The sequence below is a fragment of the Centroberyx gerrardi genome, chromosome 6, assembly GCF_048128805.1.
Source record: "Centroberyx gerrardi isolate f3 chromosome 6, fCenGer3.hap1.cur.20231027, whole genome shotgun sequence".
In the NCBI taxonomy this organism is placed as follows: Eukaryota; Metazoa; Chordata; class Actinopteri; order Beryciformes; family Berycidae; genus Centroberyx; species Centroberyx gerrardi.
In genome coordinates this window covers 11950869-12061158 of record NC_136002.1, presented here as the reverse complement: position 1 = coordinate 12061158, position 110290 = coordinate 11950869, and the positions used below count along the sequence as shown (strand labels likewise).

Genomic DNA, 110290 nt, shown 5'->3' with positions numbered 1-110290 from the left:
ATGTGCTTATACGTATTAGTTTCTATGGTCATTGACAGTCCCATACAGCGATACCATGGAAGAAACATGAAATACAGTGTTTTACTCAAGTCAAAGTACCACAATTTCACTTAAATTCCATTCAGGTCAGGGATAGATAACTAGAAAAATACTCATTATTACAAGTAAGACAGTAAAGTCATTGAGATTTTGTGCATGAGTAACTTGTTACAGTACATTGCACCTCTGTCTCTTTACCATCTCATATTCTTTCACACACAACAGAGAGCTGTACCTGCAGTAGATAGTGACAGTGAGAGTTTAGTCTTCAATAAAACACCAAATATTCCGCTGTGTTTATCCGACTCACCTCAGTGTGGCTTCTCTGGACCTGTAGCAGGGATCACAGAAGGTGGATATAGGGAACAGTGTTGACGATGCTGCTATCTCTTCATGCTTGGTCCTATCAGCCCAAAACCGTCCCGTTAAATATTACCAAACTTGCTGAGAACTTTGCCCCCTGCTGCAGACAGATGCCTGTAAATACACACTATGACTCACACTGAGAACAATGCCCCTTGAAATTCCCCAATCCCTCGGGGGGCCGCACATCTAACTCCCCTCCCTCTTCAAATGAATGGATCTGGACAGACCTGATGATGTATGTGAAGCTTGAGGAACATGGTAGTAGGATGACAGGTTTTGCTTGTTTTTGTTAGATATACAGTATATTCAGTAGTTTTGGTCAATGCAAGGCAAAACATCGGGGTTTCTATTTTGGAAAATGGGAGCACAGATTGTGTCAAGACCAATCTGACACATTTGATTTCGGTTCAGCGCGCTACCAAACACCTCTCAGCTAAATCAAATCTAAATCAATGTGTCCAAAAAGAACTTCTCGCACAGAAATGTCACTGTGTATCCACTTGGCTCTTGACTCTCAAAATGAACAAATAGCAAAGTCATTAGTTCTTAATCTTGGCTCAGAGGGTAAAGCATGGCACTAACACTGCAGGGTCAGCGGTTTAGTAAAAATGTATGCTCACATGCTATTGTAAGGTACTTACAATAAAATGCATGACCAAAATGATATGTTTACTGCCATCTAGGCCTATATGTTCCCCTCCACCTCTATCCAGGGTCTCCAGGGATTTATCCTTTTACTCTTATTTCCTGTTGACCCCTGCACTGCCCACTCTTCACAATCGTGCATTGATCTATAAATACACCAACAAAAGAGTTTAAAATAGGACACACTGCAGCCTCGGAGATGTTTTTACACCACTCTACTTTATTGGCATTTTCCGTTGCATCTATGTCTTAGTCACATGTTTCGCTCTACATTCAACAAAGTGCATTGATTAGACAGCAGTATTGGCAGAAAAGTAGCAGTAGCAGAGTAGATACAGTAGGTGCATAGGTTTTTTCTCATGTGGCCATAAGAGTTCTTAGGTTGCATTCATACATACAGTTGGCAGAAGGGTGTTTTCCAGTCATCAAGGCAATTGTAGGAGTGTTTTAATGTAAGAATAAATTAATTCACTGGTAATTAACTGGTAAGTTCATGATTTATGAACCTTTGAAACTAAAGCACAGGGGCAGAGGCCTCAAGCTAAGGTTATCAGGTTTAACAAGGTCACTGTCCTTTTCAATTTGTGTTATAAAACTACCATTTCCGACAGTAAAACATGAGAAATATGCCTGAATTTTTGTGTGTGTGTTTAACACAATGACTGTGTATGTACATTTTACAAAAGCTGCTTATGAAAAAACAAACTGACACCACTAGGCTACAATGCATATTTTCAGTCGTCCTATCTCCCTACACACAAAATATAAAAATTAGGTCAAAGTTGCAGTCAAAAAGGAAAGGAGGGTAAAATGGGGGGTTGGGCCTTTGCAGTATGGACGGGCCTTCCAGCGCATGACTGATGGTTTCCAGTGGGGTCCAGCGGGGGGTTGGGGGGTGGGGGGTGTGCGTATCCAGTGAGAAGTGTCCAAGTGGGGGTTGGGGGTAGAGGGTGAGCGGCAGGGGGGCAGGGGCATTCTCAGGGGCTGAGGGGTTGAGCGTCAGGGGTCAGGGAGGGACGGGACGGAACGGGAGGCTCTCCAGGCTGGAACACAAGACAAAACAGATGAAAAAATAATGAGGTCACCCAATGCCCGGCTCTCCGTGGCGGCCGAGGCGGAGCTCCAGATCTCTCAGCCACCACCGCTGCGCCTGTGCCACCCGGCGTGCCCACTCCTCCCCAGGCATGTCTGAGGCTCACTTAGCAGCTTCCTTTAACAAGGCGTGACGGGGGCTTGCAGGGGTTGGGGTGGGGGTGGGGGGTTTAGGGCAGGAGGGAGACTTAAACATTGCCATTCCATCAAAGCCCGCTCTGTGGCTCTTCCCTAGCTCTTCCTATAAACCCACACATTTCCTGCAGCGAGTCAAGGCGCTTGACATGCAGAGAGGGACTAAGAGCCAGGCTTTGAAGATTATGATTATTATTATTATCATCATTGCTACTGCCTCAGAGGTAAAAATAAAAAAGAAAGACAAGAAAAAAAAATTTGTGAGATATTTTTGTTGTGGCTCCAGCTGATCCCCAGGCACTCTCTGTGCTCATTGAAGCTGTTTGCAGATGGAGACTGTAGTGGCAGTCCCTGGTAAATAGCCCAATGCATTATTTTTTTTTCTCCCTCAGACAGAACACTTGAAAATGCATGGCAACGGATAGCAAGAGACAACTGCGCACACACCAAGGTGAACCAAGGAGAACAGTATCTGTGTTTTGCCTGTGAGATTTATGCATCTTATATGTAAGTGCAAGGATCTCATATTGCAGTTAATACTTGGCCTCGCCACTATATAGGTATATAAATAATGCAGAAAGGTTGTTTAATAATGTTATTATGAGGTGGCCTTTAATTTGATAGCAGGGTCAAAGAGGCACACTAAAGTGATGCACTGTTCTGAATACAGGTTTATCTTTTTAATTAATCCGGTTACGTTAATGCCAAACATAAAAGCAACAGTAAGGAGACTTATTCATGCTTTTGGTAATGTTTTGCTACCAATCCACATAATCTTTTACTGCCATCCAGTGGTAAAGCAGGGGGACAGAAACAAGGTAGAGGAGAAAAGTACAGCATTTTACCTGGATAGTAGTCAGTCACATCATCAACCTCTCCTGGCTCTAACTACTCATCCTCTTCCTCCTGTTAAGAGATAATCATATATAAATACAAAGAGGCAAAGCAATGAAAGATGACAGAGGGAGGAGACAGTCAAGAATATATCAAAATGTGTATAAGAAAAGTGTAAAAGAAAAACATTGCAATTGGTTCTGCTTAGATTGCTCCATAAATAACAGAAAAGATGACTCATCTGACAGAGTTAGTGAGATGTTTTCCTCTCTAAAAAACAATTACGTCTTGTCTCTGTGCTTTGCCTGACTGCTCTTGACAAGAATGCTAACGAGTTGGATGAGAGATTCAATTCCGATCATTACTAACTGAAACTAAGGAGTGGAGATGGTATATTGGTGTGTGTGTGTGTGTGTGTGTGTGTCCCACACAGAACAAGAGTACAAAAAAAAGACTCAGGCGCAGGTGTAGCAAAGGCAGCTGTTCAGACGTGAGAAATAGTTTTTTGTTTTATTAGTTGCTGTGATACTACCTTTGTTTCTTCCACCTCTTCTTCTTCCTCCTTAGACACATCAGAAAGAAACAGAAAGAGGGGGGTTTGTGAAGGTGTGGTCCCAATGTCAGGAGAGTGAGAGGACATGAAGTTAGTGGTTGTAGTAGAGGTGGGTTATAAATAGAGAAAAGTTAAAAATGGTAATCCCAGAGAGGCATCCAGAAAACAGGTAGGTAGAAAAGACGAGCAATCACAAGTCAAACTGGAGGTATCTTTGGATGAAGGGAACTAGTAAGCAACAGGCTTCTGTATAATATCTTGAGAGGACTAAGTAAGTGAGACAAGAGCGGATGCACCATATAAGATGCTATAACCTGAAACTGCAAGGTATTGCATATTTTGCTAAATCGTAATCAGTCAAGATGTACTGGCTGTGCATTGTTCCTGGTTAGTACAGTATCTATCTATGACTGCCTTCATGAAGTAAACAACATGCTCACCAAGGGTCAAAAAAGAGTTGGCATCACTATCTATTATTAGATGCAGCAATCACATGACTCCATTATGTTTTGGCAATCCGTTTAGCTTAAGACTTGTAGTTCCGAGTGCCCAAACACTATAACAACACATCTATACACAACCTAGAAACAAACAAGGCGCTTCACAATCCAGTGGGTCACCTCATGCCAAATACAGACACAAGTTTTTATATTTTTTCTTTTGCAGGTTGCACAATAACAAACAGTGCTCCATCCATCTTCTTTGGCACTTGTCAGGTCCACTCTGTTTCAAAATGCTCTTGGCAAAAAGAAACAACAGCCACGGCTTCTTTAAAAAAAAGATGCACGTCCCCGAAGTCACTTTGTCTGTCAGGTCAGTGAGTTCCCTCTCTGTGCAACATAACCAAAAACCAAAAACATGTCCAACTTATGCTCGTGTGCACACAGTCAAGTTTGGACGGCATAACAGCACATTCCACCTGTTCTTAAGCAATCAAAAAAGAAAAACATGAATGTCTCGGCAGGCTCGGAGAGAAAATGCCTGTGTGCATGTGTCATAATGCCCACTGCAATACTGAAGTAACAACAAATATTGTGCAGTGTCATCTTTAAAGTAACACTATCAAATAGAGTTGTGTCAAAGTCCCACATTAAGCATAGGGCTGCATACCACACGCCGGCCTTGAGGAGAGAGAGCAGAGTAGAGAAATTCACATAAACCCACACAGTCTATGCAGTCAGATCGTGCATAAAGATCCCTTTTACTCCCTCTCATGGGTCCACACCATGCAATAGGGACAAAAATCTACAGTGCGAATATACCTCTAGCACTTCAGCCTCTTCTTCTTCCTATGGCAGAGGATACCAGGCAGTATTGAGTATGTGAGTGTCAAAAAGAAGGAAAGAAAATAACAAATGCAATGGTCCTTTTAAGTTTATGGTCCCTGAATTGTGTCACTTGATTAACAACAGAAGGGAAGAAAACGAAATGCTTCTTGGCATTACCGCTATCACACTAAATCCACCTAAGGTTTAAGTAAAATGTTGTCACGTCTCTCATGCGGCACACCATCAGGCATCTCTATGGAAAAGACTTGACAACCCATGCAGCACACAAAAAGAGAGAGAAGGAGAGAGAGATGGAGAGTGTTTCCATATATAACGTCTATAGACCCTTAAAAAAAAAACACACAAGACGCCACAAATGACAACCACTGACTACCTCACTGCCTGGCTCGTCTTGCTCCTGCAAGAAAGGTGGGACAACAGAGAAACAGGTAGAAAGGTAGAGAGGAAGGAAGATAGAGCAAAGCAAAGCAAAGCAGTGGAGCTATAATAGAAGATCAGGCAGTGATTGCTTGGAATGTTGGAGAGACGGCAGAAGCCCTTTTCACACTGTGCTTAGTGCAGAGCTAACAGTTTCCTAAACTTTTTTTAAACCTGGGGTCACTGAGGCTTGACAGTGTCACATTCTAAAGTGGGCAAATCCTGACCTGGGATCAGGCTAAGTCCCGACTTTGGAGGGTTAACAGTAGAATCCTTGAACTTAGCCCTGAAATAAGCAATGCAGTGTGAAATGTGGCTAAATTAGTCCTGGACTGGGCCTGAACCCAGTGCTAAGGCTAACCCTGGGCTTATAATGTACTAGTGTGTGTGTGTGTGTGTGTGTGTGTGTGTGTGTGTGTCTGTGTGTGTGTGTGTGGGGGTGTGTGTGTGTTTGCTTGTGTGAGCTTGTGTGACTGTAAGCAGGGATGTAATAGAGGGTAAACCCTTGACTTTATACACCATAGAAGAAAGTATCAAACTAATGAAAGTTACATGACAATAGAGACTTTTAAGTAAAATAAAACAAATTGCTGCTTTTCTGAAAATGGGAAAATTAAAAAATGTTTTTGTTTATATTGGTGGTTGTTTGCCTTATGATGATCGCTAACTAGAGGTCATAGTTTACCCATCCTTTTATTTATCACTAAATGCAAGTATAGCATATGTGTGCTTGGAAAGAGAGAGTGAGCACTTGAGGGTAAACGAGGAAAACCTCTTGGTATGTTGTTCCTTATCTTGCAATTTATTGACTGTTACCAGAGACACCATGCTGCTCATCCAGCTATGTGATTGAGACATCCCTCTTGGCCTAACTGCATGGCAATGTACTGTATACATAAGGCCTGGAGCCCTTTGAGATAACCTTGGTGAGATGAGGTCTGCTAAATCTACCCAAGAACTAGTGAAGGAGAAAATTGAAGGAATGTCTGATATAGTGGGAGTGGCGAAGGAAGCAAGAAAGGTAGTGAAAGTAAAGGGTGATCAAAAAAGAGACAAGCCAGAAAGAGAGGAAGGCTAGGGGCAGTTAAAAGGAAGAAAAAAATCACATGAATCTACCTCAAGCTGTCGTAGCTCTTCTTCCTCCTAGAGGAGATAACAGATAGCAGGTCAGAGGGCTGGGCGGAGGAGTGAGAGAGCACCACAGGCATGCGCTATAGGAAAAGTCATCTGATTTAAAATGGAAACTACAGGGACAGTTCAGGCTGTCGGGAAGCAGCAACAGGACTGGGAAGAAATGAGGAACATGATGTTAACAGAGAGAGAGGGGGGGAAAAAAAGTGGGAAATGATGTGGAGTGGAGGGATAAAATAGATAGAGGGAGGGAAGGAGAAAGGTGGAGGTCTTGGAGTGAGTGAATTAAACAATCTATAGATGAGTGGGGACAGCAGATCACAAGAAAAGGAATCTCCACCCCCACTACCCCTTAAAAAAAACAACGCCTTCCCTGATCTCCGCACCACCAAACCCACACTCTGGGTGACTATAGGGAACAACCGTAGAAAGAGACGGCCACCGACGCACAGTTACCTCTGACTGCAAATCCTCTTCCTCCTGGAAGGAGCAAACCAAGAGATGGACAAAAGGGCAAAGAAGGGGTCAAAGGCCATAAGGTGCGTGGAGGAGGAACACTAACAGAAAGACCCTTTCTCAAATTCATGCATCTGAGTGGTGTGAAATGAGTTAGGTGATTTAAATGGACTTGATCATAAACTGAAACACATGCTAATTATGAAATGAAATTGATATTGATATAAAATTGATATATTCTTAAGCGTATTCTTAAATGTACCTGAAGTGTGAAAGGTAGATAGCTATGGTGTAGGCCTATAACATGTTTGAAGATCAGTATGTTATGATCGCAATGAAAATTGGTGCATCACAATAAGGACTTGATAAAACCCACATTCCCTGCCTGTATTTGCAAAAGTGGCTGCCAAATCCTTCTGAACAAAAGTAAATTGTTGTCTTTTTTTGATAGAAATGTTTACTTGAAAATGATCTATAATATAAGGGACATGGTGAGTTTGATCAATTGTCATCCTCAAAATTTCTCTTGTCTTGGATACATTTTTTTTTTCTCATTGGTGTGAAGCTCTTTAAATCTAAAATGCATGCAAGAGGGAAAAACTTGACTGGGTTTTGAGGTCGATTCACACAAAATGCATTCCATTCCCTCCACAAGAGACCTGCGGAAAATTGGAAACGGGGGCAAAATGGTTGACGTGTAGATGCTAGTCTTTGGGGCCTACAAAATGAAGAAGGCTTTCCGAACAGTCAAATCACACGACAGAAACGAACAGCTACAACGGAGGAGAATGTGGGGGGTTAGTTGTTTCAAACAAATGCCACAGTCAAAGGAATGCAAACCAAACAACACAGAACACCCAATGCCCTTGATCACAGAGCGGGAAGAGACTACACTACTATGAAATGAGTTGTGAAGACTTGAACTACAACACCACAGCTACAGTAATGGGACACAGTGATTTGAAGTCAAAGTACTGTAGGTCTATACCTCAGAAAACGGCTGATCATCTTCTCCCTAAAATAGTGAACAGCAAGTGATTGGTTTGGGAATTGACTCTGGCTGGCTCACACCAGGCTTAGTAGATTTATGGGGGAAAGAAGATGATTTATTTTTATCATTTTTATTTATACTGACTGAATAGTGATGAGAATGACTCATCGGGTAAGCAATGCAACCTTTAGCCTTCACTGACTTTAACTGCACTTCTGGTGTTTTTGTTTGAAACACTTTTTAACAGAAATTCAGTGGAGGTCGACAGTACGAGATGTTAAAACTGTGATATTAAACCTTTTGCTGATGAGCCTAAGATCAACCAGCACAATGAGAACAGTTTGCTGTATACAGACTATCCTATAGAATAAAAAGCAACCATTATTTGATTAATAAAGCTTGTCATTTGTTAGAGAAACCTAGCAAGCTCAGCTCACGTTATTAAGCGAGTATTAGCTTACGCAGCATTTTTACATCACTGGAAAGCAGACATAGCTGGGCACTAGTCAAGCTTCATCATAGTGCGCCAATTCTAAGGGGAAGGGAAGACCTAGCAAATGGACTTCCACTTAAATTTGAACTAATAATGCATTGATATTTCACATGCATCACACAATATGTAACTAAGTTTGGTTTAATAGTAAGGAAACATGTATGAGGTCTACTGAATCCAGACATTTCTTAGTAGGGAAGTTGGCACAATGCAGACACCATTGGGATTAACTGCTATTGTTGCTGCCGTTTGCTTTTATTAGTAACACCCTTCATATCAGGCATGACTTGGAAGAACACACAGTGTCCCTTGTTACCTTGTCATCATCTGCCTCTTCCTGTTCAAGACAAGAGAAAAAATGACTGAAATACAGTTCTATGAGGTGTACACTTGAGTTCAGTCTCGTCATACAATTTGGAGAAACTTACCTCGTCTTCCTCCTCTGCACGGGCCCTCTGACAAAAGAAAACAGATTGTATTAGAGACTTAAGATTGATAATGTGGCCTGAACCAGGCGCACTGAGCATATGGACAACAGAGAACATCTCCTCACACACACTGTACGTATACAGTAGACACACTGAGATGCCTCAACAACCACGGATCAGGCATATGGAAATGGAAATGGAAGCACACAAAGTGGGGTGTTTGTGGGACCCTACCTACACATCTTGACAAGCACAGTTAATAGTGAATGTATATGCAGTGCAATGTGGTTTGGATCATCAAGACCAGTGGTAACACCATCATCGGGAAAATACAAACAGAGGCTGCAAACAGAGGTCAATCGAAACCAGAGAGAAACCAATAAAAACAGTTAATAGGAATGCAACAGAGAAGTGGTTAAACGTCCGATGGTGCTGAAGGGACGAATAGGAACGGTGAACGGGAATGTTACACGGTGTGGGTTAGTAAACAACAGAATCCAGAGAGAGACTTGTGGAGGAGATGCAGAACAAGGAGAACGACGGGAACTTGAAAGGGAAGGCAAAACCTTGATATGGAAGAAAAGGACGACATTAAAGGGACGGTGGAGAGGCTAGAGGGAAAAGGACAACATTCCAGGGATGATGGCGAGGTGGAGGAAAAGGACATTCACAACATTAAGGGAACGGAGGAAGAGGCGAAACAACGGGAGGACACACAGCACGGGATTCGAGGTAAGGGGCAATTACAGTGTCCTCTGTGACCTCCTCTGTTTCTTCCACTGCCTCCTCCTCCACCTCCTCTGCAGGTGCCTCCTCTCCTGCCGTTTCTCCTTCCGTGGCCTCATCATCTGCAGCCTCTCCTTCCGCTACCTCCTCCTCGCCAGCCTCTCCTTCCTCCTCCTCTTCTTCTTCCCGTGCCTGCTCCTCCTCTCCGTGCGCATCGCCGTTACGCTCCTCCACTGGAACCTCCTTACTCTGAGGTGAAAACGGCAACTTGCGATCAAAAGGAAAACGAAGGAGGTGAAAAGATAAAACTGTTAAAATAGTAATGGCACAGCTGTTACAGGCACCACTTCAAACACCATGAGGGAGGCAGGCAGCTCGTCAGCTGGAGAGACACACACTCAAAGACTTTAGAGGTGGGTGACGCAAATCCTGGGAGTAAAGAGGAATGATGAAGCAGAAGGTGGAACAGCAGTTTGGAGGTGAAGACAGGAATGTCGGAACTAAAAATGAAAAGTTTGGAATGATTTATAGTGAATTGCCTATGAAGACAGGCTATGCTTTTTTCCCTAGGTGAGAATCAGCGGTGGCCTGCAGTATTTACAAAATAACTGTAATTCTGACTCTATCCCTACAGCAGCAAAAGCGGAGCATCTGAACTCATTTCCCTGAAGTAACTATGCAGCTAGTCCAGTAAAATGAACTCAATTTGCACTCTTCACAAAGCTGTACCCCTTTAAGCCCCGTGGGATTTCGAAGGGAAGATCACAGGTTTAGCTGGGCAGAATTATTCGACTGTGTTTCTGGCGGCCCTTTAAAGAAACAACAAAATCCATTCCACTCTCTTTGATGCCCACATATGTTCAGCTAGGTCAAATCCCAAAGTGGCAAAATTAGCTGTGTTGAAGTTCTCTCAAAGCAATTAAGTGCTTCACCATTTTGCATTCATGTCAGTATCATGTAGTGCAATGAGTTTAGTATCTGAGTGCATTAAAATCCTGTTTAAAAAGAAGTTGGTCATTGGTAAAATGTTTATCTATTAGATTTACTATTGGGTCTAAAAGAAATCTCAGCCCATTCTTGAAGATGATTATGCAAAATTTCCAAGAGTTAATCAGTTTTAAAAAATGATTGCAGAATGTGAATTTTAAACTTGAACTATGTATCTTGATGGTAGCTTCATCCTTAAGCCACAATGTGTCAAACGTGCAGTGTGGTGAAACTGTGGAGCAGCAGCAATATCCTTTCAGGGGAAAATGATTAGAAAGTGACTGGAATCAAACAGTAGTTACGAAAAGAAACATCATGCTTTATGAACAGAAATAATGTAATGAACACACCCTTAATAATCAAACAAACACCAGGTTTGTCAATGCACACCAACATATTGTACTTTGTGCAGTACAAACATTATGGAATATGATGCTTCACAACTGTGTGTAAGTCTGAACACGGTGATGGAATGCCATACTTCTGTTAATGAAAAATGGATATATTGGTTTAATACAGACCAGAGTCACTCACCCATGCAACACAAAGATTAGCCACAATGTGATTACTCTTGCCTATAGGAAATGAAAAGTCTATTAGAGTCGACAAGAGGAAAATTGTTAGGCTATACCGGATGGAAGGGAAAAGATGAGAAATGGTAAACAGAGACAAAGTGTGAAAGATGAATGGAAGTAAGGAAGGCATTACTAGTGAGTCATCATCAAGGTTTCCCTCTGCATTAGTTTCTTCCGCATTTGTTTCTTCAGCATGTGTCCCGTTCTCCACAATAGGTGTCTTTTCAGCCTGTATTGCTTCCTGCGTCAAGGAAATTGTCAGGTTTAACACAAAAATGTATCATACAGAATTAAGCAAGCTGCATACTAGAGGACTTTTTAAGGATCGCGTTGAGTTGGTCTTGTAGCGTTTGATTTAATTCATCTAGGAATACCAAAACTTCCAAGATCTTCAACTAGTAATGTCACATAATATTCATTACAGACAGTTATCCTCAGGGATATGATGTATTGCAGTGAGCCATAGCAGAATTTATTTAATTCAACTGAGCGTAAACGTCCTGAAGGACAATACATTAGTTGAGCTATTTGGTTAAACAAACAACACTGATGTTGCGATCCAAACGCAGCAGATTTCACAGGATTACATTTAATCAGGTTATTTGCATTTCAGAGTACCTTCAGGTAGAAAATATGCTTGAGTGTGGTACTGTGTAAACTTTAATATATATATTCATGAATTATGTATCAGTAATTTGTAGGAAAAGTATAATAAGGAAGAGTTCCAACCTTGGACCCAGGAGGAGGGGGCAGTCCCAGGAAGGCGTACACTGAGTTGTCCTCCTTGGCATCGAAGAATGTGTCATAGTCCTGCATGAAAATAAGGGAAAACATTTTCTAACAGTGCTCTATGTCTCCTAACCCCTGTTTAACCTTTCAAAAGGTTTATTAATATTGTATAATACTCTGCATAGTGTAGACCTGAAACCTGCAAATTGCATTTGCAAATAATTCTTAGTGTTTTAACCAGCATAGAGTACCAGAGGTGGGATTGACTGCATCAGAACAAATCAGTGCCAGGTAAGGTGTCAGTCACAGGAAAGTAAATTGGCTAAATTGACTTTCAAATAGCCTACTTTTCTGTGATTATCTAAACTTTCTGACACTTTCTTGTCCTCTGTGGCAAACCCCACAACCCTTGCACTTAGGTAGGCATACAAAAGTATTCACAATTACTATTTAATCCAGGTAAGGTTCAGAGTTCATAGTTTCACTCGTCCCCATTTTCCATGACCCATATTGAACTGTATATTATGTACAGCAGTGGTTCCCAAAGTGAGGTCTGGGGACCACCAGGGGTACAGGAGGCAGTCCCTGGCAAAATGAGTCCTGGACATGAAACAGTCTGTGAATCCCTGCTGTACTGTTGAAGCTCACCCCGCAGTAGCTCTCTTCGTTGAAGATCTGAGGGGGCAGTGGGATGCCGTTGGAGGGCTTTTTTTCTTCGGGGACATTCTGCCTCATCCACATGCGGTTGTCCTCGTTGCAGGCGATGTCCAGCTGGGTGTAGTCCACTTTAAGAGCCTCCAAGAACCCGACCACATCCTGCTGCTTCTTCTTGATCTGGGAGACAGAAAAAATAGGTGGCATAGAAAATCAATACTGATTGCATCACTATGTTTCGATGAGGGAAAAAGTTGAATGGCTAGTTGAGTGGCCAAGGCATGTACCATGTAACTACAACGTCCTGGGTTAAAATCTACCACCCCCCCACCCCCACTCCCACACACACATACACACACACACACACACCCCACTCCCTCTTTCTTCCCCGGTTTTTCCTGTCTATCTCAACTATCAAATAAAGGCAAAAATGCTGAAAAAATCATCTTAAAAGATGTAAACATTGGGGGGATCTGGATTTTGTAAGATTCAAAGTAGGCCAATACATTCATTTATGAATTGTCTTTACCCGCTCATTCCTATACAGGGTAAGGGGGGCTGGAGTCGATCCCAGCATGCATTGGGTGGAAGACAGACTCTGGACAGGTTGTCAAACCATCATAGGACTAACATAGATAGACAATTACACTTACACTCCCATTCATATCTATGGGCAATTTAGAGTCCCCAATCCACCTGACACCTGGCATTTCTATGGGAGGAAACCCACACAAAAACAAGGAGAACATGCAAATTCCATGCAGAGAGGGACAGGGACAGAATCAAACCCAGGTCTTTCTTGCTGTGAGGCAGCAGCGCTAACCATTGAGCCACCATGCTGCCGCTAGACCAGTTCAAATTGCTTATTTCTGCTTAACAAGCAGACCTACAAGACTGTACCATAAAAGATGTTGTGCACCAGTAGTTCCCACACTACTGGTAGGCCTAAACCAGGGGTCCTTAATGGGGTTCCTCAGCAAAATAAGGGATAGTTTAAAAGATCTGATCATAGATTTCACTCTCCCCACTGTGGCTGTCACCCTATCTAGACAGTTATATAATTAGATTACAAGTCACATCTAACCACAAATAGCGTCAGAAGGGGGTTCCTGAAGACTAAATCTCATCAAACAGTGGATCTAAAGCGTTTTTATTTGAGTGTCCGTGACATGAAAAAGTTTGTGAGACTTTGTTCTACAAAACTCTGACTGCAGCTGAACGGTGGATCTTTTTCCAGAGTTTGCTGTTGCAGGGTTGGAATGTGATCTCAGCGACTGGCGAGATAATTAAGGAAAGTATGGGAGCACTGCTCAGGCGACAATAACGGTCACAGAAATGAACACATAAACCTACAGATACTAATAGTGTAAGTATGCGAGATCAAAGGCACATGAAATCAGTCTCAAACTCTGCGCCTCTCTTTTGGAAATGTGTTGGTTAAAAGCCCTGATCACTTGAAGGAAGACTACCCAGAAAGTTCACTTAGCACAGATCAATCACATCAATCGCACGGGTTGAATCCTTACCGCAGTGGATCCCGATGAGGTGGCGAGAAATACTTTGATAACCATTTTGTGACAATATATTCTGTAGAATGCAACAGTGGGTTCTTAAAGGAGCAGGCGGCCTCCTCTATTATTAGAGCGCACCCAGGACGGAGACATAGCACTGTGACCACATACACACACACACAGACACACACCGCTGAGGCTATTTTTGTCCCCGGACTCCATCACTGCAGGATTGGTGGGTTGGCCCCTAGGAGTGCAGCGCCACACCGACTGATTGGCAACTTCAGCTGTCTGTCGGCGCAGAGGACCGGTGAAGTTGGTTTCCAGTTCCGTGCAAAGTGCATATATGGACAGAAATAGCACTGGCCAGCACTGTAGGCTGTAAGTCACTGGGTGCCAAACGGGGGTGCAGGGACTTTCGATGGGTCCTTAAGGGGGTTCTAGGGGTTCCTCAGCAAAATGAGGAAAAGTTGAAAAGAAGTTTGCACGATGGGAGATGCAGGCCTTTGACCACCAGAGGTTTCACTCTCTTCACTGTTAGGCTGTCTCCTAGCTAAAGTAGACCTATAGACAGAAAACAAAAATTTTCTCAAATGGGGTTCCCTGTGAAATTAGCAGCCGGGGTGTAATGCATTCAATTTAGAGATCTTTGATATGAGAAAAAACAATGGGAACCCCTGGGCTGAATAATAGCCTATTTAAGCATTTACCAATACACAGGATGTGATGGTGCAATCCTTAATCATAGGCCTACTATATGTAGGATATAACATATTTATTTGACATTAATAAATGTGCTGGCATGTTCACATTAATGGCTAATGGGGAACAATCAAACTAGCTTTCAACATACTGCAAAATGTAGCCTACATTTAACTTATAGCTCAAAATAGCCTGCATGTAGCGACGTTTTTCAAAATATACAAAAAATGGCAAAAATGCAAATTGTAGCCTAGATGTAGATGACATTCATTGCAAATACATTTTGGACACATCTGCTACTATATCCAAAATACAGTCAATTGCTCAAAATATATTTAGAATGAATTAGTCATCTTTTTTAAAAAAACATTCAGCTTATTCTAAAATAGGCCTATGTGTGGACGGGAACTTTACCCATCGTTCTGTTGGTTACCATGGCACCCGAAAGTGTTTTTCCAAAAAGGTCACTGGAGCCCGTTGGCAAAACTAACGTTACATTATTTATTAACTGAACATAAACAACTTGAATGCAAGTAAGCTAAGTGACAACGTAGCCTATTGCCTACTCGTCAACAATGTGCAAAAGGTGTGAAAAGAGACGTAGTGTTGTATAACGACTGCTCTCAATCAAGACGACTTCTTTGCCAGAAGAGGTAGGCTACACCTCTTATCTTCATAGCCTAACGTTAATGTTTCGTTTTTTGCTGTTTAGTGTAACGTTACTGAGAAAATCCATTCAAAATTCACATTTGTTTGCTATTTTGATGCAACACAATATAATAGCCTAATTTCATGAAAATTAGATGTTCCCTGAAAGTTTTGGGAATTGTATGCCACTCAGTCAAGGATTAGGGGACCAATGAGGAAAGGTTTTATGGATAAAATACATTTTTAACAGGGATTTTGCACGCTTTTTATGCCAGATTTGTTTGGGATCCTTGAACTCGAAAAATCTATAAATCCCTAAAGTTGCATTTCTTTTGATTGAGCTGTTCTATTGACTTCATAGTTTGAATAGTGAGTACCCTGTATAAAAAACTTTATACAGAGAAAAGCAATTTCTGTCATTACATAAGCTCTAAGCTTTGTAAACCTATATTATGTCATAGGATTTCATAATTTGTAGAAATGTATGGAATTTCCCTTTAATGCTTATGCTTTTCCTTTAATTAATTTTCAAAATGTTTTCCTCCTCAGTCAGAGTGGAGAAGCCTGTAACAGAGCCATGTCAGTGAGACTCCAGAGCAACAACAAGGAGGGTAGAGGCGATGGTGCCAGCTACAGCAGTGACCCCAGCTGCTCCACTCCGTCCAGGTCATGGGACAGTGAGGGAGACTCTGATAGACCAGACTACCTGTCTGACTTTGAAGAGGCAGACTCGTTCAAAAGCAAGACCCCAGAAGCCCGATCGCCAGACAAGAGGCAAGCAGCTAAGACAACCAAAAGAAAGAAAGGTATTAAACATGATTGAACCGATGCGTGATTTGGATGAGTTCTAGTCAGTTCTAGTCATGGTTTCAAATAACGTAGCTGTTGTGTTTAACCAAACGTCACCACGGCCTCACCACATCTGTGTCCCACTTCTTTATACATGCATAAAGTGATGACTTGTTTTTTCCTGTTCAGCTAAAAAAGCACAGGACATCCTCAAGCAGAAGACAAACCACAGCGTCCTGAGGCTCCCCCCGATCAGGCCCTTACAGCGTCCAAAGCAGAGGATCCAGTCTGCCCACACGCACCGCATCAAGGAGCTGAGCAGCCAGGTGTGGGATCTGCAGCACCAGCTGAGCGGGGCCGTGAGTGAGAACAAGCTGCTGAAGAGGCTCCAGCACCGCCACACGGTGGCGCTGCAGCACTTCCACGACGCCGAGAGCAGTCTCCCACAGGTTCACTGGCACACTGTGTCCTTCTGGTGTCTCTCTTTCTCAAAGTGCAATCATAGCCACATCATTCTGCTTTTCTTCCAGTATAGGAAGCACAGAGACAAAAACATTGTCTCTGTGTAAAGTCTGATTTTATCTGCGTGAGCCATCATCCAAGTTACAATACAAAGTCACTGGTTTAAACATGAGCCTTGGACCGGTGAAAATCAGAGTGTGTACCTCACCTCCTGTGACTACCGGGCAGAAAGTCAGATGTTTTCCTCATGTTTTTCAGGATTATCAACCGTTGAACACTACACTCCTATGAATGCCACCTAAGAATTACTGTACCTACTGTTCCTAACTGTTATTCACATTCTCCTGGTGCCATCCCTGTTCCCAGGTCCTTTCCAAGCACAGCAACGAGGTGCAAGCCCTGCAGGAGTTGCTGCGTAACAGCCGCGCCTGCCGCAGCAGCCTGGCCAGGCAGCTGCGGGCCGCGGACAACGAGCTGCTGCACACAAAGGACAGTCTGCAGCACCTGCAGCTGCTGAGCCAGGACCGCAGCCTGCTGGAGAGAGAGGAGCTGGCCCACAGGCTGGCCCAGGCCTCTACCGAGCTGGACAGGAAGGACAAGAGGATACTGGTACAGAAAGGGTGATCCCGGCTAGAGGGGAGGCCTTCAGAGAGGCGGGGTGACACTGTACTGAGTTAGATGTTATCAGGGTGTGGGAGCCCATTGTCACGTCTTCTTTGGGGGATCCAGGTTTCCTAGCAGCGGCCCCTGGGCACAGCCTAAAAATGTGGATTATATTAATAGTAAGGCTCCCTTGTAGCTTTACTAGCCAGTCCCTGTCTGGACTCATTTGTTCAGCAGTGTAACACCGCTACTTCAGAACATGATATGACAATATTATGTTCATGTTCATGTATATAACAACAGACATCTAGAAAGGTTCTCATACTATATGACAGCATTTGATAACTACCTGCATACTGGCAGTTTAATTTTCCTCAGAGTTGTTCAGTCTGCCTGATTTATAATCGCATAATACTTAATAATAAATAATTTATTCTCGCTCTTGTGCGCAGGAGAGGGGCTTATTGTGATTTAACTGATCAAATGTTTTCTTTCTCATGAATGCTTTATTCCAGGACTTGGAGAAGAATCTGGAGTTGTGCCAAGCCTCGTTCAGTCACCAAATAGTCAAAGAGACAAAAAAGACCAACAAGGCAACAAAGATATCCTCTTATCTTCAAGACCAGATAAATCAGTTGACCCAAAAAATCAAAGTAAGTTGAAGAGAGCAGTTTTCTAGCACAATGCCTGCATTCACAGTGGGGTCTACTGCACTGCTACAATGCCTGCAGTACTTGAGTATTACCACATTAGGAGGTCCGCTGCAAAAATCTGGGTATGATCAAATTTAAGAAACCGCCAACATGAAGGCCTCCCACAGTGAAGGGTTCTGGTGTGTAGGGCGAGGTTTATTATTTAGAGTTAGGCATATTCTAATCATTGCTAACATAATGATTCTTAAGCATCATCCCTCTTATGATGCATTTATTCTCTAATGGGAGCAATGTCTTCCTGGTGACAATGTCCAAATCAGCAAAGCACAAGCGGTTACCCGGGGTTTTGAAACACATGGTAATAATGTTAGCCATATGCCAATTCCGGCCAGACTAAGCATTTATGGGAGAATTAGGCAAGATGTCTGGGACAATTTTTCTGCGGCCTGGGCCTGAACCATGCCACAAGAACATCCAATCCTATTAGAGAACCACTGTCACTGCAGGGAGGGCTTAAAGATGGTTTGCTGCTAGAAGTCCTGCTTGGTGGTAACTAGTGGTAGGATATTTTGAGAAAAAAAGTGACTTGAAATCTATGTATGTTTTACAGACAAAGGTTTTAAGATAGCTAATCATTTAAATAATATTCCAAACTAAGTGTTACTCTGATGTTATTTTCCTGTCAGCAATAATTCTACAAGAGACTCTCTTAATATTGATATTTTGAATGAGATATCTTGTTTTGTAATGAGACTACATCTTTTTCCTAACAGGATAGAGAGAAACAATTGGAGATGCACAATATTTACTCCCACAGATTTCCAAAAGGATGGAACAAAAAAGGTACACAAACATAGCAGGCTACTGTAACTCAATTTGCATCGTACTTCCATGAGCCATATCAAATTTGCTTTCACTTAGCGGCTACTGTCTGAGAGTCATTTCCGATTTGCAGGCAGAGAAAGCAAGATGGTTCAAACGGACGGATTCTTCCCTCTCTCCATCGAGGCTGCAGGTCACTTGGAGTCGGAATACTCTAAAGCTGAAGACTGGCTGGAAGGGCAGCAGAGCTTTAGGAGCAGGGTATTTTATTCATCACCTCTAAAGTCTCTAGACAACTAAAGAAAATACTAACCAGTAGTGTGTTTTTAGGATTCCTACACATTTACTATCTTATTCCATTCCATACTTTTTCCAGACATGAATTGTTGAATATGATTTATGCTGAATGTAGCTGACGATCAAATAGGCCATTTGAAGACCATTTTCTTTACTATTCCACACTTCCCAGACCTATGTTGGAACCATTTTTTATATTTGTGCATCTTAATTCAGGTTTGAGCACATTCTTACCAGTGAAGCCTGCTAATCATTTTACCCATGGTACTGTCACTGTCTCATGCAGGAGTCCTTTGCTATTGAATATCCAGATCTAGAGGATTCAGCAGATGACGAGTCAGAAGATGATGATGAGCTAGATGAGACTGAGAGATGTGCTGGTGAGCACTTGGTTAATACCACACATCTAATACACTTCCACTGTCTGGCAGTGCGCCAATGCAAAGTTGTTTGGAGGGGAAAAAAGGTCAAACATACTGGTGTTTATCTATCAACAATTCTCTCCAGGATATGCAAACAGGACAGCAAACACTAAGAGCACACGTTAAGAACAAATTTAGACTTATGTGCTTAGTAATGGTGCCAAATAATTGTTCTATTCTAAGGGCCATTCAAGTGTTACTCAAAAAAGAAAGTCAACCTAAAGTTCTAATAAACTTACGGACTTTCTAATAAACAGTTTCTAATAAACAGTTGCAAGGATAAATATACAGTATGTGTATTGGGGACAGACGGTACATCTAATAAACAGTTGCAAGGATAAATAAATATACAGTATATGTATTGGGGACAGACATTACATATTGAATATGTGATAAAAATTCAGTACTCTAATTGTATGCTGTCACATTTGTTATCAGACATTGGTGAACAGACTGGTTGCTCAGACCAGAACCCGGAGCCTCAAACTGAGGGAGGCAGTACTGAAGAACAGGAGGCAGCAGACGCCCCACAGGCAGCAGAAAGGGAGCAAACAGAGGCGTGTGAAAGCCAGGTCTCCTACACCTTGGAGAACTCTCTGAATACAGCTCAACCTTGTGACAAAGGATTCAAGTTCCCTGGGATGAGGCGCCATTACACCTTCAAACAAACCATCCAGAACCTGCACTCTGGGAAACCTGCCTACAGCAGCCTGAATGAGAGTCCCTATGAAAGCCTGACGAGCCAGACAAGGGTGGAGAACCTAAGCGCTGGGATTGGTGAACCTTCCTTTGTGCGCCTACCGGCTGGGAAACCCCTGGGGTGTGGAGTAGCCGGCCCTCTGTGTGAGGAAAGGCTAATCCAAAACAGAAAGAGCAGCCTGATGAGGGAGCTGTTTGGTCCCAGTGACATCACTGATTTGGTGAGTGGACAGGCAGACTTGGCTGAGGGCAAAAGCTCAGATATTAAGGAAAGACTGTCCCGTTGCCATACAGATGAGATCTGCTCAATTATCTTTGACTGAGTGGGTGTGGGGACTTACTGCAGGGTCAGTGGACAGTGATTATTTCATATTTTGGTTTCTGAATTACCTTTAAATAAATGTTTTTCTGACCTGATAACTATGTATATGCCTGTGTGGTCTACTTTGTTTTCATACATTTTGAGTTTTTATCTTACGATAACTATTTATTTTGCTTTTGTTGGACAATGAACATTCACAATTTGCCAATTTAAAATGAATACAGGCTTTTCTTTTCTTTATTAAAAGGATATTTCAACATTTCCAAACCCTTGTACCTTTAAAAAAAAAGTGCAATCATAACAATTAACTTAAGACATAACAATTACTTTCACAACAAAAACACTTAAAAAAATAATGGAAATCAATATCACCATATTATAGTGTGGCAAGCTGAAATGGCCAAAGCCAAAATGCACTGCAGTTTCAAGTGCAAATCTGAATGGTTGATGACAAATGTTGAAAGAAAATAAAATTCCATCTATGCTTGCTTTTGTTGCTTTATGGACAAAATGTTGAGCAATAATTTAGAAAACAAATGTATACAATTCTTCTGTGAACACAACTGGAACACCTAGCTGACAGCATGCAGACCAAGAGTAACTACTTTGTTGCAGACCACCAACCAGCATGTGATTCCCACTCCACCTGAAAGGAAAGAACGGCTTTGTGAAGCTGTGAATAAATGGGGAAAGCAGCTTGAGCTTGATAACTGTAACACTCTAATTTAAATACATAACAGCAATGTGTTTCAATCAGTACAATGGCCATTCCATCTAAATGAAGGGAATGTGATTCTCTCTTGAATGTATACATAAACATTTGGGACAGTGATATCTGTCTCAGTAAATTTCTATTGCAAAAAGTCTGTATGTACTGTATTCCTATACATGAACCTCCTTGGTACTGTTTACAAATTGCCTTATATTCTACAAAATACAAGAAAGAGAGAACATCATCAATGAGTAACACTCAGTTGCTGATTACCTGCCACTCCTGTTGGGAACGCCACGAGGCGCTCCACAGGCGCTATCCATTTGCTGGGGACCACCGTCACTGGATCAGAGTAATACTTCCAGATCAAGGAGATCATCAGAGCAGCCTGAGAATTAACAGAAAGAAACCAGTCCAATTCCACGTTATAACAGCTCATATCAGTTGTGTGTATCTATACACCATTCTACTCATCCCCAGCGTATAGATTCTCATGCATTCATGTAATTTTGGTCGATCGGTGAACCAAATCTAAACATCTATTTTGTTTCTGTTTTGTTAGCCTGTCATGATGTTAACAATGTCGACCCCTACAGTCTCTGCTGTCTTGAAAATAGTAAGAATGAATAACTTTGTAATGCTGACGATGAAGACAGATTAATACTTTGATAGTATCAAAAGCGAGTTTTGTATCACACAGATGGCCCACACTTATACTGAACTAGGTTTATGTGTGTGTGTCTCTTGGTTAAATTCAATCTAAGTGAATGCACTTATGTGATTATGTTTCCCACCTACCTGCAGTATATAAAAGACAATGTTGACCACCCACTTCATTTTAGCCTGTTGCGCTGTTCTTGACTTCACTGCAAAAGGAAAGAAATACACAACTGTTAGCCTGATAAACTGATTTTCTGTGGTGGAGATTCCTCCTATAGTACCCTAATGTCTTTTATTGCACATTCCCAATTTATGTGTTCCTCATGGCAAACAGAATAGTGCCCTCTTTGTATGGTCTTGGGCAAGAGCGAGGCTACAGAAAACAAAAATGCATTATGTACCAAATGTTTGATACAGTACATACATAAAAATAAAATAAAAAAGTGGTACATTCTGTACTGCAAATGTTTTACATAGAAATAGTGGAAAATTCCCCTTGATGAGCACAGTGGGAGAGAGTGAGAGACAGCTGTTTGGGGGGATCAAGTACAGTCCAAGGCTACAGAGAAGTAGTTATCTCAAGGACTTAGTGAAACCGTATAGAGTGCCATATGGGCTGTATAGCTCGGCCATGGGCATTGTGGTTCATCCTAACATTGAGTGCACATGTGGGCTTGGTATATTGGCTCAGAAAATAAGTATCAGAGTGAAGGAAGTTTCCAGAGAATGTCAACATTTATGCAGGAGAGCTTTCTTATAGGAGCTAAAAACAGATGGCCACTTTAACACTTGTAAAATATGTGTGGAGACCTTTAAAATACTAAGCTTTCAAAACTTAAAATGTTAGAAGTTGATAATACTACAACACTATTTTCCATGATTCCCTCTGTCTAGATATTTACTTTGTCTAATGCTAAACAGTACAGCAGTCTTTTTACTGCCATACACGTGTATAACACTAGTTATGAAGTTCTGTTAGGCCACGTCCTGTCTGTGTAAAACACAATCCTGGGGCTGAGGGTGAGGGACAGCAACAGGCACCAGCTGCCCCCAAGTTAACGTTCAGTATGTTATCCAAAACCCACATGCCACTTCCCACACTTGGTCTTTTTAATGTGTGAATCTGCCATGGCAGACAGCAGCAGTTTAAAACACACAGAGGTGTGGAGGACCCTTCCCTGGCTTTTGTCCCTTGTTGAAGTGTTACAAGATAGAGAATGAAGGAGCGAAGCAATTGTTGGCTTTCATCTACCTGTGGCTTTTAACTTTGAGTGTGACAATGTGTCGCCTTGTCTTTTCCCTCCATTTCCAAGACAAAAGAAGCTGTGAACCCTTGTCAGCAGCAGAGACTAGTCGGGTCCCTTACCATGTGTTTTCAGCTTGTCTGTCATCTTGTTGATTTTACGCTCCAATCTGGCATATCTAGCAAACTCATCCATCATGCTAATAGAAGAGTGCTCCTTCTTCATCTCCTGGATCTCAGCCCTCATCTCACTCTCCTGCTCAGCATCCTTTTGAACCAACTTTGACAGCTAGAATGGGAAAAATAACCTATTACTTTACAGAGCAACTGAGAAACATAGCATTTAACTGTGGTATAGGATATGCACAACCTCAATCATACAGTCCTTAAGCGTTACTACTGTACAAACTACTGAAAATGGAGTATTTTTTGCAGTGAGGCCATCACCTATGGCTGCCTCATGCCCTGACTTTGTTGTTAGGCGACAAAGCTTCATGCAGTTCAGCTAACATTAGCAATCCCTGTAAATAAAGTGACACAGACGCCCTTAGCAGGCGTTACAGTGTAAAAAGCACGATGCAGTATAAAATATTTTTTTTCTCCTTGTGTGTTCAGTGCAGTAGAACCTGATTTTCACTAAAACCACACCCTCCAACATTAACAGCTAGCTAGCTAACTAACTTACTGAAATGGGACACAGCTATTGTTTCAAGCTATCCATTTAGCATAGCCATTAGCCTCAGTATGTACAACAGGCTAGTCGGCAATAATGGTTTGGTATCTTTGGGGCGAGGCTAAATAAATTACACAAATACTCGCAAAACATACACATTGTAAACCCAACACTTCATATATCCCAAACAACACCCCTACTTACGAAAGAGGATATGGTTGGTAGGAGTGTTTTCATGAGATTGCACAGAAAGACCGAGCCCAGCACAAGGAACCAAGCGCACCCGGTCGCCATGTTTGTTTTTCTCTCTCGTCACTCAGCCTTTCTGTTGCAGCTGTAGGCATTGCTGGACGACACTGCAGTTATATAATAGGCTCTTCAGACTATCATGGGAATAAACAAAGCTATATGAAGGCTATTTATAAAGATGCAGGGTAATTAAAAGCCGGCAACACTGTAACCGACTTGTTAGTATAGGGTAAACGCTCAAATTGTCCAAAGTTATCAAGTGGAAGGTGTGCACTTTTTTTTAGCGGGATAGTCTGCTGGTTTAATTTTCAATTTAAGACGTTTTAAGGCATTGTAGAACGAAATGTACAGAAGACAAGTTTGGTAACGTGAAAATTAGAGCCAGCTGATCCGACAAGAACATGTAGGTCTGCGTGACTGGGCTGATTTCTCAACAAAAAGACAACAGTGTACTTAAAATGCTACTGCTAACTGTTTTCAAAACCTTTAAAGCCCTTGAGTTTAGGAAATATAATTGAAGACATTTTTCAGGACTTGTACACTGGTAACAACTTGCTTCTCTTAAAACCTCAACCCATAATTACAAAATTCAGAGTAAAAGCTAGGTCAACTGATTGGCATACGGACCTACCCACACAGGTAACTTGCTATGGTTCAAAAATGTGTTGCCTGGACCCCAAAGCCAATCACAGGAAGCAAGGGGCGGAGAGTTAGCCTTCCTTGTAGGTTGGTAGGATAAGGAATACAATATACAGAGAGGGGGATCCAATCCGGTTTAAGCTAGTTCTGGTACTGATGGGACATTTATGTTAGTAAGTTACAGACTGTTCTGTGTAGGCTGAGGTGTGGGTTGACTCACATTTCACCGAATTTCCACTAAACTGCAAAAGGCTATATTGTTCTTTCACCTTTTGTCTCTAGACCATACAAGCTAAGCAACAATGAAGAGAGAAAACGGAGTAAGTTGAAATGTGTACATTGTGGGCTATGACAATTTGACGAAGAATTTCTAAATCTATTTTTACAATGTATCATTTCACACAGCATGTGTTATATTGTATAAATACGTGTCACAGTATTGTATGTGCATGCAGTAGCGTAATGAATCAGTACACCTTTGCTGTGCTCCGGTCTTTAGTGTCTGCCCTGTTGATACAGGGAAGTGGCGCCTTTTTACTTTGTGCAGCGCAACACGTTTTTTCGTCGAGCTAGTTTGCGAATTGCATGATCTCTTTAAACGTGGTTACTTTTGTTTTACTGCATAGTTCGCTCGGTATAATGCATATATCTGATCGTCTGGTGTAAATAATTAAGCTTCTCGGTAATGAGATCAAACAAAGGGGTGTAACCACCGTCGATGTACAGGTTGCCATTGCAGAGAAATATCGTGCGTAATTGGATATCTTTTGGACATCGGAGCTTCTCCGTGTATTGTACACGTTATATTTGATTATCAAGATGGTTACCACGAATATATGAGTTGGTATAGGCGATTTTGCGATCCACACCGCTCAAATTTAGACCTGTATGTGCGCTAAGGCGTATGGTAAAGCTAATGCGCGTCACCCTTATGGCACTTGGAGAGGGTACAGTCTTTTCTTTAGGAGTGTCATGGCAGCCGATGCATGTTGGAAAAGGCATTTTTCAGCACGGGTCCTCTGGTGGTTTAACTGAAGGAGCACCTCCCAGAGCACGGGGGCGTAGTTAATGTAGAAGTTGGAGCATTTGAAGAAGGTGTGGGCACTGTTTATTAGACTTTTAAGGACTTGTGTGCGTGTCGTGGTGATCCGATCTGCTTTTGCAAAACTGGTTTGTGCAGTGTTACTGTGGATACGCGTATAGCCACGTTGGAGAGGCTATTTAGAGATTACGCCTGATAGCATCTCGCGTTGGGAACACAAAGTATACTAGATTTGTGTACGTCGTCGTGTAACAAACCCCCATCATGTATTGGTGAATGAAAACGCATGTGGAGGCGGGGCTACTGTTTCCCTCTCGTGCTTACAGTAGGCCTACCGACCCACGCTAACTTTAGAATAACATTTATGTTTTATTATGACCTACTTGTTAAGAAACCACAGTGCATAGTGAACGTAAACGTGCCATAGCGACTACAAGTTTTTGTCAACTTTTGAATATGCCAGTCTCCCATCCCCCGCTCTGAGATTGCATAATTTCTCTTTAATTTATGGGAGGGAGGGAGGGGGGGTGCGTGTCTGCCCATCCCCCTTTTGCATTACACACCCACTTTTGCACACTCATGAATGTGGGGTTGTTGTTCTTGGCTTACTAAGATCTTTATTCTTTCTCTCTCACAGGGCGATGATGCAGGATCTCCGGTTAGTATTTCAGGCTTGCAAGAGATTATCTGTATCTGCTTTGCTTATTTTGTGATGCACAGTACTTTTAACTGACAACTGAATGAACATTTTGTTCTATTTTTTTCTGCAGCCAAAGAGACGATCCAGTAGGTTGCAAAAAGTAAGTTCTACGTGGCCCAGCCATGATGCCATACCATTTTAATGAAAACAGCTGTATAGTGAATTCTGTTGGTGTGATTTGACACTAATAATTGTATGGTAATTGTTTTGCAGAAAACACAGCCAGAGCCCAAGCCAAAGGTGAAGGTAAAGAGAGAGAAATTGCGCCATTTTAGTTGGCCACTAAATCCATTAAAAATCCATCTTTTACGCTCTATTGCATGTAGGCTATCATGCATTTCATGGCTGTTTGTTTGGTGTTTTAGGCACAGAAGGCACCGGCTAAGACCAAAAAGGTGAAGGAGGTAGTGAAGGCCAAGCCAGTGGAGAAGAAAGTAGAAGAACCTGAGGCTGAGAAGGAGGAAGAAGAAGAGGCCCCAGCAGAAAATGGAGAGGCCAAAGCTGAGGAGGTATCACAAGCTTTCTTCTCCATGACTCTTGATGTTCCAAATTTGCATTTTGTTTTGATGGTAGAACTTTCAGGGACAGTAAAATGATAGAAAGTAGTACTCATATTTTTTTATTTTATTTTTCAGACTTTTATAGGAATTTTCTGTGGCGGGGGCCATGTTTAGGCAACTATATTTTGTGTATTAAGGGTGTATTGTATAGACTAACAATCAAAAATGTGTGTGTGCATTTTCTCTCCATCCTCCAGGAGGCCCCAGCAGCAGATGAGGCAGACGGAGAGGAAGAGGAAGAGGAAGAGGAAGAGAAGGCTGAAAAAGATGAAGATGCAGAGTAGCAACAACCCTAAACTCATTCACCAGCGCTCCCTGTACCTCCTTTCTTGTATAATGCAGAGAATATTTTTTATCAACTATTTTCTTAAGAAAAGACGGCAATGTTTTTAGTGATGATTGTAGAAATACATTTTAAAAAAAATACTAAAGACACAGAAGCTCCACTTTATCGCATGGATTCTGTGAAGGGAAGATTTTGGTCATTGTGTGGTCTGTTTTTTATTTTAAATTTTTTTTTTTTCTTATGTGTTTCTGAATTTGCTTTCAAAAGAGGGAGGGGCAGGTTGCAGCTATCTGCATGACATGCAATCATGCCTATATCAGGAATTTGACGTTCAACTGGGGGAGTTTGCATTGCAACATTCCAGAGGCTTCATGAGGGATGTTTGGGGATTTTATACATGATGAACTTTCTTTTGTCTTTGGGGAATAGGATGAGTGAAACTATAAAAGCTGTGCTCTGTATTAAGTCATTTCTTGTTCACACAGTTCAGTTTAATCATCATGTTCACTAGTACTGGAATTGGTCAGACCTGCATGAATTTTTTTTTTCCTGTTTGGCAACAAAATTGTAACATTTGTATAGCTGCTGTAAAACTAGAGATTCTTTTTGAATCATATTGTCACAATTTCTCAATGCAGTAAGTGACGGTACATTGTGAGGACGGTTAAATGAATATGCTAAAAACAACATGCATTGCAGTATATATCATACTGGTCATGGCTTGTCCTTTTTAGGATACTGATAATCACATCACTGTAATTTCAGTTTGTCTCACAAATGTACATGCCACAAACAGCTGGATTATCCATTGTGGTTTTGGGGTTTACCTACCAATGTACAGTTTTCTCATTTTTATTTTTTTTAGCTGTTTCTGTGTTATGACTGGTATAAAATGCCAATTAAAAATTGATATAATTTCTCTCAAGTGTTTTTCATCATAAGAAAACCTAAACAAACGTTTTAAATGAATGCATTTCACTTACACCAAGAAAACATGAGGACTATCAAACACATAGACTTAGCTTTGCTTAATTGTTTGATTTGGGGAGAAAACCTTGAGCTAAAAAATGCCTGTGATATCTGCACCTCAGTTTCAACTGCATTTTCTGATGAACTCGAAATGCAACAGGTAGAAGAATAAATTCAGCTTGACTTGTTAAAATGTAATCCCTAACATAAAATCACTGGAATAAAGTGGATTTTTTTGCTTCTTAAAAAATGTGACCAACCAAAATTGATATATAATTCTATTTATAGTCCTATGACATGTCATCTTAGACCAAAGGGAAAATATGCTTTGTCATCAAAAATGTTGAATAAATTGATTGAGCTCATTGTCAGACCCATACAATGAAGAACTATAGTTATGCAATAATATATTTTAAAAGGATACACGTGATACCCTATAGGATTACAGCGATACCATAGGTAATCAAAAAAACAAAAAGATAAAGTACGATGAGGTCACTACACCTCAGACTATACGTCCCTATAGCAACATTATAGTGATTTTTCTCTCGGTGGACAAACTGGCAATATGACGTCACCTACAGAACCCTCGACCTTGGTTACTAAAATGGGGACCGTCTGTGAAATTTCAATTTAGCATGTAAAGTTTTTTTTTTAATTTATTTATTTTTTTGGGGAGCGGGCTTGTAAAAATGTATTAAGACCTCGAGTTACGCTCACGAAGATAATACAATTGTAGCAAGTATAAAGGCTTCACTTTGTCTTTGTTAGCGGACCGTTCCTCCCCACCCCCTTTTTCCTGTTTCCTCTGCTGTGGCGGAAGTAACTCGTATCGCTGAGGCCTCATCCTTCCAATGGCGACTGCAAACAGGCTGAATAGAAAGCGGGAGCAACCGTGGAGGGGGGTCAGAGCTGTGTAACCGAAATTAAATAAATATATCCTACTCGCTGTAGTCATAAAGTTAGTCTAAAATTTGTTTCACCCCACCAAATCACGGCCGATTCAATGGCCAAAAATCGGAACATTTCGCTCCTTGAGTCGGGTAAGCCGCACAAGTAACCTAATTGATAGCTCAATTTACAACGATATCGCTCGTGTTAATTGATATCCCAATTGTTTTCACGATTTATTCCCCCTCTGTTCATTTGCAGAGCTCTATTACTTGATCTCTCGTTTTCTAACAACGGGTCCATGTCGGAGAGCAGCAGAGGTGAGCTGGCGTGCCTTGACTGGCACAATGTCTTGTATTTCAAAATAGTTGAGCAGTTGATAATAGAGTTAATAGAGGCATCTTATCTGAAGCACCTCTTTTAATCTACTGCAGGTCCTGGCAAGCGAGCTAGAGGAATATCAGGTGTGTATTCCTGCTGTCTGTGCTGCATGTTTCTGCTAGCTAGCTACCCCTCGGTCCCAGTCTGGAGCTTAAAACTTGTTTCGCTCAGTCGACTTTTTAATGCCTCTCTGTTCGTCTCACTCGTTTGACATCACCCGTTTTTTACTAGCTTAATTTGTAGCTGGTGGTATTTTCAGCCATTACTTCGCTTACCAAATCCCTATTTTCGACAGCTTTTACCCAGGAGATTGGACTGGCAGGGAAACGAGCATCCAAGAACATACGAAGATCTGGTGAGATGAAACTTAAATCTGTTGTTAAGTCATTGTCGGTGGTCTGTTATTGTCTTGTGACAGGGGGCTTCGAGTCCATGCTTGGTGCTTGTTTATTGTCTTTGTTCCTTGCTTGTCGGACCATTGTCTGATTTTTGAGAGTCAAGACCGTTGACACGGTCTCAACTCATCAACTGTCATTAAATGTGTCACATTGAACCCTGATATGGTTGCACAGAAAGCAGTATTTCGATAGAGGGTTTTATATTATTTAGCCCCGATGTTGTACTGCAGATAGGGTGGGTGCTTTGGCTTCTCGCTACGTCAAGACGGCTGCGCTGACCAATCAGAGACCGAGATGCGCTGTCTCTGCGTTATTTTGCATGTGACCTGCGATGTGATTGGTCTGTATAAGGAATGTGTTTTGCATAACAAGCCACGCCCTCCTGGAATACAGCGCTCTGGTGAATGGGTTCAAAAGCACATGAAGCTATAAGAAATGCCTTATCAAGCTTTTAGCCTGCCAATACTGTTCAGGGTGTCTGCAGGTCCTGGAAAAGTCTTCAAACATCTTAAATCATATTATCTAAACTCAAGATTGCCAAAAAGTTTGAATTAAATACAGCTAGACTTTAGACTCATAAGTCTTAAATTCAGTTATAGAAGTCTTGAAAAATGATGCAGCTTTTTGGGGCGCAGGTTTTCAGGTGTGAAACCACCTTTATTCACATTGATTTGTGAAATTGATCTTGGATTTCATTCTAACTGGCATGAAAAAGATCTTGAAAAGTCTCAGATTTAACTTGCAGACATCCTGCTATTGTATTGAATACTATTGCTATTATATGTTGGGCTACGTTAATGGAACAAGGTCTAAAAATATATTGAAAAATAAATGGCTGTGTAAATAAACTGTAGCCAGTGCCATAACACCACCTCCTCTCTTCGCTTGCCCTGACAGGTTGCAGCCAACAGACATATTGCACCAGACCATTTGCTCAAGATATGTAAGCAGATTGGACCACTTCTTGACAGAGAGGTGCCATCATGTGTCCCAGGAGTTCATTCTCTCCTGGGGTCTGGGAAGCAGTCAATGCTTCGGAACGCAAAAGGTAGACGATCTTCAGGGTGACAAAGTGCAGTTCTTGGTAAAACTTGGCATAAACAATATTCTGTTTTGGTGATACAGTGAGTTGTTTTTAAAGAATGGTCTCCATTGTTAAATAAATTAATATTTTGTTTTACACAACATAAAGGTTTGAATAGTCATCTGGATTCGTGTAATGGCCAAAACTTTTCAACAAGCCTTTTGTCACAGCTGGTAACTGGCACAATAATCCTGAGAACTTTCCATTTGGTTTTTCAGACTGCGACAATGTCCGGTTGAAAGGTTCATCATATGCAGCCCTTCACAGGGGCAGACCACCAGAGAGGCCTTTGAACTGCAAGAACCCTCCACACCTAGGTAGGCCCGGCCTCGGCGTGTGTTAAGAAATTATAACCGTCTAGTAGATGTGCTGGTTCTCTCAGCACTAGTACTTGGCGTGGTATTGCTTGGCAATGTTTTTATATGTCTCTCCCAGCTCACCATGTTTCTTATGTCTGTGCTGACAAGTCATTGAATAATTGGATGATGTGCACACCAAAAAACTTTGATGGTGCAGGGAGAATTCAAATCCTCATATTGATAAACCCTAAAGAATTAATGAAAATTCCTTCACCCGGTATTCTTCTCTGTTGTGTCTTTTATTTGTGAACATTTTGGTAGAAGACATTTTTCCAGGACATTGCTGACAAATGTTTGCTTTGCTGCCATGTCAGCCTGAGTGGTTCAACTTTATGCTGCCTGTAATATCGCAGTGTTGCTGGTTGTTAACTTGATACAATATTCCATCACAGTATTCCCTGTCCTATGCATCTTTGTGCTTGAACCCTGATCTGATCATCGGCACTTTATCGTCAACAGTGGAGGTCCACAGAGGGAGGGAGCTAACAGGAACTCAGCGCTTCAGCTCCATCAATCCTGTCAGCAACTATCAGCACATGCGGCTGCACAGGCGGATCCTGGGGCATCTGTCTGCAGTGTACTGTATTGCATTCGATCGCACCGGTCTCAGGATCTTCACTGTAAGTTGAAACATGTCAACATACCCCCTACTCAAAGGATATGGGGGTGGGGGAAGTCCGCACATGTCGAATCACGCTAGTTTCCCTTGGTTATTGTGTGCAATAACAATGTTGCTATAATTTTGTTTTTGGCTCTTTTACAACTTTAATTATCAAGAGTGGAAAAACACAGAATTTCAAATGTATCATATCGATGTTTTTGACATTTAGCTGACTGCATACCCAGAGTGAGAATTAGTGAGCAGGTAGGTGTTCAGTGTTTTGTTCAAGAACACTTTAACCAGAAATACGGCTGTTGATGGACACACTGGCTGTTGTGGGGATCAAACCCATGTTTTGGGTACAGGAACGTCCCTACAAGGTCCCCCGTCCACCCACTCCCATACTGTACTTACAATCTATACTTGCCTTCTGTGTCACCTGCAGGTGCCACTGCCTCCCATTCTCTTCTTAACCGCATCAAAACAACTTGCAGAGACACACGCTTGTTTGAGGGATGTAATCCAGCACTCCAAAAAACAAGCTGAGAATGAATAAAATATCGTTGGCTTGCGGATCTTTGCTTTACATTTTGTTTTGCCCACCCTCGGCTACCAGAAGAGCCGGTCAATATATTTATTCTCTGCTTCTATTTTGAAAAGATGAGTTGCACTTCTGAAGCAGCGTGTTTCTGCATGTTTGTTTTTGATGCTGTCAGGAATAGAACGGGAGAGATTACTGTCTGCAAGCAACACAGAAGTCATGGAATTTGATTATGTACATAAAATTATTTTCCTCTTATGTAAACTGGTCGTAGTAATTGAACCAAAAACAAATAATACAAGTATTGGCCAGTTAATCTTTTACTCCAAACTTGTCCTCTGATGTATGCTAGACCAAAACCATAAGTAAAATAAGCGACTTATGTGGTGCCTGTTCTACACACTCAAATACTCAAACACAATAGCACCATTTATCACTTTCACATTTTTATTTTTATTTTTTCTGTCAGGGCTCGGATGACTGTTTGGTGAAGATATGGTCCTCGTTCGATGGAAGGCTCCATTCGACGCTGCGAGGACACTCTGCAGAGATCACTGACTTGGCGGTCAGTTACGAGAACACGCTAATCGCCGCGGGCAGTTGTGACAAGACCATCCGTGTATGGTGCCTTCGTACCTGCGCCCCTGTGGCTGTGCTGCAGGGGCACAGTGGATCCATTACCTCCCTTCAGGTAAAGGAAACTCCACCACCATAATGCAATATCATTTGCAGTGTAGGGCCATCCTGCATCTCGAAATACAAAATGAATGCGCGTCCTTCGTGTTCCCTAGCTAACTCTGGATAGTCCTAGCAGTAATAGGCAATTGTAGATTCTATTCTATTCAACTCTCATAGATTTCTAATGGGAGATTAGTCTTCCAGCACCACTACTGCCCTTTTCTGTTCCTGGCTAAATCCCTGAACATCATTCTCCTACAATATATACAGCATACATTTTGCAGTACTCAACCATTTCTAGGATCCTGACCTTACTGTAAATGTTGTACTCTGTGGCATACCTTTAGCTGTCCATTCAGTATATTCAGGTCCAACATTAAAGATGACTGCTGGGCCTGAGCCAGTAAAAAGTCATTTAAGGCCAGTGAACCAGTCAATCATTGTCTTGATCAGGTCAGCACTTGGCAGAGCTCTTGGTGCAACCGTTAAAATTTGTAGCGTACAACTGGGAAATTCAATTTAACCATCTCATGCGTTTTGACTCATTTTAGCTGTCTCATCCTTATTGTCAGAAAATAAGAAATCCGCTGGCCTGAAGGGTCATGCAGAATTGTGATTCTTGAGTCTTTAGTACTAGGAAACATTGTAGATTAATTAGATTTTAAACAAGATTTCTTTTGTTTGGGGCCAGAAGATCTCTCAAATATCAGCCTGACTAGGACAGTGAGGGTGAAAAAGTTGATATTGGACCCTCTATATGTACGCAGAATTCATGTCTTGCCATGTGTGAAAGTAATGCAGATGCCTGATCTGAGAGCTGTTTGTGTTTTCAGTTCTCACCGTTTGCCAAGGGCTCAAAACGTTACATGCTGTCCACTGGAACTGATGCTACTGTCTGCTTCTGGCAGTGGGATGCCAATAACATCAACTTTGGGTGAGTGCTGCTAGTTAAATAACCATATGGTTATGAAATGACGACATTCATGAATAATCAAGAGACAGTAGTATTTTTTTGACATTTGACATTTATTGATATTTGATTATATCAAATTGGTACAATTTTGAGCATTGTAGAATTGTATTATATATCAGTGTGTGCCTCTTATGGCTTATTATGAGGAAATGTCATTTTAAAATGAACAATAGAAATGAGCAATAGACTGAGAAGAGCCTTTCACTTCAGGAATCAACAGAAACATTCTCACATTATGGATGTTGAAACACAGCGTACTTTGGTTTGGGAGTATATCAGTCAACAAGTTGACAAGGCTCCTTGCAAACGTAATAATCTACACTGTAGGCTGTTATGCAAATAGGAGTTTAAAATGGCAGTTCTTCTTATGGAAATGAATCATGGACCTACAGCTAACAATGGAAGAGAAACCAAACTGGGTTGACAATTTTTACTATCCACACATTAGCTGCTATATGGCTAACGCAGCCCCTTGAGGTGTATGAATGTACTAAGCATACTAAGTGTTTGGTTGTATAGTAAGCAACCAGGTAAAATTCTTACAATATACTAGTGTGTTGCACTGGAAGCATTTTGCCAGTGGATTTTAGGCACAAGTGCTGTCTTGTATAAAATCTGAAGCATTTTTCCTATTATCCTTCAGTGATCGGCCACACAAGTTTACAGAGCGACCAAGGCCAGGAGTTCAGACTGTGTGCTCCTCATTCAGTCCAGGTAATTGTTCTGTTTTATAATGTCCTAAATGGTTTTTAAACCTTGCTGCATACCAAATTTTCCTCGTGGGACAGTAAATATTGACATGACTTAATTAGTCATCCTTGGTAAACTCCAGTATGTGAATGCTGTTTGTGATGAATGATCTAAGAAGTGTATTAATGTTATGTCATGTATTTAACATACAGTTCTTGAACAGGTTATCAAACATACTTTACTTTAAAGATTGCAGTGGTAAAGGTCAAGCTCTCAGAATCTTGGGCTCAAAACTAACAACAGGTTTTGGTTTTTTTTGTTAACTATTTTTCAGGTGGTATGTTCTTAGCAACAGGAAGTACTGATGATGTCATCAGAATATACTACTTGGGATGTGGGAATCCAGAAAAGATATCGGAGCTCCATGACCACACGGTAAGCAGGTCTCTCGAGATACTTAACTCTTAATGGAGCTATAGCACCATACTGAACATACACAGAATGTATTCACGTAAATATATTCCTTATCTTGTTCTGGTTCAAACGATCAAGACAGGAAACATTCAACAATAACAAAAAATGTAATGTGATGGCTTTTGATCACTCTCCATATTTCTGCTCCATTTCTAGGACAAAGTTGATAGCATCCAATTTTGCCACTCAGGAGAAAGGTATAATGAATTCATTGTAATCACTTGAATATCCCACCCATGGATTTATCATGGTAGCTATACTGAAATGAATCAAACTAAGTATAAGACGATGGTCGTAAAGCTTTTGTTGTTATCCTGTCTTCAGGTTTGTGAGTGGAAGTCGAGACGGAACGGCGCGGATCTGGAAGCTCCATCAGCGCCAGCAATGGAGGTGCATCCTGCTCAACATGTCTGCCACTCTTCCACGGTAAGGACTGACTTGGCTGCTGTACACCGGCATTGATGAATGTGGCCTTTTTTGTGCAGATTCATGTCATGTGTCCTCATTGATGGTGTCTTTGTCAAGAGGCATTTATGAAAGGAGGATGTACATAAGGAGCACATTCCCATTGTTGTAGAGAGTATCTGGAGAAATTGCTGAGTGACTTTCATACCTGCCGTGTTTGGAGCAGTTAAATTAACTCTGGAGTGTTTGTCCCCCTGGTGCGGTTTGTTTGGGTAGGTGAGAATGCCCTAATCAAACCCGCAGTGAACCCTGGAGAGATTCCATTTGGACTAGATGCTGTGCATTGTGGGTTGACTGTGTAGTGATTTGTTGTTGTCCAGGACAGTGTATATAGACATTTTTCATCTTGTCAGACAGCATATAAGCTTTAGCCTGCCGCACTCGTCTTCCTTTTTAAAGCAGTTGTAAATGGGTCATGATAATGTTGCATCACTTCCAGTCTCCTTTAGTGATATTGGCAGCTGATGGCAGTGTGTCTTGGAACATTATGGGACATTATGCAATAATACATTGTTTACCACCCGGAGCTGTGACAACTGTTCATATTCAGCTATGTCCTCAAAACTCATCGTTTGGTACGAACTTAAAATGGAGGATCACTGGCAGTGTCTGAAATTAACTTTTGGCTCACCTGCCAAGGGCTGGTAAATCACAAAACTATTATCTGCCAAGAATAATTTTTACTGGCCAAAAGAATTAACACACATTTTAATTTTTTTCATAGAAATATGTCACCCTACTCATTGAATCGTTTTTTATGTATAGAATTGGGTACTGTGTGTTAATATAAAACCTGCTCACTCAATACAGTGGATCAAGTTTGTAATTGTATAATAATTTGTGTATAACCAAGGCATTCAAATGTTCATTCAAACCATTGTGGCGGGTGATCCTGACTGATTTATCCACCAAAGACAAATTTTACTGGCAAATGTAGACCCTGATCACTGCCTTCAGTGTCATTGCAATACATAGCTCCATGATTTTCAGTGTGTAAATCCTTCAATTAGCTTTGTTTTTCTTTTTACCCATGAAATTTTTGACCAATCAACCAAAGACATTTGCAAATGGCTTTTGTTTACAAATTGTTTTCCACTTGGTTTGGAGCAAACGAAATATTAGGTGATATAAAGCGGCCTTAGATTCATGATACCCCTAAATGAACCCAATATGTTCTATATTTAAAGGTGCTCTGTAGCATTTTAACAAACCATTACTGCATTCATTTTGAGGTTTTAACATAATTATTGTAAACAAACAAGACCATCGCTGAGAAGATTGGCAGCCTCTGGCTGCAACACTTTGCATTGCATATTACCGGGTCGAATTTTGTGGAAAATCTGCTGGATCGCTTATGGCACAAAGCGATATTGCTTGCAAAACTGGAGGAAGGCCGCTGTTCTTCCAGCAGGGGGACCAGTAGCAACGTCCTCATTGCAACAAGAAACAAAGGGGTTTATGGGAAATGTGGGCTTAACTATGAGAAGCATTAACAATACCACTGGTGAGACAGAAGCTGCCAATTGTTTCATTGTCATTTGTTTACAATAATTATACCACAGTATCACAAATAATTTGACAATGATATATTTATTTTTAAAAATGCAATATGTAGCACCTCTAATTTGATGTATTTCTCTCTCCTTAGTGCTGAACCAATAACTGAAGAGGAAAGCTACTTCAAACCCAAAGTCACCATGGTGGCGTGGGATCGCCATGACAATACAGTCATCACAGCCGTTAACAACCATCTCCTCAAAGTGTGGAACTCCTACACAGGACAGCTGCTACATATCCTAAAAGTAATTGTGATCCATGTTGTGTTTCACTCAGTAGAGCATTGAACATGTCCTGTTTGGTAGCATTAGGACATTTCTGCGGCTGCATTTGTGAAGTGCTGGCTGTACACAATAGTACAATACCTAGAGCATACAATGTGTTGTGCTATCTTGATCTCTGAGATAATATTGTTCAAGTTTTACTTTGTCGTGCCTATGTTGTGGTTTTTTTCTGGTTTTCAGTATTGGTTGTCAGGGTTGCCTAAGCAACGTATTATCATTATTGAGGTTACCTGAAGATGATCTTGTGTTAAAGATGGGCAAGATTACCATGTATTGGAAGATAAACGGGTAGTATTCTGGCTATCAATGAGTCAACCTGCATGTATCTGGACTGTGTCTAGTGTAGTTTTGTAGATATGACATCAGGACTTAAATTCCCTTTCAGTTGAAAATGAATAAGAAACTGCATTTTATTTGCCAACGATGCGGCATTCATTCACAATCATTAATATGGTGGATAGTATACCACAACCTTCTTATGCAAAAACGATTGTCACTAATGAAAATTTAAAGTCCTGCCTGATCCCATCATACGAGGCTGAACCAGAATATTGTTTTGTAGGGCCATGAGGCCGAGGTGTTTGTCCTGGAACCACACCCTTTTGACCCCAGGATAATCCTTTCTGCTGGCCATGATGGGAATGTCTTCATATGGGACCTGCTGCGAGGAACAAACACACAGCACTACTTCAACATGGTAAACTACCAATACTCCCTACTATTTCAACATGGTATTCACAGCAACACTGCAACATGGTAAGCAAACTAAAACACATAGCACTACTAACGTATACACTTAGACACACACCATTGGATTTATGGCATGGTAAACACAGCAATATTTGAACAAAGTAATGTGTCAGAATTTCTTTAGTCCATGTTTGACTGTATGGGCCAAGCCTTAAAGTATGTCCTCAAGCGTCACACAGTGTGTTTTGGAATGTTTGTGTATCCCCTAACGGTCAGGAGGCCCACTTCTCCTGAATCTCCCTCTTGGGCGTTTACCCTGCTCATGCTGCTTGTTTTCAGCTTCCAACTGGCTGTGTGTTGGTTGGTGTCTGTCTGTCAAATGCCCATTCACTATATATTGGTGCAACTGGTACCACTGACATTGTGCTGGATTTATGTCTCTCTCGCTGACTAGTTTCTGTACTGGTGGGGTTGTGTGTCTCCTTCATCCAGATCGAGGGCCAGGGTCATGGAGCCGTTTTCGACTGCAAGTTCACCCCCGATGGCCAGCGCTTCGCCTGCACAGACTCCCACGGCCATCTGCTCATCTTTGGCTTTGGCAGTTCCAAGCCTTATGAGAAGGCAAGAAAAAAATCTCACATGTACTTTCACATGTTTGCACAAACCATACATCGCTGTTGCCAGGCGAACACCCTATAGCTCCAGTTTTTAAGTTATTTCATGTATTCACTTTAATTGCAAGACCATATGCTCTGGATTGAGAGAGTTTCTTGACCCTTGGACTTAAGAAACTCTTCAAAACTCATATAATTAAAAAATGTAAGGTCATGAATGTACCCCAAAAGTCCCTTGATGGGCCGTGTGTATCTAAAGAGCGTAACCAAGGCTTCTCTTTCTCTCTGTCTGTACACAGCTTCCAGACCAGGTGTTCTTCCACACTGACTACCGACCGCTGATTCGGGACGCCAACGGCTTTGTGCTGGATGAACAGACGCAGCAGGCGCCCCATCTCATGCCCCCACCCTTCTTGGTGGACGTGGATGGGAACCCTCATCCACCCAGGTAGAGCTGACACCCTATCATAGATACAATTGCAATACAGTTGCCAATTCTTACAGAGGCCTTTGAATGTTGAAAGTAGAGTGTGAGAATTTTGCTCAAGTGCCCCACTCCACTATCAGCTACAATGCTAATTAAAATGGTGGGAGTTAAAATGACTAAAATGGCTCTTTTACTTTTGATCTGTAAGTATTTAATTTATGGCAAGGCCAGTGCACTCGGTCTAGTCGGTTTGTTATCTTTATTCTGATGATCAACAGTTGAAAGGATCAACAGCAGGCAATACATTACATAATGCACTTTAATACTCAATGTTTCTATTTATTTAACATATTTTTCAAACCTGACCCTCAGGTACCAGCGGCTTGTCCCAGGGCGGGAGAACATTGCAGCCGAACACCTGGTTCCCCAGCTGGGATACGTTGCCACCAGTAAGGATGGAACTAACCACACACAGGCCTTAATTCGACTATAATTAGAGCTTTCTAAATTTGACTGTGTGATATGACATGCTTTCTGACATGTTAAAATTGGCTGTTGGTAGCACTGGGGGAAATTCTGATGCTGATACCCTATTTAACCTGGCATGAGCTTGATATCCAGTATCGCATGGGTACATTCCTACTTTATGTCCAACTTTAGCTCAATTTTTCTGATTTAAGAAAGCAAAATTGTGTTTAAAAATCCAGCAATAATATCTAACGGTGTTTTTCCCATTTTAGAAGAAGAATACAAAGGAAATTGCGAATTTGACCTCTGTTGCAATGACTCATGAGTCTTTCAGTGGTACAGCAAACCTCATTAAGGTGCCGTTGCAGCTTCAGCTGTTTACTGCCCGGAGTGCAGTTTTTGCAAGTAACTATATGCAAATCCTCATTTAGAACAAGTGTTTGAAGATTGGTTGGGGACCAAAAGCTGGGTGGCACTCAGGGATCCAAAGTTGGGTGGCACCAGCCAAATTTGGTCCCCAAATTATTCTGTAAAAATTGTTATGTTAAGCCTTATATGACTTAAGACTTTATGTTGCCAAAGCCATCCCAAGGTCTTGAAATATACGGAAGACTGAAAAAAATAATACTGTTGTAGGTAAATAATGTGTGTGTGTATTTAATTGACACACACACGTAAATTCTGCTCAGTTGGCCTGCCTAACACCCACTAAATAGGTTAGGGTAGTGTGGAAAATCATTTAAATTGTTGTCCCCCTGACCAAAACCAGGAATGTATGTTTGTTATTTATTTTTTTATTTAATTATTTTTTATGTTTTATTTTATCTAGACCAAATTTCACCATCTACTTTAGCTACTTTATCAGCCAACTAGATTTTTAAAATGCAAAAGGACCTTTGAACAGTAGATTATTTCTGGCCAAAATGGCTGTTGCAGTAGACGGCAGCCATAGTCAACATTTGGTTTGCAGTTGGTGTTAATTTTCCAGCCTGCCCACTGTGTTTTTGGCCAATGTGGACCTCTACTACCGTCCCCTCACCCTCCGTGTCCCCCTGTGTGTGGTCTTCAGGTGATGGTGAGGTGGTGGAGCAGGTCATCAGCCAGCAGACTGCAGAGCACGAGGAGGCTGCGGTGAGACGCAGCAGTGTTCTGGACGAGGCCATCAGGCAGCTCCAGGAGCAGCAGGACCGCCAGAACCTTACCGGGACCGAGGCAGCACAGGGGGCTGAAGCCGGACCAGGAGGGCAGGCCGAGGCCCAGGAGCCGGCCCCGGTCCCTGCACCAAACACACCGCGCAGAGGTATTGCAACCCCACCAGTTTCAGTACCAGCATGCTTTCTGTATGAAACGCTTGTTTCAGCAGGCTGGTGTAGTGTGGAGGGACATAGTGCCCTTAAACCAGAGGCCCAGAGTTTCGACAAGTGTCCTTGTGAAGACACTGAATCCCTACCAGCTCCAGGGACTCTGTTCTGTAGTTGACCCTGCTCTCTGACCTTCTTATGGAGAGGGAGAAGCAAAGAGAGAATTTCCCCATGGGGATGAATAAAGAATCGGATTATTAGACCATTTAAACTCCACTGAGTCTGATGGCATAATTTTAGTAAGCTTCACACAATGTCCTGATGAAGTCTCGCTGACCGAAGAAAGTAACTGAATTTTTATTTTCCCTCTGTTGCAGTGTCAGTGAATGATCGGGCGGAGGTGCAGTCGCCCCCCAATGTGGGTCTGCGTCGCAGCGGCCAGGTGGAGGGCGTCCGGCAGATGCACCAGAACGCTCCTCGCAGCCAGATGGCCACCGAGAGAGACCTGCAGGCCTGGAGGCGCAGGGTGGTGGTGCCTGAACTCCCATCCAGCGGTTACAGGTAAACACCCAACATAGCGGTGTTGCTGTTGCTGGCCACTGTTTTTCTAAATAGAAACCGACCCTTTTCAATTGATTTTCTCAATAAAGGCTTGTGGAAATTAAGATGGCATGGTAAGAGTCCAACACCTTGAAGCTTTTCAGTATCTGTCCACCTTTTGGTGTCTGCATTGATATAAAAAATTGGCATGTTTGTGATAACCTGCCCTAATTGAGATGGTCAGAAACATGAAATTTGCAGTTTCCTTTGTATCGTACCTCTAAATGGAGCAATATTGCGAGTTGAAAAACACTGTTAGACATTATTGGTAGATTTTTTTAAAAGTGAGACATTTTTTGCTCTTCTAGCTTTTAATTTAACTCCCTCACAGGCCCTTGCTTCAAGGATGAAAGGGAATTGACACAGATAAGAAGGCTTTATGAGAATGTGAATGCAGCTTAGCTTCCATAATGGCATTCATGAGTAGACAAATGGTACAGTGTCATTGCCATTGTTTGAACCCAGGCACAGTGTTGGAATCTGCTGAGAGCTTAAAATGCCAGTGGTGCTTGATTTGAACAAACACATTACATGTATATAGACTATTCAGAGTGCTCTTTCTTTTGTGTAAGTATTCCTGTGTTTTAACCAATATGTGAATTGTGTCCCAGGGACCAGGAGGACGTCCGGGCCCTCAAAGGAGAGGAGGAGATCACTCTGTACAATGCAAAGAAGAGACGCGTTACCTACGGCAGCTGTCGAGTAGGTTTAATGTTCCTTAACCCATATAGCCAATCTCAACTGAGCATTTCATAAAAGATCTCTGTACCAAAGTCTTCAAGTTTTTGAATATTGGTTATTTTATCAGTATTTCCAATGTTGGAATCAAAACCAAAAATTATTCAAACTCTGAAATATGCATGTAAAAATGTTAACGTAAAAAGTGCTGTGTCATTTGCAGTTGAATTAGTTTTGATAGCATATAAACAATGCTTTCTGTATGAATGTTTTTTGTCTCTTATTCACATTCATTTCTAATTAGAGATTACTGGTTTCCTGCTTTTTTCCAGTTCACTGTTTCTGTTCAACTGTTTCTGTACAATTTTTTTATTTTTTTTTGTATCATGGTTGATTGAGTCCAATGTGTTTTCCTAGGACGATTCAGACGACGAGCTTCCCTCCGTGAAGCGAGCGCAGGCCCGCAAGAAGCAGAGGCACGAAGCTCTGTTCGGCTCGCACAGCAGCGACGGGCTGGAGCTCATTGACTTGTCGTGTGAAGAAGGAGAGGAGACTGCAACCTCAGAGGTACGCCACATGTTCATCACATGTCCCTGTCAGATGGATATTCATGTGTACTATGGCACCGAAGCACTCTTAGTATTCTTCAAATCTGACTGATGCCACCTTTTGGATTCTTAACACCTTTTTCTTTTTCATCTCCCCAGGACAATGAAATGGAGGGCAGTGAACTGGACTCCTCCAATGATGAGGAGGAATGGAAGAGTGACAGCTCAAGGTAGAGAGCTTTTTATGTGCCAGACTGGGGTCAACTAGTATTGCCAAACAAATCTCAGCATTTGTTGTAACTTGTTTAGAGCACCTGGTGAACAGCTCTTAATTCATTCTGAAAGACTTTCCTGTAAATGTCAAAACCTTCTGGTACTTTGTATTGTCTTATGTTGCAAACCCATCTGGTACACCGAGCCAGTTTGACCCAGGCCTGTTTTGTATATGTCACTATTACAAGCAGGTAATTTGTCATTAACTCCAGTCTGGCTGCTGTATTTTTGCTGCTTTTTGTTCTCATGTGCGTAACCCAAAATGGTAACTCCGAGTGCTTTTGATTGGACAGCCACACATCCAGTGAGTACTCCGACTGGACGGCAGACGCTGGTATCAACTTGCAGCCATCCACCCCCTTGTCGTCACGGAAACGGGCACACCGCCGACTCAGCAGCTCGGAAGAGGAGGAGGAAGAGAATGAGGAAGAGGAGGAGAAGCAGCAGCAGAGTGACGAGGAAGAAAAACCTGGCAAGAAAAGCAAACAGAAGGCCAAGAAAGAAAAAAGCAGGACACCCAGGGTTAGTTGGTCAACACATGAAAACACTAATACTGCTGTGTCACTGTCTGAATCTTAACTCATTAGTCATTCCCCTGTCTGGGCAATGAATTATGTCACTCAATATGATTTTTAAGAGAGTACAAGGATTTCATTATGGACATTGCCAGAGAGAGATGTAATTGCATTTCTGTATTTTCACTTCAATGTGTCACTTTTTTGTATTGCACTGTGCTTGTGGTGTTACTGTTCAGGGTATGTGGGCTCCATGTTGTGTGATAAATGCTTCTATCTTCAGACAAGCCTCTTGAAAAGTAATGCAGATCTCACAGAGGCACACCTGTACAACCACAGGGAAGATGATTAGTGTAACAATGAGTTTAAAAACAGGCTTTTTCTATCTTGCTTCTCCAATCAGCGGCCTAAGGCCCGGCCGTCCATCAACAGAGAAGTGTCCAACGAGTTCAGACCCTCACCGTGGATCACTGATGTCATTCCCAGGAAGTCTCCTTTTGTCCCTCAAATGGGTGATGAGGTATGTGATATCATGTAATATGATACTGGTGTAGTGCCACGTTCTCTTTATTTGAGAAAAAAATCCATACTTCAGTTCGTTCAAAATCTATATTTGTGTTCCATGTATTTTTTTGTCTCCAATTTGTATTTCTATGTCAGTCTCCAACATAAGTCATTTCGGAAGCTAATTTATTTTCACTCGGATCAGTTTTCCTTGACATTTTACCAGGAAGTCACACGCAACAATGAGATGAAACTTTATTCATCCCCGTGGGGAAATAAGGTTTCAAACAGGATTCAGTGGGGAAAATCAAAATGGAATAGAAGCTACAAATAGGAAAAAAATAAGCAATAAAAACGAGAAATAATAAAACATAAACAGATGTGTGACTATGTAAACATATGCTGTTGACAATTTCAACAGACTAGGTAGACTGTAAGATTGGGAGGAATGGGAAACAGGAGCGTAAGTAACATTTAGAAGGAACAACAATTCATACTGATTGCTTATTTAAATATGGATGTAGGCTAGTCCACGTGCTTCTCTTGCAAATGTTTTTTCAATGGATACAGCACAACACTTACCTTGCCAGGGTTTGGGGTTTGGCTCTTGTTGGGGCCATTCATACCAAAAGTACACTTATAACTCTATGGCACTTTGGCTAAAAACATCCACCAAAAGCCTTGTGTGATGCTGGAAGGGATTCTCAGGATTTCAGTTTTTTGGCCACAACCTCCCACTCATTTCTAATGGCAGATAACCGTTTTCCTAACTTTTTTCCTTGCTTTTTTCTATTCCTGATCACATCCCTGATGAGGTCTGAATCGCTCTGTGTCTTTCAGGTGATATACTTCCGGCAGGGCCACGAGGCTTACGTTGAGGCAGTGAGCAGGAGTGAACTGTACCCCATCAACCTAGACAAACAACCCTGGAAGAAGATGGAGCTACGGGTAAGACTAAGCCACATAACAAGATAGGCAGGGTTCCTATGCACCCTTGTGAAACATTATTTTGATTTCTTGTTTTCTGATAATTTTGATAATTTCTTGTTTGTTGTGTTTTTTTAAACGTTTTTCAGATTTATTAATTTAAGTGCAAATGAAATGGAATGTCTTGTATTTATTTCCCAGGACCAAGAGTTTGTGAAGATCACTGGGATCAAATATGAAGTGTGCCCTCCGACACTGTGCTGTCTGAAGCTGACTCTTATTGACCACGGCACCGGCAAAATCACCGACAAGTCCTTCTCTGTCAAGTAAGCAGCTCAGTTACAGTAGCCAGCTCTCTTTGGCTCTATTAAGAAACAGTTTGAATACAGTTGCTTTTCTTATTCTCAGTGTCCTGCTCTAACTTTAAATTTATATATTTCATGCCAAAATAAGAGAAACACTGTTTGAAAAACATTGACACCTACCCTTAAGTGTTGACATGAAGGTTAAGCACATTAGTTAGTTACAAGTCATCTTAAGACCTGTGCTTACAAAAGTTATTTTGAGGATAGAATCCCCTATATTTTTTAAATACTGATGAAGGCAGCATTTTTTATTTTTACAAAATGGATGTATAGCATTTTTCAATGGAATTATCCCAGTGTAAAGTGATGTAGTCTACTGTCCAGAGTTAACTGGAATTGTTTTGTTGTATCATGTGTGTCAGTATTTACTGTGAAACCTTGTGAACAGTCAATGTGACTGTGCACCACCAAGTGCCTTTATTGTACTTGGGAATTGAAGTGACTCTGATTCCCCTACAGGTACCACGACATGCCAGATGTGATAGATTTCCTGGTGTTGAGGCAAAATTACGACGATGCACTCCGTAGAAACTGGCAACCAAGTGAGTTTGTGTAGTACTCCTCTGTGACTGTCTGTCTGTTTCATCAGTACAAAAGACACAAATCCGCACACTGGAATTATTCTCCCCAGTAGTGAATTTATTAATTTCAAAGTTTGATGTGCAGTTAATAAATTCACTATAGGGAGCATTATTGCAGTGTGCAGGTTCATGCCTTCTGTTCACGTTGCAGCTTTTCAGTCCAGAATTTTGTGCACATCCACAAAAACTCATTTACAAACTAAAAATGTTTCATCAGCCGTCTACATGCATAGATGACGTCTCAAGACCCAAGTATTTCCTTCAGCACATTCAGCAGATTGCCTCCATAAATTTAAAGTATATGCAATTAAAGTGCATGTGGCACCATTTGGTTCAACAAATGTAAATTTGAGATCCCCTCAGCGCTCTGTTGGTAACATTACCACCATGACTTGTGCAAGAATATCCTGTCACAACAGAACCTGCTTTCTTTCACCTCTGCCTTTTACAAACAAAAAAATGAGATGATTTGACGTTTATCATCATAGTAGAATCTCAAGTGATGATGACAGGGTGCCTACAAAGTGTGTTTGGAAATATGCGGGGGACATATTGAGTTTCACTCTGTATTGTGTCATGCATTTTTCCTCCCTAAACTTGGTAATACTTTGTGCAGATGACAGGTTCCGCTCGGTGATAGACGACGCCTGGTGGTTTGGGACCATCGTCTGTCAGGAGCCCTATCAGCCGGAATACCCTGACAGTCACTTCCAATGCTTCAAAGTCAGGTGGGAAAAGACGCACATGTCGTCTGGGCTGGGAATCGTGCAAATGTTCTGATGGCATACCAATTCCAATGCTTCAAATTAGATGCTGGTTTTCAGCCCATACTTTTTCGATATCTTTCTTTGTTGAATGAAAGCATGGTTTATAATGTATAATGTGTAATGTTGGACATTTACCTTTTGTATTTTCCCAATAGAATTAGATCATGGCCAACGGATTTGCCTAAAAAATACCCATAATCTTACAGAAAATCTGAGATCCCATCATAGAAATCCAAACTTTTGAAGCAGTTTGACACTTATTGATGGCTTGAAAATTATATTACCATCAAAAATATGAATGGTACTAAGAGTAACCATTTTTTTGATACCCAGTCTGACTTTAATGTCTTTTAGGATTGTTGAAAACCAAAAGCGTGGCACTAGAAGTGGTGCCAAACTGTTGACTGTGGCAACTTGTCTTACAACTCGTTGTTTTTGTGTCACCAGATGGGACAATGGGGAAACTGAGAAGCTGAGTCCTTGGGATGTGGAAGCTATTCCAGATGATGGTAATTATTAATTAACACCTGCTTATTGCTGTCACATTCACAAACCCATACCTACAGACAACACAGTACTGGGGTCACATTATACTTTGTGCTTCTGTGTAAAACACAGTGTTCATAATTACACGTCATAACTTCCTTCACATAAACCATTATAACCTCTGTTGAAGAATATACCAAAGCCATTCTCTAAGACATGGAGAATACAGAACATTGGGATTCAGTCGCCATAAGGGAAAAATTCACCCAAAAAAACAGCTATTGGTATTTTGTTGTTTTTTTGGTGCATTTTTCTTTTTCCCACAGATAATTTGCTAAACATAGACAATGTGATGTCACATTGAGATATTTCCAGTGCAGCTACAATGGAGTTAATAGGAGAGAATTTTAAGATCTGTCAGGGCTTGAAATTAACACTGTACCGGGGTTGACAAAAAACAATAAATCAGGATGCACTGAATCATCATTTTGTGATTGGTTTGGGACGATATTCTGTGGCTTTGAATGTTGGAACGAACAAATTTGCTTACCTTCAGTGGATAATCACTTTTCCTGCCTCTCTATTCTTCTTCCTTACAGCCCAGCAGCCAGAGACAGAGGGAGGGGGCATCCCAGTGACGGCAGAGGAGATGAGCGAGCTGATGTACAAAACGCTGCCAGGGGAGTGGGGCGAGAGGAGCCGGGACGAAGAGTGTGAGCGCATCACCGCTGCCATCGACCAACTCATCACTGTCGGTGTGTACGCATGCAGACATTCTTTAACCCCCCTCTCGTTCGCTCACTCACTCACACCAGGGTATCTGCGAGTCCTTAAAAGTCTGGAGAGTCTTAAAAGGCCTTAAAATTTTTGTACCATGTACGATGGGTTTTATTTTAGAATTTTCATTTTGATGCAATGAAATTAGATTTTCTTATGTTGTATTACTTACAGTTGGTCACAGTAAGTTTGACCCAGATGTCTACTCTAAGATACAGGACATACGGTTTATACACAAATGCAGTTAATATGACATGTTTTGTTTTTATCACAGCCACTTTAATAATTATAATTTGGCTATTCATGTCCAATATGTCCCTTTTTCTTATTCTTCCCATTTATAGCTTCAGAATTTTCATTCGCTATATTCAATCAGAAATAGACTGATTTTGACAGATTTGTTTCTTTATTTTGGCTGTAAAATTGTTCCAGGTTGCATTAAAAGAGAGAAAAATATCTTAAATTTTGGCCTTTTGAGACCTGCAGCTACCTGGCACATGTATACTTATTCATTCACACACAAACTCAGTCACTCACTCACATACACACACAATGACTTACTCACACGTATGCTCATTTATTTTCACTTGCGCACACACACACACAGTCGCACTCTCTTCAAGGACACTTTTTTTTTTTTTTTTTATATCATACTAAAACTCGACCTTTGTGTTTCTGCAACAGAGATCGCAGCTCCCTTCTCTGGTCCTGTGGACATTGTCCAGTATCCCACCTACTGCACTGTGATCGCCTACCCCACCGACCTGGGCACCATCAGACTCCGACTCATCAACAGGTTCTACAGGTCAGTCCCATACTTCTGAACAATCTCTCCTTCTGCCAAGTACAGCTGTCGATCTCAAACAAAGCAGGGTCAAATAATGTTTGTGAATAATTAAGTGTTGTGATCTGCTTGGAGTACCAGACAGGTGAGGTTTACTGCTGCAGGCCAATTCCAATGGTATCAGCTACGTTGTCACTCAGAGGAATGTATACTAAATTGACTTTCAAATACTTGGCTGCATTTATCTAAACTTTCTGGCGCTTCTTGTCCAATGTGGCAAAAACCACCCATCTGGTAATGAAAGCAGGTCAAAACAAATGTGTGGAATTATCTGCACTTTGATTGATCTGTTGACCTCGGTCTGATCTCATATTGTCTTCCTCGACATGTTAAGATCAGTCTTCACCAATGAAAGTCAAATTTTTCTGCAAGGTAACAGCATGTGTGAAGGAGAGAGTATATGGTGCATGTACTTACTCACCTCTGATGGTCCACAGGCGCCTATCAGCATTAATTTGGGATGCCAGGTACATTGCACACAACGCCCGCACTTTCAACGAGCCAAGGAGCAAGATTGCCCACTCGGCAAAAATCATCACGAATGTCCTCCAAAAGTTTGTCAAGTACGTTCCACTCGTGTTCTTGTTGTCTAGACTAGCGTTTTTCAAAAACTGTAACATAGCAAAACATAAGTGGGTCACAGGATGATTAAATTGGACCCTTATATTTGCACTGGAGAATTACGCAGCATCACCTCACTGGCTATGTTATGGTGTCAAAGCCTTTATAACTGGCAACAACGTATGGGAGGCTGAACTAAAGTCTTCAGGCTAGTAATCTAGTAGCCTAAAATAAGATACATTTAATGGAAGAAATGCACACAAACCTGCAAAATCAGCTTTGGGTAGCAAAAAAGAAATATTTGAAAATGTGGGTCACTTGAGGGAAATGTTCATGATGATACCCAAAGCACAGGCAAAATAATATTCACATATAATCCCTTTTCAGACTTAAAGTTGACACATCTTTTTCCTCATTTCCTCAGTAATCCAAGCTGCACAGATATCATGGAGATTTACAATGCTGTTGAAGAGATGGATGATGAAGATGATGAGGTAAAGTTGGCTTAATGCTTAAATAAATTTTTTTTTGTCAAATTTTAATGAGGTCTATTATTCATCGTGCCATGTCCTGCTGCTAGACAGATTGCTTAATACAGTATAATGAGAACATTAGTAAGATCTGCTCTTTACATGAAATAGACTGTACAGGTCTATCTAAGCGAACGTTTTGATCTCTGATTTCACTTGAAACATGAAAGGGAGATCTAGAGGAGACAAGTTAAAGGATTCATTTTTAAGCCTTGAGACAAGCGGGACATGAGACATAAAAAAGGGGGTGCAATTCATCATTAGTAAGGCGGTGTTTCCTTTAGTCATTTGTGTGGTGGCCCCAACAATGAAAATTCATTGATCATTAGGCCTTATTGCTCAGCCTCGACTCAAATGTATATTACAGAGAGTGTGTTAAACTTATCTAAATTTTAATATTGTCCACAGGATGACGATACAGAGGCACCAGGCACCTCCTCTGGACACAGACTGCGTCAGGTAAACAGAACAGACAGAGAATACTTAATAATAAGGTTACAGTCACACAGCATGCAAAAAGGAGGACAAGACATTCAAGCATTTTGGAGAAAATATAATGATTCTATTGTGCAGTATGTTGATAAAGCACAAAAACAGAAGCTGTGGTCAACATGAGTAGAGGTATGAAATGAATGACTAATAAGAGCAGGGTGTGCCTTAGGCGAGGGGACAGTCCAGTTTCTGAGAAGAAATCCTTACTATCCAAAGCTTCGAGTCCCTTGTCGGACATTTTCTGAGGTTTCTGGTATTTGATGACAAATGACTGGTGTTGAACTTTTTTTTTTTTTAACTTATGTTCTGCACGTTGCAATGGGAGTTGTTATCCCTGAAATAAATTCAACGATTTTCTTTTCTCATTGACGACTATGAGAAAGCTTCCATGCGAACACACCATAACACGTAATGTTTATCCTAGATCACAAGCAGTGAATATGCCATGGTGTTTTTGGTATTTGACGAGTCTGTCCAAGGCAGAGTAACTGAAAGGTAGTGTGCTTCATGCCATGATGACTGACTTTCTCCCTCCTTGCTGTCACCAGCGCTCAGCGGAGGTTTTGCCAGACAGAGATGCCTGGAAGGAACAGTGCAAAAGTCTGCTCAACTACATATTTGAGTGTGAGGACTCGGAGCCCTTCAAACGTCCTGTGGATCCAACAAACTATCCAGTAAGTCAACATGACACGCTCGGGGGATCTGTAGATGCTGGCATTCGGCAGAACAATGTTGACCTGGGGCAGAAACTGAATACCAAGTGGACTTCAGATTTCAACACTCGCACTATTTTATACACTATCTGGAAGAATAGGAAAACTCCCAGCCACAAGTCAAAACTAGTTAGTGAAGCAGAAGGTTTTAAGAAAAGCCTTTTTTCCTCTAGAAAACGGATTCTGTAATGGTAACAGCCATCATATATACATACATACATCATATTGGTGCCTAAAACCCTCACAGCTGAAGCCAAAGACCAATTTTCATCTTTGGTTAAATAATGAAACATTGACATTTACATTTTAGGTAGAGTTATCCAGAGTGGCATAGAGTGAGTACAGCATACAGTGATTCAATGGGGACAAGGTGACACAAGATATTTATTGAAAAGATGAATTTTCAGCCTACCATGTAAGATGGGGAGTGACTCTGTTCTGACTGAAGTGAGGTCATATTGGGTTTTTTTTTGTATTCCAATGTATCGTAAATGATTAAGCCTAAATCATGTTTTGTGTGCGTCTCCAGGACTACCATGACATCATTGATACACCAATGGACTTTGGCACGGTGAAGAGGACCCTGGAGGAAGACCACTATGAGAATCCAGTAGAGCTGTGCAAAGACACCCGGCTAATATTTGCCAATGCGAAAGCCTACACTCCCAACAAACGCTCCAAGGTACGAGAGCTAGTTGAGATTCTCCCCCAGTGCGGGAGTCCATCTCATAAATATAAATTAATGGTTGTGAGTTTATATTGCAAGTAAAAGTTGATTGCTATGAATTCAGGTGTTACATTTCCTGATTGAAAAACTCATTCAGTCATTTACATTTTGGCTTCGAAGTATATCTTTATTACTCCATCTTCTCTATTCTTTCTGTCGTAGATTTACAGTATGACCTTGCGGCTCTCTGCCTTCTTCGAGGAGCAAATCAGAACAGTCATATCTGAGTACAAAACTGCTGTCAAGAGCAACGACAGGCTCCGCCGCAGCCAGCGGTTCCGGAAGAAAATGCAGCAGCAGGATCAGCCTGCCGCCGGCACCAACACCTCAAGGTCTGCTGCAGTTCTCTGCCTCTCCTCAGTTGATATTGTTCACCAGAGAAATGGATTATCAATGGTGCAGGGAACAAGATTGCCACCGATGGGTGCTGTGGTGACTCAGTGCATTGAGGCATACTATGTACTCACAAGGTCATGGGTTCAAATATGGCTAAAGACCTTTGTTGCTTGATATTTCTTTCCTGTCCTCTCCACTTTACACTAGCTAATAAAGCAGAAATGTCTTAAAAGTGATCTTACACTTATGTTCTCCTGCGATGTATTTCATTGTCTGATTGAAAGTCTTTCCTCTTTTCTCAAGTCATAAGAGGGCCGCTGTCAAAACTCAGGAAAAAGTGGAGTCGACGTCAGTGACCAAATCTACCTCAGCCAAAGTGTCTGTTCCTGAGCGGGTCAGGAGGAGTCGAGGCAGCAGCTCGGGCCACAGCTCCTCTGAGGACGACATGGGCTCCAAAGCTGCTTCCTCAACACCAGGTACAATGGAGCCTTTTCCATGTTGGTACTGTACAACTTTTCCACAAATCGCTTGTAATGCCTCCTGGTCAATAGGTTCTTTCATTATACCGAATTATTTAGCAGGAAGATTCTCCACTAGTGTGATATAGTATGTTATGTTATACTAGGTTTGTCTTCCAGTAGACAAAATACTAATTCCAAATTAGTAGAAAAATTACCCACACTGATTTGTGGCATGAAGTGATGAAAATGAAATAATAATTTGTACTAACACAATTTGGATGAAGCACATTTTTATCCAATCCTACCTAAATACGGTACTCTAACCTCAATTAGTCAGTCTTATCATAACAGTCCCATGGCATATTTGTGGTGAAGATGTATAGTTCTTTCTTGGAGTAGTTGAAATTCACAGCTATGGTGTGAAGATTCATAAAGTTTCACAATGGTATGTTTACTTCTCAATATTAATTAGATACTGCTCAAGAAGGAAGAGACATGTTTTGTAGATCACTGTTGTCAAGTGCTGTAAGGTGTGATGAGGTTTGATAGCTCACATTTATAGAGGAGTGAAGTGTCTCATCCCTGACTGACCTGAATTTGCTTCTTGAACATTGTGGTAATAATGCCATGGGAAAAAAGAGCCTGTAATGTCTCTTCTTCTGTTCTTAATTCTGTATGAGAGGCGTAGGAATTTTACCAGTCACTATTGGAATCAAGTAAAGCCTTGATGTTTACTGATGTTTTTCTACTGCAGAGTCTGAGAGTGACAGCGAGCTGCCATTGACTGAGTCAGAGGAGGAGAAACGTCCAGGTTCCTCAAGGCGTCATCGAAGCAGAGAGACCAGAGGGAAAACAAGAGTTACAAGAAACAACGGGGCCAAGAAGAGGAAAAAAGGTCAGGATTTAATGAGTCTATTTGCAGATAAAATCTTGAATTGTTCGACCTTATTCCACCTAGAACTTCCACAAGAACATCGGGAAGCTGATAACCTCACAACCTAAACTTAATACACAACCTAAAGCTGTGTATTAAAAACAGTCTGAAACAATCACATCCCTGAAAATGTATCTTTTTATTGTCAGTTGCTGAGAGCGACAGTGAAGAGGAAGATGATGAGGAGGAGGAGGAGGAATTCTACAGTGAAGGCGAGGAGAGCGAAGATGGAGATAGTTTGTCCCACTCCTCGTCTCGTCGCTATCCCAGCAGGACTAAAAGCAGCAGGAGCACACGGCTGACCAGGAACAGTGCTGCCGCAGACAGGAAACGGACAGGTAAACACTGCCGACAGGCCTCTACTGGCATCTTCAACAACAAGCAGTAAGACCCTAAAGCCCAGATCACAAAGCTCAAGGTCTCAGTAGACTTCAGTAAGATCATATGTTGTCCTGTCATTCTAGCAAGCCAGTGCCATTGCTAGAAAGATTTGTGGCTCAGAAATCAACATAATTCTGCACAGTCAGACTTTGTTGTCATTGAACTTTTATTTATTACATCGTATTGTTGCATATCGTTAAACATCCCCCCCCCCCCCCCGTCTCTTGTCTTTAGACGGCAGAGCTCAAGTGAACGGTCACAGCAGCAGGTCGTCTCGCAGGGAGAAACGTCGCCATGAGGAGTCCGACAAAGGCACATCCCAGGGCTCTGAGGGGGAAGAGGGATTCGTGGGTCGCAGGTTTCTGAAGAGAAAGACTGCCAGGGCAGCTGTCAACAAGATCAAACTTCTTGAAGCGGCGGACGAAGACTACGAGGAGGAGGAGGAGGAGGAGGAGAAGCCGACGAGGAGCAGCAGCCGCCTCCGCCAATCCACCACCAGGTCCAGCAAACGCACTGCAGTGATCCAGAGCAGCTCAGACTCTGAGGAAGAGTCACCGTCACAGGGTAGGCAGGAGCAATCTTTTCTTTGTGACTTTAAAGTACAACCTTGAATTTAACCATCTACATTTTCACACATCTTAAGGAAGAGTCGAACCCCTAAGTGGAAAATAAGCTTTTATAAAAACTTAGTTAACTTATAACTCAACATGCAGGTTTTACTACATCATTTATAGACCTCGCAAATGTTAACAATCCTTTTACAGCCTTAAAATACAAGCAAAATTTATTTAATTGTAGTTTTGTTTTAGGCACATCATTTCTTTGAAAATATTGTTAACACGTCCTAACATTTCCGACATGTTTACAAGATAGATTTGACCTAATTCTGGCTTTGTTCCTCTTTCTAGCTTCTCAGAATACAAAGGAGTCAGCTGGTGAATCTAAGGATGAGGAGGACAGCGACGAGAACGATGCCTCGTCCTCCTCCCAGCGTCAGCAGAATGGAGACAGGAGCTCCAGCAGACACAGAACGAGACAAATTACAAAGACTAAGGGAAAGGGTGAGAAATTACTTTTTTGTTATTAGTCACGTTTATTTCTTCCTTGCCATTAGCCATTCCCTTGGCATTTGTGATGGATGTTGCTCTAATCAGATGGCCTCTTTTTTTCTCTCCCTTTTTTCAGATGTTTTGTCCCATGTGAACGGACATGGAGCAAAACATCACAAGTCTGATAGTAACTCTGAGAAAGAAGAAGCTGTAGAGGAGAGTTCTGGAGAAGAGGAGGAGGAGACGAAAGAGGACAAACGGGCTGCTGTCTTTCAGAAGCCGTCTAGGAGCACAGTAACTACTCCAGGCGGGAAAAGTAGGAGGACTCTGAATGCAAGTGAGGAAGAGGAGGAGGAAGAGGTAGAGGACACTGTATGCAGGACCACACGACGCAAACCTCCTGTCAGCTCAGACGAAGAGGACAAAGACCACGATTCCCAGAAGCACCCGCACCAAAATGGGAGAAAGGTGGAGAAAGAAATACGCAAGGACTCTGGGAAAAAGAGTAGAATTCCATCATCAAAAAGCCAAGATCAACAAAAACCTGCCTCAACTAACAAACTGGAGGGTGCAGAATCGGAGGAACTCAGTGATGCTCCAAAGAGATCCAGCTCACGCAAGAAAAGATTGAAAACAGAAGATGAGGAACATGAAGTAGATAGCAATCACTCCAATGAGGAATCTGAAGCCGAAACGCAGAAAAAGAGGCCGGCACGGAACAAGAGCAAACCTAAACGGCCTCGTGGAAGCACCTCCGCTTCAGAGAGCTCAGAGCTGGAATTCAAACCCAAGAAGAGGTCAAGGAGAAAACGCTCTACCGGCTCGTCAGACGAAGAATCTGATAACAAGTCGGATAACAGCACATCAGGCAGACGATCGCGCCTCCGAGCCCTACCAAAAAAGAAATATATCAGCGACAACTCTCTTTCTGAGGAAGACTCTGCTTCTGAGAGCCGAGGGAAACGCAGGAACGGCAGTAGCAAGGCTGCCGCCCCTTCTGGCGAAGACGGGCATAAGCGCGAGTCTAAAAGAGCATCTCCCGATGAAACCAAGCACCAACCGTCTTCCAAGAGAAAACGTATATACACCTCAGACTCTGAAGATAGGGGGGAGGAGGATGGAGAGGAGGAGCCGGTTCCCAAGATCAATAAAAATAGCAAAGAGACTAACAGGTCAGGCTCCTCCAAGCGCGTCAAAAGGGAATCTCATCGCAAGTCCAAACCAGAGGATGGTGACAGCAAGGAAGACTCCTCTTCCCAACCTGGTTCAGACGATGATGAGGAGGAGGAGGACGATGTTGGTCATTCAAGGGGAGGAAAGAAAAATGCGAGGCGACCAAAACACAAACGAAAGGAAAGCTACAGCAGTAGCAATCGCAGTTCTGCCTCAGAAAGTGAGCAGTCATCTTCAGCCTCTGAAAACTCATTTGCCAGCTCAGGGTCCCACAGCAGTCCAAAGAGGAGCGGTGACAGACAAAGGTCCAGGATCAGCGAGCGGACCGCCCCCCGCCAGCTGAGGCAGCGCCCCCGGCGGGCAGCCTCGGACGAAGCGGACAGCGACGAGTCGTACAGCAAACGTCACACACGCGTGAACACCCGGAACCGGGGCAAGCGGACGGTAATGTATCATGATAGTGAATGAAGGACTTGGCGGCTGGAACTACAGGCTTTAGAGGAAAGAGAGAGAGACGGAGCGAGAGAGAGACATTAACTGGAGACCTTGAAGACACTTGATGGCCACGTTATGGTAGTAGCACTGGAGTCCTCAAGAGAAAATGCTGTGAATCTGTTTCATTCAGGGATATTTATATTTTCTATGAAAAAAAAAAAAAACGTTTATAAATGTAATACGAATTCAAGCATTTGAACTGCTGGTTTTCACAAGGATACAGAGCAAAACACCTCCTCCCATACTGCTTGTTGTGATTTGGCCGGCAGAGTAACCATTCTGGGGAATATTGTCAGCTTGGGTGCTATCTAATATACCTCTGTTTAATCAAGCATATTGCTGGCTTGCACTAAGATACACTGTAATGAGGTATTTCATACACTAGTTTTGCATTAGAAACTCAGGGGTCAACTAAGTTTACTGTAGTCTCAGACATGCAGTTGTTTTTTGTAAAGTGAAGAGCTAGGTTAAGGACAAGAAACAATTCCAGGATGGCAGATGTCCAAGCACACTCACTGGGACAAAACTAATCCATGTTCACAATCTTTTGACTACAGCACTCCTTTGTAAATCCACACAATTTATGCTTGACTGTATTGTGAGTTGATATGAGCCAAAATGTACAAATATTAATTCCTTTCCCCCACATCATTTCATTTTCTTTTTGAATACTTTTGTGTTGTATTCTAGTCAATAGATGTAAATATGTGATTGAGAATGGAATCGTCTGAAAGGTTTATGACGATCATTCAGTAGCAAAGTGTTTATTTAAATTTGAGCATTAACTTCTCTCTTTTTTTTTTATGACGTTTAACTGCATTGTCTTGCCATATGTCACAAATTGGTACCTTTTTGCCAAGTACAAGAAACCAAAAAGTACTTACTGCAAAATACTGTGATTTCTCATATTGGGAAGACATTTTATTGTCCTGTGTTACCTACTTTCAGTATTAAATTCTTTTTCAGAGTTGACTTAAAACATTTTGCCAGTCACATGGTTTAGTTTTGTTTGTTTAGGGGAGGTTTCTAAATACAGTCGCATTATGAAACTTTGCTTAATGTTTTTCGTACTACACCTTTAATAAACAGATTTCACAGGAAAAACTATAACTCAATGTGGTTGTGGAGTGCAATTAATTAGTTATTCCTCCTATTAATAAAGACATCATTTCAAGGTTTATTCTGTGTTTGACTTACTTTACGGTCTCAGAATCTTCATCAGTGTCATCATGAACATGAGCCATCCCTAAATAATTTGATAATATATACAGTGCTATGAAATTTTATTCCATGATAATTTTGTTTTAGAAGTCAAATGTATTATCTAACTATTCAGATAAAACGAAACAGATCAAAGTGTGCTGGATTCTGCAGGGCATAAGAAACTGCACAAAGTCCTATGTCTATGATCTATCATTCTGTCATTTATATCTATCATTTATATACCGGCATATACCATATGGGAGGGACTATCCAATGTTTATAGACTAATTTTGCTGCCTCCGCCTCTCATTGAATAAAGTGCACAACAGCACCATCTGCAGGCATTAGGGATCTCTCGTGTGTAGGCGATCCTAAACAAAAACTACAAAACAAAACGTCGCTCCTGTGTGACGCCACATAGCAACGAGGTGCCATATCTTTTACTTGTCGTACTTTCGACATGTTTTATTGGAAAAAAATACCAACTCCGATTATAATTGCCATTTATCAACATTCATAAAACGTAGTGCTATTCTTTATGACATACACAGTGTTGTCTCGATATTTTTTGTGCAGTTTAATTTCGTCCATATTTATTTATTCGTTCATCAATTTCACGAAAATACCAGCTGCAGCAGTCAGCTACATTGGCTTTGATAGCTAGCAAGCAGGCTAACATGTGGGAGCTATTTGTTTATTAGATTGACAGCTACGCTTCATACAACAGTTTCCATACAAAAGGTCAATTGGTCTGTCATTTCGCCGAGGACAGTATTTTCGTATATACCAATTGTACCAGTTATTCGTTCGGCTTTTTGCAAGCAAACTAACCTACTTAAAGCTAAAGTTTAGCATGTCCTCTATCATCCCCTATCAGTACAAGCTGAAGTAGCCATCAACAGAGAAACCAGAGCATAAAAACAGGTTTAGTACAAAATGTCTGCTTGTAAACGACTGCTTTACTTTGTAAAGCACAGAGGGATATGGACGTATGTTCGGAGAAATGTCACAACATGGTCACCTGTTGGAGCTGCATTCAATGCCAAACCCCACAGGAGACTGGACTTGTTCGAAAAAAACTTGGTTTGTATCGTGTCAGATTCTTAAATGTCTCTATTGTACTGCACTAATATTTACAACTTCACTTATAATAAAATAAACATTGGTCACAATCGTAATAGTAATCTGCCAAACCAATGCTGATCTGCCTGTGTCCTCTCATCACATTTTGACATTCCCCCTGTGTGTGTGACCTCTGGCTGCAGGGTTTGTTTGGAGTGCCGGAGCTGAGCTCTCCTGCAGGCTTCCAGGTCGCCACAAAGAAAGCTCTGCAGGACACCCAGTGCCTGGTGGAGAAGGCCTGCTGTGGGCCCCCAGGGGCTGAGACTGTGGAGTCTTTTGACCGGCTCTCAGATGGTCTGTGTAAAGTGGCTGACCTGGTAAGTTCAACATGCAAAATCAAATGCAAAATTGAATTTTTATAAGTGAAACAATGGCACACATGAAGACATGAATAAACTAACAACTAAAATGGTAAATCTGTGCCATATGAGCGATAGTGACCATAAATGTAGGAATGCAGAAGGGCTAGCCATGTGGTAAGAGCGTCATACAATTGATGGGAAAGTCCTTAAAGTCTATGATGCTACAATACCACGACTGTACATTTTAGTACAAGGCACTTAACCCCCACCAGCTCCAGCGGTACCTCCTCTGCAGCTGATACTGTACTATTACCTGCAGCTCACTTACTGCGTACTTACTATGTGTAGTATGTTTGGTTATCTGTCAGCTAAATTGCCAAAGTCTTGATGGCTAGTTCACCAGGCAAGGAAGTCCATACTGCATTGTGTTGTAATTCAGATTTTTCTCCCCATACACCAGGCAGACTTTGTGAAAGTAGCACATCCAGATCCAGCGTTCCGGGAGGCGGCAGAGAAGACCTGTATAGAGATTGGTACAGTTGTGGAGAAGTAAGGTGTATTAGATATTGATCAAATATACACCACAGTACACATAGCGCATGATCGTCAAGCACACTGAACAGACTATGAAAGAACATATTGTAACATTCAGTATATAGGGAGAAGATACTTGTAGCAGTACCAAACAGATGCTGGACAAAAGATATGGCTTCTAGCACACTAGTTGAGATGGATTTTTGGTGGCATTTGACAGGTGCTTAGATTCGCTGGTTGTATCTTTCAGGCTGAATACTAACGTTGAGCTATGCAAGAGCCTAAAGAATCTGCTGGACAACCCAGACGTTTTGGCTCAGCTGGACCCTGATACAAGGTGAGGTTTACTGTCAAATTATTTAGTCTGTGGCTTTACTGTAGGTTCTGTACACCTGTAGTGAGTGCTTAAATTTGCTCTTATTATCAAAAAATAAGCGTGTTGGTGAGGCTACAGTATATCTTAGACATAGGATTTAACAATGTCCCTTTACAGAATTATATGAATGTCTTTAGGAATGGTCGTATAACCCACTCAGTAAAGAGAGTGAGTTTAATAGTGAGTTTTACTGTTGATTTCCCGTTTGTCTTTCTAGGCGAGTGGCAGAGTTGTTCATGTTCGACTTTGAGATCAGTGGAATTCATCTTGATGAAAAACTGGTGAGATGGTCAATAATGTGTAGTCTCTCCAGCTACCATCAGGGCTTTTCCATAGCCTGTGAGACATGAATGTGAACAGACTAGTTATCTACAGAAAACACATCTTGTCTTTTACTATACCTGTACTGTCCAGTATAACTGATTTACTTCTTTTAATTCCTTGCAGAGGAAAGAGGCAGTCACCCTTCACGTGAAGCTCCTGGATCTCAACAATGAGTTTCTGGTTGGCTCTCACATGCCAAACAGAATTGCGAGGTCGGCAATTCCTGAGCATCTACACTTGCACTTTGCAAAGGAGGGAAGCTTCATCCAGGTTGGGGGTTTGCATGCAGATTCCCCAGATGACTTGGTAAGTGTTTGGTCTGGGTCCATGGAACAGTTCTCCCATTGGTCAGCAGGAGGCGCCTTTGTCATATAACAAAAACTCAGACTGACTCAGCACTGCTTCAAGGGAAGGTTCAGGATTTCAAGTAGCCTATCCTGTCCTGATTAGTAATCAAGCCCCCTATCGGGATATTGAAAGTCTTTTCTTTGCAGAGTATTTTTTTTTCTAAAATATTGGCTCCAGCCTCCTGTAAGTATATTTTAGCAATGCTAGTACAAGCCAATGAGCTATAAAACCATCACTCTCAAAAATCACATGCAAGTATTTTCAACAGGTCTATTTAACCGCTACAAGGGAGTAGGTTTTATTCATTTTATTTGACTTTTGTAACCTCTCTCTCTCAAGGGAGGCAAAGAAAGCTGCATCCAGACAAAAATAAAAGTTACAGACCAATAACATGTAGCAACGTATAAAGTCAGAATACAGTCAAAAGTCACTTAAAAAACAGAACAAGGTAAAACAATGTATAAAATCGAAATTACTATATCACAATCCAAGTAGTGGCTCTCATGATTTAGATTGGTCTCCTCAACCAAAAATCCTCAACCTTCCCTTGATCTATTGACCAATAGGAAGTCTTTTTGTGAAAGGACCTGTACAGCATTGATGTCATGGTGCTTTTTGACATTTAATGTTATGATGTATTGTGCATTCCAGGTGCGGGAGATCGCCTACAGGATTTACCTCTATCCCAATGCAGATCTGATGGAGTGTCTGGAGGAGCTGCTGAAATGCAGAAACAAACTGGCCAAACTGGTGGGCTACGAGTCCTACGCTCACAGGGCTTTAAAGGGAACGATGGCCAAAACCCCAGGTAATATACTCCCATTATTATTACACTGTAATACACTATCTCTTTGTATATAGTAGACTAATTTAGGATGAATATATGGTTATCATTAGTCATTGCTGTAAGCAGCTGGTGTCCTTATGATTGAGTGATATAGAGGACCTAAGTAGGCTCTGACTAATTATACAGGAGAAACAAAATTCAAATTTGGGTGGCAGGTTGGCCTAGCAGTTAGAGTGACTGTCCCATAAGGATGAGGTCAGGGGTTTGATCCCCACAACAGCCAAGTTTCCTATCGAAGTGTCCTTGAGCAAGACACTGAACTCCTACCTGCTCGCTTATTCTTAGTTGCCATGGATACAAGCATCAGGTACATGTGTAAAATGTGTGAATACTCCCCTCCCATTAACATCCATTTTAATTTTAGATTGGTGATTAATTCAATATTGGTCATGATTTTAAAAAATAGCTTTTTGTACTTGATAGTTCTCATTTAGAGGTTAAATCCAAGCTATAGAACATTTTTTTCCCTAAATGCTTTGTCTGCCATTTTGGCTACTAGCCTCAGATACAATATGTCCTTGAGCTGTAACTTTGCTTTATTTATTTTTATTTTCCGTGCAGAGACAGTGATGAATTTCCTCCAGCTGCTAACAGACAAGCTGACAGACAGGTACAGTCTACTTTTAAAGTTTTTCTCACAGATCTGAAAAATACGTAGATCTCATTTTTGGTAGATGGTTGTAATTATGACCAGATTTTTTTAATATTGTCTGTAAAGGCCGTCACATATTAACCAGACCCCATCGACCTCTCAATGACTGATGATGAATGATGACATGAATGATGAAACAATGAAATAATTCATCATTTTTTAGGAGCAAATGTGACTTGTTTACTCAGAAAGGAGGATGTGTGTATGTCTTCTCTTGATGCTTGGCTGGCTAGAGGACTTAAGTGCTTCCATTTACAGTTAATTATAAATCAGTGGGCTGACGCAGCATGATGCCATATTTTAAGTGAGGAAGCCATGGAGTTGTTCATCCCCTGAAGCAGAATATGACTCGACTGCCTCTAGTCAGGTTAGCATTGTGGTTTCACAGCAAGAAGGTCCTGGGTTCGATTCCCGGCCCTGTTCCTTCCTGTGTGGAGTTTTCATGTTCTCCCCTTGTTCCCCCGGGGTTTCCCCTGGGTGCTCCGGTTTCCTCCCACAGTCCAAAGACATGCAAGTCAGATGGATTGGAGACTCTAAATACCCCATAGGTATTAATGTGAGTGTGAGTGATTGTCTATCTGCGCTGATGAAGCGGCGATCTGTCCAAGGTGTTTCCCTGCCTCGCTGCCGTCAGCCCAATGCATGCTGGGATAGGCTCCAGCCCCCCATGACCCTGAATATGAATAAGCGAATAAAGAGAATGAATGAATGAATGAATGCAGTGAATAGTCGATTAGCTCTTGACTTGTTTTTTTTTTATCTTGCAGAACAGCAAAAGACTTTAAAATGATGACAGACATGAAGAAAAAAATCAACCCTCGTAATTCCGTGAGTGTTTATCTGTGTGTTTCTTTTGGACTGATAAATGTTTGGTTACTCATGTGCATGACCAATTATATCCCAATGGTTTTTGTCATTGTGAATATAACACATCTCACATATTCAACCATGTTATTAATGGTTTCATGTAATATTATTGGTTATGAAATGATATATCATTTGTTTGATACCATGTGGAAATGGTGATACAGTATTGTTTGTTTGTATTATCCAGCAGGAGCTGATGCCATGGGATCATCCGTACTTCAGTGGCGTCTTGCGTGCTGAAAGGTGAGTATTTGGCATCTCATGAAACGGTTATTTTCAACCAGCTGTCATTTGATAAAGCCAAATTGATTTATATCTTTTTGGTGGTTTAAGGTGGTTGTAACTCCATATTTCGGCGAGGCGCAAAATGTTATTGTGTCCCAGCTCTTCCTCGGGTATCAGATAGTACAAAAGGTGTTAGGGGAGAAGCATGGGAGTTGTATACGTGTTGTTTTGCTCCTTTCTCATTCAGGACAATACAATCTAGTGTGCTCAAGCGCTTCTGCTCAGTGTCTCTAATTTTTCTTCTTTAATCTTAACAGTAGCAGGATTTTGTGGCAATTTTAGGTTTAGTTCCACATCCATCTATGTTTTAGTCCTAGTTTTGGTTCTGGGTTCCTAGTGCAGTTTGCAACTCCAAAAAGATTTTCCTGCACTACTTTATCAGCAGAAAAACATTGGTTCTACACATGGACCACACATCTTTGTTACTGTAGATTGAATTTGGCCAAATTCTACAGTTATTTTATTTTCCCATTTTCTCTAGCTGTGATAGTAGTGTTCTTGCTGTGGCAGCAGGCCTCTGCTGGATGGATACAGAGTAAACTCTGTTCTCTGTCACCCAGTTTGACCTGATGTCAACATACGCTCCATAGGATTGTTAACAAAAGATCTGTGTCAAACAAATGCTGGTATTTTTTTCCCCTACTTATGTAAGGATCCTTGCCCGAAGTAATAGTTAAGCAGTAATCTGTTAATTGCTGTTCCTGTGCATGTAAAAGGAAGAGATTATTCAATTAGAGGCCAACAAGAACCCAAATAGGTTTATTTGCATGTTCTTTTTTAGTCCTCAAATTTGTTTGTTTTTGTTTTCTTTCTTTCTTTTTCATCAACTTTTACAGTTGATGTAGATAATATTACCCCACACCTGCTCTTTTTGAGCAATGCAAATTACACAGTCCATTTAAAGGAGTTTGTAAGCTTTCTCAACATATATTCATCTTGCAGTGACTACTAGCTGCTTTTATGTTTTATTTATTCCCTTAGAACTTTTCTGAGCCAAAAAAAAAGGCAGCAACTTTGATGTTTTTGGTCATGGAAAAGCTGGGCTCTTGTTATTGAAACTCATACTCTTGCCTCACGCTGCGAACTCCGATTGTCCGATGCACTCAGGAACTCAGTGGTAAAAAGAAATGCAGGCTAAGCAGCCATATTGTATGGCTGAGTGAGAGACGCAGTCAGTCCCACTCCAGTTGTGTGTTGGCCCACCTTGTCTTTCTACAGATAGCCTGTTATTAATGAACTGCTCTCTTCCTTCCCAGCGCTCTCCAGAGACCAATAACGCCACATGCCAAACGTTCTGGATAAGGTTTTATTAAAGCTTTATTGCAGACATTTTAGATCCCTGGCGTGTCCTTTGGATTAAAGCATCCACCAAATTGTGTGTGTGTGTGTGTGTGTCACAGCGCTATTATGTGTCAGTGACTGTTTCCACCATGGGCCTTTGGCAGAGCCTCTGACCGAGCAGTGGAAGAAGCGTAGATGTGTTTCTTTCTCCTCCTCTCTCTCATGCTGTCCCTCCCCTCCTTTAACCAAGGAAAATCTGTGCCGCCCCCCCCCCCCCCCCACCCTGCCAAAAAATCCCCAGTAACCGCTTATTTCTATCCATGTCCGATTGGTGGCTTTGGGCTCTGCTAGTTGGCAGGAGTTCCCTGAAGAATTGAGTGTAGAACGCAGTCTGTCTACATTAAAAAGAGGCTCCTTGCCCAGAGCTGCTACTGTTTTTCTGCTACACACAAGTTTGTGCGCAGTCAATCTCTCTCTCTCTCTCTCTCTCTCTCTCTCTCTCTCTCTCTCTCTCTCTCTCTCTCTCTCTCTCTCTCTCTCTCTCTCTCTCTCTCTCTCAGCAACCATTAGAGTTGGAGACTGTTCAAACCATGCTTAAATTAGGTACAGATTGTGTGCTTGTGTGTGTGGTAAATAGACTTGGTAGCTGTACTCAGTAGGCAGTCTGTTATCCGTCACTGATAATATACGCAATGTGGGGTTCAAGCTAAATAACCAGTTTGGTGTGGTGGACTCTCTTTATCTGAAGCGCCTTACAGCACCATGCATACATTTTAAGCATGGGTGGTCCCAGTAGAGAAACAAACACCCCCCCCCCCTAACCCTGGCAGTATTGGTGCCTTGCCCTTCCCATTGACCTCACATATATGTAATGTTAAGGGATATTTACCCATTGTGAATCATCCCACTGTTCAGTAGCCTGCAGCACAACATGTACAGAAAGGGTGGACACGTCATTCTCTCGCTTTACCTTCACCATTAATCATGCTAGTAGATCCTCTGTCTACAATAGGAAAAGAGTTTCTCCGCACATTTTAGTTAAGGCAAGAAGTGATATGCGGATGGGCCCTCAGGCTGTTTCAGATGGTTTGACGCACTACTCAGTCCGCATCCAGATGGGGGAAAAGTGTGCGTGATCTGAAGATAGACCAAGGGAACTGAGTCTTTCAACTTTCTGCTTTTTCTCAACAGTCAAAGAGAGCTTAAGGGCAACTAGACTAAAACTTGCACCTAGCTGTGCCCCGTGTTGTTAATTTGGGTTCCACTTTACATAGGTGCAGATAGAAACAAAGCACTTTTTCTAGAGGTCACGGCACATTCTTTGTCATCAATCGCAGTCATTCAACATGGCTGCCTCTTCCTTCATGGCAGTGCTCTGGGTTGTGTTTGTGTCATGGCAGGTACAACATAGAGCCCAGTCTGTACAGTCCCTACTTCTCCCTGGGCGCCTGCATGGAGGGCCTGAATAACCTCTTCTCTCAGCTGTACGGTGTCTCCCTCATGTCCGAACACCCCAGCGCAGGAGAAGTCTGGAGCGACGATGTCCGCAAACTGGTAAGGCTTGTTGACAGCGTAAAATATCTGTGATAGTGTCGATGCTTTACTCTAATGTGGTGTTGATGCTTTGTGTCTCTGTGTGTGTGTTTCTAGGCTGTGGTACATGAGACAGAGGGGCTGCTGGGATACATCTACTGTGACTTCTTCCACCGGACAGATAAACCTCACCAGGTATGCATACACGCTCTGACCTACACACTAGAGCCACCCAAGAGCCCCTGTCAACTTAGCACAAACTTAGTCTGGGATAGATCATAAATATTACTGGCTCACATTCCTTTCTCCTCTAAAAATAGGGCTCACTGTATTCTAAAATGACAGCATCCTTCTCAAGCCCCCAAGTAATGTCTTTGTGTTGTTTCCTTGGTGCATCGCTCTCTCCTGTTGCTCGTGTTTTTCGCTCTCTTATCTCCACTCCTGTTTCTCATTCTCAATTCAGTTTTTCAATTCAAATAATCTTAATTTGCAAGGACAGGAAGAACTAGGCCCAAATTGCCAAAGCGCTGCAATGCCATTAATGGATGTAACATCAATATATTGTGTGATGCAGGCTATGTATGTGAGGTAATGACAGGTAAATCAGTAGAAACCAGGAAAGGAAAGTGCATAATCACAATCAGAGAAATACTGTATGTCTTATGTAAAGAGTTATTTTCTATTTTCTGACTTCAAAAAAAAAATGTGCATCTGCATCCACTGTTTTTTTTTTTTTATCTTCCAACAATCTCTCTGTCACCCCTTCCCCTCACCCCACCTCTTGTCTTCTCCACCATACCTCCTCCTCTTCCCAATCCCTCTCTTCCCATCCACTTCCTTTATTCCGTCCCATGTCCCAGGACTGTCACTTCACCATCCGTGGCGGCCGTTGGTGCCAGGAAACGGGACAGTACCAGCTGCCGGTTGTGGTGCTGATGCTCAGCCTGCCCCACCCCACCAAGAGCGCCCCCACCCTGCTCACTCCAGGCATGATGGAAAACCTCTTCCACGAGATGGGCCACGCCATGCACTCCATGCTGGGTCGCACACGCTTCCAGCACGTTACAGGTGAGTTTTCCTTATACATCTGGCACACACAAACTCAACGTCCACACGCGCGCCCACACACACCCACATACACTTTAAATGCTTTATTTGAATCCACACAAACCCAGAAATAACCCAAACATGCCAGTAAGACATTACAGTGCAACTGGCATTACACACATGGATTAAACAGTAGGTCTCATACAGACTGTTTACCTGGCAGAGGGTTTAGTGAAGTAATTACAGTACAGCAATCTGGGAGTTGATCGATGCTTGACATTTTACAGGCTCTTTATCTGACAATGATGGCTGTTCAGTTCCCAAATGTCACAAGTTGGAATTACATCGTTGGATATTGAGCTACAGGTTATGTTTATGCCATTCATCACAGTGTAGCGACTTGATAATGGAAGTTTAATCCCATAAGCCCCGAGGAGAGCTTCAAATTCTCCTTGGCTACCAAAGCTGTCATTCAATACTATTTCACTTGTCGGATAAAGTTGAGGGATAACTTGGCCGGTAATCCAAGATTCCAAGAACGTTGACTTCACACTAATAACAGTATCCACTTACTGAAAGATAGTGTATGATGTGGCAACTTGAGACTGCTTTTTTAGTGGACACCCTGTGCACATTGACTGTTTTACATGCTTGACACACTGATTAAATTCAAACTGTGTCTGGAAGCTCCTGACAATTGCATTAACTTGAGTTGCTCTTTTGCACTTAGAAATATCTTTTTTTTTCTCTTTTTAGCGGTGTCCTAAGGTCCATTTTTTATATCCATTATTTATACTATTGTGTTTTATATTACTCCTGCACCTGTGTGTGCGGTCAAAATTACGTAATTCCGGCCAAAAGCAATGGTCACATTAAAGGGGCGTGTGAGGTCAGGCACCACCAGAACATTTGAAACAATACAGACAAACCCACAACACCGTCATCCAGGATTGGCTGATCAAAGAGAAACCAGAACTACAGGCCAGTTTTGGTGCGGTTATTTTTTGTTGGTGGGGGGATATGGAGAGTTGAAATTTCCTACAGCATCATGAAAGTACTTAAACTGACGTCATGTCGGCTTTTTTTTTTTGTTTTACTTTCTGAACTTCTCTCCTCTAGGAACCAGATGTGCAACTGACTTTGCTGAAGTCCCCTCCATCCTCATGGAGTACTTTGCCACTGACTATCGAGTCGTCAGCCAGTTTGCCCGTCATTATCAAACTGGACAGGTACACCTAAACTCTGCCAGTACAGATTTATGTGAATCGTGGGCTACATTTAGTTTTGATCATGGAATACGAAGATAATTTTGTACTAAAATCAACCTTTACTTTTTGGTTGCAGAGAAATGAATGCCAATAAGACATAATTATAGCAATTTTAACAACCGCATTGTTCAGTAAGCTAAGCCACATACATTTTACTTGACATTATGAGTTCAGCTGTCACTCATCTTTTCAGTCGGTCAGTCTCCAATGTGTATGATGTAATATAGCAGAAATGCTTCAAAAGTAAACAAAACATTTCATAGTAAATTAGGTGCACTGGGATATAAGGCAGATGAATATTATGTCTTTCTGTCAGTTTCACTCCCTTTCTGTTTCCTTGTCTTCTCAGCCTCTGCCTGAGAGTATGGTGGCTCGCCTCTGTGAGTCTAAAAAGGTGTGCGGAGCTGCAGACACCCAGCTGCAGGTACAGTAACCCCACCCCCCACCCCTCCCACCCCCAATACAGATCAGGTACAATTCTATTTATATGTATGGCTTACGTTTACAAGAACAGATGCAACTGTAGGACAAATGCAACCACGTATTCATAACTAAGGTTAGCTAGTTTCCAATCCCTGTCCTTGTGGCAGGCAGGTGGATGTGTACATGGAGTTCAGGGGCTTTTGCTCAGGGTCATTTCAGCAGTATTGTACACTGCCAATGCCTGAGGCTGGACTAGGAATCTTTGGATTACGATGAGCCCTTCCTGACCAGCCTGTCAGTATGCTGCCCAAATACAGGGGGTGGACAAAATTACAGAAACCATAACGACAATATATGAATGTCAAGTCGCTAATAAGCGTTAGGACCACCCTTTGCTTTCAGAACAGCTTTGGTCATACAAGTCCTGAATTGTGTATAGTGGGTTATTTGACCTTTCTTCAAGAAGGAAAGCCTCCAGTTCTTTGAGGCATGAAGGAGGTGGAAATGTACTTCCCATAACGGTTCAATGATGTTTAGATCTGGTGACTGAAGAGTCTATGGAAGGCATTTGACTTCATCTTGGTGTTCAAAAAATCCCTCTTGAATTTGCTGGGTGGCAACAGACGCTGTAGGTTAAAAGCATCCTTTGGCTTTCTCCAAACGTTTACCCATCTGGATGTAGAAAAAAGGGTGAAGGCCGACTCATCAGACCATATTACCTTTTTTCCATAGCCCAGGGGTCCAGGTTTTGTCCTCCTTATTTATATGTCTTGATAGAAATACCTGTATGTGAAGCTCACAATGTACAATTTTTATTGACTGTGTCACACAGGTGTGGATTCAATTCTGTGGTAATTATCTGAGGCTGCAGTTTTGTGATATTTTAGGAACTATCCTGTTAAGTGTCTGTCTACCCCTGTCAGTGAGCTTTGACTTGTGACCGCTGTTCCTCTTTGCCACTGCAGTTTGTCTGTGTTAAGTGTAGGTTGTCATGATTTTCCAGACTGTTCCTCTTGCCACATTAAATCATTTTGCAGCTTTTGTGACCGATACACTTGCAATTTGGACACTGACTATTTGGCCTCTTTGGAACTGTGAGTTACCTCATGTTGCTTTGAAAAGTCACATGTAAAAGTGCTGATTGTCAGACCATATTAAATCTGACACATACTGATAGTTGGCATTCAGCTTAATAAGAGTCACCTGTGAAGCTGTCTTTGTAATTATAATTTAGCTGCTTAAAAGTTCACGTCGTTTTTTATGTGGTGTTTCTGTTATTTTGTCCACCCCCTGTAGTTATCGATGGCATAATTACAAATATGTCCGACAGAAATTGATCTTAAACTAACTCATTCACATGGCAATGAATGTGTGTTAAAATTATTAGAGAAAGTCTTTGTGCATTTTAAGCTGTTGCCATGTAAATTCCTCACCAGCATCCTATCGTCTTTCGTTTTTTTTTCGCAAGATTGCAATGGGCATACGGGTGGTGTTGGTGCTCGTGCTTTGAATGAGTGATTGACGATAAGCATAGCAATTCAGGGACATACTGATATACATAACACTTAGTGCAGTGGGGATATGTCCAGACAGTTTTAACGTTTAAGCATGTAGCTGCAGGATTGATTCAGCAGGAACTGTTTTTTTCTCCCTGGGCAGATCTTCTATGCGGTCTTGGACCAGATCTACCACGGCAAACCTCAGCACCGCTCCACCACAGATATCCTCAAGGACATGCAGCAGAAGTTCTACGGTTTGCCTTATACGCCCAATACGGTACATCCTTAAATGTCTCTTTATTTTGACTTTTTTTTTTCTTTTTTCACTGACTTGGTGGTCCCTTGAACTTCATTATGAGATCAATTACAGTGTTCAAAGTTAATGAATGTGTGAGGAAAGTTCTTTGCATAATCCCCCTCACAACTCTCTTCACACTGCTCAATCGGACACAGAGCGCAGAGACTGCACAAACCCAAGTGACTGAGGTTTCCTTTAGCTTTTTCCTTTTCTCTCTCTCTCTCGCTCTCTCTCTCTCGCTGTCTCTCTCTGGTTTTATATCTTTTACCCAGGCACAGCACCGTTTAAGGGATTAAAGCCTTTTTTTGAGGCCCTGCTAAAATAACAAAGCAGAGGTATACTTTGAATGAGTTCTCCCCGGGGGAAATATTTGAAACTCTTTCTCCCGGTCCTTTAATGAAAAAAGCTCACTTTCCCCCCCCCCCTTTTTGCAGCTGTAGGCGAGGGGATGAAGCCAGGAGGGAGCAGAGAATCAAAAACACAGTCATAATTTAGCCAGGAATGGCCTTCAGAAAGCATTTATTCTGGGCTATAATTATGTGGGGTGCCATCAGGAATAGACAGAGTTCAGTACTGCTGTATATTCTCCCCAACTTTAACTGCCTGGCTAAAGTTGCTCTCTTTCTGCTCCCACTCTTCTGCTTGCACCCTGCTGCCTCTCCGGGGATTGTGGTTTATGTTATATACTTTCCCGCTGTCCCACTCATTCCTCTTCAACTTTCAAACCACACTGAAAGGTCTAACAGACACGTCGCCTCCGAGTGCGCAGCAAACCACATTGGGATCACTTTCCTCATTTGAACTCCTCAGTCTTAATTGTGTTGCCTGAGTTTCGAGGGCCCCGTCATCGGATCAGAGCGAGTGAAAACAGATTTGTTTAGATCGTTCAATAACACGCTATTCTTTTTTTATTTTTTTATTCCCTCTCTGTCTCTCCCTCCAGCCACCCATCCTCATGGAAACACAGCTCAGGAAAACTTTCCACAGTAAAGTGAACATTTGAATGGCTAATAGGTTACAGAGAGCCCCAGATTATAAACACTGGGGTGATGTGACGTGTATAGTTTATAGAGCAGGGCTATCAGTTCCCGCTGCGCACAGGGAGAGAGAGAGGATCAGCTGTGAGTAACACAGACCACATGGAGACCCTTGGGCCGAAGATAATATTTGGAAATAAATGGCAGCAAGCGTGACATTCTGCTAGCCATGTTGACATTTCTGTAATCTGCGATTCTTGGCTTGAATGCTTTAGACCAAGTGTTTGTTCCTTTTTTTTTTTTTTAATGAGTAGTGTTTTTGATGCACACCCCAGCCATATATAGGTTCACATTCTACTGTAAAAACATGGTGTTGCGCCTTAGCACCACGAACAAAAGACCACCAGTTGAGTTAGGAGAGAACAAAAATGTCTTTTATCTGCTGCACAAGAGGAACAGAGTAAAAGCCTGTGCTGACTTTGTCTGCCTTTGTATGGAGGGATCAAAAGGATATTTAGCTGACATGTGACCCACTCACATTCTCTCAAAAAAGTTGACATTAATCATTTGATGTGAGGCAAAGGGATTGAAAACAAAGAGGAGCTTGGAGGTTTGAAAATCATTTTCGTGGCACGTTGTGACGAGTGTTTAAAGCGCCTCGTGAAGACTGAGGCGGCATACCAAGCAGTTCTTCAATAGCTGCCCTAGCTTATCTGCTTCCGCAATATCAATAGCAAGCCGTAATTCTTTTGATACCACATTAAATACCATGCAATCAAAGCGTCTTCTTATGAAAGGCCAACTTTCCATAGTCTGTGGGTTTTAAACTTTGCAGTGAACAAACTGATAATGGGTTAAACCATCTTCATGTTTTTTCCTGCAGCGCTTTTTTGTCACTGTTGCACTTTTGGTTTTTCTTTTTTGCATCATTTAATTCTGTGGACATTCTCATTTTTTGACAGCGTGTCCTGTTCTTAACTTTTCATATGTACTACTCTTACTAGCAAAAACAGACTTGTAACCCAGATGACTGGAGGCAGTGTGTCAGCGCCGTGTCAGCTGACAAAGTGAACCCTCTCTCCCTCGGCCTGTCCGTGGTTTCCTGAGCCACAGCTCCTCTCTCAGGAGTGCTATTTACCCCCATTAAAGTCATTAGGGCCCAGATGGGTCTCGTCAAGCCGACACTTTGGAGCTTAAGCCTGTTTCACGCTGTAGTATCACCTAGATCAGACCGCAGAGCGCTCTCCCACCACAGTGAGGATAAGCAGCCCCCATTTCATACTCTTCACCAGTTGTTTTCACACTTTTTTACTAGGGACATTTTCTTCTATTGTAAGATGGTTTTAAAGGGATTTCTGCATCATTAGATAGTATCTAATGTACACTGTATTTTGGAGGTTATTCAACAGGTGTATCTTGTTTTTAGATTAGTACCCTGCAGTATTTTATTCAGCCTATCTTTTATTGCAGGGAAAGGTTTTGGCAACAGAACAAAGCCAATAAATGTTTTAATTAATTTATCCAGAATAGTTGTGGGAAACCACTCTGAACTCTGGCATGTTATGATAAAATATGAAGGCAGAGATAAGATACAGGTATGTCTTCAGAATTCCACCATGTCAGTAAAAGCCAGAACCAATGAAATAAGACTAAGGCTCAGTTTTGATTGTTTCTCATGGTAACTTTGGAGATCTGTTCTGGATAATGTCATTGTTACTGCTTGAAGTATGGAGTTCCTTATATATTTGGTTATTTCCTTATGTTTGAGCAGAGCTCTAATAATATGATTGTGCAGTTAAACCTGAAGAATCAGAATCACTTTATTCACCAAGCACAATAACTGTAGCAGGATCTTCTCTTGGTGGCTTTGGTACAGAAGCATATTGATAACCTGCATACTACAATACATATTTTTTTCTACTTGGTGAATAAAATTATTCTGATTCTGAAAATGATCACAGTTGCCTTATGAAGCACTGAGATGTTAATATGTAAGATTTTGGCGGATCTGTGGAGTTGTAATTTAGTTTTGTTAACTACAGCAGCTGCGGTCTTTTCTAACCGGCTGACTGTTTGAGTGTTTGCCAGCTGAATTTCCCTGGAGTCCCCATTTGCAGAGATCATAAACGAGCTCGTCTTTATAGATATGGAGAGGGGCCCCCTCAGGCGACTGCAGGGAGAGGAGAAGGGGGCTTTCTACCATTTAGGGATTTCCACGTTCTGTCTTTTAAAGAAGCAAGTGGCAGGTTTTGAAGTTATATTTTGTTTATAGAAGTTGATCGAGGAAAGATATATTTATCCTGCCAATATAATGACATCAACAAAGGCGATGAAAACAGTATAAAACATGAATCGGTTATGAAAAGAGCATCAGCTAACACAATTATCCATTAGTAGGAGTGTATATCTATTCAAACAATGGCCCAGAAATGTTTTGCAGCAGAGTTATTATAGTTTATTTATTTCCTTTTTTTAAATGTCAAATTGAATATCCAATTTAGTTTCAGTGTACTGATAGATCTGGGCCCATTCTAGACTAGAGGCTTCTTTACTTGAGTGCAGAAAAAATCAAGAGACTTAAAGTATTCAGGTTCATTTTTATTTTATTCGGTTAGATTTGGCGGCAGACATTTTAGTTTCAGTTCTTTATTTTCTTTTATTTTCAGTTTCAGTGTATGCAGATGTTTTTGTGCCTAGTTTTAGTTTCAGTTAACCGCCATGACCTTTCTTTGTGCCTTTTACTGGAACAGTTGGCCACAGCGATGGAACGGCTACGCTCGTCTCTTCCCTCAACAGGTTTTACAAGCAGGAACACTTAAGCCTTTTAAGGTTGCGCTGGCCTCCCTCTGCCGTACTGCACCCTCACCACACACACTGCTCCAACAAACCCATTACATGTTTCATTTTGTCAAAATTAATACACAGTGTCAAAGGATAATTGCACGCTCTCTTTGTTAAGTGCAGCTTCTTTAGATGGGAGCCAGGATTCTGATGCCAGCAGTGCGTTGCTCTACCTCATCCAGCCTGATGCAGTAAAACCTGTTGACGGCTAGATTACTTTAAGCTATTCTACCTTTTCACTCAGGTAAAAATGTTAATGTTGTGGCTTAATTTTTTGTTTCCTGTATAGGCGTGGCAGCTGAGATTCAGCCACCTGATTGGCTATGGGGCCAAGTACTACTCCTACCTCATGTCCCGGGCTGTGGCCTCCATGGTGTGGAAGCAGTGCTTTGTTCAGGATCCCCTGAACAGGTGAGGCAGCTGTTCAGTGTTAACTGTGGTTCAGGGCCAAAACGTCGACCATGAAATCAAGCAAGCAAAAAATGCCCCTTGCCCCTGCGAGGGGAAAAAACACAATGATCAATGTCCTTATAAAGAAAAAAGAAAAAATTTCCTCTCCTTTATATTGAAGACCAACTCATATTGAGCGTTTGCCATTGCATTCTCTATCTTTAATAGGTTAAGATCACTGGCTAAATCAGTTTCATTCTGTCCTTTATATGATAAAATAATGATCCAATAGGGCGTCCTGGTGGCTACCCACAACATCCTGGGTGTGCGTCTGGCCCAGACCTCTTGTCTCTTGTCATCCCTCTCTCTCTCTCTCCCAATCTTTCCAGTCTCTCTGTACTGTGAACCTTCAAATAAAGGCTAAAATGCCCCCCCAAAAAACAAAATACTGATCTTAGTTGACTACATGGTACGAGAGACCTAATCTGTATCTCTAAAAGCATTTTAAACTGCATGATTAAGACTCGCTGACACTGTCAAGGGGTGTCTGCTATGCATTTTGTATTATCTCAGTAGCCGTGGCTACATGTACACTATTGGTTGTTACTTAATCCAAGATGTCCAATTCAGGGAGAAATCTTGACACTGTCACTTATTTTCAGATGATAGTATTGATGATGACTTTTCCACTGACTCCCATGTAATTATTTTATAAATCTACAATGTGTTTTAAATGGGTTTGATGGGCCCCAAGGTGATGTAACTTACTCGGTGCATGAAGGACCATGTAAACTTTCCATTCAAGCAAAAACAATGAAAATCTCCAAAGGTGGAAGTACAAGGTTTTCAGGTTTACTTTACGGGTCAGAGAAGGTTTTAATCACTCATTCAGTTCCTGTGCTTTTGTCTCTGCAGAGAGAGATTAAGGTATGTTTTGATTAGCACATTACTGGCGTATTTTTTTTACGCCAGTCGTAGCCTAGTGAAAGCCCCACGATGTGACGCAAAGGTACAGTCAGTGTAAACCTGTTTTACGTTTAGAGGGCTGAGACAAATGCCTCCTGACAGGCAGCCTTCCCCTGGATACTGTTAAAGTCGCTGCTGCCTGACATTGAACATGACATTAATATGAAACCCACACCGACTTGGCAGGTGTCTGCTGTAATCCACCGACAGACACCAGCATCCACATTACCAGACCCCTCCCTTATCAGCAAGTGTTCGCCCCTGGACAAAGCACAAAGGCTTTGTTTAGAGAGAGAAGGCTCTGCCGCATCTCCCTCGACTTGAGCCCCGCAGCATTCCCCCCCCCCCCACCTCTCTTTTCTTTCCTTCGCTGTCTCTCTGTCTTCCTGTCTTCCCTTTTCCCACTGATATTGTTTTAGTTCCACCTGCAGTTGTCAGATCTCTCTTTCCTGTCACCAGTATGTTGTTAACAGACGGCTTAAGAGACTTGGCCCTGGGCTCCGAGCGGCGGTGGAGGGATTGGGAGGGTATGAGGAACTGATAGGGGAGAATACAGGTGGCTGTAATCTTATCTCTCTCCTCTCTGTCTTTCTTTCCCTTGCTCTCTCTCTCTCTCTCTCTCTCTCTCTCTCTCTCTCTCTCTCTCTCTCTCTCTCTCTCTCTCTCTCTCTCTCTCTCTCTCTCTCTCTCTCTCTCTCTCTCTCTCTCTCTCTCTCTCTCTCTCTCTCTCTCAGGGAAATGGGTGAGCGTTATCGTCGGGAGATGCTGGCCCATGGAGGAGCGAAGGAGCCCATGCTGATGGTGGAAGGTAATGCACCATGTTTTAGACTGGTGATTCCCGACCGTGAGGGGAAAAAAACCCTCACGGTCGCCTAGATTCATACCGATTTAAAATCTGCACACTCATATACCAAATATGCACAGGGTCACATGCTCTGTGCATATTTGGTATATGAGTGTGCAGAAAACATACACTTTTTTGTGATTGAGACCAGTAAAAGTCAGTGAAACATGATTTTAATGACGGGTTCCTGAGTTATTTTACCAGTAAGATTTTAGACTACTCCAGTCCTGAGTTCTTGGTCTCTCTTTAATATGATCCCTTTGCCTTAAACTCTCTGAGCCTCCTCCTGACCTCTCCACCCTGCAGCCTTCAGGCTGTAGTCGCCCCACCTATGTACAGGATGCCCTGTGTGCAGGTTGTGCTATTTCCCATTTGAAAAGTTTAAGGAGTTCATCGCCGGGTTGTCTGCAGTTTAGGAATTAAAGTGTCAATCAGTTAGCTTCCAGTATCACCAGTAAAATAGGTTTAGTAATTACCATTATGTAATGTTGTTGAAATTTTTTTGGCATGCTGGACAGCCTGGAGGGTCAACTGATTTTGGATTTGGTGGTGTTTTTTCAGCACGTCCCTCACATATGAAGTGGAAAACTATCAGCTACCTAGTTACAACTTGTGTTGATGACAAAGTATGGATCCAACCTATAAAAAAAAAAAAGTTAGGTAATGAAGGTGATTAAAGATATTTTTTGTTTATCCCTTTAAGTTTTAAAGATTGATGAGCTTTCCTGATTCCATGACACTTTAACATCAGCTGTAAAGTTTGTGTTGCAGAGTACCTGAGGGGAATGTTGGTGTTACATGAGTTTGTCATCAGACAGAGTCCATTAGTCAGGTCGTAATTCTTTCAGGTATTCACAGCTGCTGCTGTTGTGGTTTGGCCCACTCTGTGCTGGAGGCCTCACAATGGAACATATTTACTATTTTAACACGCCTCACTAGGTTTCTTATCTTTGTTTACACGGGCTTCGTCAACCCATAGACACAGCCAGTCATGTTGTTGTAGGCCAAGCGTGGCGTTTATGAATTTCCCATCCACAACAAAAAATATGACCATTATTGAGATTATGTTAATTTCCCACCCTATAGTATAGTGTGTGCTTGAAATCTTGAAAATGTGTGTGTTTTTTAAACCGCTAACACACACCACACAATGCTCTGGGCACTGGAGGTTCCCTTTGGTCATCCCAGGTTTTTGACCGTTGAACTGTGGCGTCAGGTCACATCATTTTACCAGCAGCTGTGGTTTGTCTTTTGCCAGTGATGGATGTCTGCCGGCCTGACAGGCCAAAAACTACTGCCTCCTCTTTCCTCCCATCACTTCCTCCTCTCCGCCCATCATCCTGCTCTCCTCCGCCCCCCCTCCCCCCCCCTCCTCTCCCCTCCCCTCCCCTCCTTGAGCAGTCACTGCAGCATGTCTGAACATGATAACAGAAGGCAGCACGACCATGGCAGGCAAGGTGAGAAAGAGTCGGAGAGACAGAAAGCGAGGGAGAGTAGTAATATCAGGTGACAATTGGGAGTGTACTGTAAATCTCTCCCTCAGGGTTGTTTCCTCCCTCTTTCACGGGATTGTCCCCCTGACAACTCCAACCGGGGCTGCGCCCGGCCTCTGAAATTACAACCACCAAGAGATCAGTTCCTTGTTATTAGATCTGCTGTCCAATTAACTGCTGTTGAACTGACAATACTTGCTTTTATGGTTCCCTTTGAAGTGGATGCTACCCTAATTATAGGCCAAGGCCTCATGCACAGAATAGCTATCAAGGTCATTTGGATCCGTCTGGCTGTCTTTCCCAGCCATAAATACGAGTCTTATGACTACTGAAATGTCTTTGAAAATTGGGGTAACGCACTGTCAAAAATACATTGGGACTTATGTCTAGCCAAAATAATTTAATTTATTAACAAAAACAATATCAAAGGAGCCTTTAAGTATTTTGCCATAAATTACTTTGGCTAGACATTAGTTTTAATCTCATATCTCATATGTTTTCAGTGTAGTTTTACTCTGTGCACCTGTATTTATGAGCATTTCATTCTTTTTTTATAATAATATCCCTTCCATATCTGGAGAAATGCTTAACCTGGGGACCTTTTGAAAGCTGACTGTCATCTAGCCGCCTGAGCATTTTGATGGCTACATATGTCCTTATGATTTAACTTATCATCATGAATGCCTTAGTCAGTCATAAAACTACACAGTAAGTGCATGTGTTGAAACATTTAGCTTTTCACCATTGTTTTCTGTGGGGTTGAGAAGTTCACAGCAGCCATCTTGAATGCCTATTGGGAAATGAAAAGGAACACTTTGAAGCGAATAAGCAGTCACTTTTTTTTTTTTTATCCATAGCTGTATTTAGGCCAAAAGACTATAAGAAGCACACAGATTCCAGACCCAACCCATTGCACATAATCCTTTCCAACAAAGACCCTTGTGGATGAAGGTGTGTAACATTTCCCTGCTATCCCCTTTGGCCAGGTGGTAGAGGGGGCAGGAGGGCACACGGGGAACCGGAGCAGGCCCAGAAAGGCTAATCGGAGGCCAGACTCTTTATCTGCATGGCTCCATGCCCGCTATTGGATGTTTCCCAGGAAAGACGGTGCTGAAATGTAACCCTGGCATTAAACACGAACAGCAGCATCAGGAGAGAGAGAGTCAGTCAGAGAAAAAGTGAGAGAGTAAGAGAGAAGAAAAAGGAGAGAAAGAGAAGGAGAGAGTGAAAGGTGATCGACTGGCGGGACACACTGACTGAACCTCTATGTTCAGGAGCCCAGGCCGCCCCAAGCCCTGCTACAGAGAGGGCTTTCATGGGCCGACCTGTTCCCATAGCCCCGACTGCCTAGCCCAGATCAGGAGCCACACCAGGGGGATAATGGATCTACTGGGGCTTGGGAGCCGGGTCCCAGGACCCCGCTACCTCTTTGTCAGGAGGCAGCTTGGCTCAGTTGGCGCAAGCAAGTAGAAAGTTCTAATGACGGCTTACATGGAAGCTAATAAACCCCCAGAGGGCGGCGGGCTGCACAGTCCCACAGCACATTTGTGACAATGTCGTGTAGCTCTTTCTGAATACGAGAAAAGGATTGTGGGACTTTACAATAATACAAAATTTACGGCCTTTTATTCATGAGATGCTGCTCAAAGAATAGACATGATTTGTAGAAAATGATTGCTGTACACTGTGATAAAGTGTGATGGCGCACAGGTACAGAGTGAAGTGTCTTATCCCTGATTTGCTGATGTGAATTTGCCTCTTGATGACCACAGCGCTGCAAAGCAATGCATAATGAAAGTCAATAAATCAATCATATCTTATCAATATCATCACAAATAGAAAGGTGGGTTAACTGAGTTAAGCAGGATTTGCCCTCCACCACACTGCTGCTCCTCGGCCCATACTGTAAAGCAGAGTGGTTTTTAGGAAAGAAGGTTACTCATCCTGCAGCAGAAAATAACTGCCCAGTGCAATGTTTGTCATCACCCTTGTCTTACTGGCTTTTTTGGCCTGTTGAAAACATGGTTTCTAGAAAAAGCAGGCTTCCTGAACTTCAAAGGTGTAATTATAGAGGCAGTGAGCCGATGGTTTGCCTCCAGGTTTGACTGAGGTAATTGCTTTTCGCACCTTGACATGTTTCAAATGGTTATGAGCAGAAGCTAAAGTGCTGCTGGAGCAGCCAGAAATGTGTTTTGAAATGTACGATTATGAGTATGAATATTACTTAACCTGATAATGTCACTATCTCTTTATTGTTTGAAGCAGTATAGAGCACTGTGTCCATGTCAGTATCTGAATATTCTTTCGTAGACATACAATGATTATGATACTACAGAGGCATTCAGGCCGAGGCTCAAGCGACTGTAGGCTACAGTCTTTTCACATTTTAAATATTCTGTGCAGCATATTGCAGCACCCTCAAAGTTGTGAGTGCGTGCAATCGGCCTATCAAGTCAACCAGTTAAACCAAGCCTGTGGCTGCCTGAAGTACAGCACACAGCCGACCCATGGGATTGGGATCAATAGCTCTTATGAAACAGCCAGTTTCAGCCAAGCAGTCTGATTGGTCAAAGACACGTTCCAACAATGCTGATTAGCGCCATAAAACACAGCGAGGTGCTTTATGAAAAATGGAACGGCTTGCTACACAAACTCTCAGGGAACCAGATAGAAATTTATAGAACTTTTGAGTTTTCTGCCTATTTTTTTTGATTGTACACTACTTTAAAGAAAGCTTTTCAGACAGTACACATGCGTCAGTAAAAGCTGTGAAAAAGCCTTACTACTCTAGAGGGCGTTCTTTACTGTCAATATCCATATTTCAGTCCTGCCAATCAAAGCCTCACCATCATACCCATATTCACAATGAAGAATGCCCTCTCAGGTGTTATTGCTGTAACAGATGGGACTGGTATTTAATTTATCAATTCTTAGAAGAATATCGATCATCAGACAGTTCTCTCTCAGCATCTTTAACTGTGATAGCTTGAAAGACAAAACTTGTTCTAGGCTGGAACTCAGATGTTTGATAAATACAAGCAATTGGTGCCGGCTGGGCTGCAATTTTGATGCAGCTCTGCTGAAATCCAGTCCCTAGAGCTGTCATTACCATGGGCTCAGAGCTGTTAGCCAGCCACATAGGCCTTCATTTCACTGATACCCATCTCCAACCACCCTTTAAGTAAATAAACAAGTAATCCTGTGCAGGCTACTCCACTGTATGAGGTAAAGCTCTGTTTACTTAAAGGATTGTAGTTTTCATTTTCATTTTGTACACAGTGTTGGAAAAATATTAGGACAGCCTTCCAGATTTCATTTCTTTTGCACAGTCAGTGTCACCCGTCTCCGTTTGAAATGGATCTGATTGGTGAAATCAATAATGGATCATAGCATTCACTTGGATTCACCTGTTCAGTCTATTTCATTGGAAGAGCAGGGGATAAGGCCAAGAGTTATCTTTGAATGCAGTATTCTCTTCAGAGACTATTTGTAGAGTATTCATTGCTCTGAGCAAGCATCAGTCTATTCTCTTTTTAGAAAATCACTCACTCTCTCAAGATGGAGTGGTGGTAGCCAGATTAAAGAAGCGGCCTTGTTACTAGAATGTTCCCAGACCAGCTCGTAAAATTTGTCCAGGGAAAGTGAAGTGAGTAATGCTCTCCCCTTCCTCGACAAGTACTCTCGAGGTACCCTTGAGCAACGTACTCGACCCCCATTTGCTCCAGTTTGGCTGTTCAGTGGCCAACATGTGTGTAACTGTTGTGAAGCGGGGTTTTGCTGAAAAAATGTGTTTACGCTCAGCAATTCCTCTGTAGCTAAATAAAGGTTTAAAAAAAGATGTACTTTTATTTTGAAGAGATCCTTATGTGTCTTTTAACACCCACTCTTTTACCCAACCTTTATCAGCCAACTTGGCTAACGCTGCAGGCATGGGTAATGAGATGTAATGGGTATAAGCCTTGTTGTCTCAATGGCTGTGTCAGTGCCATTATGAATGGAAATGGAAATTCTAAAGACTAGATGACTCACATGGCAAAGCCTCTGTCCTAAGGCTCTTGCCACAATGGACACAAAGCGCAGCCTATCCTTAGTTTGGCTCTGGATTTTCCTCTGTGCGTGGCCAAGAGTGGCTGCCTGTACATTTTACCCATTGTAATGCTATCGAGCATGAAGAGAGACTGGTAGCAATACGACTGAGTTAGCTGTAAACCGCAAGTAGCTGGATGGCCCGTGTGCATCTGTAGTGCAGATCTCACTCGTCTCTGTCATCGGTGAGATAATCCTATGTGTACTGTCAAGTTTAATCCTTTTAAATGCAAGCTTTCACCCAGTAGTCTACAGACTATGAAAAACGTGTTTGATACAGCACAAACAATCCTGTGTTGAAGTTTTTATAGCCCTGGCAGGTTGTGATCGGATTTCCACGCACATTTTCATGATTAACAGTCTAGCCCTCTGCAGAGTTCAGAAGTGTCTGCCTTTAGATACGTGCACTCAGGTCATCCAGGTACTTGTGGGGTACAGCTAACCCACACTAGCAACGCTTCCATTTTCTCTTCACGCCCGTTGGCTTTACAAAGCTATTACCATTTTACAGCATGTCGAATGTTTACCCCAGCAGTCTGTTTTGTCTCGCTCAGCCCCGCCTCCCTGTGTGTATATCTATAAAAGCAGCTCCTCAGATCAGATACTCCTCTGCAGGGTTGTTATGACTTTGAGGTTATCTGCGCATTCCTCTCGAACTCTCCCAGGGATCTTGGCTGAGAAAAGGCTCACTCCTCGCTGCTTATTGTGGAGCCTCTCCTCGTCTACCGTTAGAGGCCACGTGAGGCCCAGGTGCTGACACCCTGAGCTGTTAGCGATGAGAAGCTGGCTAGGGCGCTCTTGTTTACCTGACTAACCTCTTTCACGATCAGACCCCCCTTCTCCATCTCTGCCTCTCTCTCTTCCTCCCTTCCCCCTTTCTCTTGGCCTCTCTCATCACTCTTGTCATGTTAGCTTTGCTTGTTTAACACACTAACCTGTGGCAGGCGAGGCTCCAGGCATCAAATCCCCCTGTGGATAGGCAGTCAGGAAATTGCCGCTATTAGAGAAAGTGCTAGTGACGCTGCAGACAGCGTATGGAGTATCCAAGTCAGTAGCTGAGCCTATAGCTCCGTGTGCTCACATAGGACTAATTATTAAAAAAAACAAGCATGTGAACAAGTGTCGTCTCAGAGTTTATGCTGTACCTGTGTGTCTGTTTGTTTATTATTTTGGTGTCATGTGTCAGTAATTAGTAAAAAGTGGTGCTGTTCAGGAGCTGACCCTGACCTCTGACCTCCCTGTGGAGTAGGGCAAACACACAAAGAGGATTTTCCTACAGGGATCAATATAGTATCACATCATCATTATCCAGTGATCACAGCAGCCACACATTTTAGACATGTGTGGCTACTCTGCCTGGCTCTCACACTGTACACAAAACCATGACACATTACAAAGTACAGTATGGCCACAAAACACGTTTGCTTCATTCCTCGCAGCAATAAAATGACATGCATAATCAAATGGTTATGCATAGCTTGTAACTTCATGTAATTAATAAACTGAGATGTCCGTGCCTAAGCGGGAATATTGGGCTGATGCAGTGCTGAGTTTAGCCTGGTACTCTGACACCCTGACATCATGTTGGAGTGAAATTCAGTATTTGCAATATCGGGAAAAGTAATACTTAAGCACTTTGCCTTATTCAGGAAATTGTATTGGCAAGGTCTTTCCGTGAGGGGTTTCAAGGTGTAACGTGATAGGCTGCACTGGATATCCTCGGTATTAATGTGTATTAAAGCAGCTTGAGTTGTTCATAGGATTTTGGTCTCCACTTTAAAGGGGTCATCAAGTGCCATTTATGTCAACAGCGGTCACAGCAAAAACATCATGCAGGTCTTTAATTAGGGCTATCATTTGTGGTTGGAAATCACCGCTTTCATGTGGTCGTCTTGTTCCCTCGGATCAGGGGGCCTTGTGGTTGCGGTGTGTCAGGACCCCTGTGTGTGGGTATCACCTTGTAGCCGAGGGGCAGGGTGCGACCGGTGGGTAAGAGGAGATGATAATCCCTGCGCTGCTGCTCTCATGCAAGGCGGTTCACCGCAGGCCGGGCTCCAAACCAGGGCTCAGTTTCTACCTGCTGAGCCAGTTCTAGGACAGCGGCTCCTCCGAGATGGGCTCCCTGATGTGTGTGTGTGTGTGTGTGAGAGTGACTGTCCGTCTGTTGCCGTCTGTGTGTCCATGTGGTAGTTCTGGATCCCTTTGTGAAACTCTTTGCGTCTCCATTCATGCGTGCTTGTGCAGACATGTTTATGTGTGTGTGTGTTGTATGTGTGTGTGTGTGTGTGTGTGTTGGAGGTGACCCATGCAGGAAAGAGGGGGAGGGGGAGAGCGCCTATTTACATTGGCAGCTACACAAGGGGAAATGAACTGACTTCAAAGCGGGTGTGCAGCGGAATTGTAAAGCGAGCAAGGGAGCCCTCCACGCATGAGCTAGCAGACAGGCTCTGAAAACACAGACAGATATTCCCAGCGCTTTGCTCACAGCGGCTTGCTGGCAACGCAGTCATACTCGCTCTGCAGCGCTAGTCACAATCTATTGTGTTGTCAGAGCTCAGTATCAGCCCTGTAAACCCTATCAACACTATAAAATTTACACTTTCATATTTAGTTGAAAGCGGGAATGAGAGATGTTGAGAACTTCATCGCTTTGTTTCATTACATACATTTTGTTAGATCATATCATATCTGGTTTATATGGGCCTATTAAAGGTGCGTGTCCACTAAGCTCCAGTGCCTTTTTAAAAAAAAATTGTTTTCACTATAGGGAGAATGTAAGTGGCTGCACATTGTCTTTTTATCCCAGAGTGTTGTTTTGTTACTTCAGGTTGAAAATATTTAAATGTTTCAGAAAATCACTGCACTTTTCCCATTAGAATGATGAGGCGTGATGTAGTCATGGAAAAAAAAACAGCAACAGTGCTTTTCCGGTTCATCCCAGCGGCCCTGCCAGCGCTTTTCTGGCAGAAAAGCAGCGTAGCGGACCGGACACATGCCCTAAGACCGCTGCTTTGTGTTTCTGTGTGACAGGGATGCTGCAGAGACGGCCCACCATTGAGGACTTTGTGGATGCGCTGGTGTCCGAGCTCAACCCAAACTTTGAGACCTTCCTCATGGACTCTGAAGGCTGAGGGGTTTTTCTGGTCGGCATGGAAACGGACTTCAACCTTCACAGGGGAAAGGGAGAGCACTATAGATCCGCACAGAGAGGCGGGGCAAAGGGGGGAAAACACACCAGCAGGGCACACACTCATCTTCACTACACTAAGTATTTTTATTTCATCTGTGAACCAATTCTTTCTTTTCAATTTTGTATTTCTGTTGGCCTGTCATGATGATTTTTACATATTTGTCTGTCTCTGCTGTCAACAAAATGTAATATGGTATGAATTAATAAAATAGGGTTAGGGTTTAAAATGATAACAAGCATAAAGCAAGGCTGTAGCATTGTTAGCAGTGTTATCTGTAACTCTCCATGCTCCTGGATGGACCCGATGATGTGTAAATATAGGTTTTAGACTCAGGAGAGCCCTGTTCCCTTCACAGACTTTATCCCAATGCTCTGGACCCCCCTGTGTCGCCAATATTACAAATAACAATAGTATCATGGAAATTATTAATTTGATTTCATACCCTTGTGCCAAGCCGCATATGTTTACAGGATTGTTTTTGTACATACTTTTATTTGCCTTTTTCTCAATGCTCACTGATGATGATAATGGAAAATATATTGTGTAATGTAAAATATATCACTGCAAATTTCACTACAATTGATTGAATTTTTTGTACCCTTCATCCTTCTATCATTTGTGACATCGATGTAGGAAGCGGTTACCTTGTTTGTAAACTATGGTAAATTGAATATGCACTTGCCTATATTCTCAGGGATTATAGCCACTAATGTACATAAGCTTTAAATATCATCTTCAGCTCACATATAAGCAGAACATTGTTTTTTCCTGATCAAATCAGAGTGAAGAAGAATACTAAATCTGTTCTTCCTGCCATTTGGTCAGTCTTTGGGCTTTAAACCTTTGTGTAAGAGTTTCTAGGAGCGAAGGAGGAGGTGGGGTGTCGGGTGCAGAGAAGGATCCAGCATCTCTCGGTCGCCTCTGTTGTGAATTTTCAACTGTACATCAGGTAGTTCCAGTCCTCAATTCTGATTGGCTGAGTCGCATTCAAAGCTATACCCGATAAAAGCAAACCTGTGATCACAAAACGGTTAATTTAAATATTAAAGGATGCAATGCAGCCACAAGACATGTTGTGTTTTGAGTAAGAGGCTCTGCCTCAATCATCTATATGACCCAATGTTCACAAACTAGTTGTCTAGCTGGCTATATTCATATGCCATGCGCCCACCTTTGATTGAAAGCAACAAGTTCAGGCACGTTTTCTGGGGATTGTGGAAAGGCATTCTGGGAAATGTAGGAAATCACTAACTGAATTAGAAGTAGACAAAAGTGCCTACTCTAAAAAAGTATATTACAACACTTCATCACAAAATAACTCCGGACATGCACTGAACATCACGGATTGATGATTGATAATATAAGTATCCGACGGTGGATTTTTCCTTTAATGCACAAAATAGCAACCATGTTGTTTACCTACTGTTCATTAACTACATTGTGTGGCGGAAGAAAAACATTGAATTATATTTGATTATATATATGATAAAGTATTATTGATTGAACTTTATTTTATTTTTTCCTGCCATTTTATAAAAGCAATAAGACACTCAACCCAGTGCTTTACAGTGACTTGTACAACAGGTAAGAGGGTTTTACTCCGCTTGGTGTCGTACCTAACAACGCCTCAGTACTGTTCATAAAGCACTGCAGAGCCTCCAGTGGCTTATTGCTTGATTTTAAAAGGAATTCTTTCGATTCACACGGACCAGGCTCCAGACCGCACAGCCCGCTTGAGTCTCGGAGTCGTAAGCGGCTGTTGCATCTGTTTCAACAGATTCAGACAGTTATTATCAGCTGGGCTGCGACTGCAGCTGCTCCCTGTAACAATGTCCTTACTTGCCTAGCGTGGCCGTGAGACCCGGGGCAGCAGCTAGGAGCAACTTCACATAGTTATGGAAGGTGTGAACGCTCATCAGAGGGAGCGGGCTGGGCGGCTGTAAGCAGCCTGTGTCCCCCGTCAGATAGACTGGATCTGATCTGATTTTTTTCTTCAACCTCTCTGTGATCTAGTTCCAGTTGAACATAACTGTAGGCAAACTAAATCTTGAATTGTAAAACTCAGAAGAAACCCTCTAAGGCTGTGTCATGGAGTAGATGTTGGAAGTAACAATGGGTTCAATTCAAATGGGTTCAATTAGATTTAGAATTACAGTCTATATGTCAGTAAAGGGTTTTATTTTTTATGAATTTTATGAGGCATAAAAAGAAAAAAACGAACAAAACACAAATAACTTTTGTACTTGTTGAAGTGGTTTATTTACAAATATGTAAAATGATATCATGTGGAGGTGGCCATTCACAGCCACCAATACTACAACTGTGGAGGGAAAAGGCAAACATATCGTCAGTCATGTCTATGTTACAAAAATATTGACCTATTTACTATTTTACAGTATCTACAACAAATTTATCACACAAACATTCCTCATTGTCTTAACTTGTTCCGTATCCTCGAGATTGTCTTCAGTGTGCAACATTTCACTTTTGACACTTTTCTTCACGCCTTGAATTTACAGCGGTTTCCTTTACAAACAAAAGCTTCATAAAACACCAACTGCTAGATCTGTGGCACAGTTTCTCTTCTACATGCGAAGATGCAGAGCAGACGCCCGCTTTTATTCACTTTGTTCCACAATAATCAGTCAAAACTCCTCCTCGTTGTTTGAACTTCATTCGATTTCACCTTCTGGACCAGCAAGCTCACATTCGGTGCGTTTGTATCTCTTGATCGCTACGCCTTTGCCTTTCGTGCTTTACTTTTCCTCAGCAGTGCTTTTGTTTGCATCTATGTACATATTCCGTTCGGGGTCCTTTTGACGAGGGGCTCTGAGGTCAGCGGCAGGCATGTGAAGAAGGCGGCGTGACCGCACTTGAGAGCGGCTGGTGCAGTCTGTGGGGACTGGCAGTAATCTGAAACAGGATCTGGCCGTTGCCGTTGTGGAGTCCAGGGTGGTTCAAGGGTGGAACACGAGCCAAAGAAATCCATGTCATCCTGGAAAGAGAGAAAGCAGAGGAACACACACACACACACACACACACACACACACGCAATCATTAGTAATATATCTCCCCAGAGCCGGCCGGGGACTGGCTTACAACAGGATCGTCTTGGCTACATCAAAGAACTGGGCTTGGATGCTGCCTCGCCCTATCTCTGTTTCCTTAACCAGCCAGCTTCCACTTTCCATGGACACACACACACACACACACACACACACACACACACACACCACTGTCCCTGTCCATCAAAGGGAGTCCAAGAGTTGTAGAAGAATTGCTCCAGGGAAATTCTATGGTTTGAGCACAGCGTTCTTTAGTGTGTGTGTGTGTGTGTGTGTGTCTGCTCATACACAGCTGTGGGTCAGTGTCCATTTGTGCTCATGAGTACTGAGTGAGAACACACACTCTGTAGCCGGTGTGTCTGCTCCACTGTGTGTCTCAGCTCATTCCCTCCCACTGAATCACGTCAACAAGGCTGCTCTGGCCCTGAAGCTCCATCCGCCACACACACAATTTATCTCGCAAATTCGATGCGATATGGCTCTACGAATCAATGGAACCCGTTCTAAGCGGTTTAATCTCTCCGGGGGAATTATTTATTCACAGTTTCTCAATATTTGTTGGAGTGGGAGAAGCCATGATTTTTCTTCTTCTTGCAGTTCAGTCCTTTTGAGGCATAGTTTACCTAAAGCCTTCAGTTTCCGGGGCTTAAGACTGTTTGCTCTCGCATACTTGCCTCTTTGCTTGACTCAGTAAACAATCGGGTGTTGAGGATCAGTCATTTGTTCGCTCCGTGGCAACTAATGTGAAATGCCAAGTGAGCGTCTTATTGCGCCGAGAGAAACATTTGTAAAGCAAATTAAATGACATTCAGGGACGTTATCAGGAAAACGGTAGTCTCCCATCTGAAATAAATGGGGAGTTGTGTGTCCAGAAAATGGGCCCCTGGTCTTTTACATGAGGGAGGTGTTTGTTTTCTCATGTTTTTCACCATTCGCAAAATTTCAACTCACCTTCCTAAAACGATGGGTGCTGCTTGGGAAGAAGAGCCTCTGTCAGAGCTTCGCCGTAGCCCGGTCTGGTCCGGTCAGGCGAATTGTCCCGGACGTTCTCCCTTGACCTGGACCCTTCTTCTTCTTCTTCCTCCTCGCCCTCTACTTCTTCTTCCCCTTCCACCTCCAGTCTCCCTGCAGGTTCTGGGCTGCACCGAGGAAGCCCGAAACCCTCTGAGCACTCCGAGTTCTGCCACATCCCACCGGTCTCTGGAGGTGCTGCCTGATGGATCGGGGCGCTCCCCTCGTCAGGGTTTGTGTTTCTGGGAAGCGTAGCAGGGGGGGGGCTCGGGGTTAGCGCCATGAATCTGTCATGAATGTGTTCAGTGTCCAGCCACAGCCTTGGGCAGAACTCTTAACAGCCTAGATTCCATTGTGCAATCATTTCAAAGAATAATATTAACCACATAAAATGATGTCTAAAGCATCTAACCTTGGATAGCGATAGAAATTAGCCTTGGCTTTTTAGCTGCATGACAGAAAATTGGAGAAAGTCAATGAAACTCAATGATTTTTGCCTTAGGATCAGTTTTCTCATAAATGACACTTTTGGCTTGGCCCTAAGAAGATTTGCATGGAAGAATCTTTTATAAAAAATAAGGCCCAAAGAGTCAGAACCACAGCAAGGTTGGCTTTCCCACTCTCCCGTCCTTCCTGTATGGAGGCAGAGGTGTGAACAGGAATGCTGTGCTTGGACAAACCCCGAGGCAGAGCGGCGGTTTAGTGTTTACTCGCCTGGTGTTTCGAGGTTTAGTCTACGCATACCAAACGCTGGCTGATGAGGAATGATACACTGTGAGGTTCTGTATTTGTTTTTGTCGCGGTGTACGAATGCAAGTATCCTTATTTGGTGTGTTGGATGCGATGGGTAAATGATTGTTGAATGTTAATGTGGTAGTTTATGCAGTTTGGAACAGTCGATCTGCAGTGGTCATCTATTGCTGAGCCTCAAGGTATTTTTTACATTGTAGATGCAGTTTTGTGTGACTTTTGTTTTGTTTTGTTTGTTCGGTGGTTAATGTTGAATGGTGGTTGAGTTCTCCTCTTAAGCTCGATCAGCAGGTACCAATAAGTCCATCAGAATGAATGGAAACAACACGCCACAAAACCTTATCCTTCTAGTCGACTGGTAAAGTCTCCCTTTTCTGACCCCACTGTCCTAGGATTTGAATCCCACCAGAGCTTTCTCTCCTGTGTTTCCCCTATCCAGTATTATAAACATGACCATTCTGGTGCCTGCTCATCCTCACGAACATACGATTTGCAGCAGATTTTCTCCTCACCCGTCACTGAGGCTCATCTGGGACTGGAAGGGGCTGTTGTCTTGGCTGCGGCCCAGACTGCAGCTCTCATCGCAGCACAGAGATGGGATCAGGTGGACTGGACCTGGACATCACACACGCAGAAAAAAAAACATTGGGTACATGGACACAGAGAGGAAACAAAATACCACCCACCATCACTATCAGAAACTGTCACTGCAGTCTAGGCAAAGGGGCAAGATGAGACCAAAACGCCTGTGTAGTATGACTACACTATTGAAATGGAATCAGTGACTATACTACTGAATTTAGAATCTGTCCCACAACATTTTTGCATGAACACAGTAAAAAGAGGCCAAGGTAAGACAATCTTGAAGCTTAACAATGGGCTAGTTGCAGACCTAGTGGTAAACTTAAGAACTAAAGGCCATAATGCGTGGGCGACATTTTGGTGCAATGTAGTGGGAAAATAATACCAGTAAGTTTCACTTTTTTCCTTATGGCCCACAGACTTAGTCCCATAGATGTTATCCCAGTTATTAATGCCTTTGTGTCTGGGCAGCTCAAGTAAAACAAAACAAAACACAGAAACAGTAGAAATATTGCCTGTCTAATATGGCCTGATGAGCAGTTTGTAGTTTGTGTGAACGTTGGTCTGTCTGATGCCTAGACACCATTGTAGTATAAAAGCCCTTTATTCTGAACTGTAACCTACCACAGGTGTGTCCGGGTCCCAGGTGACACTGACAGCAGGGTCTCTGGGGAAAGTCATGGAGCCAGCGCCGGTCCAGGCAAGACAGCTCCGCCCCACCGTACGGACCGTCCTGGGACCTCAGAGAGGCTGGGGAGAAAACATGTTGGACTCCATCAACACTACAGCACCAACTATTGGGACATAGAATAATCCTCACTACAGCACAGAGGCCTTAAAAGGTTTCCAGTTAAATAATGTTTCACTTAAGAATCATAACCAGTCTAGAAAGGGATATTGTTTCAGTATAATCGTTGCTGTCAGGTGAAAACCTCGTAAAAATCGTGATGTATTTCTGACTTGAACGGAAAACTTGTGTCCACTTATGTGTTGGGCAAGTTTCATAAGCCTCACATCCATGAGGCCACTTAAAAATCCATTGTATAATTTCAAAAACTGCACTCAGACGGAGGGTGGGGTCACGGCTTCTGTCCAACCACCCACTCAGTACATCTCACAGCACAGTAAGTGAATAACACAAGCGGCATTTGAAGGCGAACATGCATGCCTTCTTTGTGTGGCCTCGGTACTCTCTGATACAGTTGTTGTATAACTGGGTCTTCCTCCATTTTGGAAATCATGACAAGAGTACAAAGATGGTGGATGTACTACAACCACCTACTGTAAAGCCACTGAAAAGTCAGTGGCTGGGGGGTTCAAAGTTCAATTTATTTGAACTTTGAGAGCGCATACTGTACTTCCCCTAAGCACCGGGCATCGCAAGAAGGATTACACATGAACAAACCAACCAACCGACAAACATGCACAGCTTCCAAGCATCTAATAAGCATAATTCGGACAAAAAAAACATCCTTCTCATACTCTTTTCGTTGCACAACAGATATATCTGCACTGCTTGCTTCCACCTGTCGTGACTCACCGCTGGGCTTCTTCTCCAGCAGCTGCCTCTTGCAGTAGATGACACACAGGACCAGCAGGGCCAGCAGCACGGTGGCCAGAGCGCTGCAGATGACGGCGGCCAGCGCCATGTCCCGAGGACTGGTGACCACCGAGGGCAGCGGCACCAGGTTCACACGCCCGCTGCCTGCCGGGAAGAGAAGTGAATGTGGAACACAACCGGAAAGGGTGCGAGCTGTCGATGAGGAATTTGTAATGACCATTATGACAGTAGACCTGCAGTTTATTGCAAGGTGCTGAGCGGCGTTGCTTTTATACCACAGTAACAGCATAATTTGAGACCGAAGGATAAGGGATAACACATGACGAGGTACGGTTACCTCACATTATTCAACAACTCTCCAGCCAATGGGAATCAAGCGTTCACCCAGGCCGCGGTGTAATGTGAGACAAATCATCCCTTTTTTGGCCTGGAGCCCTCGTCTCTTTGCTCCCCTCAAATGAAATAAGCAGCGCAGTTCAAAGAGAAAACGCCTATGGTGGATTCTCTCTTTATCTCCCTCTGTCTCTTTCCACACAGAAGATGATTTACAGACAGTTCTTCCCCCTCGCCCCGGGCCTTAACGCCCTCACATGCTAGTCACACAGCCCCGTCATTAAGTCTGCCATCAAGGCAAGAGGCAGACATGCTGGTCAGGCATCTGAAATAGGTCGAGTGCGTGTGTGTGTGTGAGAGAGAGAGAGAAAAACAAAGACGGGACAGACGCTGGGTGTGTTTTCATGCTTGTGTGTGTGTCATTGTGTCTGTGGCGGTGTGTTATGCGTATGTGCTGATTTGGCTTGATTCAGTTCTCAGCCTGCCCCAGGGGGAAATGTGATGTCACAGTTTGCTCCGCCCCTCCGAACGCCCCCAGAACTCTCACATCTAGACTTTTGACCTCAAGAATGCCGCTCATTATACAAGTTCCCACAAATATGGAACATCAGGGCTTAATACGGCTTAATGCTGGATATCACAACTAAAGACGGATGAACTGGCAGTCTGTTTTAAAATCTGGCTTCTGGTACGTGTAATTATCCCCTCCGCCCTTTGCCAAAGTTAACAGAAGAGTAATGAAATCACGTTAATCCAGCAATACATACTTTAAGGGGAAATACCACTCAATTTTATCCTTTAGGCATGTTGTTCATAAAACCTGGGACAGATCACTCAATATTAGAGACAATGACTGCTGTGTGTAATTACTAGAAACGTGTGGGGAGATTGTCCCACTCCCTGATGGGTGATGTCATACAGATAAATAGCTCCAACTGAAAATACGGTAAAAAGAAAATCTATAAAAGGTGACTGTGTCCATACCCAGGATGATTTTCTGGGGAAACGGCTACATTGTCTGGTTCAGAGCTGAAAGCACGACTACTGGGTGTCCAAAAAGTCTGGAATCAGAGGGATAAGTAGCAGTTTTTTTGTCTTGTTGCATGTCAAGACTGAGCTATCACATTAACATATCAATTTTGGTTTGTGGGGTTGCCTGGAGGAAAAGGTTTATTCTGTGAAAATCCCAAACCAGTGAAGTACTGACGCCTACACAGCTGCTGATCACATAGAGACATTCTGTGAGTTTCCGGACACGCTGTATGATAATTGAAATAAAACTGATTTAAAAGCTTAGACAAACATTGTGATTCCCATCAGCCCTAGCATGATGTACATCGGCATGTCAGAAGTCATGTTAGAATCCTGGTTCTCTAGTTTCTATCTTTGGGAGGGAGTGGGACGGTCCTCAGCTGTAGAGATAACATGCCTGAATTCTTAAATTGAGTGACATTCCTCTCTAAGGCCGTGCAGATTAACATAATTGTTTGCGATCATTATCAGTAATCAAATATAATTTTGTTGAACTTAAAAAGATCAATGTATTCATGGCAGAATGGGTGTGGGTTTATGCAGAGCAAACAAGGTAACCAGAAAAAGGTAGCAGGCCCACACTGTGCTGTGAAACAGATTGACCGCTCACCCACCATGGAGGAGAAACAAAACCAATTGTGAGAGATTGTAAGTTGAATATAGCAAATACAATAAACGACTTTTTGTTTGAGAAAATCTTTTTCAATGAGGCCCCCTCTATCAATGTTTGCTTTACAGTACATTAATCATAAAGGGAACTGGGTTCAGCCTTTTCACATGCAAGAGCTCTTTGTTATGCAATGTAAACATTACTTTAGCTTTGGGCAGTTTTTTATTCAACCAGATAGGGGATAAGGGTATTTTAACATTCCTCCTGAGAGGAGGAGGGAGAAAAGAAAAGAAAAAAAAAACACAAACTCTTAGCAGTGCTCCAAAATTCACTTTGTCCCAGAGGGCACAATAAAAGTTTTTTAATATAAGCATTGAGGTATACATTGTCAAAAAAATGAGTGATCACTTCTTATTAAAACAAGATTAGCATGTTTCAGCAGAGAAAGGCCTTTAAAACTGTTACAACAGAGGACTAAGTACCGACTAACAGTTTTGACACGCAAATCACTGCTCAAATCGAGGCAACTACTCAAATCGTTAAACGTTCAAAAAAAAAAACCCTTAGCTGTTCTAAAATCACTGTAAACCACAGCCTCACGGGGCTTATTGCTTTTATACATGATTATTTTTGATGTTGAGAGAGTATAATGCCTTTTCCTCTCTGTTTTATATTTAAAGAGCAAATCAGCACTAAGTCAGGTTTTTTTGAGCTGTAAACATCGTTGCATGACTTCTATACAGTGAATAGCATTAATCCTGCACTTAATTTCAACATGTTTTGATGAAGGCCTGCATTCACTTCTAGAGGCAGAAAATCGCTGTTGCACTGCTCTCTATTATATGGGCAGAAACATCTGGCCACACCTCAATCGGTGATGTCAAGGCAGGTATTTCGCCTTTGGCAGCGTCAAATGCTTTGTGATCAGAAAATAGTTTCCGCCCCTAAAGATGGGTTATCACAGACACACACCCCTGTTCGCTCCCCACCCCACTTTTCTGCATCTTTCAAAATTGTGAACTAGACAGTGTGTTTAAGCACGCTTTAAGGTAGCTCCTCTTTTTAAGTTGTTAGAGCATGGATCACGCTGAATTGACTGTGGCAGTAATTTTTAGAGGCCAGCTGATAGCCCTATTGATTACTTTCACTCTCATGCGATTGAGCCTGTGATGGTTATCCCTACTCGCCTGCAGATGCTGCTGATTGGCTACTTGGGCATTATGTACGATCAGTGAGATAGCGCCCCATAGTGCTGTGATTACTGACGATGGAGCCACTTTCATGGTGTATTAAGATGACAACGGATCGTACGTTGATATTTTGATAATACATTTTTGCTGCTTTATTTGCATTATTTCATGATAAAAACGAAGATACGTTATCTTTATTCCATGTACTTGATGTTCGCAAGGAATTTATGTATTTTGTGGATTGTAATTACATCTCTTTGACTATCTGATGAGGTAATCACTTGAATATGGCAGCCTATTAGTCACTGGTAAAATATAGGCTAGTTTTGTCTGCTTACATTTGCAAGACTAAACTAATGACGTAACATATTTCTACTCCAAACCCCTATCGTCTCAAAAGGTTGTTGCTAAAAAATGAGAGGTGCTGTCTGTGTCCATGCTAGTCACAGAAAACTTCCAATTCTTGTATTCACAGCTGACAAGCAACTTGCCCTAAGCCAGTTTTCACTTGTTCCAAAGCAGAATTGTCCTGGACCAACACTAGAGCGCGTAGGACCGGGCTTAATCCATGGATGAGAAACCGGACCATCAGTTAAACTTTTGGACTCCATTATTTAGGTCGAATTTGCCCAAGGTGAGCATCATCTCCCCGCACCACAATGTCAGCCTGTTATCAGGGCCCGACAGCTGCAGCAAACACAGATAAACACTGGTGCATTGAAGAGACCTCACCTGCTGATTTTATCTCCACACCGCACGCTGCCAATAAACCACAGCCTTTGATATACTCTCTGCCTGTTGACTTTATGGAATGCCGAACTCAAGGGATACTTTAAATAAAGAAGCACTGCTTTGCACCTCTGAGGGATCTTGGACTTGTTGCCGTCCAAACCTTTGTTCTACCTTGAACTCGGCACAAGAACAGAGAGGAGGGAAATATTTTTTCTGACTGCATTTCTCTTTGTTGTAAACTATTCAAAACTGAGATATCTTCCATTTTGTGGGTTTTTCTGTTTAAATGTCTTTTTTTATTTAAATGACTCCAAGTCCATAACTGTTCAACCCTGAATTTGAACCAAGGACCTTGGATTCATCATTTTGACCCATTTGCCAAATGAGTTACATAGAATGCCTAGCATTAGTATACATTCTTATACATGATGGAGCAGCAATGATGCAGGGCAAAGTATCCTTATGACACGCTAACTGCAGGTTTTAATAAACTGATATAATAGCACATTTTCCTACAAAGATTATTTATGATTAACAAGCCTCTGAGACGATAGTTTAGCACATGAAAATAATTTTGAATCACTTAAGGGACAAATCCTTCATCTAATCTAGGTATTTAAGGCATTGTTGCATTATTGTTTGACAGCTCTTTACACAAGAAGTGATATTATGTTATTGCTTAACTATGATGATATTGATACCTGATATATGACTAGAGATTTTTTTAATTTTTATATATTTTTTTATTACGATGGATCATAGTCAGGGGAATATCTGATGCCATTTCGAACAGAATAGGAAACCTACGAGTAGCAAAAGGTAATGGGATATCTAATATAGTGCAAGGAGATTTGAAAGTGTGGAGGAATGTTAAAAATTGGGGAGAAAAAAATCTATATTCATAGCTAGCATGTATGAAGGGTTTAGATAATGCAGAAAGTGATCTCAGGTCCAATATGCAGCTTATTGTCTGTTACTCCCTAAATCTTTTTGATTATCAAGAACCCTGACAGCACCCTCTTTTCCAGAATGGGTTCTCCTGCAAATATATTCTAAGCAAAACAATAACCACTTTATAGCAAGAACTCATTTTGAACCGCTGGTGCCTATGACGTTGTGCATTACAGGTACAGGAATGTATTACGAGAGGTACAACAACATATTAAATTACCCTTTTACATTCTGTTCAAATGAAACTGGATGCGTCTATCGGATGATTTACACCTCCCAAGTGCGTGGGTGGTGTGTTTGTGGCAAAACAGATAATAACAGTCATCACCCCGTTTAATGTGGCAACTAAAAACATTATTAACGTCATGAGGTGCGTAACTGATAACTGATTAAGACGGTGGTGAGGATGAATTCTGCTGTAATAAGCAGAGGAACCATCACTCCAGCAGCTCCACTGACGCTTGAGTGACATTGGTGAAGTTGCTTTTTAAAGAGTGAAGGCTCTTGTTTGACTTGCTGATAGGCAATTCAATTAAGATAATTTCCTGCGGTTAGAGCAGACTGCATGAACCTTTGAAGTCAGTCAACATACCAGGCGAGGGAAGGTTGGGATTAGGCTTCTTTTACGTTACAAGACAGAACCTTGACGTTATCAGTCGGGTTCGGATCATCTGTCCTTGGGCTAGTCCTTACCACAGGCTCTGTCTCTGGGAAAAGCCTCGCAGTAGCATGTAAAAGTGATAAGTGGCACTCAGTAGCATGATTGCAGCATTTGCATCGTTTCTTCAAAAGTGAAGAAATCATTTGAACTAGTTGGGAAGTCCTGTCTAAAAATAACTAATGTTGTACAGCTGGATTCCAAACTAAATAGCATGAGCTGGTTAGCGAAAAACTATCTCAAAGCTACACCATTGTTTTCTTGTGTGTGTGTGTGTGTGAGAGAGAGAGAGAGAATGCGCGCGTGCATGTGTGTATCTGCATGCCAGTGTGTGTTAGCACGGTCCAGTCAGCCTTCAGAGATCTACCGTGACAGTGAAAAACTCCAGCAGATTGAACACATTAAAAAGGCTGAAGGAATCCATAAAACACAATCTCATTTTTACTCGGCTCCAGAAACCGACTGGGGAAAGGGAGGGAAGAAGGCAGCGGGAGGAGGAGGGGGGGTGGGGGGTGGGGGGGGGGGTTAAGATTTACAGTCCACCCCAGACAGCGACCGCCTCCCCTGCACAGCTGCACCGTTGCCCCGGGCCAGTGTGGCCTATTAGAATGATCTGCCCTTTAAGTTTTCACCACCCTCCGCAAGATAACACTGGAGGGAGGGAGCAAGACTTTCAAACATTTGGAAACGCTCCACCGAGAGTCTCCCAGTAAGAACTAACTACCAGCTATGTTCTGGGACACAATGGCCATTTTGTTTCACAAGCCTCCTCCAGTATCAAAACGGGAAGCTGCACAGATGGACAGACAAGCAGACAGAGGGAGGCCGCCTGTCCCAGGGTTCATTACACAAACAGTAACGTTGCTTGTAACGAAATAAGGAAAAAAACATCTATTAACTCGAGACTGAAGTGAAAAATCAAACACACTGTACAACAGCGGACGGTCTGATGAAATCAGAGCTCTTTACATCTGGGAGACGTGAGCAGAGAGTAAACAAGTTTTGCGAGTTGTCCGATATCCCGGGGCCGAATCCATTTATTTAACAGAGGGGTGCTAAACCTGGCCCGGGACTGCTCAGATGCTCATGCTGCCAAAAGCCTCCACAGAAACAGCTGCAGCCTCCGCTGCCATCAGGAAGTCACACTCAATTACCAAAGGTATAAGTTCACTAGCCTGCTCGTTTTATGTGGAAACCTGAAATCATAAGGTTGTACTTAACTACTTGTAATGGCCGGAAGACAGAAGTTAATTGGATCTGTAGCCTACTGGAATTCAAACCATGCTTTGTGAACATACTGTACCCCCCTCCCACCCCCCTCTTTTTGCATAATGGATCTCTACAAAGTGGTAGTAAATTATCCTGCTTGAACTAGGACTCACCGATGATGTGCTTACTCTAGTGTTAAACTTTACCCTCATTACGGAAATAGGCAGAGCAATGCAATAGTTTTTTTAGCAATGTTATTTAAACACTTTCTGTCCTTGAAATATCAACGGAACTTTTATTCAAGGAAATTCCTTCATTTAGCCCAAGTGGAGTGATGATAGCGAGCAGCATGGACTCAGCATGGACTCAGCTATAATCCACTGCAAATCCACTATTATGCTAGCAGTATCCATTTCAACTTTTAACTGCTCAGCTTGTAAATCCAAGCATTTATTTGCACATATAGCATAGCTGGTTGGCTCAGCGAGACTTAGTGAATGAACTTTCTCCACCCATTAGGAGCTGTGGTTCTGATTACTGCGAGGACCTTGTGCTGGCATGTTTTATATGTGGGTAGGTGCTTTGTTGTGGCATTGCACTGAGTTTTGGTTCTTGCAGCGTTTGGTCAGGAGTTCTATAGTTTGCTTTCAGACCATTGTTTGCCTTTCTCTTTTTTTCATCTTAAAACATCACAGGTGAGGTTACTTTTTTTCTGGGCTGCGAATGAATACCCCGTATTCATGAGAACATTTAATGAATGCCCCACTGATGTTAGGCCAACTGTTAGAAGAGGTAAAAGAAAGGAAAGGTGCTTACAGTGAGGTTCATAGGGAGGCGGAGGGTCCCCACAGGGTATGCACTCCATGTCTTGGAAACCACTCAATTTGGTCTTCCTGTAATATCTGTTGAAAGCACAGAGTGATATTTTATCATCATCAAAGCTGTCACGAACAGGTGGTTAGATAGAAACCATGAACTATTGTCAAACGGACACTGAAAATGCCTAAACTCAGCACTGTTAACGTGCTTTGTAAAAGTATTCACCACATGGGATTTACCATTACATGTTAAAGCATGGTACTGGTGTGCAAGACTAGAATAGAATAATGAACCTTTTCACTGCCAATTGTCCAGCGTTTTTATACACCAGTATATACCAGTCACAAGTTTGGATACACCTGATTGAATGTATTATGTTTTTCATTAACTTAAATCCATTTTGAACTAAAGGCTTATGCTTAAATCAGCTTCAGCTGAAATTTGTTTCTTAGACAAATATAAATAGTGAAGTTGATGCCTATGTATGAATTTCTTTCCGAAGCCTTTGCCTTTCCATCAAGGCAAAGCGTGGCTACTTTAAAGAATCTAAAATATAAGACAGTTTAGATTTGTTTGATTTGATTTGAAAACTTTTTTGGTTACTGCACAATTCCATTTGTGTTATTTCATAGTTTTGATGTCTTTGCTATTATTCTGAAATGTGAAAAACAGTGTCCAAACTTTTGACTGGTAGTGTACATAATACAACTATCAGAATAAGAATGAATGCAATACAGTAAATTTGTTTCTATTCTATTCTGCTGTGTATGATCTCGGTGCACGCTGCGGTGGAGTCTCTCCTCTCACCCGGGCAGACAGTCGCCACACACAGCGTTGCTGGTGGTGGAGCAGTTGCCCTTCTGGAAACGGTTGATGAGTCCGCAGTCCAGGCAGGGCTTGCACTTCTGCAGGCTCCGGTCCTCTTTGAAGCGACTGCTCCGGCAGGGCACGCACCGGGCATCCTCTCCATAACCAAAGCCACATTCCTGTGGGGATTAGCAGGAGAAATACCCCGGGTGAGAGGTGGGGTTGGTGGTTTGGGGAGGGGTACAGCTGGTGAAAAGGGGGTCTGAATGTGGACTACCAGGGGTCTGGAATTAAAGAATGATCTTGGCTCGCGGGATCGGAAGGGAACAATGGCCTGCCTCTTTTGAGAGTCCATCTTACACTGGCAATAATCTCCCTGACTCTCTCCGTATGAATGAGTGGCCTTCCGCTGCAAGACCCAGAATGGCCAGGCATTTGAATAATAAAGGCCCTGGGGGACACCCACTGTTGTATTATTGCAAGTTTATTGCTGAGTTTTTGTGTGACTCCCTCTCCAAGCAGACTCAGTGAGTGTCCTGTTGATTGAGAGGCCAGTGTGCAAAGGAAACGCTTCAGTAAGGGGGCAAGGATTATGGAGAAGTATAGGGACAAAATAGGATGAATACCCTTCTTGCATCCCACAATGGAAAGTGCACTTAAAAAGCACAGCTTCCTTCTACTGTGCGACTGATCTAATGCTAAGCCACCTCTGTGCGGATTTTGTTGCCTATACCAAGCACAAATCTTGATGATGTACGATATTTTTGAGATTAACTTGAAATATAAGTAAAAACTGATTTCCATAATGAAAAAATACAGATAGAAGGCGATGCATATCAGTGGTAAATGAGTGTCTGATGTCTATGGTGTTTAGTTATAGGGAGTTCATATATTTCAGAGACAAATCATGAAATTATTAGCTTGGTACACATGTTGCATTGCTAATACCATTAGTTTCCACAGTAACTGGGAATGGATCGACCGAGTCTGGCACAGTTTTGTCTACACAGAAGCAAATCAGCTTTATCGGTAAGAGGGAGCCAATCTCCCCACTGAATTAGTCTAGTTTTGTCTCTGTCCTACTCTGCACTGAGTCATATACCCAGTGGTAATGGTGGAAGCCCGGTGACCTTGATTTTCAGTTGACATGGCAACATTTACATTACTGCTGATATGATTGTATACCGCGCTGAGTGAAAGGACCCTGCAGGGATGACATCATTCATTGATCATTCATTATCGACTCCGGAGCAGCTGCCCTCCTGTTGTCCACTGTTTGCCCACTGTTGCCACACTGCATTCCCAAGCCGGGAGGATGGACTGGGAGTGAGTGTGTGTGTGTGTGAAGGGGGGGGCGGGGTTCATATATCATTAAAGTGAAGGTCAGCTTCAAACAGGGCGCTTCTCTCTTCCCTTCTCTCTTCGCCCGTGTCCCATTTCACTGCCTGGGCATGCAGTCATGCTGGAATGTGGGCACAAGAGTCTGACGGGGGGTTGGGATTGGGGAGGCAGGCTGGCAAGAAAAAAAAAAAAAAAAAGGGGATGACAGAGGCGAAGATGTGATCTCGTGATGGCACCGCAGAGTCGGGCTAGAAGACGAGGAATTCAGTCCTTCCAGCCAAAAGCATATGAGCCTGACATTGAACCCTTGGGCCAGGCCTGGCCGGAGGTGCACCAGCTAGGGCTGGGCTACTGCAGCTGTTGTTATGAACTCTCCATATAAGGCCCTACTCTCCAGCGGGGCAGGGCAGGGAACAGTGGAGGTGGGGGGGGGGAGAGAGAGAGAGAGAGAGAGAGAGAGAGAGAGGGAGAGAGAGAGGTGGTTGATGAGTGACAAAGGGGGAAAGGGAGAATAAAGAAGGCCTGGCCACTCACAGTTGCGAGCCATGATCTTGCCTTCCTGAACAGATAAACGAGCGCAGAGAGCGAGGCAGGAGAGGGAGGACAGCGGCGCGGCACTGAACCCTGAAACCTGGCCTTGAGGGAGCGCTCGCGGGGCCAGTCGCTGCAGGGCAGTTCAGAGTGATTTTTGGGCTTGTGTGACCCACTTCCAGATGAAGGAAGGGGCCCAGGGAGGATTCATCCCCACTAAGCCCAGCGCTGGCACAGGCTCGGCCCATGTGGCACCACATGGCAGGATGGGGGCCGGTGCCACGTACACAGAGCAGGTCGGGGCAGTGAAACAAAAGGAAAACGGAGCCAACTTCTGCCCCCCTCTATCCAGGCAGCACATCAAGGAGTGATCTCTTTCACTCTTTTGTCCCTGGTAACAAAGCTCAACAGAGCTGACACCCTACCCTGATTGAGCTTAATAGTAGCAGCTGAAAGTGAGAACACACCCCTGGTAATCGGTGATGTAGTAGTTATTATTATATGAAAAGGTGACAAAAATAGCCTGTAATCACAGACAGCCACTAGTATTAACAAAAGACTATATATTAAATCTGTTTTATATTCCTGAAAAGATTTATTTTCCATCTATCCTGGTGTCTCAGTAGGCTAAGGCTCATACCATGTATTTACAATGTCATGGGTTCAAATTGGGTCTGGGACCTTTGTCACATCTCATAGCCCTGTCTCTCTCCACTGTTTACTGTCCAATAAGATTTAGGGCAATTTTAAAAAAGGTGAACTCTGCTTTACAAATAACAATGTGGATCCCTCCATCCCTGCTGGCAGTTTAAAGATGATATTCCTTTTATGTTGCCCTGCAGATAAAAGTTAGGATCTTACATGCAATGTCTAGATAGTTAATTTTGTAAAAATTAACTATCACGGATGTGATCAGGACCAAAAAAAAGTTTGTTTGCATTTAGAAGATACCATTATAAATGAATGGGAGTTGTCCAAAGTAAACCAAATCTTGAAAAAGAAATTATATCCCTGCCTGAACTATTCACTATGAATCTCAATCCAATCGTTAAGCGACTACTTAATCAAGTTAAGATCCAAGTGTGTCATTCCTTCCATTTCCATACAGTACTTTGAGGTGATTTAACCTCAAAAACGTGTACAGAGAAGACGGCACTTAACATCCCATTTCCCTACGCTATCTCGCGATCTAGTTTGGGCGAGATTGCCAAGCAAAACAGCAGCGTGGAGGGGAGAGGAGCGGAGAGAGGGGAGAGCTGGCTGGGACCTGAAGCATGTTCAGACGGAGAGATACTTCTGAGATTAGGAGGGAATCACAAGAGTCTACAGAGGGAGGCCAGTCATCTGATCTGGTAATGAAACAACGCGGAAAACAATGCCAGTTTGTTAATGCGGTGTGCTGCACTAGACATATAGACACACTCTCTCTCTTTCTCTTTCTCTCTCTCTCACACACACGCACACACACAATAGAACTTTTTTCTGCCTGGCTCTTTTTTCTTTAACTAGCACTTCTTTATTATGCAGACTTTTTAGAGAGACAGGAATATATATATTACAACTAATGTCTGAGCTCTGCGGCTTTGACCCCTACTCAGGAATTTAAGCTCATTCTACTAATGCAGTCACTGTAACTTACTCTGGATAACAGTGTAGAAATGGCTGAAATATAAATCTCTCTTTCTCTCGCTCTCTCTCTCTCTTGCTCTCTCTCTCTCTCTCTCTCTCCCTCTCTCTGTCTCTCTCTCTCTCCCTTTCTCTCCAAAGCCAGCAGTCCTTTGCCCTGGGAGGGCGGCCCGGGGAAATGCTACACTCTCTCAATGATGTTGACACATCAAAGCGATCTTGCCTTTTTTTTTTGCCAGTGGCAAAAGTTTCCAGCATGCACTGGAAAGCAAATCACTCCTACTCCTCCGTGTTTGACACGACACAACAGATAAAGCAACTTACCGTGCAAGGTAAGAGTAAGAATGAAAAGCACAATGACATAGAGAGAAAGAGAGAAGGATGGGTTATAAAGGATGTTCCCTCTGTGTGGGTGGTTCTTTTAGCTACAGTTAGTGTGGAGGAGCTAATTGATGTTTGTCAGCCTGCCTTAGAGAGGCTTCCAGAGGCAGACTTCCAGAGCAAACTGGGGCACATTCCTCTGGGATCTCTATGGCAGCCGCACAGAGGGGCTCCGAAAGTCTGCTTCCCTCCCGACAGTCAGCTCTCCCTTTTAGGATGTGGACAGATTGTCTTGGTTACAGGCCTCAGATCAGAAGTTCTGCTCTGGGAAAGTTTGGGAGCACGGGCCCGGGTCTCCGCTGTGAGCCGGCATCCCGCTACCTTCAGGGAACGAATGAGGCAGCCAATTATTAACCAGGACCCCAGGGCGGCTAGCGGCATTCATGCCTGTTGCGCTGGCAGAGGAACACGAGGACTACTGAAGCGTATTACCAACCACAGAGTGCATGTCTGTGTGTACTGAGATTAAAGGCAACTCGGCTTAAACGCATGTGTGCAACAGATGTCAAGGGTGATATGGAGTTTTTTCAACCAAACTCACGGATGTAGTGGAGGGGAAACCCACCTAAACTCAGTTTACCCACCTTTTTATCTGCAGAATAGTGTTTACCCACCTTTTCAGGCTGACATAAACCTTTATGATGCAAATTTATAGTATACCTTTTAGTATGCAGTATCAAACTGATCTAAGTTATATGAGAATAGGATCTTTTGAGGAAAAAGATACCATCAGTTACCATTAAATCAATGCAGAAAATATAATTTTTGTTTAGTTTGGTGGTTGTTTGCCTTATCACTGATTGGAGGTCATAGTTTACCCACCTTTTTATTTACCACTACACCACTGCCTACACTTCTTTTTGAATAAGTAGGTGAATAAGTTGGAGCCAGAGAGGAAAGCCTTTTCTTACCAACCTTTCCTAACGCCATACAGGCCTGTTTGTACAAAGCACACAAAAACCCGTGGCTAGGGTGATGGAAAAAAAAACTGTACTCCTAACCCAGTGAGCAGCAAGCTTAGGCATGGCTTGCTTCAAACAGTGAAGACAATAAGTTGGACAGGGTGCTATGGGGAGAAACAATGGAAGCCATTCAGCTACAGGAGGTCAGAAGTATGGGTGTGACTGATTAAAGAAGGGTCGGTGTTCTACAAAAGCTAATAACGACTTGGCTGTTCACTGCATGAAAGAGAGGAAGTAATAAATAATGTTGGTCCCCTGGAAAAGATACACTTCTCTAAACAGGGATGTCCATTCTTTTCATGAACTGAACATTTTTTTGGAGGCTTTTTTTTTTTTCACCAACGGGAATAATCCATCCAACGTTTTTCTTTTTTCAGTTTAAGGAAATTACAGCATGATTCAAGCGACCTATTTTGGATCTCTTTTGTTACTGACACTTTCCTCTTCCTAAATAAAATGACTTTTTTTTTTCCTTTCAGCTGCACTATATATGAAGCTGCTGAGTAAACAAGGCATTTTTGACAGATTTGGAGTGCTAAAACACAAAAGTTTCAGTTCATTCAAGTGGGCTATTATAAGATAGAATAACCCCCCATAGTGTTTTTTGTTCCAACCTTTGATAGCTCCTGTCCTGCGTCACACTGCTTGCAGGGTTTACAGTGCCCAAACTGGTCCTTGTACTCCTGTTCTCTGCATTCTCGGGTCTCCTCCTCGGCCCTCACAGGAACCTGAGAGGGGACAGTCATTTGGTAAAGGGCAGTTAGGGATTCCTGCGTTTCATCACCGCTTTCATCAGCAACAGATAAAGCGGACTGAATCCAGAGCCATGCATCATAATCCCCCATATAATAGTTGGAGGGTTTCAACCCCCGCCCTGGACTGTTCTTGAAAACAAGTTTGATATTGCTGAGAACTGATGAGATGAAACTTGAATGATCCCTGTGGGGAAATTGGATGGTTGCAAGTCAAAAAGCGAGAAATCAAGGCTAGATATAGACAGAGTGTAGAGAGTAGAGAGAGAGTAGAATGTAGATAGCAGTATAATAAACAAAGATAATGCAATGATTAAAGGTAAAAGGATACGCAGCATCATTGGTTTGATACCAAGAATTTTATGGATACAACAGTGTTTGCAGTTCATGTATACAGTCCAGTTCAAGGGCTTATGTACAGGTTGTGCTGAAGCAAATGTGAAAATGTGCAGCCTTACCTATCCACATTTGAGACTCACAAATAGGTAGGCTAACATATGAAGAGAATGTGAACATATGAATAGGAACTTCTACTAGCAGGGCAATGTACTCCACTGTGTGTGTTGTACTAAATCTTCCCCTGCACAGGACGCAGATGTTAACAAGGCCCCAGCAGACAATGGATACATAAATAATAGTTTGAGGTTAACAGCAATCAAAAGGTTATGACTCTAAAACAGTGAATGAATGCTGTGGCACAATATGGCAAAAATGAATAATGTCATAATGTACTTACCAGAGCTGAATATATGATATGCAAGGTCAGTATGAGTAAGAAGGTGTGCTGAGGCATCCGGACCATTTTGACGGACCACTTGTTGCTGAGAAAAGGATACAGCAATAGGAGATGCAGCATAAGCATGAGTGTGTGTTTGTCTGTGTGTTTGCATATATTATGTATCTTACTGGGTGATCTCTATACTTAACACTTAATAACTTATAATGAACAAAAACTGTTTGAATCAAAATTTCTATCATGAGGAAAAATGATAAAGAATAGATATTGCAGGCCAGGTGAGTTCAACAAGTCTGTTTAACACTATTTAAAAATAGCCAGCATAACCCATAAAGACAGTATAGGCTGCTATTTGAAAAGAAAAGGTCTGTTTAGCACTTATCAAAAATAGCCACAATTCTAATACAACCACCTCAGTTCAAGTACAAACTGTAGCAGAGGTACTTGTTGCTGTCAAAATGTTTGTACTGCTAACCAATCCAAATTGTGTTCCTGACACAAGGTGCATGTTAAAGTCCCATCAGCAGCTGCACCAGTCCAGCCCTCACTGCGGCGTGCTCAAAACACATCTTCAAATCCGCACACATCTTGCATAATTCTATCTTCATAAAGAAGACTGCACTTATTTTCTCATACGGCATGATGTACCAGTACAACCAAATCATGTCAAATCAAAATGACAGCTGGTCCCCAACATCTATAATACTCAACATCCCTACCTAAAAATCACTATAATATTGCTATAATATTTGTGTAGGGGCTTTAGAGTGTATCAGCGGTAGTCAATAGTGAGTTTACAGCGACCTTATTCTACTTTGGACTATTTTATCTCCTATGGTATAACTACAATATTCTTATAATATTCCTATAATATCGCCATAGGTGGTTGTAGCTTTGCTGTTATATCTGCATTGTCTCCTAAAATTAATCATGTAGTTCTTTTTCGTCGCTGTGATATCCCGGAATATCCCAAACGACAACTAAAAAGGTCTTACCTGCTAAACAAATGCGTGCTGGCCAAAGCAGCAGGTCTTAAAAGAGTCTTTCAGACCGGTGAGAGCTGCGGTGTGTTGTCTGCACCGGTCTCTCTCTCCACACCATGTCAGTCCTGCCCCAGTCCGACACAAACCACCAGATCCAGGACAAAACGGCGCAGAGATCAAAGGCGAAAAAGGGGGATGGTTATGGATCTAAAAGCGTGCCTGTATCTGATCTCCGATCAGCGAGCAGAGCTACATCAAAGCTGACACTAGCGCTCCAAACACACTATTGTTGTGTTCGGTCAATACATGAACACTGGGATCAATAACAGCGGCGCAGGTTGCCATTCAATTGGCTTCTAATGAGAGTCGATGGAAAATGTGATTAAAAAAAAAGTTTTTCCAGATGTCGAGACACAAGAAGAAGAGCAGTGTGTTGTTATTCCGCTTTGAAATGGCAAGCCTCCTTATGCTCTCTCTCTCTCTCTCTCTCTCTGTCTCTCTCTCTCTCTCTCTCTCTCTCTCTCTCTCTCTCTCTCTCTCTCTCTCTCTCTCTCGGCGCTGTGTTTGTTTGGTTTATCTGAGGGCTTTGCCGTTTGATGGCAGTGGGTTTTGAAGTTGAGCACCACAGCCCCTCTAGCTCCCAAGCTGGGGTGCGGGGACCTCCGGGGGTCCTTGAGAGGGTTCCTGTGCGGTCCCCAGCAAAATAAAGCGGATCAGTTTAATTTCATCAATAGGCTGTGTCACTCCCTAGAAGCTGGCCCAGTGAAAGAATGCATAAGCACGACTGTTTTATTCATGTTTCACTCTCGCAGTGTCGATAGGGAATTCTGCACTAAATCTGTAACTCTGGGGCTGCAGAAATCTCCTCAGACGGGGTTCCTGTAGGACACGATGCTTTGAAGTGGGGCTCCGTGGTCTCATGCCTATCTGTTAGGGGGTTCTGGACGTGAAATCGTGTGGGAACCCCCAACCAGCACTCCCTTTCATCTCAATGAGCTGCAGATGCCATGACGTCAGGACTGTTCCGGGATTGGCTGAGGCTTGGCTGACTTGACCCAACTTTTGAAGAGGAGCGGAGTTCAATGTCAAGTTATTGATTTTGTCTAAATATCCTTCTTAACAAGATATTCAGTCTAGTGTTGGGTCTTAAAATCTTAAATGTTCCTTAAAACGAGTGAAACAAAATGCGGTGAGATAACTGAAGACAATTGAAGTGAAGCAGCATTGGAAACAAATGGAGTTATCTCACCCCACAGAGAAAAGTATATCTCTTGTTCAGAAAAGCAAGGTTTTAAGAGTAATTACGAGACTAAATTAGTCTTCATGGACAGGTTTATAAAAGGAACCCTAGAATTAGAGTGCTAATGAAGTCTGCTCTAATGCCTTTCTACAAATACTTTATTTCCTTACAATAATTATCCTTACTTGCTTAAAAATGTTTGTTTGTTGTGAATCAGTTTGTGAATAGATATCCAGTTAATTGAACTAAATGGATGTTCTATGAGGATTATGCAAACAAGATGTTTTTACTGTTTTTACAGAGTTTACAAGGCCATGTTTTCACACAATGTACAGGATCATATCCACCTTTGGATAAATTTGTGTGTGTGTGTGTGCTTTCGTGCGTGCGTGCGTGTGTGTGTGTGTGTTTGTATGAGTGTTGGAACCAAGGCAAAGACACAGAGGACAAAAGTTCAGCTCTGCAGCCAAAGTGGCCAATTAGTTTACATGTCTGGGCATGCTGTAAATCAATTCCAGGAAATCGGTGTCATGATTTTGTAAATGTGACTAGTGTTAACTGTTACTCTTCATAAACTAAATATGAATATTTTGATTGCTTGATGTTTCACAACATAAATCATAACTAGGATTTGA

The 110290-nt window shown here is 42.4% G+C and overlaps 7 protein-coding genes across 9 annotated transcripts; 4 read left to right on the top strand and 3 right to left on the bottom strand.

Moving 5' to 3' along the window:
• Positions 1–1280: 1280 nt before the first annotated feature.
• Positions 1281–14204, bottom strand: sh3bgr (SH3 domain binding glutamate-rich protein). The gene is made up of 11 exons (XM_078284071.1): positions 14067–14204; positions 12535–12720; positions 11887–11967; positions 11321–11398; positions 8870–8896; positions 8758–8778; positions 6487–6513; positions 4927–4953; positions 3644–3673; positions 3123–3183; positions 1281–2093 (listed from the first exon to the last, which is right to left on the bottom strand). Exons 1-10 carry the CDS (start codon positions 14109–14111, stop codon positions 3166–3168), a joined length of 540 nt encoding a protein of 179 aa, XP_078140197.1. The 5' UTR covers positions 14112–14204; the 3' UTR covers positions 1281–2093; positions 3123–3165.
• Positions 14205–15978: 1774 nt separating this feature from the next.
• LOC139926233 (uncharacterized) lies at positions 15979–20471 on the top strand. Its single transcript, XM_071917872.2, has 8 exons — positions 15979–16207; positions 16380–16639; positions 17019–17261; positions 17771–17908; positions 18682–18751; positions 18864–18991; positions 19314–19407; positions 19888–20471. The coding sequence occupies exons 1-8, from the start codon at positions 15979–15981 to the stop codon at positions 20469–20471; spliced, it is 1746 nt and encodes a 581-aa protein (XP_071773973.2).
• A 232-nt stretch (positions 20472–20703) lies between these two features.
• Positions 20704–24644, bottom strand: get1 (guided entry of tail-anchored proteins factor 1). Its single transcript, XM_071917844.2, has 5 exons — positions 23963–24644; positions 23209–23374; positions 21981–22048; positions 21456–21570; positions 20704–21116 (listed from the first exon to the last, which is right to left on the bottom strand). Exons 1-5 carry the CDS (start codon positions 24050–24052, stop codon positions 21043–21045), a joined length of 513 nt encoding a protein of 170 aa, XP_071773945.1. The 5' UTR covers positions 24053–24644; the 3' UTR covers positions 20704–21042.
• Positions 24645–24763: 119 nt separating this feature from the next.
• LOC144539394 (uncharacterized) lies at positions 24764–28153 on the top strand. 2 transcript variants are annotated; one of them, XM_078284072.1, is made up of 6 exons: positions 24764–24966; positions 26326–26346; positions 26459–26488; positions 26602–26634; positions 26754–26897; positions 27146–28153. In XM_078284072.1, exons 1-6 carry the CDS (start codon positions 24949–24951, stop codon positions 27230–27232), a joined length of 333 nt encoding a protein of 110 aa, XP_078140198.1. In that variant the 5' UTR covers positions 24764–24948; the 3' UTR covers positions 27233–28153. The 2 variants fall into 2 exon arrangements, with proteins under 2 accessions (XP_078140198.1, XP_078140199.1); XM_078284073.1 differs by having other exon boundaries at positions 24766–24966; positions 26602–26628.
• A 922-nt stretch (positions 28154–29075) lies between these two features.
• On the top strand, positions 29076–57954 carry brwd1 (bromodomain and WD repeat domain containing 1). Its single transcript, XM_078284077.1, has 44 exons — positions 29076–29246; positions 29356–29414; positions 29529–29558; positions 29771–29830; positions 30771–30921; positions 31176–31274; positions 31776–31936; positions 32928–33149; positions 33970–34070; positions 34753–34823; positions 35134–35234; positions 35430–35470; positions 35598–35699; positions 37387–37540; positions 38142–38276; positions 38762–38890; positions 39183–39331; positions 39683–39759; positions 40848–41078; positions 41457–41640; positions 42291–42381; positions 42775–42924; positions 43065–43135; positions 43472–43700; positions 44097–44213; positions 45038–45145; positions 45326–45450; positions 45949–46031; positions 46687–46798; positions 47285–47346; positions 47923–48078; positions 48785–48905; positions 49382–49507; positions 49930–49999; positions 50444–50494; positions 51076–51201; positions 51770–51922; positions 52130–52299; positions 52607–52779; positions 53519–53659; positions 53848–54036; positions 54314–54643; positions 54988–55140; positions 55265–57954. The coding sequence occupies exons 1-44, from the start codon at positions 29210–29212 to the stop codon at positions 56767–56769; spliced, it is 6906 nt and encodes a 2301-aa protein (XP_078140203.1). The 5' UTR covers positions 29076–29209; the 3' UTR covers positions 56770–57954.
• Positions 57955–58667: 713 nt separating this feature from the next.
• On the top strand, positions 58668–86362 carry LOC139926216 (mitochondrial intermediate peptidase-like). Its single transcript, XM_071917846.2, has 19 exons — positions 58668–59082; positions 59265–59438; positions 59884–59972; positions 60208–60294; positions 60551–60614; positions 60781–60963; positions 61657–61813; positions 62414–62462; positions 63272–63332; positions 63562–63614; positions 66338–66491; positions 66588–66665; positions 67331–67538; positions 68637–68746; positions 69135–69209; positions 70868–70984; positions 75113–75234; positions 76914–76987; positions 85633–86362. The coding sequence occupies exons 1-19, from the start codon at positions 58936–58938 to the stop codon at positions 85731–85733; spliced, it is 2103 nt and encodes a 700-aa protein (XP_071773947.2). The 5' UTR covers positions 58668–58935; the 3' UTR covers positions 85734–86362.
• A 1677-nt stretch (positions 86363–88039) lies between these two features.
• On the bottom strand, positions 88040–108891 carry tnfrsf19 (tumor necrosis factor receptor superfamily, member 19). Of its 2 annotated transcripts, none has more exons than XM_071917873.2 (10): positions 108414–108891; positions 107433–107510; positions 106559–106672; positions 101104–101282; positions 100294–100379; positions 92742–92906; positions 91826–91951; positions 91132–91234; positions 89810–90111; positions 88040–88788 (listed from the first exon to the last, which is right to left on the bottom strand). In XM_071917873.2, exons 2-9 carry the CDS (start codon positions 107496–107498, stop codon positions 89814–89816), a joined length of 1137 nt encoding a protein of 378 aa, XP_071773974.2. In that variant the 5' UTR covers positions 107499–107510; positions 108414–108891; the 3' UTR covers positions 88040–88788; positions 89810–89813. The 2 variants fall into 2 exon arrangements, with proteins under 2 accessions (XP_071773974.2, XP_078140489.1); XM_078284363.1 differs by having other exon boundaries at positions 107433–107517; positions 108428–108891.
• Between the last annotated feature and the right edge of the window lie 1399 nt (positions 108892–110290).

Coding starts and splice junctions, on each gene's coding strand:
- get1 (XM_071917844.2), bottom strand. CDS start 24,052: ATGGCGACCGGGTGCGCTTGGTTCCTTGTGCTGGGCTCGGTCTTTCTG. Junction 22,049..23,208: donor AGACAAGCTGAAAACACATG/GTAAGGGACCCG, acceptor TTCCTTTTGCAG/TGAAGTCAAGAACAGCGCAA. Junction 21,117..21,455: donor GTTCCCAACAGGAGTGGCAG/GTAATCAGCAAC, acceptor CTTTCCTTTCAG/GTGGAGTGGGAATCACATGC.
- sh3bgr (XM_078284071.1), bottom strand. CDS start 14,111: ATGGTTATCAAAGTATTTCTCGCCACCTCATCGGGATCCACTGCG. Junction 11,968..12,534: donor ACGAAGAGAGCTACTGCGGG/GTGAGCTTCAAC, acceptor ATTTTCATGCAG/GACTATGACACATTCTTCGA. Junction 11,399..11,886: donor CCCCTCCTCCTGGGTCCAAG/GTTGGAACTCTT, acceptor TCCTTGACGCAG/GAAGCAATACAGGCTGAAAA.
- LOC139926216 (XM_071917846.2), top strand. CDS start 58,936: ATGTCTGCTTGTAAACGACTGCTTTACTTTGTAAAGCACAGAGGGATA. Junction 60,295..60,550: donor CAGCTGGACCCTGATACAAG/GTGAGGTTTACT, acceptor TTGTCTTTCTAG/GCGAGTGGCAGAGTTGTTCA. Junction 69,210..70,867: donor CTGCAGACACCCAGCTGCAG/GTACAGTAACCC, acceptor CTCCCTGGGCAG/ATCTTCTATGCGGTCTTGGA.
- LOC139926233 (XM_071917872.2), top strand. CDS start 15,979: ATGTCAGTGAGACTCCAGAGCAACAACAAGGAGGGTAGAGGCGATGGT. Junction 18,992..19,313: donor AGCAGAGCTTTAGGAGCAGG/GTATTTTATTCA, acceptor TGTCTCATGCAG/GAGTCCTTTGCTATTGAATA. Junction 19,408..19,887: donor TGAGACTGAGAGATGTGCTG/GTGAGCACTTGG, acceptor ATTTGTTATCAG/ACATTGGTGAACAGACTGGT.
- tnfrsf19 (XM_071917873.2), bottom strand. CDS start 107,498: ATGGTCCGGATGCCTCAGCACACCTTCTTACTCATACTGACCTTGCAT. Junction 106,673..107,432: donor ATATCATATATTCAGCTCTG/GTAAGTACATTA, acceptor GTCCCCTCTCAG/GTTCCTGTGAGGGCCGAGGA. Junction 91,235..91,825: donor GGGACCCGGACACACCTGTG/GTAGGTTACAGT, acceptor TGTGATGTCCAG/GTCCAGTCCACCTGATCCCA.
- LOC144539394 (XM_078284072.1), top strand. Junction 26,635..26,753: donor AGCCCAAGCCAAAGGTGAAG/GTAAAGAGAGAG, acceptor TTGGTGTTTTAG/GCACAGAAGGCACCGGCTAA. Junction 26,898..27,145: donor GAGAGGCCAAAGCTGAGGAG/GTATCACAAGCT, acceptor TCCATCCTCCAG/GAGGCCCCAGCAGCAGATGA.
- brwd1 (XM_078284077.1), top strand. CDS start 29,210: ATGGCCAAAAATCGGAACATTTCGCTCCTTGAGTCGG. Junction 46,799..47,284: donor TTCCAATGCTTCAAAGTCAG/GTGGGAAAAGAC, acceptor TTGTGTCACCAG/ATGGGACAATGGGGAAACTG. Junction 51,923..52,129: donor CTCCCAACAAACGCTCCAAG/GTACGAGAGCTA, acceptor TTTCTGTCGTAG/ATTTACAGTATGACCTTGCG.